At 40.0% G+C, this 144,179-nt stretch overlaps 6 protein-coding genes across 7 annotated transcripts; 3 read left to right on the forward strand and 3 right to left on the reverse strand.

The window, feature by feature from the left end:
• The first annotated feature begins 53,816 nt into the window (after positions 1-53,816).
• LOC131949660 (D(2) dopamine receptor-like) lies at positions 53,817-63,058 on the forward strand. Its single transcript, XM_059311511.1, has 9 exons — positions 53,817-53,960; positions 56,059-56,246; positions 56,888-57,019; positions 57,653-57,765; positions 59,349-59,496; positions 59,920-60,076; positions 60,445-60,941; positions 61,582-61,698; positions 62,948-63,058. Exons 1-9 carry the CDS (start codon positions 53,945-53,947, stop codon positions 63,056-63,058), a joined length of 1,479 nt encoding a protein of 492 aa, XP_059167494.1. The 5' UTR covers positions 53,817-53,944.
• Positions 63,059-66,547: 3,489 nt separating this feature from the next.
• Positions 66,548-70,502, reverse strand: LOC131949678 (uncharacterized). The gene is made up of 2 exons (XM_059311538.1): positions 69,855-70,502; positions 66,548-67,148 (listed from the first exon to the last, which is right to left on the reverse strand). Exons 1-2 carry the CDS (start codon positions 70,458-70,460, stop codon positions 67,014-67,016), a joined length of 741 nt encoding a protein of 246 aa, XP_059167521.1. The 5' UTR covers positions 70,461-70,502; the 3' UTR covers positions 66,548-67,013.
• Positions 70,503-71,580: 1,078 nt separating this feature from the next.
• On the reverse strand, positions 71,581-80,777 carry LOC131949680 (5-hydroxytryptamine receptor 1E). Its single transcript, XM_059311539.1, has 5 exons — positions 80,583-80,777; positions 76,496-76,615; positions 73,898-73,998; positions 72,744-72,876; positions 71,581-71,754 (listed from the first exon to the last, which is right to left on the reverse strand). The coding sequence occupies exons 1-5, from the start codon at positions 80,775-80,777 to the stop codon at positions 71,581-71,583; spliced, it is 723 nt and encodes a 240-aa protein (XP_059167522.1).
• Positions 80,778-85,848: 5,071 nt separating this feature from the next.
• Positions 85,849-90,128, reverse strand: LOC131949681 (sodium/hydrogen exchanger 9B2-like). Its single transcript, XM_059311540.1, has 8 exons — positions 89,719-90,128; positions 89,342-89,524; positions 89,048-89,223; positions 88,155-88,261; positions 87,608-87,769; positions 87,051-87,159; positions 86,624-86,835; positions 85,849-86,517 (listed from the first exon to the last, which is right to left on the reverse strand). Exons 1-8 carry the CDS (start codon positions 90,126-90,128, stop codon positions 85,849-85,851), a joined length of 2,028 nt encoding a protein of 675 aa, XP_059167523.1.
• A 10,529-nt stretch (positions 90,129-100,657) lies between these two features.
• LOC131949657 (integumentary mucin C.1) lies at positions 100,658-107,955 on the forward strand. 2 transcript variants are annotated; one of them, XM_059311506.1, is made up of 6 exons: positions 100,658-100,743; positions 102,893-103,019; positions 103,297-103,382; positions 104,609-104,753; positions 105,378-105,717; positions 106,501-107,955. In XM_059311506.1, the coding sequence occupies exons 2-5, from the start codon at positions 102,929-102,931 to the stop codon at positions 105,713-105,715; spliced, it is 660 nt and encodes a 219-aa protein (XP_059167489.1). In that variant the 5' UTR covers positions 100,658-100,743; positions 102,893-102,928; the 3' UTR covers positions 105,716-105,717; positions 106,501-107,955. The 2 variants fall into 2 exon arrangements, with proteins under 2 accessions (XP_059167489.1, XP_059167486.1); XM_059311503.1 differs by having other exon boundaries at positions 100,664-100,743; positions 102,888-103,019.
• A 20,646-nt stretch (positions 107,956-128,601) lies between these two features.
• On the forward strand, positions 128,602-131,567 carry LOC131949682 (integumentary mucin C.1-like). Its single transcript, XM_059311541.1, has 6 exons — positions 128,602-128,608; positions 128,849-128,971; positions 129,077-129,367; positions 130,563-130,602; positions 131,042-131,084; positions 131,472-131,567. The coding sequence occupies exons 1-6, from the start codon at positions 128,602-128,604 to the stop codon at positions 131,565-131,567; spliced, it is 600 nt and encodes a 199-aa protein (XP_059167524.1).
• Positions 131,568-144,179: the final 12,612 nt, after the last annotated feature.

Here is a 144,179-nt window from a genome sequence, read left to right on the forward strand (position 1 = left end):
AAATACACACACATACACACGTACACGTTCAACAAACACATAAACACAAACACACACTAAGACAAACAGACACATAGAATTCCATCCGCACAGACAAGCCGAAGTCAAGTCTCCACAGAACACACGCCTAATTCTACCCCCCCCCCCCCTAGCCGTCCATCAATGGCTTACTGTCCATCAATGACCTGTGTTTTAGACGTTGATGCCAATGACGTCATCCCTATCTTTATCCACATCAATCACCCATCATATGTTAATCCATCCATTTATCCACTTATTGCTTTATCTGCCTGTTAATCCATCCATCCATACATTTATCCAACCATTCCTTGACCAACGACCTAATCACCGTAGAATTCCGAATATTCTAGACGCATGTAGTTTGAAATCTTGTTTTACATGCCCCGTAACGATGAATTGATTAGTTTTGAATTATGAATGGAAGAAATTTTTACCCTAATCATCCCAGGGCTATTGTGTCACGATATTAAAAATCGTTACGCTTAATGATGTAGTTCCTATAAATAATTCAAAGTATCCCAAAGTAAACGGCGTTTAACTGCTTGTTAGAGACATACAAAAATATCGCGTCACTACACAAATTGTCACAATACAAGTTGTCATAATACAAATTGTCACAATACAAATTGTCACAATACAAGTTGTCACAACACAATTTCGTCACGATATAAGTTGTTATAATACAAATTGTCACAATACTAGTTGTCCCAATACAAGTTGTCACAATACAAATGGTCACAATAAAAGTTGTCACAATACAAGTTGTCACGGTGCAAGTTCGCCCTCTCCCCGAGGGTAACGAATGGAGCATTGATTTGTTTACTCTCTGACCTGAAGCAGACGTCAAGCAGATCTGACCAACGAAGTTGCCGCCACACACAAAATTGTTTGCTCCTGCATCGATTTTCTGGAGAATTCTGGCACAGCCCGTCAGTGGGCGTCATTCAATTATATGGGCTCTGTACAGTGTACAACATAGGGCTCCGTACGGGCTCCGTACAGTGGTACAACCTAGGGCGCTGTACAGTGGTATAGCCTAGGGCTCCGTACGGGCTCCGTACAGTGGTATAACTAATTGCTCCGTACAGGGTTTTAACCGTAGGTGGACGGAACAATTTTGAGGTGTCCCACTCCAAACTAGGCCCAAACAACTTGGTTATGTTTTGGGCCCAAACAACTTGGTTATGTTTTGGGCCCAAACAACTTGGTTATGTTTTGGGCCAAAACAACTTGGTTATGTTTTGGGCCAAAACAACTTGGTTATGTTTTGGGCCAAAACAACTTGGTTATGTTTTGGGCCAAAACAACTTGGTTATGTTTTGGGCCCAAACAACTTGGTTATGTTTTGGGCCAAAACAACTTGGTTATGTTTTGGGCCAAAACAACTTGGTTATGTTTTGGGCCAAAACAACTTGGTTATGCTTTGGGCCAAAACAACTTGGTTATGTTTTGGGCCAAAACAACTTGGTTATGGTTTGGGCCCAAACAACTTGGTTATGTTTTGGGCCAAACAACTTGGTTATGTTTTGGGCCAAACAACTTGGGTATGTTTTGGGCCAAACAACTTGGTTATGTTTTGAACATTTGAAATGTCATACTGACCCAACCTACGAGTACACTACCAAAATTAGAGATGATCAATTAATTAATTAATCACAAATTAATCACCAATCATCAACAACCACTTTGAAAGTGCCTATCGCCAGTTACAACCTGTGCACTATTGTGGGGTGCGGGAAAAATTTGTTTTGATTTCTCAGGTACAGGGGAGTTCAAAGGTAGAACAACAAATACCTGCGGCTAATGTAAACAACACATAGTTATATTTGGGGTTCGTGGAGTGCAAGCAGTGATGGTGGTGGTTGTGGTGGTGGTGGTGGTTGTGGTGGTGGTGGTGGTTGTGGTTGTGGTGATGGTGGTGTTGATGGTGTTGATGGTGTTGATGGTGTTGGTGTTGGTGGTGTTGGTGTTGGTGGTGGTGGTGTTGGTGGTTGTGGTTGTGGTGGTGGTGATGGTGATGGTGGTGATGGTGATGGTGATGGTGGTGGTGGTGATGGTGATGGTGATGGTGGTGGTGGTGATTCACTTGACATTTTGTGAGGGATTGAAGAATGTGACACAATAATGTGATATAATGATGTGATATAATGATGTAACATACTGTGATATAATGATGTAATATAATAATGTGACAGAATAATGTGATATAATGATGTAATATACTACTATGACAGAATAATGTGATATAATGATACGATATAGTCATTAAATTAAAGGGAGCACATGCAATATTTCTTTATACACATTTCATTAACATTTCATCAAGCATTCATCAACATTTCGTTAAGCATTCATTAACATTTCGTCAGTCCATATATCCGACCATAAAATTAATTCGTCATTAAACTCGAGGAAAAACAACTTTAATATCCTAATGTAAAGTCTGTTCCCCCCCCCCCCCCCCCACGTAATGTCCCAATGTAAAGTCTGTTGACGCTCATCACCCCACCCCTTATTCCGCTCACCGATTTTCTAAAACAAAAATAAACTGCATTCCTTGCGGCTAAAAATAAACGGCAACTTGTTTTTGTGAATTGTCTACCCTGGGCTGGGTTTGTGTTTGGTGGTAGAACCACGGCACACACAACTGAAGTACCACTAGCATCAGCTACAGCAGCATTTACATCCCAATCAACAACATCATTTAACTTATCACCACCACTCCAACCAACAACACAATCAACAATAACAACAACAACACAGCACCACTGTAACTTCACCAACAATACCATCACCAACATTAGCAGCTAAATAAGCAGAACCATCAGGGCTATTATTGCCACATTTCTTAACACCACAATTACCATCAAAAATACAGCACCATAAGAACACCACAACCACCATCAACAACATAGCACCACAGAACACCACAACCACTATCAACAACATACCACCAACAGAACACCACAACTATCATCAACAATACAGCACCAACAGAACACCACAACCACTATCAACAACATACCACCAACAGAACACCACAACTATCATCAACAATACAGCACCAACAGAACACCACAACCACTATCAACAACATACCACCAACAGAACACCACAACCACTATCAACAATACAGCACCAACAGAACACCACAACCACTATCAACAATACAGCACCAACAGAACACCACAACCACTATCAACAACATAGCACCAACAGAACACCACAACCACTATCAACAACATAGCACCATAAGAACACCACAACCCCTATCAACAACATAGCACCATAAGAACACCACAACCACTATCAACAATACAGCACCATAAGAACACCACAACCACTATCAACAACATAGCACCAACAGAACAGCACAACCACTATCAACAACATAGCACCATAAGAACACCACAACCATTATCATAATGAGCTTCTCTACTGCAGTTCTTGTTCAGCCCCCCCCCCCCGTATTCCCTTATCACCTGTGCAGATCAGCAGCAGACACAGACCAGGTAAAGCCAGGTGTCTGCTGCTGTGGGATTCCATCTTGATTGCCCCCCCCCCCCCCCAGGCATGCAAACAGTTCGCCAAATCGAATGATAAAAAAAACGACACTTAGCGACTCAGTAAAAAAACACACGTACATTTGTAGGTTATTTCCTCAAGGTTATATCAAACATATACAGTTCAAAACATTTTTTTTCCTGGCATGGTTTCAGTATACAATCTGCCCCCCCCCTCCCCAAAAAAATGAATTACCCCTTTAGGCCGATAACTTAACAAAGCTAGATAGCAATTTCTTCTTCCTGTTGCATTGAATAACAGGGTCGCCCGCCGTCTAATGACGTCAGTTGTAAACACAGACGGCTCCATCAACTTGGTAGCTTTCATCTTTGTGGAGTTTTTTACTTGAACCCTAACCCTAATCTCTAGAGCTACTTTTTTAACTTGAACCCTAACCCTAATCTCTAGATTTACTTGAGCACTTTTGGTCTACATTGAAGTAAAAACACCGCTCGACTTGAAACGTAAACACTGCACCATCAGGACTACGATGTCAACAAAACACCATAGTTGACTTGTTATCAAATAATTATTTGGAAACACCACTAGTAACACAACACCAGTGATCACTCACCTTATGTGTAGAACACACCAACACACGTCTGATTGAACACACATCAACACACACCAGGTTTTGACCAAGTCAGAAATCCTTCAAGAAATGTCGCGTTAATTTTGTCCTTAGTCGTCTCGACGTTTCAACTATCTCCCGTGAGTACCCGTGCACAGCTGTCTAGGGAGTCCGCGTTAAGCCACGATCACATGAGTTCACAAATCACACAACACAGTTATGTGTAGTGGAGCATGCTACACCATCAGTGGCACCAGCAAAAAATGTGATTTCAGTGGTACCAGATTTTTTAAAATAGGTGATACGCGTCACCAGGTCCTAAAGGTGACACAGTCTCTAGGACATAAAGGTGATACCCAACACGTGACTAGGTCCTAGAGGTGAGATCAAAGACACCAGGTGATACACAGGATGGAGCATGAATGCAGTTATCCGTCAGAACATAGCCACCAGCACCAACTTGCCGTCCGCCCACGACTCTACTACTGTAGGATGCGTTGGCGGGCTTGTTGTGGTGGGGTATTTATAGGCCCCGGGAGGGGAGGGCGGTGATGCTCCGCGAGGGGAGGGGCGGTGTTAACGATCTTTCTTGGAACCTCGCCTGGCACCGGGGGAGTACATTCACGTATCGATACCGTAGTATTGCTGGCACCGTGGGAGACACTTCGGTATCGATACCGTAGTATTGGTAAAATAAAGACAAGAGTACATCTATATTTAGATTTTATTTACAAATGTTTTAAGCTCTGCTTTAATAATTGATTTTCGTTTGTTTGTTAATTAAAGGCATTATTTTAGAGAAGAAATCAATGTGTTCGGAAATAGAACTCGATTATTTTATTTAGTTAAACATCGCCATTTTTTTCAGCATAGGCTGTTATTAAGTCAGCACCATTTTAAACTCCAGAACATTCGATCGGTTATAAAATTATTAGTAGCCCATGTCATAACCTAGTTATGTGAGACTGGAACTTGGTACTGTGGTTTTAATAATTGGTGGTTGTGGTTTTGTTAGTTGGTGGTTGTGGTTTTGATAGTTGTTTTAATAGTTGGCGGTTGTGATTTTGACAATTAGTGGTTGTGGTTTTAATAATTGGTGGTTGTGATTTTGGTTGTTGTTGTAATTAGTTTTGATAGTTGTTGTAGTTGGTTTTGATTGTTGGTGATTGTGGCGTTGACACCAACCCAAACCTTACGTATGGTTTGGGAAGCTGTTTATTTGTTGTGTTGCTTTAGGAAAGTTAAGTTGCTATGTAGGACAGCAGGACAGTTTAGGTGCTGTGTAGGACAGCAGGACAGCTTTGGTTGTCATTCGAAGTACCCAAGCATTAGCTGTCTGTCTGTCTGTCAATTAAACGCGTTTTTCGCATTAGATGATATTTAAAAACTGCAACTCACCCATCCACCCCCTGCACCCCCCGATAATCCGTGCCTCTAATTTCTGGCCAGCTTAATGAATAGTTAATTTAAACATGACAGCCCGGCTGATGATGGCCGTGTGGTGGGAGCGGCAGTGGGGATGGTAGGCGCCCCAGGGTGGGCTTCAGTTTTCTTTTACATCGTGTCTTGTTCGTCTCTGCTTGCACGGCGACATCTGCGACACCCCCGTCGACTTGCGCCCTGACACCATTTGTTAGTTGCACTGCGCCCTGTGTGCCCCCCCGTCGACATGCGCCCTGACACCATTTGTTAGTTGCACTGCGCCCTGTGTGCCCCCCCCCCCCCGTCGACATGCGCCCTGACACCATTTGTTAGTTGCACTGCGCCCTGTGTGCCCCCCCCCCGTCGACATGCGCCCTGACACCATTTGTTAGTTGCACTGCGCCCTGTGTGCCCCCCCCCGTCGACATGCGCCCTGACACCATTTGTTAGTTGCACTGCGCCCTGTGTGCCCCCCCCCCCCGTCGACATGCGCCCTGACACCATTTGTTAGTTGCACTGCGCCCTGTGTGCCCCCCCCCGTCGACATGCGCCCTGACACCATTTGTTAGTTGCACTGCGCCCTGTGTGCCCCCCCCCCCGTCGACATGCGCCCTGACACCATTTGTTAGTTGCACTGCGCCCTGTGTGCCCCCCCCCCGTCGACCTGCCACCCTATCACCCCTTACTAACATCACTTGCTGCCTTGGGTCACATTTACATAACGTTTGTAGCTGTGGTCTGATGTGTGTTTGAACTACTGCAACAAATCAAGTTTGTTCTTGATACAAAATGTAAAGATGTACGCAGAGAAAAAAGTGAAGTTTGTTGTTGATACCAAAAAATTTACGTGATGGAACAAAGACGTACAGGCTTTTTCTTGTGTGAGTTCGTTTTTAGTTACATTTTGCTACTAGCAGTAGAAAAAACGAATACACGTCGACAACACAAGAATAACCCTTTTAAAACAATCTAATTACAGAATAAATTGTCATAAAATGCTGTTTTAAAAGTGACTGTAAGTGTATACAATAATTAAAGGGAGATAACAAAATTAATGAGTAGCGAGTTTTGATGAGTTGAGTGAGATGTATTCACGCTAGTTTTCTTACCTGATCGTCTAACCTTGACCGTAAACTTAAAAGGGCAGATAATTGCCGTCTAGTTTAATTAATTAATCATGATTTACAGCCAGTACTTTTAGTCGTGTTGTGTATCGCCTTATTTGAGAAAGAATCGAAGGAATAGTTATTGTACTAATTGTTTTAAAACCTTAAATATAGATTTTCTCTAAGTAGGCCTACCAAAAAGTAAAACAAAAATGTAAAATATAATTATTTTTACAAGAAATTTAACAATCTTTATAAAAAAGGTATTAAGAACCTCTATAATAACAAGCGGTTATCAAGATTGTTTTTTATAAAAGTTTCATATGTTATTTATGATTTTATGCTAGTTACAATGTTTTAATTTAAGTAAAATTAAAATTCTTTATTTTAAGGAATTAAAAAAATATATATCTATAACAGAAGTACTCAAGATTCCACTCCCCCAGAACGAAATGTACCTATAATTTTTTTTACCTGTTTGTCACTGGTTGCTTCCCCCTGACGGAGTTATGTGCCCTTGTTCTAGGGGCCATAACCGGCACTTGATAATGCACGACAGTCGCTAGCGAACGCAGAGTTATCTGACACTGGCGCAGAGGCGGGGTGTGTGGGGGAGAGGGGTTATAACCTGGAGGTCACGTGTGGGAGTGTGGAGCGTGCGTGTTTTGTCAGTTTATGGGGTGTTTGGGGGGGGGGGGGGATATGTGCGTGTGTGTGGGTGTGTGTGGAGGGGGGGGGGGGTCAGATTTAAATGTGAGTACATTTGTTATGATCTAATAGAAATATTATCTTGAATTCACGCCAATATTTAAATTTGTCTAAATCAATTTTTCTTAAATATGAATACAATTTAAAAGTGTAATTGAATAAATACGACGAAGCCAGACATAAAAAGAAAGAGCGTGTAATTAGCGCGAGTCGAGGTTATGCTAACATTAAACTAAAAGCTTACATAAAAAGAGAAAATGACATTTAATTAAATCCAATAAATAATTTTAAAGTTCAGACCTCATATACTGAGATACAATTTCCATTTAAAGTCTGGAATTTAAGATATTTGATACATAAATATTATCGAAAATAAAATTAGTATTTAAAGTAAAAACGCCATCATTTTATGGTAGTAGAACAGAGATAGGAAGTTTCGAGGCGCTAGGCATGCTGGGCAAATTGCTGGGAATTATGGGACGACGCATGCGCACTCAGCGTGGGTTAGAAAAGTTGGTTGAGGTCGTCTGGGGCAAAACGTGGGGTTATCATGTGACGTAGTCAGACAGTCTGTGAGCAACTCCTCAGCCGATTTAAGTACCCAGCATGCTGTTATTTAAAGACACATAGGTAATAGACTGGACATTCGGAACCAAATATTTAAAAACAGATTTTGTGTCTAAGTCCCTAATCACGTCCAACAAACATATCCAACAAACATATCCAACAAACATATCTAACAAGTATATCCAACATATCCAACAAACATATCCAACAAACATATCCAACAAACATATCCAACAAACATATCCAACAAACATATCCAACAAACATATCTAACAAGTATATCCAACATATCCAACAAATATGTCCAACAAACATATCCAACAAACATATCCAACAAACATATCCAACAAACATATCCAACAAACATATCCAACAAACATATCTAACAAGTATATCCAACATATCCAACAAATATGTCCAACAAACATGCAACATATCCAACAAACATGTCCAACAAACATGCAACATATCCAACAAACATGTCCAACAAATATGTCCAACAAACATGCAACACATCCAACAAACATATCCAACAAACATGCAACATATCCAACAAACATGTCCAACAAATAGCAACATATCCAACAAACTTGTCCAACAAACATATCCAACAAACTTGTCCAACAAACACATCCAACAAACATATCCAACAAACATATCTAACAAGTATATCCAACATATCCAACAAATATGTCCAACAAACATGCAACACATCCAACAAACATATCCAACAAACATGCAACATATCCAACAAACATGTCCAAGAAATAGCAACATATACAACAAACTTGTCCAACAAACACATCCAACAAACATATCCAACAAACATATCCAATGGCCAGGAGAGATAGATCCCTGCAGACAGAAAACCTTACAACGCCACCAAAGGTCCCCCATGTAAAAACCAGAAGAGATCTCACAGTGCGGGTATCCAATGGCCCAGACATTAGGGGCTATCTTTTTAATGGGGGAATACATGACTGCAAAAAATAAGACGAATAGCAAACAGGAAGGGGATTCACGGGCAGTGGGGGAGGGAGGTGGGGGAGATGGGTGGGGGAGAGGGTGGAGAGATGGGTGGGTGGGGGGAGGGGGGAAACAAATGTGCAAGAGGACGAATATATGGGATGTTTTTTTTTTTTTTTGTGGAAGGAAATAATTTCCTCATGTGGAAATGTTGGGGGATAAAAATGAAGAAATAAATGAAAATAAGATAAGGATAAAATGAAGAAATAAATGAAAATAAGATAAGGATAAAATGAAGAAATAAATGAAAATAAGATAAGGATAAAATGAAGAAATAAATGAAAATAAGATAAGGATAAAAATGACGAGGACAGAATGATAAGGGCTTAACGACAAGGGAAAACTGATGTGGGAAACGATGAGGGTAAAACGATGAGGGTAAAACGATGAGGGTAAAACGATGAGGGTAAAACGATGAGGGTAAAACGATGAGGGTAAAACGATGAGGGTAAAACGATGAGGACAAAACGATGAATCTTAAAGACAGATCTAAGTTGTATAGGCGATATGTCAGTGTTTAGAGGTAGCTCAAGTCATGTTTCATACTGTGTCATGTTGTGTCATGCTGTGTCGTGTTGTTAACACATTTTTTAAAACGTTTTTCTTAACTCAGCTTCGCGTTTGTTTGTTTGTTTGGATGTTTGTTGTTAAAATTGACATCGAAAATTAGCCCACTTCTGATTGCTCTAGAGACCTGAAATTTGGCATGCATGCTACTTTCGCCTAACAATTTCAGATGCAATCATAAAAACTAGCAATTAGTGACCGTAATTAGCTTAATTTAATTACGCCCCAAGGACCATAAAATTGAGGACATGATTTCTAAAGATACCGACAAGACTTGAGGCCTATTGACACAGTTACTTCGCCCCAATCGATGTGAGCGCGCTGGCCGTGATCGTATAGTGGTTAGTACTTCGCGTTGTGGCCGCGACAACCCAGGTTCGAATCCTGGTCGCTCAAGATTTTTAGTCCGTGTATTTATAAACACTTTTTTAAAAACCACGTTTTTCATGTGTAGCAACGGACTAAAAAGGAGAACGGACACGGTAACACATTGTTAACGGTGACACGGTTGGTACGCTGGGTATGCTAAAATACACATAAACACGTTTTTCCTTAACTCAGCTTCGCGTTTATTTGTTTGTTTATGGGAGATTTGATCACGTGATTCGTGAGTAGATCTCCACGCCAGCAACGTAAATTACACCCTTTCTCTGTTTAAAGCGTATCGGTCGCTCAAGATTTTTTTAGTCCGTGTATTTAAAAACACTTAGTCAAGTCATACTTAATCAAGTGATTAGATAAAGTAGAAAATAAACTATATAAAAAACTTTTTAAAAACCACGTTTTTCATGTGTAGCAACGGACTAAAAAGGAGAAAATAAAATACTTTAAAAAAAACTTTTTAAAAAAACCACGTTTTTCTTGTGGACTAAAAAGTAGAAAATAACTGTTTACATACATTTGATGACAAAAAACGTGGGTCGGGCAGATGGGTCGGGAAATTTGATGGTGAACGTACCCACGTTTTTTGTCATCAAATGTATGTAAACAGTTATTTTCTACTTTTTAGTCCACAAGAAAAACGTGGTTTTTTTAAAAAGTTTTTTTAAAAGTATTTTTATTCTTAACTCAGCTTCGCGTTTGTGGATTTGTTTGTTTGTTGTTAAAATTGACATCGAAAATTAGCCCACTTCTGATTGCTCTAGAGATCTGAAATTTGGCATACACGCTACTTTCGCCTAACAATTTCAGATGCAATCATAAAAACTAGCAATTAGTGACCGTAATTAGCTTAATTTAATTACGCCCCAAGGACCATAAAATTGAGGACATGATTTCTAAAGATACCGACAAGACTTGAGGCCTATTGACACAGTTACTTCGGCCCCAATCGATGTAAGCGCGCTGGCCGTGATCGTATAGTGGTTAGTACTTCGCGTTGTGGCCGCGACAACCCAGGTTCGAATCCTGGTCGCTCAAGATTTTTAGTCCGTGTATTTATAAACACTTTTTAAAAAACCACGTTTTTTATGTGTAGCAACGGACTAAAAAGGAGAACGGACACGGTAACACATTGTTAACGGTGACACGGTTGGTACGCTGGGCATGCTAAAATACACATAAACACGTTTTTCCTTAACTCAGCTTCGCGTTTATTTGTTTGTTTATGGGAGATTTGATCACGTGATTCGTGAGTAGATCTCCACGCCAGCAACGTAAATTACACCCTTTCTCTGTTTAAAGCGTATCGGTCGCTCAAGATTTTTTTTAGTCCGTGTATTTAAAAACACTTAGTCAAGTCATACTTAATCAAGTGATTAGATAAAGTAGAAAATAAACTATATAAAAAACTTTTTAAAAACCACGTTTTTCATGTGTAGCAACGGACTAAAAAGGAGAAAATAAAATACTTAAAAAAAACTTTTTAAAAAAACCACGTTTTTCTTGTGGACTAAAAAGTAGAAAATAAATTTTCATACATTTGATGACAAAAAACGTGGGTCGGGCAGATGGGTCGGGAAATTTGATGGTGAACGTACCCACGTTTTTTGTCATCAAATGTATGAAAATTTATTTTCTACTTTTTAGTCCACAAGAAAAACGTGGTTTTTTTAAAAAGTTTTTTTTAAAGTATTTTTTAAATGGTTCTTAGCACATGCTACATGGCTAGCGAAAAGAATATACTACATGGCTAGCAGTTAGCATATGATGCATGGCTATCTCCGTGCTGCCCCACTACCTCTACTTCCTCTACTTTCTCTACTTCCTTTAGTTCAAGACGATTTGTTTTGTAGTTCCGATCACATTGGAGAAATAAAAAAACAACTTATGGATAAGTTCACCAAAACATATTATCAAATACTTTACCGTGTTAGCGATCTCATGTTCCCTATCAGGGTATACCGTAAATACCACAGCCAGTGTGTGTGTGTGTGTGTGTGTGTCTGGCAAAGTTAATCAATCAACTAATCATTTGTCGATAAATATTGTTTACACTTTAAAAGTTGGCGACAGACGATATTTTGCACTTAAGTGTTATCATCAAAATTCCTTGAATCCAGAAACTTGCATGAGAATCCAACATGGCTAAGGTGATATTCCCAGCTAACTGGTATGAGAATCCAACATAGCTAAGGCGATATTCCCAGCTAACTGGCATGAGAATCCAACATGGCTAAGGTGATATTCCCAGCTAACTGGTATGAGAATCCTACATAGCTAAGGCGATATTCCCAGCTAACTGGTATGAGAATCCAACATAGCTAAGGTGATATTCCCAGCTAACTGGTATGAGAATCCAACATAGCTAAGGTGATATTCCCAGCTAACTGGTATGAGAATCCAACAAGGCTAAGGCGATATTCCCAGCTAACTGGTATGAGAATCATGGCTAAGGTGATATTCCCAGCTAACTGGTATGAGAATCCAACAAGGCTAAGGTGATATTCCCAGCTAACTGGTATGAGAATCCAACAAGGCTAAGGCGATATTCCCAGCTAACTGGTATGAGAATCCAACAAGGCTAAGGTGATATTCCCAGCTAACTGGTATGAGAATCCAACATAGCTAAGGTGATATTCCCAGCTAACTGGTATGAGAATCCAACAAGGCTAAGGCGATATTCCCAGCTAACTGGTATGAGAATCATGGCTAAGGTGATATTCCCAGCTAACTGGTATGAGAATCCAACAAGGCTAAGGTGATATTCCCAGCTAACTGGTATGAGAATCCTACATAGCTAAGGTGATATTCCCAGCTAACTGGTATGAGAATCCAACATAGCTAAGGTGATATTCCCAGCTAACTGGTATGAGAATCCAACAAGGCTAAGGTGATATTCCCAGCTAACTGGTATGAGAATCCAACAAGGCTAAGGCGATATTCCCAGCTAACTGGTATGAGAATCCTACATAGCTAAGGCGATATTCCCAGCTAACTGGTATGAGAATCCAACATAGCTAAGGTGATATTCCCAGCTAACTGGTATGAGAATCCTACATAGCTAAGGCGATATTCCCAGCTAACTGGTATGAGAATCCAACATAGCTAAGGTGATATTCCCAGCTAACTGGTATGAGAATCCAACATAGCTAAGGTGATATTCCCAGCTAACTGGTATGAGAATCCAACAAGGCTAAGGCGATATTCCCAGCTAACTGGTATGAGAATCATGGCTAAGGTGATATTCCCAGCTAACTGGTATGAGAATCCAACAAGGCTAAGGTGATATTCCCAGCTAACTGGTATGAGAATCCAACAAGGCTAAGGCGATATTCCCAGCTAACTGGTATGAGAATCCAACAAGGCTAAGGTGATATTCCCAGCTAACTGGTATGAGAATCCAACATAGCTAAGGTGATATTCCCAGCTAACTGGTATGAGAATCCAACAAGGCTAAGGCGATATTCCCAGCTAACTGGTATGAGAATCATGGCTAAGGTGATATTCCCAGCTAACTGGTATGAGAATCCAACAAGGCTAAGGTGATATTCCCAGCTAACTGGTATGAGAATCCTACATAGCTAAGGTGATATTCCCAGCTAACTGGTATGAGAATCCAACATAGCTAAGGTGATATTCCCAGCTAACTGGTATGAGAATCCAACAAGGCTAAGGTGATATTCCCAGCTAACTGGTATGAGAATCCAACAAGGCTAAGGCGATATTCCCAGCTAACTGGTATGAGAATCATGGCTAAGGTGATATTCCCAGCTAACTGGTATGAGAATCCAACAAGGCTAAGGTGATATTCCCAGCTAACTGGTTTGAGAATCCAACAAGGCTAAGGCGATATTCCCCACTAACTGGTATGAGAATCCAACAAGGCTAAGGCGATATTCCCAGCTAACTGGTATGAGAATCAATCATGGCTAAGGCGATATTCCCAGCTAACTTTTATGAGAATCCAACAAAGCGATATTCCCAGCTAACTGGTATGAGAATCCAACATGGCTAAGGCGATATTCCCAACTAACTGGTATGAGAATCCAACATAGCTAAGGTGATGTTACGGTGATATATTTCACGTCTCTGATCTATTGCCCAAAACATCTTGTTTCTCGTCTCTGATCTGTTATTAAATGATTTAATCACGTGATTAGACGTCCTGGAGCCGTGAGAAAATTAATGTGTAACCACAACCCGGGAATTTCCGTGTGCGGAATTTATCTTGTGAGCCTACGTTCTACTCTGTTGCCTATTTGTCTGTATTTTCCGATGTGATTTTTTCTGGTTACAAATAATGATATGGTTAATTCGTGCTTATAGACCGGCAAATATGTGACCGGAAGCCGGCTAATGTTGGACCGTGAGCCGGCTAATGTTGGACCGTGAGCCGGCTAATGTTGGACCGTGAGCCGGCTAATGTTGGAACGTGAACCGGCTAATGTCGAACCGTGAACCGGCTAATGTTGGACCGTAAACCGGCTAATGTTGGACCGTGAACCGGCTAATGTTGGACCGTGAACCGGCTAATGTTGGACCGTGAACCGGCTAATGTTGGACCGTGAGCCGGCTAATGTTGGACCGTGAACCGGCTAATGTTGGACCGTGAACCGGCTAATGTTGGACCGTGAACCGGCTAATGTTGGACCGTGAACCGGCTAATGTTGGACCGTGAACCGGCTAATGTTGGACCGTGAACCGGCTAATGTTGGACCGTGAGCCGGCTAATATTGGACCGTGAACCGGCTAATGTTGGACCGTGAACCGGCTAATGTTGGACCGTGAACCGGCTAATGTTGGACCGTGAACCGGCTAATGTTGGACCGTGAACCGGCTAATATTGGACCATGAACCGGCTAATGTTGGAACGTGAACCGGCTAATGTCGAACCGTGAACCGGCTAATGTTGGACCGTGAACCGGCTAATGTTGGACCGTGAACCGGCTAACGTTGGACCGTGAACCGGCTAATGTTGAACCGTGAGCCGGCTAATAATCGACCGTGAACCGGCTAATGTTGGACCGTGAACCGGCTAATGTTGGAAAGTGAGCCGGCTAATGTTGGACCGTGAACCGGCTAATGTTGGACCGTGAACCGGCTAATGTTGGACCGTGAACCGGCTAATGTTGGACCGTGAACCGGCTAATGTTGGACCGGGAACCGGCTAATGTTGGACCGGCTAACGATTGATCACAACTCAGCTCATTTCCTGCAGCCGTCTGCCGTCGGCGCTAACGAACCGTGACGGATGCAATAAATGACGTCATTGTCCAGTTGATCGCACAAGTGGCGCCTGTTGGGTTTCTCTGACTCGCGACGCCTCAAAGACTGACTGTTTTTGTGACTCGTGAGGAGGTGCCAGGCTGATGGGTGTGTGTGTGTGTTGGGGGGGGGGGGGGGTCTGAGCAGATGGGTGTGTGTGTGTGAGGTGCCAGTCTGATGGGTGTGTGTGTGGGGGGTGGGGTGGGGGTGCCAGGCTGATGGGTGTGTGTGGGGGGGGGGGGTCTGAGCAGATGGGCAGTAAAAACACTGTTGAGAGAAAATCAATGAGAGGGGGATAAGCCATCAAGGCCAAGATAAGACTGGTGAGGGAGGGAGGGGGGGGGTCTGGTGGTGGAGCTGGCGTGGGTGGTGACGTGTATGGATGGTGGGTGGGTGGTGGTATGGGTGAGTGGGTGGTGGGTGAGTGGGAGGTGGGTGAGTGGGTGGTGGGTGAGTGGGAGGCATTATGGGGCGTGATGTGTGATTGATGGATGCTAGAATTGATGTCAATGGTAGTTCCTTGATGGCAAGTCTAGCCTCAGTTCGATGTATGTCAATGGTAGTTCCTTGATGGCAGGTCTAGCCTTAGTTCGATGTGTGTCAATGGTAGTTCCTTGATGGCAGGTCTAGCCTTAGTTCGATGTATGGCAATATGTTTTGTTATAAAGAAGTTAGAAACCCATTATATTTAAATTGTTATATGGTAAACATTGTTTACTTGTTCTGTCATAAGATATGTACTTGCAGTGACGGGCTGACACGTTCAAATCTAACGTATAAAACATGGACAGTTAAGTGACCAGTGGACACTACCATCTGGCCAGTACAGCTGTCACAGTAGTGACCAGTGGTCAGTACCATCTGGACAATGCTGGTATAGCTGTCACAGAAGTTGTGAGTTGATGTAGTGGTGACGATGTAGTGGTGACTTGATGTATTGGTGACTTGATGAAGTGGTGACTTGATGAAGTGGTGAGTTGATGAAGTGGTGAGTTGATGTATTGGTGACTTGATGAAGTGGTGACTTGATGAAGTGGTGACTTGATGAAGTGGTGACTTGATGTATTGGTGACTTGATGTATTGGTGACTTGATGAAGTGTCGACTTGATGAAGTGGTGAGTTGATGTAGTGGTGACTTGATGTATTGGTGACTTGATGTATTGGTGACTTGATGAAGTGGTGAGTTGATGTATTGGTGACTTGATGAAGTGGTGACTTGATGTATTGGTGACTTGATGAAGTGGTGAGTTGATGTATTGGTGACTTGATGAATTGGTGACTTGATGAAGTGGTGACTTGATGAAGTGGTGAGTTGATGTATTGGTGACTTGATGTATTGGTGACTTGATGAAGTGGTGAGTTGATGTATTGGTGACTTGATGAAGTGGTGACTTGATGAAGTGGTGAGTTGATGTATTGGTGACTTGATGAAGTGGTGAGTTAATGTATTGGTGACTTGATGAAGTGGTGACTTGATGAAGTGGTGAGTTGATGTATTGGTGACTTGATGAAGTGGTGACTTGATGAAGTGGTGAGTTGATGTATTGGTGACTTGATGAAGTGGTGAGTTGATGTATTGGTGACTTGATGAAGTGGTGACTTGATGAAGTGGTGAGTTGATGTATTGGTGACTTGATGAAGTGGTGACTTGATGAAGTGGTGAGTTGATGTATTGGTGACTTGATGAAGTGGTGAGTTGATGTATTGGTGACTTGATGAAGTGGTGACTTGATGAAGTGGTGAGTTGATGTATTGGTGACTTGATGAAGTTGTGAGTTGATGTATTGGTGACTTGATGAAGTGGTGACTTGATGAAGTGGTGAGTTGATGTATTGGTGACTTGATGAAGTGGTGACTTGATGAAGTGGTGAGTTGATGTATTGGTGACTTGATGAAGTTGTGAGTTGATGTATTGGTGACTTGATGAAGTGGTGACTTGATGAAGTGGTGAGTTGATGTATTGGTGACTTGATGAAGTGGTGACTTGATGAAGTGGTGAGTTGATGTATTGGTGACTTGATGAAGTGGTGACTTGATGAAGTGGTGAGTTGATGTATTGGTGACTTGATGAAGTGGTGACTTGATGAAGTGGTGAGTTGATGTATTGGTGACTTGATGTAGTGGTGAATTGATATAGTGGTGATTTGATGTAGTGGTGATTTCATGGAGTGGTGAGTTGATGTATTGGTGACTTGATGTAGTGGTGAATTGATATAGTGGTGATTTGATGTTGTGGTGATTTCATGGAGTGGTGACTTGATGTAGTGGTGACTTAATGTAGTGGTGACTTGATGTAGTGGTGACTTGATGTAGTGGTGATTTCATGGAGTGGTGACTTGATGTGATGGAGACTTGATGCAGATGAGGTTTGATGTAATATGAGTTGTTGTAATGGTGACTTGATGTAGGGGTGACACAATGTGGGAGTTTCATATGTAAGCGAGATAAAAGCTGAAGAGCCTTACATTATCAAAAACATCTTTCAGTCTTTCAACATCTAACACCCAACACAAATCAAATAGTAACGCCGTAAGTTGGATCTCACAAAGACCGGACTCACTGATTCAACATTCTTAAGCTCGCTGATCAAAAGACGCGATGAAGGGCGGCTATCCAATCAAAACTCATTGGAGTTATTTAAAAAAAAACATAATTGGAACAGAAATTGGCGAACTCATAATTAAAACATCGTTAGCAAAAGTATCGAGCATTCATAAAAACCTCTTCATTAATAAATCATTAGACGTCATTAGAAATCGTGCTAATTTATCAATAGACGAATTAATATAAATAAGTCACTGGGCTAATTTAAAAAGAGACCCATCATTTGAAAAAAGCGACGGGGCTAATTTAAACACGCATAATTAAAAATAACACTGGGCTAAATCATAAACAGACGTGTCATTAGAACAAGCCAATGGGGGAAACATAAACAGATGTTTTACAAGGAGGAAAATGGATGAAATAATTCTCTTGTCAATTTTTTTACAAGCCGTATTCATACCATAAAACACAGTTATAAAAAATAAATAAATAAAAACTGCTCATTTTCCAACCCCCCACCCCCTTATTAATGCCACCTCCCCTTCTTTGAGAGTTTTTATATTTGTATGTCACACATCATTGTCATCTTCTGTGTCACACATTGTCCGTTTTTACGCAAACCAACAAGGAAAAGGCGGACGAAAATCTTGATTTTAATTTCATTCTAGCCAATAGACTTATTTAGGCTGGCCATATATGGCGTCACAATCAATAACTAGTACCACAATCATGGTAGTGTCACAATCATGGTAGTGCCGCAATCAGACTAGTGCCACAATCATGGTAGTGCCACAATCAGTCTAGTGCCACAATCATGTTAGTGCCACAATCAGTCTAGTGCCACAATCATGTTAGTGCCGCAATCATACTAGTGCCACAATCAGACTAGTGCCACAATCACGCTAGTGACACAATCATGGTAGTGTCACAATCAGTCTAGTGCCACAATCATGTTAGTGCCGCAATCAGACTAGTGTCACAATCATGCTAGTGTCACAATAATTCTAGTGCCACAATCAGTCTAGTGCCACAATCATGGTAGTGCCGCAATCATACTAGTGCCACAATCAGACTAGTGACACAATCATGGTAGTGTCACAATCCGACTAGTGCCACAATCATGCTAGTGCCACAATCAGACTAGTGCCACAATTATGCTAGTGCAACAATCAGACTAGTGCCACAATCAGACCAGTGCCACAAATGGCGACACTCGTCTTTAAAAGATTTGTCTTGTAGTGAAACACGAGCAGGCTGGCGAGGGCTATAAATAGATTGCGTGGGTCAGACCGTGTTTTTATGAAATAAGAGAAAGATGGAAGAAGAGGAGATGGGAGAAGGAGAGAGAATTTCCTGAAGATGTGTGGAGGCGGAGAGATGTAGAGGGAGGGGGAGACATGAGTGAGTAAAGGTGAGTGCGACATGGGGAGTAGATGAGGTGGCAGTCATGTCAGCCACATATCAGCCACATGTCAGCCACATGCCAGCCACATGTCAGCCACATGTCAGCCACATGTCAGCCACATGTCAGCCACATGCCAGCCACATGTCAGCCACATGTCAGCCACATGTCGGTCACATGTCAGCCATATGTCAGCCACATGTCAGCCACATGTCAGCCACATGTCAGCCACATGTCAGCCACATGTCAGCCACATGTCAGCCACATGTCAGCCACATGTCAGCCACATGTCAGCCACATGTCAGCCACATGTCAGCCACATGTCAGTCGAATGTCAGCCACATGTCAGCCACTTGTCAGCCACTTGTCAGCCACATGTCAGCCACATGTCAGCCACATGTCAGCCACATGTCAGTCGAATGTCAGCCACATGTCAGCCACATGTCAGCCACATGTCAGCCACATGTCAGTCGAATGTCAGCCACATGTCAGCCACTTGTCAGCCACATGTCAGCCACATGTCAGTCGAATGTCAGCCACATGTCAGCCACATGTCAGCCACATGTCAGCCACATTTCAATCATACGTTGTGAGAGTCAAGTCAGTCGGTGACCAGAAAGATGCGCAAAAAATAAATGCGTAACGGAAAAAGCGCAAATAGAAAAAAGCGCAAACAGAAAAAAGCGCAAACAAAAATTTGCGCACACAGTAAAATGCGCAAAGAGAAAAATGCGAAACCTGAAAAAATCGCACACAGAAAATTACTCAAAGAGAAAATCGCGCACACAGAAAAAAGCACAAACTGAAATTTTAATGTGTGCACAAATTTCTGTTTGCGCCTTTTTCTGTTTGCGCTTTTATCCGTTGCGCATATTTTTTTGCGCTTTTTTCCGTTGCGCATCTTTCGGTGAACCATGTCAGTCATGTTGTGACAGTCATATCAGTCATATGTTGTGGCAGTTATGTCAGTCCCTTGTAACTTGTAAGTAACAGCTGTAGGAGTCAAGTCATGACTTAAACGAACTCCCCACAATCTGCCCTTTGATTTCCTACTGTCTGCCCACTGACACAAAAAAAAAATCAATAACCAATACATAACAAATCAATACATGCTGATTTGTATGCGGCTAAGCTATGTGTGTATGTAAGGGGGGGTGACATCGTGGGGTGTGGTGTGTGTGGGGGGATACGATCGTGGGGTGTGGTGTGTCTGTGTGTAGGAGGGGGGAGGTTTAGATGGTGAGGTGGGCGGGGGGTCCGGAATTCGATGAAAATTAAAAATAAAAACCATCAGGTTCGATAATTAAATGAAATGTTTTTGTGTTCTGTAATTTGGTCATTAGATCTAAACACACGGAACGGAGAATAAAAACCTAAACTTATTTTTTAGGTTAAAATTTTTTATGACATAAAAAAAAAAACAACAAGGAAAAATATTTTCCCAGCTGAACTTATCTACATTTTTGATGAATTCAAAGACAATTAAAAAGTTTCTAGAAGGATTTTGATTTAACAAAGCTGCCCACGCTTTTCTTTACAGTAAAATATCTTGTGTTGAGTTCTATTTAAAGAAAATCACAATTTTTCCTTCTTTTAGTGCATAACAAAAACTTGTGATTATTATCGTCAGAGGCGTCGCGGGGCGGGGCGGGGCGTGGCGGGGTGCGGACCGCACCTGGTGACATTATTTAAGGGTTTTATCTGTTTAATTAATGATTAATTAGAGTTAAGAAAAAGTCTCTTAGGTACAAACTAACGCTCCCGACAATGAGGGTGGGGGGTGGGGTCTACACTATAACTCAAACCTGCTAACTATAAAGAAAACAATGCTACATTTAGCTGTATTAAAAACCGACTGTAGATAAACATCGTTAGTGTTACCTGTGCACACTATAAATCTATCACCCGGCGAGAGGGGGGCGGGGGGGGGGGGGTGACACCAACTGCAAAATTTACAGAGAAAAAAAGGTTTAGTTGAATATTGACAATAACTGTTTAGTCAATCAATGACCGGGGTGAGAGTAACACCATTGGACTCTGAAATGTTGCTTTTTCCACTTGAATCAATAGGTGGATTAAAATATTGTGTGCACAACCTCATGCCATTTGGTGTGACACCAGTATAAGTACATGTAGGAATTATAATATGTATATATATATATATATATATATATATATATATATATATATATATATATATATATATATATATATATATATATCTAATATATAAAGCTCAGTTCTGTATGTAAAGCATATGTTTGTCGTTGGTCTTGGATGGATTTAAGTGTTAGACAATCATCGTGCGCATTTGTCTAAATTTATGAGTTAAAAAATTACTTTTGAAAGTGTTGGGAAATAATTTTCATTTTTCAAATTATAGTAATAATTGTTGGCATGTTCATTAAACACAAGTTTAAAAAAAATATAATCTTTTACAAAAATTTTAATTATGTCTTTATTTAGTCCTATAGCACTTACTTCCCTTTGATAAATTAGGAAAATACAATTACTTCCCTTTATAAAACCATTGCATTTACTTTTTATTACTTTGTTTTTGGTGTTGGGAAAAAAAAATAATTACATAATTAGCGGGGATTGATCAAGTGCAAATGTTGTAGGTATTTTACGGATAAGCTTGGAGTATTAAAATTGTTCATTAAATTGAAACAGGCGCGTTCGTTTAAGTGAGTGCAAAAGACTATGAATAAGTTGGGGTACTATAGTCGTTCATTAAGCTAAAACAGGTGATTCCGCCCCGGGCGTTTATGTTCGCGTTAGTGTTTTCTTTGTGTTTAGGTGGGTTTGCGTTAGTGGTTGCGTTTTCATTTGGTTCGTTTTTGTTCTTTCTTTTTTCGTTTTTGTTTGTGTTTTTTTGTTTGGGTTTGTATTTGTGTTTTTGGTTGGTTTTGCGTTTGGATTTGGTTTGTTTTCGTTTGCTTTTTCGTTGTTTTTTTTTTTTTTGTTGGTATTGGTGTTTGTGGTTGGGTTTGTTGTTAGGTTTTTGTTTTCGTTTGCTTTTTTGTTTGTTTTTTCTTTGTGTTTGTATTGGTGTTTGTGGTTGTGGTTGGGTTTGTTGTTAGGTTTTTGTTTTCTTTTGTATTTGTAATTGTGTTAGCGTTATGTTTGCGTTTTGTTGTTTTGGTTGGTTGTGGTTTGGGTGGGCAATGCCGGGTTTATGATGATTACTAAACACACAGGTAATGGTCTTTAACAGAAAGGTTTTTCACAGAAGCCAGAGCAGGGCCTGGCCGGGACGGCTAGTATATATATATATATATATATACATACATATATAGGGCCCATACTGTTTTCTTTGGGGGGGGGGGGGGGGTTGACACCATGTTTTGTCTTCATCTGACTTGGGTCGATAATATACTACCTTCTGCGTAACACATTTTGTTCAAACTTGATAAGACAAGGTCCGACCATTATGCGATTTGACATGAATTTTGAGATACTTTGATGCTGAATTAATTAAAATATAGCGGGAGTGATTTAGACTTTCTCGAATATTTTTATACAACACTACGGGGAAACCCAACTCGGGGTATAGACATGATTTTTAATCCATTTTTAATTACTAAAACTTTTAAAAATAGAATAGAATGTCATAGAAAAAAATAATTGCGCACCAAGTGAACAGCAAACAATGTGTGTACAATAGTGCGGGATATTTATTAATTAATTATATATTAATATGCGTTTTTTTGAGAAAACAAACAGCGTAAAGTAATACTTGCAGCAAACGGAAATTACTCAAAATTTGAAAGAAGGCAGAGAATTTGATCTTTTACTTAAATGTGAAATTTCGTATGTCTATCTGAAACAGTACTTAAGTTATAGGCTTTTGAAAAACTAAAAGAATATGTTCCACTTTCGGTTACCGGAAACTGCTAAAAAGTTGATACAGAACTAAAAATTTGATATAAAACTTATACATGAAATTTTATCAACCTAGCTGCAACGGTACTCAAGTTATCGTGTTCACAGAAACTCATACACACATACATGCACACGGACATAATAGCAAAGCCCAGATTTTCCGACTCGGTTACGCGTAAAAAGCCGAAATTTTGATAAATCTGCCCGATTAAAATAGTCCACTATACTCCGTATATGATGAAGTATTGAGGTGCAAAACGGCGAAAACTGTCAAAATAACATTTGATTTTTGTGCACGATTACAATACTTCCTCTATACTAGTCTATACACTGTATGCGAGAAAGTAAAAAGGCTTAATTAACGATCGTAAAATAGAAAATATAGTTCATCATCTACTTACATACATATGTACTTAAAAATGAAAGTACATATCAACAGACACATTCATTTAAATATTCACTTTTAGCTCCACTTACCGGAACTTTACATAACCAACCGTATCATCAAGGTTCATCTAGCTGTCAGAAACCGAACAGCCTATTGTTTTGCACTCAATTACCCGAGCAGAGTAATGGAGAAAATTTAGCCCCGAGTTTTAGACGCTCTTCAGAAAATAAGATTAGAAAATGACCCTGGAATTTGTAGGAATTCCAATTTTCATGTCACGATATTTTGTTTTGCTTCCTAAGTTCTTTTTTCTCTCGTCATTGTTTTTTTATTTTAGAATATATATATATATATATATATATATATATATATATATATATATATATATATATATATATATATATATATATATATATATATATATACATATATATATATACATTTAAGACCAGTGACATCAATAAACTCAACAAAAAAGAGCGCTAATTTGGAAAATTTACACCTCATATGTCATATGATGTGCTGATGTGCTGATGTGATGATATGCTAATGTGTTAATGTGCTAATGTGCTAATGTGATGATGTGATGATGTGATGATGTGATGATGTGATGATGTGATGATGTGATGATGTGATGATGTGATGATGTGATGATGTGATGATGTGATGATGTGATGATGTGATGATGTGATGATGTGATGATGTGATGATGTGATGATGTGATGATGTGATGATGTGATGATGTGATGATGTGATGATGTGATGATGTGATAATGTGATAATGTGCTAATGTGATGATGTGATGATGTGATGATGTGATGGTGTGATGATGTGAGGATGTGATGATGTGATGATGTGATGATGTGTCAGGCCCCAGTCACGCCTAAACCACCTGTCTATACGACCCGAGCGCCGCCTGGTGGCTATAAGCTCGCGTGACTCTAACTCTCGCCACGTGCGATAACTCCAGCCTGCTTGTATGTGAAACCGGAAGTGGACTAGTCTGGTAAGTAGTTTTGGACTTAAGCAACGGGGGGAGATGGGTGGAAATGGACCTAGAAATTCTTGTCGAAAACAGCATTAGAATTGAAAGACCACATGTCAGTGTACCAGAGTTGGACCAACTGACATATGACCAAAGCTTGACCACATGTCAGATGACCAAAGCTTGACCACTTGTCAATGTTATATGTCCGACTAAGCACCAGCTACCCATGCTTGTCTAACACACAAATGTACGTAGTGCTAAAGCATCGATACAGCACCTAACACATGGTAAGGTACGGGGTGGTCAAGCACCGATATAGCACCGAGCACATGGTAAGGTACGGGGTGGTCAAGCACCGATACAGCACATAGCACATGAGAATGTCGTCTTTTGATGGACTTGTTCCCCACTTCTGCTACAGCGCCAAGTCACTCAGTCAACTTCAGCATCAGCTGGCTAACTCTGATTTACAAGATTTGTTCTCTTATACAACATTCGGTCTGTCATACATCATTTGGCCTGCCATACAACTTCTATTCAACTACTATGCAATCGCTCCATCATACAACTTTGATTTGTCGTGCAGCAATTGTTCTGTCATAAAACATGTAGTCTATCATCCAACACACCGGACATACAGACCACAAAAAGTCCAAACCTACAGACCATCTGGCCAGACCTGACCAGTATATTTGTTTCATTAAATTAATTTGCCTCGAGCTACCAAATCTCTACACTGACCTAATAACACCCCCCCCCCCCTCTCTCCCTGTCTCCCGCCCTTAGTACCAGTTTAGTTTATTTTGGTGCTCAAAATATAATAATCGGGTTTTTCCTATTATATGAGACGATCTATTTGTAACAGTTATTTTTAGCACTGCCCGAAGAAGTACAGTCAGAGATTTGCATCGGCATTGGAATTAGAAACCTCTAAAATACTCAGAAGAACTAAAGTACATCAAACCAAAAACAAAATGGACAGACAGCGATTGAAGCTGTGGACATACACAACTGTTAGAGTTTGTCACAGGAATCTTCAGGTCGTAGCTTTGTGTGTGATTCGCTTTAGTCACATTTGTTGAACTCATGTGGTCATTGGTCAAGTCTGTCTTCCAATAAGGTTGCGAGATATGGACCATATATGCGGATATCCAGAGACATATAACAAAAATTACAAGACATTTCTTTATAATCAGATCAGCAGATGGGAAGATGACGAGACTGTTAATTCATAACATGGATCAGGGTTTAATTAGGAAAAAATAAAAAATAAAACTCGCGGTACAACTGACCCATCGTCACGACTGATGGTTAAAGTCAAGAATCCTCGCCCCCCTACCAAAACCCGACACTCGTCCTGTATTGATACGTGTCCGGTCGACCACAATCAACCACACAATCAACCACACAATCAAACACAATCAAACACAATCAAACCCAATCAAACACAATCAAACGCGATCAAACACAATCAAACACAATCAAACACAATCAAACACAATCAAACACAATCAAACACAATCAAACACAATCAAACACACAATCAACCACACAATCAAACATAATCAACGACACAATCAACGACACAATCAACGACACAATCAAAGACACAATCAACGACACAATCAAACACACAATTAACCACACAATCAACCACACAATCAAACACAATCAACCACACAATCAACCACACAATCAACCACACAATCAACCACACAATCAACCACACAATCAACCACACAATCAACCACACAATCAACCACACAATCAGCGACACAATCAACCACACAATCAAACACACAATCAACCACACAATCAACCACACAATCAACCACGCAATCAACCACACAATCAACGACACAAACACACAATCAACCACACAATCAACCACACAATCAACCACACAATCAACCACACAATCAACGACACAATCAACGACACAATCAACCACACAATCAAACATACAATCAACCACACAATCAACCACACAATCAACCACACAATCAACCACACAATCAACCACACAATCAACCACACAATGAACCACACAATGAACCACACAATCAACCACACAATCAACCACACAATCAACCACACAATCAACCACACAATCAACCACACAATCAACCACACAATCAACCACACAATCAACCACACAATCAACCACACAATCAACGACACAATCAACGACACAACCAACCACACAATCAACCACACAATCAACCACACAATCAACCACACAACCAACCACACAATCAACCACACAACCAACCACACAATCAACCACACAACTAACCACACAATCAACCACACAAACAACCACACAATCAACCACACATCCGGTTGTTTATCTCGTGTCTGGCAACAGCCGGTCAAGCATTTCAAACAAAAGGTCAAGGACGTTAACATCTTATGTAACCTTTGAATTCAATTTTTTAAATAAGCCGAGGATTAAGGTCAAAGCGTTGAAATAAAAAAATACAGGATTAAGTTTTGGAGTATTGCTAGCCTGCTTGGGTCCATTATGCAGAGAGGATACAATGCTTCATCGATCTGAATCTTGTCTCTGTCTCTCCGTCTCTTGTTATATATATATATATATATATATATATATATATATATATATATATATATCTATATATATATATATATATATATATATATATATATATATATATATATATATATATATATATAGATATATATATAGATATATATATAGATATACATATACATATATACATATACATATACAGATACATATACATATATATTTATATATATATATATATATATATATATATATATATATATATATATATATATATATATATATATATAGTAGACTATACATTTGCAGGTCTGACAATATCTGATGTAATATATATTACTGGTTATATTTTATAGGCTAAGCAAGATCAATAAAAAAACACATTTTAAGTTTAAGGGAGAGCACAAGTTATAATAAACACTGCTTGACTTGAAGCGATGACAGCAGAGTTTGGGCGTTTATGTCCGACTAAGGGACAACCGTATATTCCATGTGGGAAAAAAATCTCATACTTTCATATTTGTAAATTTAGAGGGAAAAAAGCTTATTGTTTAGTGACTAGAACTATTGATTCAAATAAAATCACCCCCCCCCCCCGCCTTAGTGCAGCATTGTGATATTAACATCTGATTGTCTATTGATCCGTTTCTTCGATTTTTATGAAGGAGATTTTTATCGACACCTGTTCGATATATTTTTTAAAAGACGCTTCTCCGTTATTAAAATCAATACGGCGGGTACACGTGTGACACTTGAATGGGCTATTGTATCACACAACAAAAATACGTTTTCTGCGGTTTTTATTAAACCTTGGCGGAAGTCTCTTCGGACATCACACGAGTAATACGGCATTATGGGTAGATTCTCTGCGGACCTCTCACGAGTTATACGGCATTATGGGTAGATTCTATGCGGACATTACACGGGTAATACGGCAATGTTGGCAGATTCTATGCGGACATTACACGGGTAATACGGCAATATGAGCAGATTCTCTGCTTCTGCACACACAGTCACCCACTATACAGTAGACCGCCCCATCGTGTCCCCCTCCCACTACAAATAGATCGTCCCACTACACAATACACACACTATCTAGTGTGTCAAATATATATATATATATATATATATATATATATATATATATATATATATATATATATATATATATATATATATATATATATATATATATATATATATATATATATATATATATATCAGACTAGCGCTTACATCACATAACACTACCAGACCTTACCAACATATGACCTAGAAGATTTTTATTTTTACAGCAGAGAAAGACTATCTCCCCTCCCCCCTCACGCACCGGCCATAAATAGCCGTATGCTAAATTTGTTTCGGTATTAATTTTACACAAGAAACTTGGTCGCATATATTTTTCTGTCTTCTCTGTGATTTAGATGATGCTAGGCCAGGAAAATCGATTGGGGTGTTGACATACGGTGCTTAATTAAATTGATGTTTGTATGTATGTATGTGTGTATGTTTATATATATGCGTATATATATATATATATATATATATATATATATATATATATATATATATATATGTGTGTGTGTGTGTGTGTGTGTGTGTGTGTTTCTATATTTGTGTATGAGTGTGAAGGCATGCTGATACAGAGGTGAGAGACTGATACAAATATACAAATTAAAGTATAAACGTCAAGCAGCTATTACAAGGAAAACAAGTATTTACCTGAATGTAATTTGATGTGATTTACGGCACTGAGACTCTTGATAGTCCTAATATCATGCTTATCATGTAGTTCTGATATCTTTCTCATCCTGCTTATCACGCAGTGCTGGTGTATTGTGTATCCTGTTATCCCTGATATATCCTAATCGTAGTCCTGATATCCTGCTTATCCGGAGTACTGGTATAATTATATCCAGTGTCTTGCTTATCTTTGTATCACGGGTATCCTGCTTATCTTTAACGCAGGGACGGAGTGACTGCCGCTATACAAAACTTGGAAATGCTAACGCAACATAGATACGGCTCCTATCTAGCCTGGCAATGGCTTGCTGTACGTCACAGACTACCTGTCCTCACCTGACCCTACCTGTCTGATGGCTGGACTCACAGATCTAACCTGCAGGTTTCCCAGCCCGCCCTGTGTTGTTGGACCCCCCCCACCCCCACCCCAGGGGGTCACGTGGTCCAGTGTAAAGACGAGGGTCGTCGTCTGTCCCAACACCGAGTGTCTCACCATTCTTGACATGGCCACTGGCTATTTGAGGACATTTGAGGACATTTGGGACATTCCAGGATGTTTGCTCTTCTATTTATAGAAGGTGTTTCACCTGCTCCCCCTGCGCCCTGACCGTCTCACCCACTTAATCCCGCCCCCTCCACGTCTGTGAACAGTTTCACTTAAGCCGCTTTCGCATAAACTAGCGCTCTCACATTAAACTGCCCCTCCCCCTGTAAACCTCCCCCTCCCCGTCGTTACCATCAAATAACATACCCGTCCCTAACCATTACCTAACCATAACCTAAACATGACCTAACCATGACCTAGCCATGACCTAACCATGACCTAACCATGACCTAACCATGACCTAACCCTTACCTAACCATTACCTAACCATGACCTAACCATGACCTAACCATTACCTAACCATGACCTAACCATGACCTAACCATGACCTAACCATGACCTAACCATTTCCTAACCATGACCTAACCATGACCTAACCATGACCTAACCATGACCTAACCATGACCTAACCATTACCTAACCATACCTAACCATTACCTAACCATACCTAACCATTACCTAACCATTACCTAACCATTACCTAACCATTACCTAACCATTACCTAACCATGACCTAACCATGACCTAACCATGACCTAACCATGACCTAACCATGACCTAACCATGACCTAACCATGACCTAACCATTACCTAACCATAATCTAATCATAACCTAACCATAACCTAACCATTACCTAACCATTACCTAACCATGACCTAACCATTACCTAACCATTACCTAACCATTACCTAACCATTACCTAACCATGACCTAACCATGACCTAACCATTACCTAACCATAACCTAACCATTACCTAACCATTACCTAACCATGACCTAACCATTACCTAACCATAACCTAACCATTACCTAACCATGACCTAACCATGACCTAACCATTACCTAACCATAACCTAACCATTACCTAACCATTACCTAACCATGACCTAACCATTACCTAACCATTACCTAACCATTACCTAACCATTACCTAACCATGACCTAACCATGACCTAACCATTACCTAACCATTACCTAACCATTACCTAACCCTAACGCACCAATTGAGTAAGTTAATGAAATCTTTCATCTTTACCCAGGCTATGTCTGAATTCCTTCTAGCTCGATTTCAATAGATCTATGAAGAATGGCTACAAGTCTTCAATCTTTGTGTAAGGCAGTGTGAGGAAGTGTGTGGGATGTGTGGGGATGTGTGGGGGATGTGTGGGGGTTGTGTGGGCACAATTCCCTTTGAAGGTGGCAGATAAAAGCACGAGAAGCAACTTCAAACACAAGGTCCAGTTATCTAATGGCTCGTGAAATCAGCGTTAAAGGATGGTGGGTAAAATAGAACGTCTCTCGGAGAAAATGTCTTTGTCTGTTTAATAGATCACGCGATGTTGTGTGTGTGTGTGTGGGGGGGGGTTGATGATGTGTGTGTGGGGGTGATGTTGTGTGTATGGCGGTGATGTGCTGATGATATGTACATTGGTCTTATGTTCTGTGTATGGGTCTGATGTTATGTATGCGGGGGTGATGTTGTGTGTGTGTGGGGGTGATGTTGTGTGTGTGTGTGGGTCTGATGTTGTGGTGTGTGGGTGATGTTGTGTGTGTGTGTGTGTGTGTGTAGGGGGGTGATGTTGTGTGTGTGTGTGGGTCTGATGTTGTGTGTGTGTGGGGGGGTGATGTGTGTGTGTGTGGTGATGTGCTGATGTTGTGTGTGTGGGTGATGTTGTATGTGTGTGGGGGGGGTCATGTTGTATGTGTGTGGTGATGTGCTGATGTTGTGTGTGTGGGATGATGTGCTGATGTTGTGTGTGTGTGGGTGTGATGTTGTGTGTGTGTGGGTCTGATGTTGTGTGTGTGTGTGGGTGATGTGTGTGTGGGTCTGATGTGTGTGTAGGGGTGATGTTGTGTGTGTGGGGGTGATGATGTGTGTGTGTGTGTGGTGATGTGCTGATGTTGTGTATGTGAGGGTTAAAGTTGTGTATGCGAACATCTTGAACTGGATTGGTTTGTGTCGTTAAAAGTCCTGTTTTAGACACATGGTTAGGGACCGGGTGGGGGGGGGGGGGGATGATGAGGGTCGTCAAAGGTCCACCTGTAAATAGCTGTGGTCATGGACGGGGTGGGGGGGGGATGATGAGGGTCGTCAAAGGTCCACCTGTAAATAGCTATGGTCAGGAGAGAGAACTACAACGCCAAGTTACATTGCGGTTTGAAAAAAATGGTTTGAATTTGAACATTGCCAGTTAAAATGGCAATATGGAATTGGCTTCTGCTATCTTCTAACCAGGTTAGAATCAGGTTTTTTTTGGTGTCAGTAATGTTGGTTGACTGACGTTCAGCTGGTTGACTGACGTTCAGCTGGTTGGCTGACGTCCAGCTGGTTGTCAGCTGGTTGACTGTTAGATGCGAGCATTCATGTTGTCTTTAGTTGGGCATACAGGGCAAGGTTATTGTTGTTGTCTACCACTGATGTCTGTCTGTACGCTGTTGCTGTCCGCTGTTGCTGTCAACTGTTGCTGTCCCCTGTTGCTGTCCCCTGTTGCTGTCAACTGTTGCTGTCCCCTGTTGCTGTCCACTGTTGCTGTCAACTGTTGCTGTCCACTGTTGCTGTCCACTGTTGCTGTCAGCTGTTGCTGTCCCCTGTTGCTGTCCGCTGTTGCTGTCAGCTGTTGCTGTCCACTGTTGCTGTCAGCTGTTGCTGTCCGCCACTATTATTTGAATCCACGCCCTCTGCTGGCTATTGTTAGCCTAGTGACGTCACACCATGCGACTCTCGACTTGACCCCACTGGACTCGAACCCATATCACTCAGAGACCCGACTATCGATTTAGCCACTGCGTTACCGGAATTAATTAGACAGTGTCATTTTTTGCTGTAAAACGTCACAATTAAAATGTGCATTAATTAGAGTCGATATGGCGCCAGTAATGAGCGCGCGCTAAAAATGTCTCGAAGCATCCAAGAGCAGACGACCACAGGGGAAACAAATGTTTACCAGCGCTAGGGCAACACTGTCCGAACAGAAGGTTAAAAATAACCGGACAATTATTTTCCCGCGCGTTTTAATTTAGATCGCGTCCATATGGCACATTCGTGTAACGAGGCAGGAGCAAACAACTCTAGAGACAATTCCGGGCGAAGAAAAAAAGAATTTTTCCACAATTTCCCGGGCCTTTTTAAAATGGTGGTTCTAATTTTTTTGTGTACAAAAATGTCAAAACTCAACCAAATTTATAAAAAGAAACAACGACCGTAGCGTCCATAGAATGCTCTAGAAAATGTATTTCAGTCCTGTCGTGATGTTCTGGCGCTAAAATGCCGTGAATTGATGAAAGAAATAAACTGCTTGATCTCCTCACGACTACATCACTGAATGACAATGAATTAAAAATCAGGTTTTTGATGAAATTACAGTTCGATTATTTGGCAAAAGTTTTTGATGAAATATTTGGCTTAGTGTTTTTTTTTAATCAAATTATAGTTAAAACATTTGGCTACACGTTTTTTGATGGATTTTGGAATATTTGGCAAGCTTTTTTTTAATGACATTACAGTTGAAATATTTGGCAAAAACAGGAAACTAAATTACGTCGGCATAATTAACCTTGATAAACATGCCTGAGTACGAGGCTATCGGAAGGTGTAGCAACCATGAATGTTAAAAGTTTATTTGTGGTGGAGAATTGAAATCTATTTCCAAAATTGAAACAAATTTAGTTAACTGGTTTTATTTACACTAATCCCACAAAGAGTCATTGAACTGGAGTCAGCGATTTATCAGCTGACGCCCAGTGATCGTGTAATGGTACAAAGAGCTGACTCCCCTAGCCTAGTCTAAAAATGTAGGCAATCACATTTTATTAGGAAAGTAAGTCAATTCCTTCCTACGGCGAAACTTAGCTAAATTTAGACCACTGCGCATGCGTAATGTAGGCAGCCAAACATTCTGGGGGTCAGGTACGTCTATGTTTAGGACAATATCAGGCGACACAGCTAGAGGGTATAGTTTCAACCAAATACTTTGATAGCTAGATGGTAGAGCTAAAAATAAATAATTAGAAAGCTAGAGGGTATAGCTAAAGCTAAAAATTAGACGACACAGCTCGAAGGTACATCTAAAACTAAAAAAGGTCGCAACTAAATCAGGCTGTACTAAATCTAAATATGGACTACCTTAAATATTAGACCTTAACACGGGCCATATAATCCTAAATCTGGCAGTTATTAGACCTAAATCGGGGCCATAACTAGACCTTAATACGGACAAAAACAGACCACAGCTAAATATAACCACAAGCTGTGGCGATTAGATCTGGGATGGTGTACGCCGACAACCCCCGCCCCCCCAAGATGTTGTTTTAAAATCACATTACAACGGTCTACTGTTTGTTCTCTTGGGTCATTGACTAAAATAGTTTGCAGGGTAAAGTCCAGAAAATGTAAAAAAGTAGATGTTACATTTATCCTATTTTTAAAGCTTTTTAGAAAACCTCAGCTGTAGATTTTCTAGCAGCTGAAAATAAAAAATCTCATTTGCTTCACTTTTTAATGAACAGGAAACAACACTTTTTGTGTGGATATTTAAAAAAAAATCTCTAACGGAGATTTTGGTAAAACAAAATCTTCGAGATATTCTTCGTGGAGATTCTGAAAAGAAACTGTTCGCAAAAAATGTAAACATTTTCATCGCTAAGAACAAATTAAAACAAAACACTATTTTGGAGGTTCTGAAATAAAAATATTCGCAAACATGTCTAAAAAAAGAATATTGATAGTTTTTCAAAAGCTGACTTCCCACGACTGTCGTCAGGAGATGTGTTGCTAACCAAAGCTAAACCGGAGAACATACTTCCCACGATGTGTTGATAACCAAAGCTAAACCGGAGAACATACTTCCCACGATGTGTTGCTAACCAAAGCTAAACCGGAGAACATACTTCCCACGATGTGTTGCTAACCAAAGCTAAACTGGAGAACATACTTCCCACGATGTGTTGATAACCAAAGCTAAACTGGAGAACATACTTTGGACGAAAGCGGAAATAGAACTGGTGTTAATGTGTAATTAGACGTCGTAACCATGGCGACGGGCAGACACAAAGAAAGACAAAATGGGCCTTTAAAAAACTTGTTAGTTTGGTTTGGTTTAGAGAAAATTCATCTCACAAGTTGGGTATAAGGTTTACCAAATATAGGGGGAGGGAGATAAGGAGGGGAGGGGATGAGAGGAGGGGAATGAGAGGAGGGTGAGATTAGAGGAGGAGGGGTGAGAAGAGGAGATAAAAGGAGTAGATTGGAGAAGGATGCGATATGAGAGAGAGCCGCCATTGAACGCCAGCAAATAACCGACTACCGGTCTAAAAGTTCTCAAACAATGGCGTTAGTTAGAGGGACACATGAAAGACGTTGACACAGAAGAAAACATTGGAATGGTGGATGGTTAGTTAGTTAGTTTTATTTTGTATTCAGGTTTTTTTTTTTAGGATTGGGATTAATTAGAATTATTAGTATGTTTTCAAAGCGTAGGATGGTTGAGGTGGTGTGTGTTCAGCTTGTATAGTTGGGAGGTTATGTGTTCAGTTCGTAGTATGATTGGATGGCATTTGTTCAGGTCGTTGGATGGTTGAAAGCAGTCTAGATCAAGGGTAGGCCTAGCTGATACCTTCATTGTTTCAATGCCATGTGACATGTAACTTTTGTGAAACTTGTGACCAACAAAGGTGCACACTTGTCTTTCATTGTTTTTGTATTCTTTTAACGCCAAATTGTTTTTGTGTCAGCCATTGTTTTTTTTAACCAATGACAAGACAGGCTGGAGCCAATCACACGAGATCGTGAGTAAAGTGAGAATTGGGGGGATACGTGGTGTCTCTGTCTTAGTGGATACGTGGTGTCTCTTAGTGGTGATGTGGTGTCTCTTAGTGGAGGTGTGATGTCTCTATGTTAGTGGAGGTGTGGTATCTCTGTCTTGGTGGAGGTGTGGTCTTTCTATCTTAGTGGATACGTGGTGTCTCTGTCTTAGTGGATACGTGGTGTCTCTGTCTTAGTGGATACGTTGTGTCTCTATCTTAGTGGATACGTGGTGTCTCTGTCTTAGTGGATACGTGGTGTCTCTGTCTTGGTGGAGATGTGGTGTCTCTTAGTGTAGGTGTGGTGTCTCTTAGTGGAGGTGTGGTGTCTCTGTCTTAGTGGAGGTGTGGATGTGCGAGGGGAGACAAGGGGGGGGGGGACTAGTTCTAATGGAGGTGTGGACTGGTGCTAGAGGTGTGGCTAGTATAAAAAATTTGGAAACTGCTGTTAAAAATACACATTAATAAAAAAAGAGCACAAAACGTTGTTATGAAAAATGCACTAATGTTTTGTACACTACCAACATGCAGACAACTTCGTGTACACTACCAACAGCTCTAACGTCTTCACCAACACCAGTGACGTTCCACACCTCCAACCTGTCGCTAATGACGTCACGACATGAGAAAACCCACGGCCACAGAACATTTCCCACCTCCGGCAATTAGTCCCCCCACACAAGGGCGGCCACTCGTAACAGTGTGACAACAACCAAGGGTGCGTAACTCTCTGGCCCGCTGATGTTGACATGACGCGGCGGATCAACAAGAAAAAACAACGCAAGAACGCTATCATCTTGGTCCAAATTTTTCAGGTCCAAATTTTTCAGGTCCAAATATCCAGGTACAAGTTTTCAGGTCCAAATTTTTCAAGTTTAAATTAGTCTGGTTCAAATAATCCCAGATCGGGAGGCTAAGCTGACGCGACCAAACATAAAACAGTGGCGCCGTTTTGTCTGACTAGAGTAACTGTATACCTTAGGTGGACCATCGTCATGTATACCATTGTCACGTGGTCCCGTATATACCACGGTCCCATGTGTCATGTATACCATGATCCCGTGGTCCCATGTATACCATGGCCCCGTGTGTTAAAACAGTATTGCTCTTGCTAAACACCGTAGTTTCAACCCCTGAGTTCAGTAAATAAAAATTTTATTACAGATTTAACCATCTATATTGCCGTATAACAATCAACACCTGAAGATAATTAATGAACTCATTAAAAACTGGAGCATGCTGTTTTGTTTCCACAGTTGGGTGCGTAGTCCGGGGAGGGGCAAACGATCCTCTCCAGAACGTCACTTTTATAAGGCCTATGTATCAGGAGATGCTAGACCCTCCAGAACGTCACTTTTATAAGGCCTATTTATCAGGAGATGCTAGACCCTGCAGAACGTCACTTTTATAAGGCCTATGTATCAGGAGATGCTAGACCCTGCAGAACGTCACTTTTATAAGGCCTATTTATCAGGAGATGCTAGACCCTGCAGAACGTCACTTTTATAAGGCCTATTTATCAGGAGATGCTAGACCCTCCAGAACGTCACTTTTATAAGGCCTATTTATCAGGAGATGCTAGACCCTGCAGAACGTCACTTTTATAAGGCCTATGTATCAGGAGATGCTAGACCCTCCAGAACGTCACTTTTATAAGGCCTATTTATCAGGAGATGCTAGACCCTGCAGAACGTCACTTTTATAAGGCCTATGTATCAGGAGATGCTAGACCCTGCAGAACGTCACTTTTATAAGGCCTATTTATCAGGAGATGCTAGACCCTGCAGAACGTCACTTTTATAAGGCCTATGTATCAGGAGATGCTAGACCCTCCAGAACGTCACTTTTATAAGGCCTATTTATCAGGAGATGCTAGACCCTCCAGAACGTCACTTTTATAAGGCCTATTTATCAGGAGATGCTAGACCCTGCAGAACGTCACTTTTATAAGGCCTATTTATCAGGAGATGCTAGACCCTGCAGAACGTCACTTTTATAAGGCCTATTTATCAGGAGATGCTAGACCCTCCAGAACGTCACTTTTATAAGGCCTATTTATCAGGAGATGCTAGACCCTGCAGAACGTCACTTTTATAAGGCCTATGTATCAGGAGATGCTAGACCCTCCAGAACGTCACTTTTATAAGGCCTATTTATCAGGAGATGCTAGACCCTGCAGAACGTCACTTTTATAAGGCCTATTTATCAGGAGATGCTAGACCCTGCAGAACGTCACTTTTATAAGGCCTATTTATCAGGAGATGCTAGACCCTGCAGAACGTCACTTTTATAAGGCCTATTTATCAGGAGATGCTAGACCCTCCAGAACGTCACTTTTATAAGGCCTATTTATCAGGAGATGCTAGACCCTGCAGAACGTCACTTTTATAAGGCCTATTTATCAGGAGATGCTAGACCCTGCAGAACGTCACTTTTATAAGGCCTATTTATCAGGAGATGCTAGACCCTCCAGAACGTCACTTTTATAAGGCCTATTTTCAGGAGATGCTAGACCCTGCAGAACGTCACTTTTATAAGGCCTATTTATCAGGAGATGCTAGACCCTGCAGAACGTCACTTTTATAAGGCCTATTTATCAGGAGATGCTAGACCCTGCAGAACGTCACTTTTATAAGGCCTATTTATCAGGAGATGCTAGACCCTCCAGAACGTCACTTTTATAAGGCCTATTTATCAGGAGATGCTAGACCCTGCAGAACGTCACTTTTATAAGGCCTATTTATCAGGAGATGCTAGACCCTGCAGAACGTCACTTTTATAAGGCCTATTTATCAGGAGATGCTAGACCCTGCAGAACGTCACTTTTATAAGGCCTATTTATCAGGAGATGCTAGACCCTCCAGAACGTCACTTTTATAAGGCCTATTTATCAGGAGATGCTAGACCCTGCAGAACGTCACTTTTATAAGGCCTATTTATCAGGAGATGCTAGACCCTGCAGAACGTCACTTTTATAAGGCCTATTTATCAGGAGATGCTAGACCCTGCAGAACGTCACTTTTATAAGGCCTATTTATCAGGAGATGCTAGACCCTCCAGAACGTCACTTTTATAAGGCCTATTTATCAGGAGATGCTAGACCCTGCAGAACGTCACTTTTATAAGGCCTATTTATCAGGAGATGCTAGACCCTGCAGAACGTCACTTTTATAAGGCCTATTTATCAGGAGATGCTAGACCCTCCAGAACGTCACTTTTATAAGGCCTATTTATCAGGAGATGCTAGACCCTGCAGAACGTCACTTTTATAAGGCCTATTTATCAGGAGATGCTAGACCCTGCAGAACGTCACTTTTATAAGGCCTTTGTATCAGGAGATGCTAGACCCTCCAGAACGTCACTTTTATAAGGCCTATTTATCAGGAGATGCTAGACCCTGCAGAACGTCACTTTTATAAGGCCTTTGTATCAGGAGATGCTAGACCCTCCAGAACGTCACTTTTATAAGGCCTATTTATCAGGAGATGCTAGACCCTGCAGAACGTCACTTTTATAAGGCCTTTGTATCAGGAGATGCTAGACCCTCCAGAACGTCACTTTTATAAGGCCTATTTATCAGGAGATGCTAGACCCTGCAGAACGTCACTTTTATAAGGCCTATTTATCAGGAGATGCTAGACCCTCCAGAACGTCACTTTTATAAGGCCTATTTATCAGGAGATGCTAGACCCTGCAGAACGTCACTTTTATAAGGCCTATTTATCAGGAGATGCTAAACCCTGCAGAACGTCACTTTTATAAGGCCTATTTATCAGGAGATGCTAGACCCTCCAGAACGTCACTTTTATAAGGCCTATTTATCAGGAGATGCTAGACCCTGCAGAACGTCACTTTTATAAGGCCTATTTGTCAGGAGATGCTAGACCCTGCAGAACGTCACTTTTATAAGGCCTTTGTATCAGGAGATGCTAGACCCTCCAGAACGTCACTTTTATAAGGCCTATTTATCAGGAGATGCTAGACCCTGCAGAACGTCACTTTTATAAGGCCTTTGTATCAGGAGATGCTAGACCCTCCAGAACGTCACTTTTATAAGGCCTATTTATCAGGAGATGCTAGACCCTGCAGAACGTCACTTTTATAAGGCCTATTTATCAGGAGATGCTAGACCCTGCAGAACGTCACTTTTATAAGGCCTTTGTATCAGGAGATGCTAGACCCTCCAGAACGTCACTTTTATAAGGCCTATTTATTAGGAGATGCTAGACCCTGCAGAACGTCACTTTTATAAGGCCTTTGTATCAGGAGATGCTAGACCCTCCAGAACGTCACTTTTATAAGGCCTTTGTATCAGGAGATGCTAGACCCTCCAGAACGTCACTTTTATAAGGCCTATGTATCAGGAGATGCTAGACCCTCCAGAACGTCACTTTTATAAGGCCTATTTATCAGGAGATGCTAGACCCTCCAGAACGTCACTTTTATAAGGCCTATGTATCAGGAGATGCTAGACCCCCCAGAACGTCACTTTTATAAGGCCTATGTATCAGGAGATGCTAGACCCCCCAGAACGTCACTTTTATAAGGCCTATGTATCAGGAGATGCTAGACCCCCCAGAACGTCACTTTTATAAGGCCTATGTATCAGGAGATGCTAGACCCTCCAGAACGTCACTTTTATATGGCCTATGTATTAGGAGATGCTAGACCCTCCAGAACGTCACTTTTATAAGGCCTATGTATCAGGAGATGCTAGACCCCACCAGAACGTCACTTTTATAAGGCCTATGTATCAGGAGATGCTAGACCCTGCAGAACGTCACTTTTATATGGCCTATGTATTAGGAGATGCTAGACCCTCCAGAACGTCACTTTTATAAGGCCTATGTATTTGGAGATGCTAGAGTTGTCCCTGGCTCACGGGCCGCGACTGTGCTGAGGTTCATGGTGTGGATTCTCCTTGTTCATACCCGTCAACACACACACACACAACAGCACAATTATGTCTTTATTTCATACCCGGCGACACACACACACACACACACAACAGCACAATTATGTCTTTATTTCATACACAGCTACACACACACACACAACATAACGATTATGTCTTTATTTCATACCCGGCGACACACACACACACACACACACAACAGCACAATTATGTCTTTATTTCATACACAGCTACACACACACACACACACAACAGCACAATTATGTCTTTATTTCATACCCGGCGACACACACACACACACACACAACAGCACAATTATGTCTTTATTTCATTCCCGGCAATACAAATAACCTCTAGATTAAGCCTTTAATCTGGCATTTTATTCATTATCCTTTGTAAGGCTATTGGTGTCATGGATTTGATGACCTGTAACAGCTCAGCTGAATTCCCCCCCCCCCCCACCACAGAGACGCTGTTGTTTAGCTCATATGTGTAGTGGGAGGGGTGCAGATGGATGTTGTTAGGCTCTGTAAGCTCCATGACATCACCAAGCTCTGGTGGAGGGACAGTTGGTTAGTTGGTTAGTTAATTAGTTGGCTTGTTGATTGTCTTATGCTGGTTGGAAGTAGGTTGATTGGTTGGCTTTAGTGAAAAAGACGAGTTCAAGATGTCGAATGGATGCCAAAGTAGATGGCGTTATATCTATATATCTATCTATATACTACTAAAACTCAAGTTTGTTTACATGTTTGAATATTTATTTTTTGTATGTTTGTCTGATTGACTATTGTAAATGGTTCTACTCTATGTGGAGAGCTGTAAAATAGTATGTAGGTAGAGAACAATTTTTGTTTTCAGACATACTGTTAATCACACATTTATTTAAAGACGTTAATTAATTTATTGATTTATTCATATGTAGATTAACCACATTAATTTTAAAGTTTTAGAACAATGGCTTAACGTTGACTAAATAGTGACGTTTGATAACTCATTTTTTTGTTTTTTGTTTTTCTGATTTGTTATTGGGGAGAATCTGCATTTTGTGTAGAGCTGTAAAATAGGATTTTGGATGGTAAATATTGTTCCTTCTTAAACACACTGTTAATTACAAACAAATTTAAAGCCGTTAATTAATTTATTGATAGATTCATAGGTAGATTAACCACATTAATTATAAAAGTTTAGAACAATAACTTTAGTAATAGTAAAAAGAATGATTTTTTTCTTTACAACAATGTTTTCAATTATTTTTTTCTTAATGCCTACATGTGAATGATAAGGTTGACTATCAGGACCTCGCGGCGCACAGGGCAGGTGAAGTAGAGTTCACCTTTTCTATGTTCTCAGCATATGAAGGGATAGTGTGGTCAGAGCCATGCTCGGCCGGAATCGTTTTTTTTTTAAAAATTCAAACATGACTGAGACTTGGCGGGACACTGGGCAGGTGAAGTAGAGTTTAGTAGAGTTTTTAAAATATAAAAAAACGTCTTTTTAAATGTGGGGTCTGGTTATTTTGCGATGATAAGTGCTGACAGACGTGATGTCATTGAAGGATGACCCCCGAAAGCCACAGTTATCTAACTAGATAACGGGTAGTCTAGTAAGCTTTTATTTAGCAATGTCCGTTTTATTATTTTGTTTAGGGGTTGTAGTGGGTGTTGTTTATGGCGGTATTAGATTAGAGGTTATTTTCGTATTCACTCTTAAAGGTATTTAATAAAAGATTAAGTAGGCGTATTGGACTATTATTGGGGAAGAAAGGTTATTGTAATGTGTTTGTGAATTATAAAACTAGGCTGAAATGTGCTGATGGAGGTTTAGGTGCTGACTACACGTGTATGTGTACACGTGTAGGTTTAAGTGCTGAGTACACGTGTATATGTACACGGATGTACATAGACGAGCTCACACACAAACACGCACACGCAAACATGCACGAACACATACACACATTTACACAAGCACACACATACACAAACTAACAGGCATAGGCCTACTTACACGCACACACATACGCAAAACGCACAAAAAGCAAAGGTATTTCCAATTCCTGAGGGAGTCACGTTTTAAAAACAAGAAATTTGTGCATTTTATTTGCTTCGTTAAACAACGCCAGAAATGAAAACAGAATTAATTTTTTTCCTTTTGAAAAACACTTTAATTAATTATTGAAATTTAATTTTGATCGAACAAAAACCGTCATGAATTAATAACATTTCATTTTGAAATAGCGAGTGAAAAAGTCATTAGCGCCACCACTCATCCCCCGTCCCACCAGGCTGATTTATCCCTCCCCCCCCTGCTCTTTCCTCTTGTTGTAACGAGGCTGTATTTACCTCCCCTCCCTGAATACACCTTCCGGTTCAACAATGGCGTCCAGTTCAAATTATCTTGAAGCTAACGGCTGGGTTTAATCAGTCCGACATTTTTTTTCCTGTAACAGGAAAACAGCGACATTTCTTTTTTCATTCCCGTTGCGAAATGTTCGCCATCTTTTCTGTTCGGTGAAACACTGATATTCCCCAAGTAAAACTGATATTCCCTAGAAAACACTGACATTCCCCAGTAAAGCACTTATATATTCGTATAAACATTACCCTGTAAAATACTGATATTTCCTTACACAGTAACATTACATAATATACTGATAATACTGATATAAAAAATACTGATATTTCCAGGAGTAATACTGATTTTTCCTTACACATTAACATTACATAATATACTTATTTATACGGAGGGATTCATTTGCAAAAAAGAATTTCAAACAGAGGAAGTATTAAACTTTTTTGTAAAATTGAACCCAACACTTTATTTCAATCCTAAATCTAAGTCTCGTACATGAACGAAAATCTGACAGAAATTAACAAATTTGGGAAGTAAAAATAATTTCATTCTTAAAAACAAACATCGACTAAACCATTTACTACGTTTTCTTAATACAAACATACATTAAAAACTTTTCAACTAATATATAAACCTAAACCAATAAACCTAAACCAGAATTTTGTTGTGCCTTCTAGCTAGGGCAGGGAGACCACTCTGAGACCAAATCTCTGGTCGCGGGAGTTATTCCCCCTCAAACAACTAATTTGCACTTTCCTTACGATACGCCGCCATCTTGGCACCAGGGAATAAATCTTGATTGTAGAGTTACCGGACTTGGTCGGAGTGAAAGCGAGGAATCTTTCCAGCGCGGGCTTTTAATTTAATGCCATTAGACGCCATTAATTTCTCATTACTGCACTGTATCACGCGGAAATTCTGTCAGACTATACACGAGACATATTTTTAACAACACAATTCTGTTGATCTATTCATGACACATAATTTAAGAACAAAATTGTTCCAAAATTATTTACAAGATATTATATTTTTACAACAAAATTCTGCCGAAATTCCAAAATATTAGGTACAAGTAAGTTGTGGCGTGTCCTTATTTAACTGTTTCAAGTATTTTAGATTATAAGGTGGAACTAATCAAATGATTGTACGGTGATATGTAGCCAGATAATACAGCGGCTTATAACGTCCACAATCTTAGGGCTTTAACACGGTTTTCGTCTTAAGGTTTCAAAACTGTTTGAATCTTGGGGCTCAAGGCAGCTTGTCTTTTGGTCTACAACAAAAACATACGATAGGCCTAACAACACCTCTCTAGAACTACAAAACACCGCCACAGACCTACAAAAACACCGCCATAAACCTACAACTACACACCCATAGAACCTTCACGAAACATGTCAGATTGCCTTATAAGAGTAATGTAATATAACAAAAAAATTCATAAAAAAGTTTTAATAACACGCTTTTATGTACTAATGAACTAAAAAGTAGAAAATAAATTATACCCTACTATTTAAATTACTATAAAGAAAAGCGTGGGTCACTTTAGTATCTATTGGATGCCTTTACTAATGTTTAGGAAGAGACTCACGCTTTTCTTTATAGTTATTTAAATAGTAGTCTATAATTTATTTTCTACTTTTTCGTGCATAAGTAGCCTACATAAAAGCTTGTTATTAAAACGTTTTTTATGAATTTTTTTAGTACTTTACATGTTTTATTTACAATAGAGTTGCATGACTAAAAACCAATGCGCCTATTGAACGTGATGACGCGCTTTTGCCGTGATGACGCGTGTGGATAAAACTGCCTACTAATTTGGTCAAAAATTTAATTCTTTCATAAAAAAATTAATCAGGCGACCAATTAGGTCAAATTTAATGTCACGATGCATTGTCTTCATGTCTAGACCCACGTACCAATTACGAACCATATCTGTCAGAAGTGCCTGAAATTTCGCTCGGCCGTTCCGATCTAGACAGACTGACGACTGACGAGGAAGTGAGTTAAATAAAAGCTTGTAAAAACGACGCAGCTTTCAGCCGGCTGCCGGCACTTGCACGGCGTGAACCGTGAGTGTTAACTGAGTACATCTGGCACGGGCGCATGTTGACCGCAGGCCGCAGCTGGACATCATCAAAAACATCCCGACTTGTAGGGGATAATCACGTGACATAGACGGCGGTGGTGCTGGGCACCTCAAGAAAAAATAGAATCGGGAATTTCCCAAGTGGCTGTAGACCGGACGTGCGCATCCATCACGTGCAGAATATCCAGCAACGTGGCTGCCACGTGTTCTGGTGGCATGAGGCACACTGTAAGATGGCCAGAGACATCATCTGCTAGGGGAACACTGTCTTCTCTAAAACATCTCTAAAACACTGTCTGTTCTAAAACATCTCTAAAACACTGTCTGCTCTAAAACATCTCTAAAACACTGTCTTCTAAAACATCATCAAACAAGTAAACTATCACAGGGGGGGGGGGGTGTAGGGTAGGGCTGGGGGAAAGGAGGGTGGGGGTAGTATCGTCCTTAACGACCTACTGATAGTGTTTTAAAGCAAATATTTTCAGTGGCAGCATTGGTACTGTCGAATTCACAAATTATGAATTACTGAAAAGTAGAAAATAAAACAACTAAATAGCGGCATATGATATGCCGCGGGTCGGCTCGTAAAGAAATAATTTTACACCCAGCTCTATCGTTACAAGCTTTTTCTTGGTTCACAAAGTCTATTTCTTTTTTTTTTTTTGTGGGCTTCTTGCAAGTCTGGTAACTCATTTTTGACCCTCTTCTAATGCCGCGATTTCGTTCAAACTTTATTGATACATTTGTCTTTGATGACAATGCAAGATTATCCAATTTTAAATTAAATTAAATGTTTAATTATACAATACAAATTGATGTAAAGATTTTCATATTGAATTAGTAAAGTGGAGCTAACAAGATAAAATACTAGTGATCGCTTGGTCAGATGGTCTTTTTTTTCTTATTTTCAGTGATTTGAACACTTATTTTAATTTTTTAAATATTTGTTTAATTTTGAGAACAAAACTGAATATTAATGAAGACATGAATGTTGAGTTAACTGTTAAGCCTGATACACTAAGCGTGTAATGACCGGCGTGACCTCAGCCCAACTAAACACGTAGAGATACTACAAGCCTTTTATAATTCTGTGCTCAACAAGATTTTTGGTTTTCAAGATTCAATTCTTGTTTAACATTGTAAAAATTGTATAATCGTTACATTATTTCCCGGTCCGACCTATCCAAATACGTTTCTATTATAGAGGGTAGCCTACGTTGTGTGTCACTTGCTAGCGCGCCCTCTAGCCTAGAGTAGCGACGCCTGTTTAGTGCACCATCCCTGTCACGACCCCCAACCCCTGACCCCCGGGGCGATCCCCCGGTGACCTGGCAGCTCGACATGACACCGCACCTGAAAGATCGTGTCATTTTTGTCACCTTTAAGAGGCAGTGGGCTATTTATAGAACCCTCTGCACTAGGTCAGTAGATCACTGGGGTGATGAACATTTAACTTAATTTATGCTAACCATAATCATCAGCCGGGGGGGGGGGGGGGGGGTGGGGGCGATATTGTGCGGAAGGGGTGAGGCTTGGAAGGGTTTGGGTGCGAAAACTGGCGACTTCTCGAACATTACTCAGCCGTACAGGGATTTAATCAAGTGTTTCACGCTCCAGATGGTGACCCCTTTACAAGTGGTGGTTCCCCACCCCTCTACACATTTTTCGTGGTGGCAACCCACCCCTCTAAAGATGGATTGTAGCACCCACCCCCTCTAAAGATGGTTTGTAGCACCCACCCCCCTCTAAAGATGGATTGTAGCACCCCCCCCTCTAAAGATGGATTGTAGCACCCACCCCCTCTAAAGATGGTTTGTAGCACCCATCCCCTCTAAAGATGGTTTGTAGCACCCACCCCCTCTAAAGATGGTTTGTAGCGCCCACGCCCACACTTTACACCCTGTGTGATGTGGTGGTACATGACACCCCCCCCCCCCCCGTGTATAGGGGTTGCGTCCCTTACCCCCCGAGACATGTACCCACCCCTGTACCCCCCACCTTAGGGGTGTGTTATGATCTGAACCCCACCCCCTAGGGGTGTGTTGTGGTCTGTACCCCACACCCCCACCCCGAGACGTTGCAGCTGATGTCATGTTGTGAGAAGAACGTGCAAAATGTGGCAAGTTAAAGCAACATTGTGTGCTATTTTATTCAACAGTTATAAACAACACAAAGCCTAACACATCTACTCAACAACCCTCAACAAATCGAAAGTTTTTTAAATTGTATTCACACTGGGACTCCTTTTTACAGTAACCTTTTAGCTGGGACTTTATTGTGAGATTTTCCTGTGAGTTTTGTCCATTATTATTGTCTGTGTGATCCCCCCCCCCCCCTAACCCTACCCCCCCCCCCCTTGGTCTGTTTCTGCTATCACAAAACGCATCCTTGACAGAGGCGTAGCGACCCCTCCCGGCGCCCGGGGCGATCTTTCATTTTGGCGCCCCCCCCTATATATATATATATATATATATATATATATATATATATATATATATATATATATATATATATATATATATATATATATATATATATATATATATGCGTGTGTGTGTGTGTTTGTGTGTGCGACAGTCTGGAAAAAAAATTAACAACTACGCTGCTTGACGTTCCATAAAACTTCACTGGACACCAATTAAATTCCCCTTAAGATGCCGAAACGAATAAAAAGTAGAAAATCAAAAGAGCTTAGAACAGTGGGCTCCATCGAACTCGAGAGGTTCGGTAATTCAGTCTTAGGGCTTCCGCGGAGGTCAAGACACACACCCGGAGGGTTCGGTGATTGCGCATATGAAACTGGTGGGGTTCGGTACTCCAAAAAATTAAGAACCACTGCTTTAGAGTGTATTTTGTAGAAGGTGCAAGCCTTATTTGGTCTACTTTTGGTCGTGTCTTTAGAACAATTTCGATAATAGTAGGCCAATATTGCAATTTTGAATTATCAGTTAGGTTGAACAAAGTAATAATCAGTACAATATACTTATCTTCTTCTCTCTTAAAATTTTGGCAAAGAGTGTGCTTTCCCACCCACTCGCTCCGACAGTCTGCTATTTTACTGATCGGATAGCGATACAAGAATCCGTTATATTTATTTCTCTTTAATGCAGTGATTCAGGCAAGATGAAATGCAATCAAGTAAAGTATCTGATCTATCACGATCAAGTTGAGAGAATCGTAAGAATCGTACAAAGAACTAGTCGCGTTATTACTTAGCAAAACTGGGTAGTGAAATCGTACATTAAGTGTTAGTACAATTGATTTCTTTTCTAAGTGTTAAAAGAGTTATCTAGCAACCGATCCAGTACAAATCCTGCGATCTTGGACAAAAATGGTAGAGCGGATTTTAAACGCCACTAACTCTTTTTATGTTACACAATCATAAAATACGCTTTAGTTCAATGGGTTTCTTTTCTGAGTGATATCGGTTATTTATTCCTTAATCTGGTGTGAATTTCTTCGATTTTAGTCTTCGAAAAAGCCCCCCCCCCCCCCTCCTCATCTAGTAAAGCTGGAAAGCGGTTTTTCCAGTCACTGTTTCTTAAAGATATACGTTTTACAGTTACGCAATCAAGGTAGAAAACAGTTAAATCAGTATGCAAAGGCTCTCAGCCGTTAAATTTCTTTACTTTGACTGTTTATAATTCAAAACTGCAGCTTAAAACGAGCTTTTAATTTTTTTCTACCCCTTTTGGCGCCCCCTTAGGGTCGGCGCCCGGGGCGGCCGCCCTCCCCGCCCTCCCCTAGCTACGCCTCTGATCCTTGATCAGTTAGATCAGACTTAATCTCTGCCCTCTACCTGTCAGGGCTAATCTACTTGAGGTGACACACTGGCCTTTCAAAATGAGGATATAAAAAATGTTTTTTGGTGCATATTTTAGTTGTGTTAGGTGATTGGCTGGTTGAACTGTTATCTGCCCATCAGTTTATCTGCTCCACCAGTTTATCTGCCCTAATCTGCCCAGGTCTTTATTAATTTGCCTTTCTAATGTGTCATACAACTATTTCTCTATTTAGTTATACAACTTTCTAATGTGTCGTACAACTTTCTAATGTGTCGTACAACTTTCTAATATGCTATACAACTTTCTAATGTGCCATACGACTTTCTAATATGCTATACAACTTTCTAATGTGTCACAAGCTAATGTGTTGACGAGACGGTTCTGTGTCGAAGGACATGTAAAATTTCTGTACTGGTCGCAGATTTGTATTCCCTGTTCTCTAGGCTGGCTGTCTTGTCTGTCAGTCTGTCTTCTCTGTCTGTCTACTTGTCTATCAGTCTACTTGTCTGTCTGTCTACTTGTCTGTCTGTCTACGTGTCTGTCTGTCTACTTGTCTGTCTGTCTACTTGTCTGTCTGTAGTCTTTGTCTTCTCTCCATATATCTATCTCCCTGTCTATTGTGTACCAGCAGTTGGGAAACTTAACAATAATTTCTTTCAATATTATTTTTATACACTAATCCAATCTCTAATGATTGTCAGCTAATCTCAAATTAGTTTTAAAAATGCAGTAAACAATGGGTGGGTGGGTGGAGCTAACGGGTAGTGGAAGTATACTAGTGGGTGGAGCTAATGGGTGGTGGTAGTATACTAGAGGGTGGGTGGGTGGGTGGAGCTAATGGGTGGTGGTAGTATACTAGTGGGTGGAGCTAATGGGTGGTGGTAGTATACTAGAGGGTGGGTGGGTGGGTGGAGCTAATGGGTGGTGGTAGTATACTAGTGTGTGGGTGTCGCCTCCATGATGACGTGTGGTGCCACAGGGTGGGGCTAGATTGTCACTAAATTGTGGTCCGCCATGAACCTCCATTATCCCCACCCCTCCCGAACCAAATTGGTGCAGGTACCTATCACTCGAGCACGACGATTGGTCTAATTCCCAAAAGATGAGTCAATTCCACATCATCACGTGACCGTAGCACCCGTTTTAATCATGTTGCAGTAGAGTTGTCTTGTATCTGTTACACAATTCTGATCTGGATTAAAACATGTTGCAGTAGAGTTGTCCTGTATCTGTAACGCAAGTCTGATCTGGATTATCCCGTGTCAGGTAGGAGCTATTTTTACAACGTACTTCAGTGCAGGCGACGTTTTTTATGGGTTTCTTGTCGTGGTAACACAGTGTGTCACCACCACAGTGTGTCACCACCACAGTGTCTCACCACCACAGTGTGTCAACGCCACAGTGCGTCACCACCACAGTGTTTCACCACCACAGTGTCTCACCACCACAGTGTGTCACCACCACAGTGTGTCACCACCACAGTGTCTCACCACCACAGTGTCTCACCACCACAGTGTGTCAACACCACAGTGTCTCACCACCACAGTGTTTCACCACCACAGTGTCTCACCACCACAGTCTCTCACCACCACAGTGTCTTACCACCACATAGTTACTTATGACTACAGTATGTCACCACCACAGTGTCTCACCACCACAGTGTCTCACCACCACAGTGTCTCACCACCACAATGTCTCACCACCACAGTGTCTCACCACCACAGTGTCTCACCACCACAGTGTATCACCACCACAGTGTCTCACCACCACAGTGTCTCACCACCACAGTGTGTCACCACCACAGTGTCTCACCACCACAGTGTGTCACCATCACATAGTGTCTTATGAACACCGAGTTTTAACAAATAGCTGGAGACATCAACGACTCTTAGGAGAAAAAACTCCAACATCAAACAACTGCTGCCTCGGAGTTGGTTCATGTGCGGACCAATTCTATGGTGGCAAAAACAAAAAGAAAAGTCGGAATCAGCTTGTAAATTGGCGCATAACATAACATGTTGACACGTAACACTCTACTGTGTTGGAGGAAATCCCCTGCAGTATTACAATTAATAACGGAGGAGAATGAAAGTATTTTCTTTGCGTCAATTACTTGACTTCAGTCAAGTAACAGAAATACACACAGTCAATCACCTTTAAAAAATTGATTTAGACAATGTTTTGGTACACTATCCTTGTGTAATATTTAAATAAGCTACTTCTCTATTATACTTTCCTAAGAAATAAATAAAGAATTAATGGCAGCTCTTTTGTTAGGTTTAAGATTAGGGTTAGGGTTATATCTCTATTAATTAGCTACGCGGATTAATTTATATTGTGTCTCCATGAAGTATTACAGTCAGTGAATTTAATACCAAGCTTTCAACAGGTGTTTTAGAAGTACTCAATTTCAGAATAATGTATCTAAAAATATCTTATTTGGCTTGTATTTAGAAAGGACTATGTTAGCTTTAGACACCTACTGATATTTTTACCCTTCTAAGCACTTTGTTGTCACATAGCAACATAATTACTTGTACAAGCTATTCATTTCGAAGTGTGCTGTGATCTTCAGGACAGAATAGAAATATTTGATCTTGTTCACAAGAAACATAGGGTGGAGTTTTATTTTACCAGACAAGAAGCAGTTTTTTCTAGACACGATAGTCTGACTTGTGACAGCTTTTCCAGACACCAGCGTTAGTTTAAAACAAAGTTATCTGAGTGAGAATTATAAAAATGGAAACTTCTGAGGACTCTGCTTCCGGTTAAGTGCATTGTGTCTGGATGTCTAGCCGCTTCCTGTTGGTGCCAACGTCATGGAGGAGGTTGAGTGGGGTTGTGTGGGGTCGTGTGGGGTTGTGTGGGGTCATGTGGGGTTGTGTGGGGTCATGTGGGTCATGTGGGGTTGTGTGGGGTTGTGTGGGGTCATGTGGGGTCGTGTTGGGTCATGTGGGGTTGTGTGGGGTCATGTGGGGTTGTGTGGGGTTGTGTGGGGTCGTGTGGGGTCGTGTGGGGTAATGTGGGTAATGTGGGGTCATGTCGGGTCGTGTGGGGTTGTGTGGGGTCATGTGGGGTTGTGTGGGGTCATGTGGGGTCGTGTGGGGTCATGTGCGGTCGTGTGGGGTTGTGTGGGGTCGTGTGGGGTTGTGTGGGGTTGTGTGGGGTCGTGTGGGGTCATGTGCGGTTGTGTGGGGTCATGTGGGGTTGTGTGGGGTCATGTGGGGTCGTGTGGGGTCATGTGGGGTTGTGTGGGGTCATGTGGGGTCGTGTGGGGTCATGTGCGGTCGTGTGGGGTTGTGTGGGGTCGTGTGGGGTTGTGTGGGGTTGTGTGGGGTCGTGTGGGGTTGTGTGGGGTTGTGTGGGGTTGTGTGGGGTCATGTGCGGTCGTGTGGGGTTGTGTGGGGTCGTGTGGGGTTGTGTGGGGTCGTATGGGGTTGTGTGGGGTCGTGTGGGGTAATGTGGGGTTGTGTGGGGTCATGTGCGGTCGTGTGGGGTTGTGTGGGGGTTGTGTGGGGTCATGTGTTAAAGTTGACCATCCCTCACAACCCACACACAGCCTAAACACAACCCACCCCTCACACCCCTCACACCCCACACACAGCCTAAGCTCAACCCACCCTCACATCCCATAAACACAATAACATAGCCCCTAAACCACTCCCCAGGAACATAAACCACACCCCTCAACACAACCCAACCCTCACAACCACCATTCATACACCACAAACACAACCCATACCTCACAACCCAAAAACGTGACCCCATATACCAGAAACCACCCTTCTTAACTCCCCCTCCCCCGTAATAACTGTCATAATATACCGTGATCTCACAAAAACTCTACTTCACCTGGCCTCCAACAGTTCAGGCACTGTAACCAATAAATTAGTCTGTCATTTTCTCCATACAAAATACAGAGTTTGAAGTAAACTGAAATCATCATTGTTGTAAGTAGTAGGGGAAGTAACCAAAACATTTTTAACAAAACATCAGAAAAACACGGTGACCTCCCCCTAAAGCTCGGCGTTAATATTGTGAATTTTTTTTAGAGATGGTGAATTTATTTCTGTATGCCGCACACCCTCTGGGTGAAGTTAACACTGTTAGTCTATTGCTATGATTAGAGTTAGTATAATATAATCTGTAACACGAAAAATAAAGAGTGATTTCCCCTAAACTTTCTCGAATATTCTTATATAACACTACGGGGGATGGCAACTCGGGATATAGACAATATTTTTAATCCATTTTTAATTACTTAAACTATAGAATCTCGTAGAAAAAAGAACTGCGCACCAATTGAACGCCAAACAATCTGTGTATAATAGTTGGGAATATTATTACTTTATAAATTCAAATGCATTTTTTTGAGAAATCGGAAATAGCGATTTCCGATAACCGAAAGTAGAGCTTTTTCTACTTTCAATTTTTCAAAAGCCTATAACTTGAGTACTATTTCAGATAGATAAATGAAATTTCACATGTAAGTAAAAGATCTAATTCTTTGCCTTCTTTAAAATTTTGAGTAATTTCCGTTGACCAGAAGTAGTAATTTTCGCTATTTCCGATTTCTCAAAAAACCGCATGTGAATTTTCTCTATTCGAGAAAGTTTAGGTGAGATCACTCCCGGTTTATTTTATTTTGCACGTTTACAAAACTTTCTCTATACTTCGTATACGAGAAAGTAATAAACCGGGAGTGATCTCCCCTAAACTTTCTCGAATATTTTTATATAAAATAACAGGGGATGGGAACTCGGGCTATAGACATGATTTTTAATCCATTTTAAATACTTAAAGTTTTAAAAATAGAATAAAATCTCGTAGACAAATTAATTGCACACCAAGTGAACGCGAAATAAAAAAGCGCATAATAGTGCGCAATATTATTAGTACTTTTAAAATTTACATTAGTTTTTTGAGAAATCGGAAGTGGCGTAAATTACTACTTCCAGTCAACGGAAATTACTCAAAATTTAACAGAAGGTAGAGAATTAGATCTTTTACTTACATGTGAAATTTCATTTATCTATCTGAAATAGTACTCAAGTTATAGGCTTTTAAAAAATTCAAAGTAGGAAAAGTACCACTTCCGGTTATCGGAAATCGCTCAAAAGTTGATACGGATCTACGATTTTGATGAAATACTTATATATGAAATTTCATCAACCTAGCTGTAACGGTACTCAAGTTATCGTGTTTACACACGGACAGACAGACAGACACACACACACACAGACATACGGACAGAATTGCAACGCCCAGTTTTTCAAACTGGATTACGCATAAAACCTCTTAATTTTGATAAATCTGGATTGATAATTTTTGCCCGATTAAAATAAGTCCTCTATACTTCGGATGTGATGAAGGACTGAGGTGTAATACGGTAAAAATTGTTAAAATTTCAATTGATTTTTGTGCACGATTACAATACTTTCTCTATACTTCGTATATACGAGAAAGTAAAAAGGCAGAACAGCCCCAACACTTGAATCTTTTACCCAACAGCGTACGTTTGTTATTTGCGCGCCAAAACGTTCTTGTTTTGGTTACAGTGCGCATCAAGTCGCACAATGGCGGGTTGTGAGAGCAAAACTAAAAATGTAAACAAAAAATCAAAGAATAGATTCTAGTGATGGGTATCCTGATCTAAACTTCAAATCATGATTTGAACCAAGTGCAAATAATTCATATTTCAGATGAAGCGATCCACAGGTATTTTGTAGCCTTAGTATGAAAGTTTACCGATAACGTAGATCTAGATCAAGCTGTGTAGCTAATGTTGACATCAGAAATAGATCTCAATCATCAGTATGATGTAGATCTAGATCTAGATCTAGTTATAAGTGCAGTTCATGCTCACTAAACATGTAATTCTGGTTAAAAGCAAAAATGAACTCGAAATGTTAACTGTAAAGCTAGCCAAGATGGCTGACATGGACAATGCTTAGTTTGACCAGATGATCATTACTGTGTTGACAATGTTAACAAAATTTGTTTAAAATGTTTTTATAGCAAACTTTTATACACATTTTTTTACTTCAATCTGGTAAAGAAATCTAATTTTAATATTTTGAGAAACAAATAATATGGAAGATTCTAGACACAATGTTCCCGTCCGTCACAATATTCCCGTCTGTCACAAACACAATGTTCCCGTCTGTCACAATGTTCCCGTCTGTCACAGACACAATGTTCCCGTCTGTCACAGACACAATGTTCCCGTCCGTCACAATGTTCCCGTCTGTCACAATGTTCCCGCCTGTCACAGACACGATGTTCCCGTCTGTCACAATGTTCCCGTCTGTCACAGACACAATGTTCCCGTCCGTCACAATGTTCCCGTCTGTCACAGACACAATGTTCCCGTCTGTCACAGACACAATGTTCCCGTCTGTCACAATGTTCCCGTCTGTCACAGACACAATGTTCCCGTCCGTCACAATGTTCCCGTCTGTCACAGACATAATGTTCCCGTCTGTCACAATGTTCCCGTCTGTCACAGACATAATGTTCCCGTCTGTCACAATGTTCCCGCCTGTCACAGACACGATGTTCCCGTCTGTCACAATGTTCCCGTCTGTCACAGACACAATGTTCCCGTCCGTCACAATGTTCCCGTCTGTCACAGACATAATGTTCCCGTCTGTCACAATGTTCCCGTCTGTCACAATATTCCCGTCTGTCACAATGTTCCCGTCCGTCACAATGTTCCCGACTGTCACAATGTTCCCGTCTGTCACAATGTTCCCGTCTGTCACAATGTTACTGTCTGTCACAATGTTCCCGTCTGTCACAATGTTCCCGTCTGTCACAAACACAATGTTCCCGTTTGTCACAAACACAATGTTCCCGTCTGTCACAGACACAATGTTCCCGTCTGTCACAGACACAATGTTCCCGTCTGTCACAGACACAATGTTCCCGTCTGTCACAGACACAATGTTACCGTCTGTCACAAACACAATGTTCCCGTCTGTCACAGACACAATGTTCCCGTCTGTCACAGACACAATGTTCCCGTCTGTCACAATGTTCCCGCCTGTCACAGACACGATGTTCCCGTCTGTCATAATGTTCCCGTCTGTCACAATGTTCCCGTCTGTCACAATGTTCCCGTCTGTCACAATGTTCCCGTCTGTCACAAACACAATGTTCCCGTCGGTCACAGACACAATGTTCCCGTCTGTCACAATGTTCCCGTCTGTCACAATGTTCCCGACTGTCACAATGTTCCCGTCTGTCACAATGTTCCCGCCTGTCACAATGTTCCCGTCTGTCACAATGTTCCCGTCTGTCACAATGTTCCCGTCTGTCACAATGTTCCCGTCTGTCACAGACACAATGTTCCCGTCTGTCACAGACACAATGTTCCCGTCTGTCACAGACACAATGTTCCCGTCTGTCACAGACACAATGTTCCCGTCTGTCACAATGTTCCCGTCTGTCACAGACACAATGTTCCCGTCTGTCACAATGTTCCCGTCTGTCACAATGTTCCCGTCTGTCACAAACACAATGTTCCCGTCTGTCACAATGTTCCCGCCTGTCACAGACACGATGTTCCCGTCTGTCACAATGTTCCCGTCTGTCACAATGTTCCCGTCTGTCACAATGTTCCCGTCTGTCACAATGTTCCCGTCTGTCACAATGTTCCCGTCTGTCACAATGTTCCCGTCTGTCACAATGTTCCCGTCTGTCACAATGTTCCCGTCTGTCACAATGTTCCCGTCTGTCACAATGTTCCCGTCTGTCACAATGTTCCCGTCTGTCACAATGTTCCCGCCTGTCACACTCCCCACCAACTCGACAGGTGCAATGAACGGCTCCAGCATCCAGACCACCACCCAGATGAGCCAGTCAACCGTGACCGATTCGGTCTGGAATCTGTCCGCCATCTTCTGGAGCATGGCGGATGCGGAGAATCCTGAGTCCGGCGTCGTGCGATATGTCTTGATCGTCCTCTCGGTCCTCGGCCTGCTGCTCAACTCTGTCGTCATTGTAAGTAGGGGGCCATCTGGTGTAGGGGGCCATCTGGTGTAGGGGGCCATCTGGTGTAGTGGGCCATCTGGTGTAGTGGGCCATCTGGGCCATCTGGTGTAGCGGGCCACCTGGTGTAGTGGGCCATCTGGGCCATCTAGTGTAGCGGGCCATCTGGTGTAGGGGGCCATCTGGTGTAGGGGGCCATCTGGTGTAGTGGGCCATCTGGTGTAGTGGGCCATCTGGGCCATCTGGTGTAGCGGGCCATCTGGTGTAGGGGGCCATCTGGTGTAGGGGGCCATCTGGTGTAGCGGGCCATCTGGTGTAGCGGGCCATCTGGGTCATCTGGTGTAGTGGGCCATCTGGTGTAGGGGGCCATCTGGTGTAGAGGGCCATCTGGTGTAGTGGGCCATCTGGGCCATCTGGTGTAGCGGGCCACCTGGTGTAGTGGGCCATCTGGGCCATCTAGTGTAGCGGGCCATCTGGTGTAGTGGGCCATCTGGTGTAGTGGGCCATGTGGTGTAGTGGGCCATCTGGTGTAGCGGGCCATCTGGTGTAGCGGGCCATTGATTCTATAAAGCCCTTTTTTGTTGTAGGTTTGATTCTGTATAACGCCCTTTATGTTGTAGTTTGGGTTCTGCATGAAGCCCTTTATGTTATAGTTTGGGTTGTGCATGAAGCCCCTCCTACGCACACATCGGTCCAGCTTGTTCATCCTCTCTCTGGCCGTGGCTGACCTGTTGGTCAGTGGCAGCACTCTGGCACTCAACGTCATCGTCAAGCTAGATGTGGTGGTAAGTGGCTTTTGTCTGGTGGTAAGTGGCTTTTGTCTGGTGGTAAGTGGCTTTTGTGTGGTGGTGTGGGTTTTGTGTGGTGGTAAGTGGCTTTTGTCTGGTGGTAAGTGGCTTTTGTCTGGTGGTAAGTGGCTTTTGTGTGGTGGTGTGGGTTTTGTGTGGTGGTAAGTGGCTTTTGTCTGGTGGTAAGTGGCTTTTGTGTGGTGGTGTGGGTTTTGTGTGGTGGTAAGTGGCTTTTGTCTGGTGGTAAGTGGCTTTTGTCTGGTGGTAAGTGGCTTTTGTCTGGTGGTGGGTTTTGTGTTGTGGTAAATGGCTTTTGTCTGGTGGTAAGTGGTTTTTGTGTGGTGGTAAGTGGCTTTTATGTGGTGGTAAGTGGCTTTTGTGTGGTGGTGTGGGTTTTGTGTGTTGGTAAGTGGGTTTTGTGTGGTGGTTAGTGGCTTTTGTTTGGTGGTGGGTTTTGTGTGGTGGTAAGTGGCTTTTGTGTCACAATTTCTGGCCTGGGGTTGGTTAAATGTTGGCTATGTACTTCGTGGGGTTGGTTAAATGTTGGTCTTGTACTTCGTGTCTAAGACACCTGTCTCAATCACGTGATTGAGTCACGTGTCCGAGTCACGTGTCATGTTTGACCTCTAGTCTATGGACATCCGGGTACCGTCCAACAGACTGGCGTGCTACATCTGGTCCTTCATCGTCGTCCTCGTCTGCTCCTCCTCCAGCTTTAACATCTGCATCATCGCCATCGACAGGTGAGAAAGGTCACAGTCTGGGTCACTTTTTTATCACGTGATCGTGCTCGAACTTACCATTCCTTAACAGCACACATCGACTTTTGCCATGTTACGTTAGATAAAAACTTCGTATATCACAATTGCTGTTATAAAACTTCGTATATCACCATCGCTGCTCTAACGTATGATTGAAAGCTCTGTTCACCCGCAACACGTACTGTCAAACATGTGATTTCAATCAGAGTGATTAAAATATGTGGTTTTTACCTTCACTACCGTAAGCTGTATGTGACGTTGGTGAGTCCAGTTATGTATCCAAATGTCACCCTTTCCTCAGTTAAACCTTGTTGTGTCACCATTCTCTCACCAGAAACGCGTGTCACTTTGTTCTCACCAAAAATTTGTGTCACCATTCTCTCACCAGAAATTTGTGTCAATATTTTCTCAGTTAAAATGTGTGTCACCTGTCTCTGACCTGTCTCACCTGTCTCTGATCTGTGTCACCTGTCTCTGACCTGTCTCACCTGTCTCTGACCTGTGTCACCTGTCTCTGACCTGTGTCACCTGTCTCTGACCTGTGTCACCTGTCTCTGACCTGTGTCACCTGTCTCTGACCTGTGTCACCTGTCTCACCTGTCTCTGACCTGTGTCACCTGTCTCACCTGTCTCTGACCTGTGTCACCTGTCTCTGACCTGTGTCACCTGTCTCTGACCTGTGTCACCTGTCTCTGACCTGTGTCACCTGTCTCACCTGTCTCTGACCTGTGTCACCTGTCTCTGATCTGTGTCACCTGTCTCACCTGTCTCTGACCTGTGTCACCTGTCTCTGATCTGTGTCACCTGTCTCACCTGTCTCTGACCTGTGTCACCTGTCTCTGATCTGTGTCACCTGTGTCACCTGTCTCTGATCTGTGTCACCTGTGTCACCTGTCTCTGACCTGTGTCACCTGTCTCACCTGTCTCTGACCTGTGTCACCTGTCTCTGACCTGTCTCACCTGTCTCACCTGTCTCTGATCTGTGTCACCTGTCTCACCTGTCTCTGACCTGTCTCACCTGTCTCTGACCTGTGTCACCTGTCTCTGATCTGTGTCACCTGTCTCACCTGTCTCTGACCTGTGTCACCTGTCTCTGATCTGTGTCACCTGTGTCACCTGTCTCTGATCTGTGTCACCTGTGTCACCTGTCTCTGACCTGTGTCACCTGTCTCACCTGTCTCTGACCTGTGTCACCTGTCTCTGACCTGTCTCACCTGTCTCACCTGTCTCTGACCTGTGTCACCTGTCTCTGACCTGTCTCTGACCTGTGTCACCTGTCTCACCTGTCTCTGACCTGTGTCACCTGTCTCTGACCTGTCTCTGACCTGTGTCACCTGTCTCACCTGTCTCTGATCTGTGTCACCTGTCTCACCTGTCTCTGACCTGTGTCACCTGTCTCACCTGTCTCTGACCTGTGTCACCTGTCTCTGATCTGTGTCACCAGTCTCACCTGTCTCTGACCTGTGTCACCTTTCTCTGACCTGTCTCACCTGTCTCTGACCTGTCTCACCTGTCTCTGACCTATGTCACCTGTCTCTGACCTGAAACCTGTCTTGTACTTGCAGGTACGTGACGTTATTCGTCCAGCTCAACCACCGTGACTGTTTCACCAAGTCCAGGATCACACTGGCACTCTGCGCCATCTGGATCTTTAGTTTGTGTCTGGCACTGCCCATTTTTCTCACCAATCTCAAGAACTTCCCCAAAGTCGTGGTCCGTACACATGTTCTTTATTATGTTTTTTTTAACTACGTTCTTTAAAAACTTTTTCCTTTCTAAGCGATCTTTTCATACAGTTCTTTTTGAGTAGATCACGTTGTCCAAGTTATGGCTGTTTTTTGGGGAAATCTTTTTTGGAACATTAAAAAAATATAATTTGCAAAAAATATATAATAGTTCTAAAAGATTGATGTCATAGATATTAAGATGTATACTAGACCACCTGTTATCCTTTGGATAACTATCGGTTTAGGAGGAGTCATTAATTACTATATATATATATATATATATATATATATATATATATATATATATATATATATATATATATATATATATATATATATATATATAAATATATATATATATATATATATATATATATATATATATATCGTTCCTTTGCTCATTGTTCAGGCTGAGAGCGTCACAGACGACAGTACACGAAAATTGTGTGTGCTATATCCGAAACCCGTGTACACAGTGTCCATCGTTGTCGTGGTCATCTTCATCCCATGTCTCTTTGTCTTCGTCATCTACATGCTCGTCTTCATTAGAGTTTACAGAAGTATAGGTACCACATCGCTACACACTGACCTACATAACGCCATTTCTTAAATACTGACCTACATTAGACAATTGTTACTCATTGACCTAAAAGCCATTGTTACACTTTGGGCTATTTTGCTTTTCTTGTTTACAATTTATGGTAAAGATTGCTTCAAAGTAAAAATAAAGTATTTCTTACTTGAACTTGCTTTTTAAATTATTCCCCCAGGGGTGCGAATTACCAGCTCCCTCATGTATATATATATATATATATATATATATATATATATATATATATATATATATATATATATATATATATATATATATATATATATATATATAATGTAAACGTAGGCAGTTTTACTTAAATGTGTTTATGTGTTTTTGTAGGTAGCCGCTTGTTAATCTATGTACCTCCTAAACACCGTTATGTGGAGATAAACAGAAGAGATTATGAAGAGAAGATAGCATTCCAACCGCAAGAGATTAACTATGAAATCAACATTCTCCCGCCCTTCCACACTCTCCAAGACACGGAGCCAGACCCTGACCCTCCAGTGCATGGGGTCACATCTGAGAATGTTCCAGAAAAAATATGGCCAGTTGAGCATCGCATACTGATGGTGCCTACAGACAGCTTCCAACACGACATCTCAGTCAACAACAACATCAGCACCGACATCGACAACGGCTACATGGAGAGTCTCAGCGTGAAGGAAGCTCCAGAAAAATCCTTCTCCTCCAAGCTGTTGTCTTCACGCAACGATTCCTTCCACCACATATACACGGACAGGCTGATGATCAAAACCACCGCCCCCAAGTGGTCTATGAGGGAGAGTGTCAATCAAGTTCTGCGCATTCATTCTTTTAACAACAACGAGAAGAAGGTCAGATTTGATATGTCTTGGCCTTGAAACTGTCTTGATATGTGGTTTAGTACTCAGTAGCTTTTTTGTGAAACTGTCATAACTGTAAAAACAAATGCTAGAGTGAGCTCCTCTAAACTTTTTATTCGCATATATCAGGGTGTATGTCATTTGTTGGCCTCTATCAACGAGATGGTGTTAGTCATTTTTGGTATCTATTATCGAGTAGTTGTATGTCATTTGTTGGCCTCTATCATCGTGATGGTGTATGTCATATGTTGGTCTTGTATCCTAGGATGCTTACATTCTATCTATCATTGTGATGGTGTATGTCATATGTTGGTCTTGTATCCTAGGCTGCTTACATCCTATCTATCATCGTGATAGTGTATGTCATATGTTGCTCTTGTATCCTAGGCTGCTTACATCCTATCATTCATCGTGATGGTGTATGTCATATGTTGGTCTTGTATCCTAGGCTGCTTACATCCTATCTATCATCGTGATGGTGTATGTCATATGTTGCTCTTGTATCCTAGGCTGCTTACATCCTATCTATCATCGTGATGGTGTATGTCATATGTTGCTCTTGTATCCTAGGCTGCTTACATCCTATCTATCATTGTGATGGTGTATGTCATATGTTGGTCTTGTATCCTAGGCTGCTTACATCCTATCTATCATCGTGATGGTGTATGTCATATGTTGGCTACCGTTTGGAATCATCAGTGTCATAGAAGCGTTGGGTAGCTTGCACTACGCCAACCAAATAAAAGAGGTAGGTGCAGTAGATTTAACCCGAAGTTTGTGGCACGCCATTTGAAGTGCACTAAAGATTTTTTTAAGACGTATGGTTCATTTTTATTTTATAATGTACTCCTAATATTAAATAGATTCCTCCATTAAGTTTTTTAAAAAAATATTCTTTTTTCCCAACAATAACATAAGTCGCTGTTTTATTTCTTGCCTTAATGCAACTAATGACTTATACAAGAAGATAATTTGAGATATTACAAGCTGCTGATCGGGTTGCAGATGGTGTAGACTTTATTAGAAACGTTATACAATTAAACTAATATAAATAAACCTTTAGATAAAAGTTTCTTAATACAATTGTTTTAAATGCACTGAAAAAATAAAAAAAATAAACTTAGTTTCTTAAATAAAAGCTATTAAGATTTCATGCATATTTTAGCAAGGGCGGATTAAGCTTAAGTGAGGGCCCCGGTTGAAATTGTTTGGGGGTCCTGTTGCAGACCGGACTACGTTGTTGCCGTCCGGCTGCTTAGTCGCCGGCCGAATACGTTGCTGACACTGGCTCGGGCGCTAGCCAATAAGGCCGTCGTTGTCTAGGGGTATTTAATTATTCTACCCGAGTCAGCTACAGTAAAATAATCAACGGGACAGGAGACCTTCTTAGTTTGTGCTGTTTATTAATTCGCTGAATCCTTGTTCTGCTGAGCGCGGCTTCCCCTAACCGCTAACGTCGGGAGCGCTGGTGCGAGAGATAGCGAGAGAGCGAGAGCAATTAGCACATTTGATGAATTTTTTTTAAATATATATATATATATATATATATATATATATATATATATATATATATATATATATATATATATATATATATATATTGCGACCAACGTTCAATAGCTCACGCACTCATTCATTCACGCAAAATTAAACTTCCTTGGAGCCAATTAGAACAATTATAAAATTTCAAGTGTACTTGCATACTTTTTGTTTCTATTGCTATTAGTGACAATACATAGCGAGTCTAGCACTCACGCTTTCAAAATCCACCCTCTAGTACTCATTCTCTCAATTCCCTTGATAGCATGTCAGCTACTATATTCTCTTTTCCTGGTATATGCTCTATAGTAAACTTAAATTCTTGTAACAATAGAGACCATCGAGTTAATCTAGAGTCGCTGTAACTACAGTTATTTAAATACTTCAAAGCTCGTTGGTCCGTTTGGAGTGTAAAGTGTACGTTGTTTAAGTACAGTGCTAACTTCCCCACTGCCCAGATAATGGCCAAACATTCCCTCTCAATTGTTGAGTACCTCGTCTCACGCGGTAGCAACTTCCTGCTGACATATGTGACGGGCCGCAGCACCCCCCTCTTTAGCCTGCAGTAGCACTGCGCCTATGCCGCGTGCTGAGGCGTCCGTCCTGAGTATGAACGGTTGGTTAATATCGGGCAGGACAAGGACAGGCTCTGAGTTTAAGTGCTCCTGTATCAGCCCAAGAGCCCTGTTGTACTCCTCTGTCCAAGCAACTCTCTCTGGTTTATCCCCCGCCAAAAGGTCAATCAACATGTGTGTGTGTGTGTGTGTGTATATGCTTTCCATTGAAACATTCAAACGGTCACTTAATTTACATAAAACAAAAGTCTGTCCGAAAATTAAATTAACTATGTAAGAGCAAATTTGAAGACCTCTAAAAATCAGGGGCCCTCTCCGCCACCGCCCCTTTATCCGACACCATCTGCGCTACGATCGCCAGACTTGAAGTGGCAACTAAGAAAGACCATATCTCAAATAATGCATAGGAAGGTTTTAATCCAAACAACTAGATCTAGATACTCTATGCCTAAAAAGTAAAGCTATCCGAAACCTGACTTATAATAACAGATATGTCAAGCATATTTCCGTACCTTTCTTAGTTGGTGAGCAGAGACGGTCAGGCCTTTTCTTTAATTCACTGCTAGTGTTAGTCTATATTGCTGCTAGTCTAAAAGCGTATGAATGAGAGCAAATTCAGAATGTAGACCCTATGTCTAACTTTTGCATTATTTAAAAAAAATGTTTTGGTTACCTCCGCGCTACGTGTTCAGATGAAATATTTTTTTCTTTTTTAAAGGCTTGGGGGTGGGGAAAGGGATTTGAAGAGGAGGTGGTGTCAATAGTATGTATAAACTCATTTGTCAGAATTTGGTTGCTGTTTGTAAATTTTTGGACTCTAAAATCACTAATTTGATTGTCATAAGTGCACACCGGCAGAGGCGTAGTGATGGGGGGGGGGGGGGGCAGGAGGGTACATATATCCCCGGGCGCCGACCTTAGGGGGCGCCAAAATGGGTTGTAAAAACAAATTAAAAGTCATTTTAGCTGCATTTTGCCGGTTAAGGTTAGGGTTAGGGGGGGAGGGGTGTAAATTGAAAGTTTGAGGGGGGGGGTGCAAATCAAAAGTTTGAGGGGGGGGGGGGCGCCAAATTGAAAGTTTGTCCCCGGGCGCCGGGAAGGGTCGCTACGCCTCTGCACACCGGTCCGGTCTATGTTATTTTAGGGAATGTCGGCTTTATTGACACAACGTCTGGGTAGGAGATGATGACAGCTGGTAATTTCAGTGTTTGATATTTTGAAGAGAAAAAGGTTATTAGATTGTGACTCAGACATTAAAGCGTTAGTTTTTATAATGAAGGGAAACAAACAATTACGTTATAAAGTAAAATTCACTATGATTTGTAAGAGGGAAATTTGGGGTCCCTAATAACCGGGAGCCCCCGGCTGCAGCCCTCTCAGCCTCTCCCTTAATCCGCCCCTGTGTTTCACCAAACACTGCCATTGTTACAGAAAGCAAGTTTGTGTAATTCTTTTTATTTCCCAGTTCACTCTACAGCTTTAAGTATAAAAATGTTTTTTATTTGTTTGATGACAGATATTTTTGTTGCTGGCATACAGCAATTCTTGCTGGAACCCGATCATATACGCTGCCATGAACAGACAATACAGGTGGGTTGGTCGTCACGTGATTGTGTTGACAGGTAGCCACGTGATTGTGTTGAGAGGTAGTCACGTGACTGTGGTGACAGATAGTCACGTGATTGTGTTGACAGTCACGTGATTGTGTTGACAGGTAGTCACGTGATTGTGTTGAGAGGTAGTCACGTGATTGTGTTGACAGTCACGTGATTGTGTTGACAGATAGTCACGTGATTGTGTTGAGAGGTAGTCACGTGATTGTGTTGACAGTCACGTGATTGTGTTGACAGATAGTCACGTGACTGTGTTGAGAGGTAGTCACGTGATTGTGTTGACAGTCACGTGATTGTGTTGACAGATAGTCACGTGATTGTCTTGGCAGGTAGCCACGTGATTGTGTAGGCAGGTAGTCACGTGATTGTTTTATATTTAGGTTTTAAGTTAATGACGTGATAGCAGAACAAACCTTGTTCTGGCGAAGCTAAAATTTTCCCTATAGAATGACCTATTGACCAAATAAATTATCTTCCCCAGAATGACCTTTGTCGAAACGACCTTTTCCTCCCCAGAAAATCCTTCACCCAATGCTGCTCTAAGAACTGCCGGGAGACGGAACCTACCACCGCCACCAAGCCAAGCATACCCTCCTTCTCCACCCACAGCACCCCCAGCTCCTTCATGTCCCCCGTCAAGAGGGCCAACTGCACCGAGACCTGTATTTAAGCTGACCGTCAGCTGACCAGTCGGCTTGACCTCACCTGACCTCTGAACTTCCTGCATTTGGACCCGTAGTAGATTAACTCCACTGGACGACTGGTGGTGGCTGACCAGTGGAGACAGTGGGTGACCCGTCGGTTTGATGACCTACACAGTGACCTCATTGGTGACTGGCCACTTGATTAAAGATCATGTGACTAATCTTCAGGGTGAACCGGATGGTGACTGGTGTATGTATTGGCTAGAAAAGGTGACCAGTATATAGGGTGATTAAGTGATGGTGTAAGAAAAGGTGACCAGTATATAGGGTGATTAAGTGATGATGTAAGAAAAGGTGACCAGTATATAGGGGGATTAAGTGATGATGTAAGAAAAGGTGACCAGTATATAGGGTGATTAAGTGATGATGTAAGAAAAGGTGACCAGTATATAGGGTGATTAAGTGATGATGTAAGAAAAGGTGACCAGTATATAGGGTGATTAAGTGATGATGTAAGAAAAGGTGACCAGTATATAGGGTGATTAAGTGATGATGTAAGGGTGACCAGTATATAGGGTGATTAAGTGATGATGTAAGAAAAGGTGACCAGTATATAGGGGGATTAAGTTATGATGTAACTATTAAATGACTAGCTGGATGACATGAGTAATAACGACCAACTTAGTCACCACCCGCTGGTCGAGGGTGACTAATTTAGTCACCAAACAGACAGGACTGACGATATTGATCTGTGGTGACACTGCTGATGACATTTTGAGCGGAATCAAATAAACTGAGTTGTCTGTATCTGATTCGTTTGTGTGTGTGTGTATGTGAATGTATCAGATTGTGTGTGTGAGTATATCAGATGTTTTGTGTGTGTGTGTGTGTGTGTGTAAACACGTGATGGGGCGGGAAAGCTAATAATGGCTAACTCAAAAAGTGCCGAGCCCGGGCCACAAGCAGATGAGGCTCGTTAGCTGGGGCAACAACCTATCTAGGAGAGACAACTCCAAAATAAAAATAAAACAACAACTGCTGCCTTGTAGTTTGTTCTTAGGTGGTCAAAGGTTATGGAAGCAAATCCAGAAAGAAAAGCAGGCTGAAATCGGAGCCATCATTCACATAATAAACGTAATATTTTTAATAGTTATTGCGAAAAACCTCGACAATACTGCAATTAAGAACGAAGTAGTAAAAGAAGTTGTGTGTGTGTGTGTATGTGAGTGGTCTGAGTGAGAGTGTGTTGTGTGTGTATGTAAGCATATTCAAGGATCGGTTGTAGCACATTAAAACACTTCCTGATTTTATATCACAAGCAATGAAGTAGTAGTTTAAATTTAATGTAGCCATACACCAGCAAACTATGACATTAGAACACCATGAAACTAAATAAAACACCACTACAAAGGTCACAATCACATGAATCTAGAAAACACCACAACAATATTTAAAGATCTGCCTGGCTTTCACAAAGAGGCTACATAAGTTATGTGCGGAGGCTGGATCAGAAAGTGTCTGGTTCAACGATGGCCAGATACGGTCAACTTCTTGTTGGCCAAATAAAATGTATGTCTAGTTTGCCAGATAAGATTTAGTTCTTGTTCGCCTGATGTACTCAAGCTCAAAAATTCATTAGGCAAAAGTCTGTCGGTGGAGTGTGTGTCAAGTCTGGTAGTCGGCATTTATGTGCTACATGTCCATGGCGATAATGTTAAAGAAACGACGAAGAATTCTCCGTTTGGCGGCGCTTCGGAATGGTTGATTGATAAGGCCGTAGATGAAGGGGTCTGTTATTGATGAGAGGGAGCCGATGAGTAAGGCTATCTGGGGAGTAGATAAAATAGGGATATCTGGGGAGTAGATAAAATAGGGATATCTGGGGAGTAGATAAAAACAGGGATATCTGGGGAGTAGATAAAAACAGGGATATCTGGGGAGTAGATAAAAACAGGGATATCTGGGGAGTAGATAAAACAGGGATATCTGGGGAGTAGATAAAAACAGGGATATCTGGGGAGTAGATAAAAACAGGGATATCTGGGGAGTAGATAAAAACAGGGATATCTGGGGAGTAGATAAAACAGGGATATCTGGGGAGTGAAAAGAAAGCCAACTATGAAAAAAAATCAAATTATTTTTATTTTCTCATTTTCGTTGCATTTAAAAGCTTGCTGCTATAAATGTTTTTACAAGCTTTTATTTAACTCACTGTCTCTGTCCTCCATCTAGATCGAAACGCCCGAGCAAAAATTTTGGCACTTCTGACAGATACGGTTTAAAGTTGGCGCGTGGGTCAAGACATGAAGACAATGCAACATGACTTTAAATATGACTTAAATGGTTGCCTAATTAATTTTTTATGAATTGATTAAAATTGTGGCCAAATTAGTAAGCTGTATCATCCAACTATTCCGCACTATTAAACAAGCATCATCACGTTGATTAGGTACGCAATGGTTTTTAGCCATGCAACTCTATTGTAAATTTAAAAAAAAAGTTAAGTATTTTTTAATAATGAATAAAAAACTTTTTAATAGCAAGCTTTTTATGTAATCATGCACTAAAAAGGGGAAAATAAATTATACACTACTATTTAAATAAATATAAAGAAAAGCGTGGGTCTCTTCTCAAATATTAGTAAACGTATCCAATAGATACTAAAGTGACCCACGCTTTTCTTTATAGTTATTTAAATAGTAGTGTATAATTTATTTTCTACTTTTTAAATGCATTACTACATAAAAGCTTGAGTCTGTGTGGAGTGATGGGTTCGGATCCCATCTGGTGAAAACTTTTCTGTCTATTCAGCAATATCCCTGTCTACTGTCTATTCTAGGACTAGACTAAATGTGAGGAGCCTAATTGTGACTAGACTAAATGTGACTAGACTAAATGTGACTAGACTAATGTGACTAGACTAAATGTGAAGAGCCTAAATGTGACTAGACTAAATGTGAGGAGCATAAATGTGGCTAGACTAAATGTGACTAGACTAAACGTGAGGAGCCTAAATGTGACTAGACTAAATGTGAGGAGCCTAAATGTGACGAGCCTAAATGTGACTAGACTAAACGTGAGGAGCCTAAATATGACTAGACTAAATGTGACTAGACTAAAAGTGAGGAGCCTAAATGTGACTAGACTAAATGTGACTAGACTAAATGTGAGGAGCCTAAATGTAACTAGACTAAATGTGACTAGACTAAATGTGACTAGACTAAAAGTGAGGAGCCTAAATGTGACTAGACTAAATGTGACTAGACTAAATGTGAGGAGCCTAAATGTAACTAGACTAAATGTGACTAGACTAAATGTGACTAGACTAAATGTGACTAGACTAAATGTGACTAGACTAAATGTGACTAGACTAAATGTGAGGAGCCTAAATGTGACTAGACTAAATGTGACTAGACTAAATGTGAGGAGCCTAAATGTAACTAGACTAAATGTGACTAGACTAAATGTGACTAGACTAAATGTGACTAGACTAAATGTGACTAGACTAAATGTGACTGAATGTGACTAGACTAAATTTGACTAAATGTGACTAGACTAAATGTGACTAAATGTGACTAGACTAAATGTGACTAGACTAAATGTGACTAGACTAAATGTGACTAGACTAAATGTGACTAAACTAAATGTCCCCTAATGTGACTAGACTAAATGTGACTAGGTTAAATGTGACTAAATATGACTAGACTAAATGTGACTAGACTAAATGTGACTAGACTAAATGTGACTAGACTAAATGTGACTAGACTAAATGTGACAATGTGACTAGACTAAATGTGACTAAATGTGACTAGACTAAATGTGACTAAATGTGACTAGACTAAATGTGACTAGACTAAATGTGACTAGACTAAATGTGACTAGACTAAATGTGTCTAGACTGAATGTGACTAGACTAAATGTGACTAGACTAAATGTGACTAAATGTGACTAGACTAAATGTGACTAAATGTGACTAGACTAAATGTGACTAGACTAAATGTGACTAGACTAAATGTGACTAGACTAAATGTGTCTAGACTGAATGTGACTAGACTAAATGTGACTAGACTAAATGTGAGGTGACTAAATGTGACTAGACTAAATGTGACTAAATGTGACTAGACTAAATGTGACTAGACTAAATGTGACTAGACTAAATGTGACTAGACTAAATGTGACTAGACTAAATGTGACTAGACTAAATGTGACTAGACTAAATGTGACTGAATGTGACTAGACTAAATGTGACTAAATGTGACTAGACTAAATGTGACTAAATGTGACTAGACTAAATGTGACTAGACTAAATGTGACTAGACTAAATGTGACTAGACTAAATGTGACTAAACTAAATGTCCCCTAATGTGACTAGACTAAATGTGACTAGACTTAATGTGTCTAGACTGAATGTGACTAGACTAAATGTGACTAGACTAAATGTGACTAGACTAAATGTGACTAGACTAAATGTGACTAGACTAAATGTGACTAAATGTGACTAGACTAAATGTGACTAGACTGAATGGGACCTACCGACCCCTCCGTGTCTGAGACCTTGTCAGGCTGCCCAATGGAGCGTACAGCCAGCACTAAGAAAGGGGTCCACGCGATGATGAAGGCCCCGAAGGTGAGGAAGACGACAATGAAAGCTTTGAGGGTAGAGTTCCTCAGCGCACTCTCCTGCACCACTGAGGCTTGACGCGAGAACTTCCGCAGCTGTCTCCTCTCAACAAGCGAGTTGGACCGTAGACTTCTCCGCTTTTGATACGATTCGCGCTCTACCGTTGGAGTGGTGCCACCCACGGAGGCCGGGGTGGGGCTGGAGATCGTGGATGTCGTGGCCGAGTACTGGATGAGGTCCACTGACGTGCCTTTACGATTGGACGGGCCGGGGTTGCTGAAGTCCATCTCACTGTTCTGATTTTTCGAGGCAAATTTCACAACGCACTGATTCGAGGATACGTTGATTGCAAGTCGTTGGAGTGATTGCGTGGAGGGGTGTTGCGGTGGGGAACCTTTAGGGTCGTCCATCGCGAAAGAGGAGTCTACCACAGTAGAGTTTCGCAATTTCGTTTGCTCTTGCACGATACACTCGATGTTCAAGTTTGCGTTTTTAGGCAGCATCAGCGACGCTGCCATTGAGTAGCGGCGTAAATTTGCAAATGGGACGTCAACGTTAGCATGTGGATAGCATATTTGCTGTAAACATTCAAATAGTAGCTTTAGTTAAACATGTTTTTGCTTGTTTGGGGTGGAGGGGGGGGGAGGCATATTACCAGCAAACATCGAGACAATTATTTTAAATTTTGTGTAACATTCATAAACATAAAATAATTAATATCGGACCAAAGAGCGCTCTGCCCACACTTTGTCCTTATATTCCCAGGTCATTGAACCCAATCTGCCCTTATATGTCAAGGTAAATTAAGTTAATCAGCTCTACTCCCTTACCCTTATAGGCGCAAATTAAAGAGAAAATTTTAAATTTATACTAGACTAGATATGTATAACATGTAACAAACAATCGAGGGGGTAGTGAAATTATTGTGAAGCTACATTTTTATATTTTTGTTGTTTCTAGCTTACATTTTTTCCTACCATTTTAATAATCCTTATCTGCATTACACGCGTTTTCCTACCATTTTAATAATCCCAATCTGCATTACACGTGTTTTCCTGCCATTTTAATAATCCTAATCTGCATTACACGTGTTTTCCTACCATTTTAATAATCCTAATCTGCATTACACGTGTTTTCCTACCATTTTAATAATCCTAATCTGCATTACACGTGTTTTCCTACCATTTTAATAATCCTAATCTGCATTACACGTGTTTTCTACCATTTTAATAACCCTAATCTGCATTACACGTTATTTCCTACGATTTTAATAATCCTTATCTTCATTACACGCGTTTTCCTACCATTTTAATAATCCTAATCTGCATTACACGTGTTTTCCTACTATTTTAATAGTCATAATCTGCATTGCACGTGTTTTCCTACCATTTTAATAATTCTAATCTGCATTACACGTGTTTTCCTACCATTTTAATAATCCTAATCTGAATTACACGTGTTTTCCTACCATTTTAATAATCCTAATCTGCATTACACGTGTTTTCCTACCATTTTTATATTCCTAATCTGCATTACACGTGTTTTCCTACCATTTTAATAATCCTAATCTGCATGTTTTCCTACCATTTTAATAATCCTAATCTGCATTACACGGGGTTACCTACTATTTTAATAATCCTAACCTGCATGTTTTCCTACCATTTTAATAATCCTTATCTGCATGTAGGCCCAGTAGAAGATGCTGGAATAGACGAAGAGCATGATGACAGCCGGCACCATGATGACAACCACCAACATCACCACTACTGGCACCGATTCAGCATGGTTGATACACTGGTCACTGCTGGGAACCTGGGGCAACAAATAGGCTTTAGCCCTTCACATTTTTATAGTTCCAGCAAATAGGCTTTAGCCCTTCACATTTTTATAGTTCCATCAAATAGGCTTTAGCCCTTCACATTTTTATAGTTCCAGCAAATAGGCTTTAGCCCTTCACATTTTTATAGTTCCAGCAAATAGGCTTTAGCCCTTCACATTTTTATAGTTCCATCAAATAGGCTTTAGCCCTTCACATTTTTATAGTTCCATCAAATAGGCTTTAGCCCTTCACATTTTTATAGTTCCAGCAAATAGGCTTTAGCCCTTCACATTTGTATAGTTCCAGCAAATAGGCTTTAGCCCTTTACATTTTTATAGTTCCAGCAAATAGGCTTTAGCCCTTCACATTTTTATAGTTCCAGCAAACAGGCTTTAGCCTTTCACATTTTTATAGTTCCATCAAATAGGCTTTAGCCTTTCACATTTTTATAGTTCCAGCAAATAGGCTTTAGCCCTTCACATTTTTATAGTTCCAGCAAATAGGCTTTAGCCCTTCACATTTTTATAGTTCCAGTAAATAGGTTTTAGCCCTTCACATTTTTTTAGTTCCAGTAAATAGGTTTTAGCCCTTCACATTTTTATAATTCCAGCAATATAGGCTTTAGCCCTTCATATTTTATATATATATATTTTTTTTCATTTGAATTTAAGAAGCTACTTTTATATGCTAAAACTCCATTCTAGATCAACCGCTTAAAAAACAATTTTAGATCCACTGATAAAAATCCCACTCTGAATCCACTGATAAAAGAACCCATTCTAACCCACCACTACCCCCCTCACCCCCCCCCTTCCCACATATACACACATTCTAGATCCAACGATACAAATCCCACTCTAAACCCACTGATTTAAAAAATCCATTCTAGACCCACCGATACCCCCCACTCTAAACCCACTGATTTAAAAAATCCATTCTAGACCCACCGATACCCCCCCCCCCCCCCCCACTCTCGACCCACCAATTTCTTCCAGTGCAGTAGCGGCAGACAGGCCAGTCCGAGAGAACATGTCCAGACGAGAGCTATCAGGGACACGGCGTAGAAGTCGGACACATAGAACAGGTACTTGAACGGCACGGAGATGGCGTAGTACCTGAGGGAAGGTCTACAGCTGCACATAAAACTGTTAGGTGTCATGTATAGGTGTCATATATAGGTGTCATGTATAGGTGTCATGTATAGAGGACTGGCACATAAAACTGTTAGGTGTCATGTATATGTGTCATGTATAGGTGTCATGTATAGGTGTCATGTATAGGTGTCATGTATAGGTGTCATGTATAGGTGTCATGTATAGGTGTCATGTATAGGTGTCATGTATAGAGGACTGATGGTCACTGACGTAGCGACTCATCTTAGTACCCCATCCTGGACAGTTTCGAAAAAACTTGGTGTTTTTTAAAAAGTAATGATTTTAATTAAGTTAGAAAACATTGGCAGTCTAAACAGTGGCGTCGCTAGGTTGGGTGTCTCCAATGGATCAGCTAATGGTGGATACATGTGGACACCTGACTACAGGTGATGTGAAGATGTTAGCCTACCTGTGGACATCTGACTACCTGTGGACACTTGACTACCTGTAGACACTTGACTACCTGTGGACACTTGACTACCTGTGGACACTTGACTACCTGTGGACACTTGACTACCTGTGGACACTTGACTACCTGTGGACACTTGACTACCTGTGGACACTTGACTACCTGTGGACACTTGACTACCTGTGGACACCTGACTACCTGTGGACACTTGACTACCTGTGGACACTTGACTACCTGTGGACACCTGACTACCTGTGGACACCTGACTACCTGTGGACACCTGACTACCTGTGGACACCTGACTACCTGTGGACACCTGACTATAGGTGACGTGAAGATGTTAGCCTACGTGTGGACATCAGACTACCTGTGGACACCTGACTACAGGTGATGTGAAGATGTTAGCCTACCTGTGGACACCTGACTACAGGTGATGTGAAGATGTTAGCCTACCTGTGGACACCTGACTACCTGTGGACACCTGACTACCTGTGGACACCTGACTACAGGTGATGTAAAGAATCAGCTTACCTGTGGACACATGACTACAGGTTATGGTAAGAATCGGCCTACCTGTCTATTGCAATGATACAGCGACTGAAACAGGAGAGGCAAATGGTAAAAACAGCCAGGACTAGTAGGGTTTTACAAAGGTTCTCCCCGTGCGAATGTGTCTGGTGAGAAAACAAAAAAAAATTATTTGACCTTGGTCGACTCTCACGCAAGACAACAATCAGATGCTTATAACATGGAGGGGGGGGGGCGGTGGAGGGGATGGGGGGGGGGGGCGGAAAAAAAATCAAACAACTATTGTGGACCCATGTGGACGAGGGAGAGCGGGGTGGGGGATGTGTCAATGTGGACGTCCACATGTTGAATTTCACATCAAAATATCTAAAATTAAAATAAAAATTGATTGAAAATACTGCTTACAAAATGTGTGAATGAAATCGGCAGTTCTCGTGTTAAAAACACACCAGCTCAAAAAGTGAATAAATGTATCAGAGATGTTACTGTATACAGCCCGACTAAAACAAAAAGTGAATAAATGTATCAGAGATGTTACTGTATACAGCCCGACTAAAACAAAAAGTGAATAAATGTATCAGAGATGTTACTGTATACAGCCCGACTAAAAAAATAAACCGGGAGTGATCTCCCCTAAACTTTTTCGAATATTCTTACATAAAACAACAGGGGATGGGAGCTCGGGATATAGTTATGATTTTTAATCCATTTTAAATACTTAAACTTTTTAAAATAGAATAGTCTCTTAGAAAAAAGAATTGCACACCAAGCGAACGCCAAATAAAGATGTTCATAATATTGCGCAATATGATTAGTACTTTATAAATTTACATGCGTTTTTTTGAGAAATCGGAAATAGCGTAATTTAGTACTTCCGGTCAACGGAAATTACTCAAAATTTGACAGAACATAGAGAATTAGATCTTTTACTTACATGTGAAATTTTGTTTATCTATCTAAAATAGTACTCAAGTTATATGCTTTTGAAAAATTCAAAGTAGAAATAGTACCACTTCCGGTTATCGGAAATCGCTAAAAAGTTGATACGGATCTACGATTTTGAAAAAAAACTTATATATGAAATTTCATCAACCTACTTGTAACAGTACCCAAGTTATCGTGTTTACACACACAGACACACACACAGACACACACACACACACAGACACACAGACATACGGACAAGATTGCAAAATTATTTTTTTCAGTATCAGTGAGGTGTAAAACGTGGAAACTTGCAACAATCTAAATTTTTTTTGCACGATTACAAGACTTTCTCCATACTTCGTATATATAAGAAAGTAAAAAAGGCAAATTTATTTTTTTATTGTTTTGATTTGGACGTGGGGGGGGGGGGGGGAGAGGGGGCATTGCCGAATTTTACCCTAACCCATACAGTGACGTAGCAACGTAGCAATGGTAGAGTGTGTGGGGCGGCTGTCCCGGGCGCCGACCTTAAGGGGGCGCTAAAAGGTGTAGAAAGAAATATTATAAAGCTTATTTAGAACTGGGATAGTGAATTACACAGTCAAATTTAAGGAAATAAACGGCTACGTAGCTTGACACAATGGTTTAACTGACTTCTAAGATTATTCTGTTTTACTAAAATAAACATCTATACGGGATGATGACTTGTAAAAAGCGACACCAATTTAGCAAACTTGGGAGGTGGGTGCTTTTTTATCAGCTTGAAAAACTACATACATAAATGGGCGGGAGGGGAGCGCAAAATTTGGGAGCCGGACGTTATTCCAAAAGACACTTGCTCGAATGCGACAAATGTCCGAATGGACACTTGCCCGAATGCGACAAATGCCCGAATGGATACTTGCCCGAATGCGACAAATGTCCGAATGGATACTTGCCCGAATGCGACAAATGTCCGAATGGACACTTGCCCGAATGCGACAAATGCCCGAATGGATACTTGCCCGAATGCGACAAATGCCCGAATGGATACTTGCCCGAATGCGACAAATGTCCGAATGGATACTTGCCCGAATGCGACAAATGCCCGGGAATTTGTCGTAGACCCAAAAATTTAAAGTTCGCCCCGGGCGACAGAATGGGTAGCTACGCCTCTGAACCCACATAGTCATTAATAGCTAGACTGCCACAAATGGCATCAGATAGTTTGGTCTATAGCTCCACTAACCCAGCCTCTTTAATCAAAATTTTTTATGACTGCCTCCAACATCTGACAACCTGTATGAAACAGCGTGCAAAATCAAGAGGTACAGAGCGTCTATGTGCGATCAATTAAATTCCTATAAATTCCTAGCCTTTTCCAGATTGTACAGATACAAATTAATGGTATTGAATTAGTAATTTGGTAGGATGGTTTGAGAGAATTTTACTAAATTTTTGTGGACGTCCACATAGAAAGGGGGGGGGGGGGGTAAGGGTGAAAGTGGACGCCATAAATGGATGACCCCTAATCGTGGTTGGCAGATGATCGGGCGATTGCTAGTATTTGCAATATCTCATCTTATATATATATATATATATATATATATATATATATATATATATATATATATGTATATATATATATATATATATATATATATATATATATATATATATATATATATATATATATATAATATTGAGTGTCTCAATATAAAAAAGCTGAACGCTCACTTGTACAGCTAGCTGAAGTAGTCCAACATTTGAGCAGAAGAGTAGATTGGCCACTGCTAACGACGCTAGGAGCAAGTTTGAAGGCATCGTCCTAATCTCTGGCACAATAAAAATTATGACCTGAAACAACAGACAGTGGCTGTGTTATGAGACTTATGAAAATCTGATGGACAACGCCGTTTGTAATGAGATGCCTACAATATCTACAGTCAACAATGTCAATTTGGTGGATCTAACGGCCGCAAAATAAAATAAAAATTGAGCCTGGATGTTGTAAATACAGATAATTTGAAAAATATGTTTGCGTTTGAACTACATTTTGTTTTATTCACCAGAAAGATGAAAGTGACACCATTATCAACTCACCAGAAAGACAAAAGTGACACCATTATCAACTCACCAGAAAGATGAAAGTGACACCATTATCAACTCACCAGAAAGATGAAAGTGACACCATTATTATTATCAACTCACCAGAAAGATGAAAGTGACACCATTATCAACTCACCAGAAAGATGAAAGTGACACCATTATTATTATCAACTCACCAGAAAGATGAAAGTGACACCATTATTATTATCAACTCACCAGAAAGATGAAAGTGACACCATTATCAACTCACCAGAAAGATGAAAGTGACACCATTATTATTATCAACTCACCAGAAAGATGAAAGTGACACCATTATCAACTCACCAGAAAGATGAAAGTGACACCATTATCAACTCACCAGAAAGATGAAAGTGACACCATTATCAACTCACCAGAAAGATGAAAGTGACACCATTATTATTATCAACTCACCAGAAAGATGAAAGTGACACCATTATCAACTCACCAGAAAGATGAAAGTGACACCATTATTATTATCAACTCACCAGAAAGATGAAAGTGACACCATTATCAACTCACCAGAAAGATGAAAGTGACACCATTATCAACTCACCAGAAAGATGAAAGTGACACCATTATCAACTCACCAGAAAGATGAAAGTGACACCATTATCAACTCACCAGAAAGATGAAAGTGACACCATTATCAACTCACCAGAAAGATGAAAGTGACACCATTATTATTATCAACTCACCAGAAAGATGAAAGTGACACCATTATCAACTCACCAGAAAGATGAAAGTGACACCATTATTATTATCAACTCACCAGAAAGATGAAAGTGACACCATTATCAACTCACCAGAAAGATGAAAGTGACACCATTATCAACTCACCAGAAAGATGAAAGTGACACCATTATCAACTCACCAGAAAGATGAAAGTGACACCATTATTATTATCAACTCACCAGAAAGATGAAAGTGACACCATTATCAACTCACCAGAAAGATGAAAGTGACACCATTATTATTATCAACTCACCAGAAAGATGAAAGTGACACCATTATCAACTCACCAGAAAGATGAAAGTGACACCATTATTATTATCAACTCACCAGAAAGATGAAAGTGACACCATTATCAACTCACCAGAAAGATGAAAGTGACACCATTATCAACTCACCAGAAAGATGAAAGTGACACCATTATCAACTCACCAGAAAGATGAAAGTGACACCATTATCAACTCACCAGAAAGATGAAAGTGACACCATTATTATTATCAACTCACCAGAAAGATGAAAGTGACACCATTATCAACTCACCAGAAAGATGAAAGTGACACCATTATCAACTCACCAGAAAGATGAAAGTGACACCATTATCAACTCACCAGAAAGATGAAAGTGACACCATTATTATTATCAACTCACCAGAAAGATGAAAGTGACACCATTATCAACTCACCAGAAAGATGAAAGTGACACCATTATCAACTCACCAGAAAGATGAAAGTGACACCATTATCAACTCACCAGAAAGATGAAAGTGACACCATTATTATTATCAACTCACCAGAAAGATGAAAGTGACACCATTATCAACTCACCAGAAAGATGAAAGTGACACCATTATTATTATCAACTCACCAGAAAGATGAAAGTGACACCATTATCAACTCACCAGAAAGATGAAAGTGACACCATTATTATTATCAACTCACCAGAAAGATGAAAGTGACACCATTATCAACTCACCAGAAAGATGAAAGTGACACCATTATTATTATCAACTCACCAGAAAGATGAAAGTGACACCATTATCAACTCACCAGAAAGATGAAAGTGACACCATTATCAACTCACCAGAAAGATGAAAGTGACACCATTATCAACTCACCAGAAAGATGAAAGTGACACCATTATTATTATCAACTCACCAGAAAGATGAAAGTGACACCATTATCAACTCACCAGAAAGATGAAAGTGACACCATTATTATTATCAACTCACCAGAAAGATGAAAGTGACACCATTATCAACTCACCAGAAAGATGAAAGTGACACCATTATCAACTCACCAGAAAGATGAAAGTGACACCATTATCAACTCACCAGAAAGATGAAAGTGACACCATTATTATTATCAACTCACCAGAAAGATGAAAGTGACACCATTATCAACTCACCAGAAAGATGAAAGTGACACCATTATCAACTCACCAGAAAGATGAAAGTGACACCATTATTATTATCAACTCACCAGAAAGATGAAAGTGACACCATTATCAACTCACCAGAAAGATGAAAGTGACACCATTATTATTATCAACTCACCAGAAAGATGAAAGTGACACCATTATCAACTCACCAGAAAGATGAAAGTGACACCATTATTATTATCAACTCACCAGAAAGATGAAAGTGACACCATTATCAACTCACCAGAAAGATGAAAGTGACACCATTATCAACTCACCAGAAAGATGAAAGTGACACCATTATCAACTCACCAGAAAGATGAAAGTGACACCATTATTATTATCAACTCACCAGAAAGATGAAAGTGACACCATTATCAACTCACCAGAAAGATGAAAGTGACACCATTATTATTATCAACTCACCAGAAAGATGAAAGTGACACCATTATCAACTCACCAGAAAGATGAAAGTGACACCATTATCAACTCACCAGAAAGATGAAAGTGACACCATTATCAACTCACCAGAAAGATGAAAGTGACACCATTATCAACTCACCAGAAAGATAAAAGTGACACCATTATCAACTCACCAGAAAGATGAAAGTGACACCATTATCAACTCACCAGAAAGATGAAAGTGACACCATTATTATTATCAACTCACCAGAAAGATGAAAGTGACACCATTATCAACTCACCAGAAAGATGAAAGTGACACCATTATTATTATCAACTCACCAGAAAGATGAAAGTGACACCATTATCAACTCACCAGAAAGATGAAAGTGACACCATTATTATTATCAACTCACCAGAAAGATGAAAGTGACACCATTATCAACTCACCAGAAAGATGAAAGTGACACCATTATCAACTCACCAGAAAGATGAAAGTGACACCATTATCAACTCACCAGAAAGATGAAAGTGACACCATTATTATTATCAACTCACCAGAAAGATGAAAGTGACACCATTATCAACTCACCAGAAAGATGAAAGTGACACCATTATTATTATCAACTCACCAGAAAGATGAAAGTGACACCATTATCAACTCACCAGAAAGATGAAAGTGACACCATTATCAACTCACCAGAAAGATGAAAGTGACACCATTATCAACTCACCAGAAAGATGAAAGAGACACCATTATTATTATCAACTCACCAGAAAGATGAAAGTGACACCATTATCAACTCACCAGAAAGATGAAAGTGACACCATTATCAACTCACCAGAAAGATGAAAGTGACACCATTATTATTATCAACTCACCAGAAAGATGAAAGTGACACCATTATCAACTCACCAGAAAGATGAAAGTGACACCATTATCAACTCACCAGAAAGATGAAAGTGACACCATTATCAACTCACCAGAAAGATGAAAGTGACACCATTATCAACTCACCAGAAATATGAAAGTGACACCATTATCAACTCACCAGAAAGTGACACCATTATCAATTCACCAGAAAGACGAAAGTGACACCATTATCAACTCACCAGAAAGATGAAAGTGACACCATTATCGACTCACCAGAAAGATAAAGTTGACGAGACTCGAGCTGACAGCGATCACCGTTTGAGCGACGATAACGTACCGTGGCAGCTCATTGCTGTCTATCTGGGAGGCAAGCATGGAGGCCTCGGCCGTGTAGTTTCTCCAGGGTCCCCAGGGGGGCATGTTGGAGGTCTCAGCCGTGTAGTTTTTCCAGGGTCCCCAGGGGGGCATCGTGATTCTCTGCGCCTCTGGTGTTCCAACCTAAGAAATCATTTGGGGAAAGCTGAAGCAGGAATCTTTCTAGCCGAGGTAAAGTTTTCTGGGGCTCGCCACAGTCGTAACAAAATCATTTGGGGAAAACTGAACAGAACTAGTTCTAGTCGAGTTAAAGTTTTCTGGAGCTCGCTTCACTCGTAACAAAATCATTTGGGGAAAACTGAACAGAACTAGTTCTAGTCGAGGTAATTTTTTCTGGAGCTCGCTTCACTCGTAACAAAATCATTTGGGGAAAACTGAACAGAACTAGTTCTAGTCGAGGTAATTTTTTCTGGAGCTCGCTTCACTCGTAACAAAATCATTTGGGGAAAACTGAACAGAACTAGTTCTAGTCGAGATAAAGTTTTCTGGAGCTCGCTACAATCGGAGGATGTGCTTATACCATCACCGAGCGACGAAATAAACAACGTGCGTATTTTTGGTCAAAGGTGATTTATATTTAGATTCTATTTTTTGTTTTGAGTTAATATAGTGATTAGGATTGTGTAACTATTTACTAGACGGCTAGTGAGCATAAAGTGCACCTATTTTCTATTGAAACAGCTGAACTCTAATTCATCTTGCCCATGATGTCATGATGGTGCTATTGGGCATTAACTATTCCTTAGACGGCCAGTAGTTCACTAGACGGCCCGTGGTTCCCTAGATGGCCAGTATTTCACAAGATGGCCAGTAGTTCACTAATGGCCAGTAGTTCACTAGATGGCTAGTAGTTCACTAATGGCCAGTAGTTCACAAGATGGCTAGTAGTTCACTAATGGCTAGTAGTTCACTAGATGGCTAGTAGTTCACAAGACGGCAAGAGAATCACGTATATTTCACAGACCACAGGACTCACATGCACTTGTCGCTTCACATCAGTGGTGTTACATGTATTCTCAGCACACTGTTCCTCTCAGCATTACCACCGTCAGTATTTAGGCTTGAGCTTATGGCTAGAATAGTGAAAGAGCAAGATAGGTCTAAGCTATCTTTGAGCATTACTAGCAACAAAACCTAAGAAAGCTACCCATTCATTTTTCTACTTACAGATCTAGCCTTTAATCATTTAATCCACTATTCTATGACTGTATACGAGTCGCTAATTTATGTTAATTAATATGTTAATTAATGATTTAAGTTAATTTACTACTCAGCCACGCCCTGATAATTACTAAAACAGTTTTACAGTCTTACACAGAATAATTTTTCATTTGTTGATGTTTTTAATCACACACGGAAGAAGCCGCATTAAGGAAAACTTTTTTTGGTGCAAAGCTACACTTATCGGAAATTCCCTGTCGTAGATGATTGATTCTTGAAATGTTTGGACAGTTCTTAAAAGCACAAAAGTGGGGACTACGGAAATCGAATAATCAATACGTCACAGTCATTCAAAGCTTGTCTTATAGACGAAATTCAGATTAAAATGTTGGGATGATATTTGTAAATCAAAATGTTGCTTTAAAGTCGGGTTCTATATATATTTATACACATATGTTCATTATTTTATTTTACTTTCTCGTGTACGGATTATAAAGGATGATTTTCAAATCGTGTAAAATAGCGAAATCCGTTTTTAGTCAAATCTTGACCTTCTACCCATCCATGTGTCGGAAAAATCTAGTTTTTCATCTCTCTCTCTCTTTCTCTCTCTCTCTCTCTCCCTCCCCCGTCTCTCTCTTTCGATGTGTGTGTGGGAGTATGTGTGTGTACTGTTTCAGTTAAATGAAAACATTTTTATATGTGAGTATAAAATCTTGAACTCAGGTTTTTAACATTTTAGTCCGATTTCTGATATCCGGAAATGGGATTTTGTTCAATTTCCGGTTTCTAAAATACCGATATTGTGAATACCGTTTCAGTTAGATGGATTAAATTTTTCACAAGTATGTATTAGATTGTATATGCAATTTTCGAACAATTTCTGGTAGATTGGCGATAACCAGAAGTGGTACTATATTTCCAATTATTCGCAAATCTCAGGAATTTGATAATTTTTATCTAATATATAAAGCTCAAACGGTTTCTGTGGCTCTGTATGTATGTGACAGCAGACAGAGGACTCACGCTTGGCAGAAGTGTAGTAAAAAACTGGTCTTGATCGTCATAGTGTAATATTGATAAAGCGTTTATTATCTAAATGAATGATAAAAATATAATGTGAATGGTTTTGTAAAACACGTTTCATTGTTTATTTGGCGCACTAGGCTACCCTGTGAACGCTATTGTGCATAATTTCGTTTTAAACAGTGCGATAGACTCTGGATAAGAAAGGTTACTATAGTCATTAACTAAATCAAACCCCGGCGTCCTCCGTCGTCCCGACATGATGCTATTTGGCGCCCCGGACCTTACCATGAGCGCTATGGCGTCTACGTTCGCGATAGACTATTAATAAGATTGGGTATTATAGTGTATTATCATTTATTACGTTGAATCAGGTGGTTCCGCCGGCGCCCCAGCAGGGTGTGATTTGGCGCCCCGGGCTATACTGTATGCACTATGCTTTTATGTTAGCATTTAAGTTTGTTTTTATGTTCTGCGTTATTGTTTGCGTTTAAGTTTGCATTTGTGTTTGCGTTTGTGTTTGTGTTTCTGTTTGCGTTAGTGTTTGCGTTTGTGCTTTGGTTTTTACGTTTGTGTTTGCGATTAAGTTTGCGTTTATATTTGTGTTTGCGATTTTTTTTGCGTCCGTTTATGTGTTTGTGTTTACGTTTGTGTTTGTGTTTATTTTTGTGTTTGTGTTTTTGTTTGCGTTTGTGTTTACGTTTGTGTTTGTTTTTGTGTTAGCGTTTATGTTTATGTTTGTGTTTGGTTTTGTGCTTTGGTTTTGGTTTGTTGTGGTTAGGGTTGATTCGAAAAGTAATATATATCCTAAACCCGGGCAATGCTGGGTATATGCTTATTAATAAACACACAAGTTTTGGTCCTTTACAGGATAGGTTTTTTTCATAGTGGCCAATGCAGGTCCTGGCCGGGACGGCTAGTTTTTTCATAAAGTAGCAAAATTTATTACATTTTTTCGACTTTTATCACGAACTTCCCCTACGGTTTCTTTAACTCGATTACACTGGAAGTGCCATCCCAACCACTAGTTCATCGGAGTAAGTTATGGGAGATCACTCCCGCTTTATTTAAACATATTGTTGTTACATCCCAGTTATTTACAAAACAATAGTTGTGAATTAAAAGTTGCAGCTTTCTTTCATGATTTGTTCAGCGAAAGATGAAAAAAACTATAATGATGTGTTACTTTCATAATGTTGTTTTGCTAACATAATGATATTGTTTATTTTACATAATGATTTGTTCATGATGTTGTTTATTTTACATAATGATGTGTTCTGTTCATAATATTGTTTATTTAACATAATGATGTTTTTGTTCATGATGTTATTTAGTTAACATATTGATGTATTTCGTTTTCATGATGTAGTTTAGCTGTATCAGGTCGTGTATCGCTTGTCTGAGCCATCACGTCATTTGACTTTGACTTATTTGTTGTCGTCACATGCTGTTGTTTGGAGATGTCTAAACTCGCCATATTGATGTCTTGACACTAAAGTCGCCATATTGATGTCTAGACACTAAATTCGCCATATGGATGTCTAGGCAATAAAGTCGTGATGTCTAGACACTAAAGTCGCCATATTGATGTCTAGACACTAAAGTCGCCATATTGATGTCTAGACACTAAAGTCGCCATATTGATGTCTTGACACTAAAGTCGCCATATTGATGTCTAGACACTAAACTCGCCATATTGATGTCTAGACACTAAATTCGCCATATGGATGTCTAGGCAATAAAGTCGTGATGTCTAGACACTAAAGTCGCCATATTGATGTCTTGACACTAAAGTCGCCATATTGATGTCTAGACACTAAATTCGCCATATGGATGTCTAGGCAATAAAGTCGTGATGTCTAGACACTAAAGTCGCCATATTGATGTCTTGACACTAAAGTCGCCATATTGATGTCTAGACACTAAATTCGCCATATGGATGTCTAGGCAATAAAGTCGTGATGTCTAGACACTAAAGTCGCCATATTGATGTCTAGACACTAAATTCGCCATATGGATGTCTAGACACTAAATTCGCCATATTGATGTCTAGACACTAAATTCGCCATATGGATGTCTAGGCAATAAAGTCGTGATGTCTAGACACTAAAGTCGCCATATTGATGTCTAGACACTAAAGTCGCCATATTGATGTCTTGACACTAAAGTCGCCATATTGATGTCTAGACACTAAAGTCGCCATATTGATGTCTTGACACTAAACTCGCCATATTGATGTCTAGACACTAAAGACGCCATATTGATGTCTAGACACTAAAGTCGCCATATTGATGTCTAGACACTAAAGTCGCCATATTGATGTCTAGACACTAAAGTCGCCATATTGATGTCTAGACACTAAACTCGCCATATTGATGTCTAGACACTAAACTCGCCATATTGATGTCTAGACACTAAATTCGCCATATGGATGTCTAGGCAATAAAGTCGTGATGTCTAGACACTAAAGTCGCCATATTGATGTCTTGACACTAAAGTCGCCATATTGATGTCTAGACACTAAAGTCGCCATATTGATGTCTAGACACTAAACTCGCCATATTGATGTCTAGACACTAAATTCGCCATATGGATGTCTAGGCAATAAAGTCGTGATGTCTAGACACTAAAGTCGCCATATTGATGTCTTGACACTAAAGTCGCCATATTGATGTCTAGACACTAAATTCGCCATATGGATGTCTAGGCACTAAATTCGCCATATGGATGTCTAGGCAATAAAGTCGTGATGTCTAGACACTAAATTCGCCATATGGATGTCTAGACACTAAATTCGCCATATTGATGTCTAGACACTAAATTCGCCATATGGATGTCTAGGCAATAAAGTCGTGATGTCTAGACACTAAAGTCGCCATATTGATGTCTTGACACTAAACTCGCCATATTGATGTCTAGACACTAAATCGCCATATTGATGTCTAGACACTGAAGTCGCCATATTGATGTCTAGACACTAAAGTCGCCATAGAAGCGTCTCCCCTGGCGTTGCAGACGATCCTGGTTTACGTTCGGTCAGGTCAAGATGACCTGTGGTCCCGCCCACAAGTTGCAGCTGTGGCGATTCGTGCAGAAGTTCCAGCTCCCACGGTACGTCAACAATTTCCGGAGCCGATGGTACGGCAACAATATCCGGAGCCGATGGTACGGCAACAATTTCCGGAGCCGATGGTACGGCAACAATTTCCGGAGCCGATGGTACGGCAACAATGTCCGGAGCCGATGATACGGCAACAATTTCCGGAGCCGATGGTACGGAAACAATGTCCGGAGCCGATGGTAAAGCAGCTCGCTCTGATGATACTTTCACAAACTCCGATGGTACTTTCACAAATTCCGATGGTACGGCAAGCTCCGATGGTACTTTCACAAACTCCGATGGTACGACAAGCTCCGATGGTTCGTGTTTATCATCCATTGCTGCCAAATTGTCCATGCTTAAAGTAACATCAAGGCTCACTTGGTCCACTTGTACTTTGGATGTATCACTTCCGCCCGAGGTAGTCTGGTCATCGCTCTGGTCAAGCATTTCTTTCTTGCGCAGAAGACGCGGCCCCATTAAAGCGATTAGCAGAGAGCCAATGGGGGCAGCGATGAGGATAGCTAGCACAGCAATGGTCAGCACCTGTTAGGGGAAATATGTCTTTACCTGTTAATCTGATAATCCTATATCTCTCTCTAATCAGGAGATTAAGTCTATGCAAGTATGATCTACCGTAAAGCTCACACACCTGCTTGCCGAGGATTACCAGGTCTGGCTTCCCTTGCTCCACGGCTGTGTCGTAGGCCACGCCCCCAATGGCTGCCTGTACAGTGGCCTTGGGGATCCAGGCCAAGGGCACGAAGATCCGCTCCCTCATGTTTAGATCTGTCCTTAGTACGGACAGGCCGGCGACCAGAAGACGAGTGGCCAGTCCAGCAAATAAGATGGCCACCCCGTAGCCTAGGCAAGATTTGGATGGTTAGGGTTCGATTCGTGTCTGGTCAAAGTAGTACAGTGGTTGACTGAAGCGTGACAGATGGATGTAGCACAGTGACAAATGGACGTGTCACATTGACAGATGGATGTAGCACAGTGACAGATGGATTTAGCACAGTGACAGATGGATGTGTCACATTGACAGACTGATGTATGACAGTGACAGACGCAGTACTCACCTACCGTGACAGACTTAAGGTTCTGCACGCTGACAGCAGCGCCGATGAAGCTGAACAACAACGGCATGAAAACCATCCAGAGAGCGGACATGACGTCTTCCACTGGATTCTATCAGAACAGTTTTAAACACATTGAAAGACATAAAAACTAGCACGAACCGATATCACCATCTTTTACCGTTTGGTGCCCTTGGCACACGGGTCAGAGTTCATCTGTTCCAACGACCACGCCATACATGACCGTACAGATGGGTAGAGTGGTCAGTGCTATGTCCAACTAACTTAAAACTGGTACCCACTAGAGCTGGGTGGACAAGAGAGTCGAACCCGGATCCAAATTTTATACTTTCTGTTTACCAGTCGTGAGCATTACAATCCGACCACGCCGTTCCAATATAAACAAGTCTTACTCATGTTTTTTTTTTAAAAAATACTATCTTCTGGTTAAAACTTAAAGTTTTCAAGTGTAGGGTTAATGCCCTCAAGTTACCTTTAACCCCTAGCATCTAGTTGAAATTAAAAAAATGTCAAGTGTAGGGTTAATGCCCTCAAGTTACCTTTAACCCCTGGTACTCCTGCCGCCATCTATATCCCGCCACAAAGGCCACAGCGAGACATCCGATTGGTCCACTTCCCGACCAATCAATTGCTTTGCTTCCAAAGATGGCCACCAGTCCAGCACTCACTAGCATGGCAGACCGGAAGAAGACACGACTTTGCTGTGGGGTTTAATTATGCTTTAATTAGCGTGTAATTAATCAACAGTTGCAAAGATTATTGAGTCTATCATCCTTTACAGCAGCACAAAAACTGTTGTTTAGAAATGTCTAAATGTCACATAAAAACCGATGGTTTAACGTCAATGAGCTCAGGGCTATATACAACCTGGGCCCAAAGTTTCGGTTCTATACCATTTGAATGGTCAGTGATAGTTTTAAACTTAACACACATCTCTGTGATATGTACCAAAACACAACATCGACCATGCACCACCAACATCCAGCAACAACACATCATTTACCCACACCACCAACCACACACTACCAACACACACCACCAGCCCACACACCACTAGCCAACACACCACAAACTTATTAAGCTTACACTAGATCTCTGTGGGATGTACCACAGCAAAACACCAACTACACACCCGTAACACACGCCGGCGATCACCTCGACTGGTCCTTTCAATGAGTTCCACACGACATCACCTACAAAACAGAATACACCAAACACTGTCTTGAATAAACTCGTTTTGTAAAGCAACTGTCAGGTCTAAACACGATGTTACAAAAATCATGTGACAGGTCTAAAAATGGTATTATAAACAAACGTCTTTATCTACCGAAATTGTACGGTGAAGCAAGCAGAATCATACACATGGGCTATTTTTGTGAAGAGATAGACCTAGATACGTAGTCTAGATGGTATACTTATGGTGTCAAGACGTTAGACTACTGTGAATGGTGATACATAAATGTAAGCATCTGGTGTTACTTTGTAAGAAAGTAGAAGAGTTACCTTTTGAGAAATTAACATCCAGTAGATAAGTTACCTTTTAAGAAAGCAACACCCAGTAGAAATGTTACCTTTTGAGAAAGCAACACGCAGTAGAGGAGCTACCTTTTAAGAAAGCAAGAAGTAGTAGACGAGTTACCTTTTGAGAAATTAACACCCAGTAGATAAGTTAACTTTTGAGAAAGCAACACGCAGTAGAGGAGCTACCTTTTAAGAAAGCAAGAAGTAGTAGACGAGTTACCTTTTGAGAAATTAACACCCAGTAGAAGAGTTACCTTTTGAGAAAGCAACACGCAGTAGAGGAGTTACCTTTTGAAAAATTAACACCCAGTAGATGAGTTACCTTATGAGAAATTAACACCCAGCAGATAAGTTACCTTTTGAGAAAGCAACACGCAGTAGAGGAGCTACCTTTTGAGAAAGCAAGAAGTAGTAGATGAGTTACCTTTTGAGAAATTAACACCCAGTAGAAGAGTTACCTTTTGAGAAGTTAACACCCAGCAGGACACCGAATCCTGTGATAGCCAGCACTGAGTCCAGCGAACAGGCTGCCAAGATCAAGGTCGGGATCCCCTTATCAAGGCCGTAGCCTCGTTGTGAGAGTGACAACATGGACGGCACGACCACGGCAGGGGACACCACTGACATCACAAACCTGGGTTAAAAAAGAATGATAGATTAAACACTGAACTGGACATGATGTGTTTACAAATACAAATCTAGCTCTGATATCAACACGTTCAGACGGGAGGTGAGGGCAATGTCCTGTTTACCCCAGCATGAAGGCCCATGTCCACGGTAAACCCAGCAGCACCCTGGCCATCACGCTGTCCACAACCAGCTCACACACGCTGGGCAGAAAGGCCAGCCTCAGTACCACGAAGGACAGTCGTCTGAGAGCCCCTGGGTCAAGGCTGAGTCCCGCCCTGGTCAGTATGACGGTCAAGGCCATTGACCTAAAAGGATATTTTAAATGTCACTTTATGATACAGAGTATATAATTAGGTAGTGCAAACGTCACATGTTATGATTTAGAAGATACGAAATGATATTGTAAATGTCACATGTTATGATTTAGAGTATATAATTAGGAAGTGCAAACGTCACATGTAATGATATAGATGATACAACAACTTTAAACTTGACTTACCTGGCATTTGATGACCACTGTGGGTTGATCTTCTCTGCTATGTCTATGTAGGTCACGTTCTTAAGAACAAACCCCACGATCAGCATCCCAATGAGGGGCGGGAACGGAGTCTGCTTGACCAGGTACCCTCCACACCAGGAGCAGACGAACAGGATAAACACGGGATAGAGGCTGCCGTTGGGGAGGACTTCCTTCTTCGTCACGGACCAGAGGGCCGCCCACCCCAGGGAGAACATGAGGACCACCATCAGGACCGCGCCCACTTTCCCTGAGGGCGGGCACAGACAGCCGTGGAGCAACTTCCGCAGACAGGAGGCGTCCCGGGGTAGGGGGTGGGCGGCGGCAGATACACGGGTGTGGCATGCGTGTATACATGTTGGTACCAGACACCCTGTTTTGTGAGGGCCCATGGCTGTGGAGATTCAAACAGTGAGCAGATACTGCATTCAATGATTGGTAAAGTTTGGCATTAAAACACACCAAAGTTTGATACAAGCAGACACAATCTTTGTGTCAGTTGTGAAATGATTTGTGTCTTCTGATTGGGACTAATGGCATGTGATTTGCGTCGCGTTGGTCTTTGTATATTTACATAGTCACCGCAATTCTAAAAGAAAACAATTAATGGATTTTTAAAATTATTTTCATACTATTCAATGTCAAGTGTTATTTTTAATTGCATCATTAGAGAAAAAAAAAAGTAAAAATACTGGATTCATAAATAATAATGTAAAATATAATTCAACTTAAAATATCTTTCTCAAAAACACGCCCCAGACCCTAATAACTAAAAAAAACATAAATCCACATAATTTCGATTCAAATAATAATCTGACAATCTATGATAAAGGACTATATTGTTTCAAAACAAATCTTCCGAGACTTGTTTTATTACAAGCTTTTATTTAACTTGTTCACTCTGTCTGTCTGTCTGTCTGTCGTCTGTCTTAATCCTAGATCAAAACGGGCTTTTCTAACCGATCAATTTCTCTGAAATTCGGCACTTGGGCGAAGACCCACTGACAATGCAATATGACATTAAATATTTGACTAAATTGAATGACTAATCAATTTTTTATGAATTCATTAAAATTTTCTGAAATTAGTAGGTAGTCTTATTCTACTATTCAGCACTATTAAACGCATGTTCATTTGGTGCGCAATAGTTTCTATTTATGCAACTCTATTGTATTAAAAATTTTAGGTATTGATATTTTTTTTCCACAGAAGACGTTTTAATAACAAACTTTTAATGTAATAATACACTAAAAGGAGAAATAAATGACATTTTTAAATATATCATAATATTCTACTAATTCAAATATCTTTAAAGAAAAGTGCATTTCTCAGGCTGATGATATTATGAATTTTCGAAAACACTAAATTTAATGCCCTGAAATTTCCCAAAAATGAATGTTTTGACCCGACCCACTATTTGAAAATTCTTATTAGATTTGTTTGTAGATCTGAAAATCGTTTAGCCGAGTACCCCAAAATATGGTATAAGGTTATGAATGTATTATTTATTGAGCTTAAAATACAATACTTTATGAATGTTGGAAATCCTACGATGAGGTTATTTTTTTCAAAATGGCCCCCGTTGTCAAAATTACCAAGATTTTCCAACCAAATTTTTAAAATGGAAACACATATGCGGATGTACTTTTAAAAAGCTGTAGAGAAAAAATGTTTTCTAACGAGTATAAAAAAAATATATTTTTTACCTGAGCCTACCCCCTTAAAGAAAATCATTTATTTTCTCCTTTTAGTGCATTATTACATAAAATCTTTTTATTAAATCGTTTTTACATATTTATTCAGTACTTTATAACTATCCAAAAACAACACTTGAGAATATAATTGATTACATTTTCAACTAAAATTGCGATTGACAAAATGTAAGCTCTACATTACTTATCGCAATGCTGTTTGTTATTTTTTTTTTTATATTACAGAAAATTTTTCTCTATAATGTAATAACTTGATGATTGTACTGGCTTAATGTAAACACAGTATTAAATTGAAATCCATTACTATTTTATCTGAAATTTTCTTTTACTTACCTGCATAAAAACTCGGTGGGTGCAAATACCAGTTATAAAGTGAGAAATGGTGAGGTTACCTACCCCTGTGTGCTAAAATAACCAAACAAAACGGACCAATCAGACAAGTGTATAAAAACTTTAGCCTTGAAGAAGTGAAGGTCAAGGTCAGGTTTTTGTATAGTATCCCATGTCAGATGAAAGGGAGGCCGTGATAAAGGGGGGGGGTGTCAGGTGGTTAACCAAGATCATTCTGTTTGCTTACAGTACACGTGTACCTAGTCACGTGATGGCAATATTAATTAGAGAGGCGGCTTTCATTAGACACACAAATCACTCACACAACTCACACACACACAACACACACAACTCACACACACAACTCACGGAGTGTAAATGAACTTTCAGTGAGGAATTTAATGGCAATGTTTATGTACGAACGAAAACTTGGTCCTAACTATTCTACAACTTTAGAAAGTCCTTTGCGACGTTACATCGTTAGGTAACAATTTAACACTGACATTTCTTCAGAAAATAAATAAACGACGGTACTACCTTAAATAATTAGTTACCAACGCTTCTAGAACATTCTGTGACCAGGCCAACTACTGGCGGAGTGGTATAACCAACTACTGACCAACTTCTGACCAACTACTGGCCAACTACTGGCCAACTACTAACCAACTTTTGGCCAACTACTGGCCAACTACTGGCGGAGTGGTATGACCAACTACTGACCAACTACTGACCAACTACTGGCCAACTACTGACCAACTACTGGCCAACTACTAGCCAACTACTTACCAACTACTGGCCAACTACTTGCCAATTACTGGCCAACTACCGACCAACTACTGACCAACTACTGACCAACTACTTACCAACTACTGGCCAACTACTTACCAACTACTAGCCAACTACTGGCCAACCACTGACCAACCACTGACCAACTACTGACCAACTACTGACCAACTACTGACCAACTACTAGCCAACTACTGACCAACTACTGACCAACTACTGACCAACTACTTACCAACTACTAGCCAACTACTGGCCAACTACTGACCAACTACTGACCAACTACTGACCAACTACTGACCAACTACTAGCCAACTACTGACCAACTACTGACCAACTACTGACCAACTACTAGCCAACTACTGACCAACTACTGACCAACTACTGACCAACTACTTACCAACTACTAGCCAACTACTGGCCAACTACTGACCAACTACTGACCTACTACTGACCAACTACTGACCAACTACTAGCCAACTACTGACCAACTACTGACCAACTACTGACCAACTACTAGCCAACTACTGGCCAATTACTGACCAACTACTAGCCAACTACTTACCAACTACTGACCAACTACTGACCAACTACTGACCAACTACTGGCCAACTACTGACCAACTACTGACCAACTACTGGCCAACTACTAACCAACTTTTGGCCAACTACTGGCCAATTACTGGCCGAGTGGTATTACCAATTACTCTGTATCAGCCAAACAGATTAATCTTAAATGAGGTAGATCAGAAAACTCGACTTTTAACTAAACTAAACTGTCGAACGATACCTCCTCAACTCCTCGTAACTGGTTAATTTCAAGACCAATGTTTAGCCTAAAAGATGTCGTGTTGTGCTATCTAGTTGTGTGAGATCTGGCCTCAAATATCGTGATTCAAGTCCGACTATCTTAAGGTGCCAATGTCCTGAATGTCGGGAGACACGTGATCACCAGGTAAACACGTCGGTGCCGGTATGTGCACGGGGTGCAGGTAGTGACAGAAACTTTGATTGGCATCAACTGTCACGAAGTTCTCCACGCATGAGTGGGTAAGTCCCAGCATTTGGATGGTATCCACAGCCTGAAGTGTGGATAGTGTGGATACATATTGCAATCATGCGTGACGACTGGGCGCGTGAATCGTGTTTTAGATAGCTGCAGAAGTTTTGTTCAGCTCAAGATTAGGTTGGTGCTGATACAGTGCCAGGTGTCAGGGGTCATTGACCCACCCAGGCCTGATACTGGACCCAGGTATGAGGTCAGTGACCTACACGGGTCTGATACTTGACCCAGGTCAACAGCCGCTGGGTTCGATACTGAACGTGAAACTGAACACACTGCTATTGACACAGCGTGTACGCGACATCACACAGGTCACGTTATAGGCTAACTACAGCTCTCGGTTTTACAGGCATATACGTAACTGTCCAGGCTCTACAATCATGGCTAAATATATTTTACAACTCTTTCTCGGGAGGCATTGAAAGTCTTGTTATAGTTACACACACACGCACAAGTGCACACACACAAAAAATATATTACTAAACTCTAACGTAGCACTAACTTCAGTCTAAATTTATCTTGTAGTTGACGGCATATTGCGACCTGGGAAAGCTGTTAACTTTTCGAATATCTCTGCCAAATGCCGATTGGCGATGTATGGAGCTAATGAATCATTAAACGCAAACGTATAAGAGTAAACATATAAGAGTAAACGTATACGAGTAAACGTACAAGAGTAAACGTATAACAGTAAACGTATAAGAGCAAACGTACAAGGGTAAACGTACAAGGGTAAACGTATAATTATTGCTTATAAATATATATATATATATATATATATATATATATATATATATATATATATATATATATATATATATATATATATATATATATATATATATATATGGTGGTGCTGCTGCCTATGTCTCCCCATAAACGTTCGGTAGAGGGAGGGGGGTCGTGCACATATTTGAGGGCATGGGGCGGATGAGGAGTAGAAAAAATGCTCACTTCCAAACCTATCGCAAACAATATTCAGCATATTGTTCTAACTCAATGTCGTAAGCTAAAAGTGATTTTAAAAATTTCCCTGTTGCCATGGTGATGGCGGCCATCTTTATTTTAATTAACTTACAGTGAAATAACTAGTAGATGGCTTATACGAATTGCAAACACACAAAAAACAAACAATTTACTTAGTTGTAGAGACACATTAAGTTCTTAATACTTCTCATAGAGTATTGTTGCAAATTATAAGTTAGTTTTTACAAATTTTTTTCCGTTACCACTAAACAAAACATCAATTTTTGTGCAAAGTGATAAATCAGTTCAACGGTAAAATAAATAATTGAAAAGGCCTTAAACCAGTTATATATATTATACAAAACAACTGAAGGACATTGGGTTCAGCTGAAATAATAATGAAGAATGTTTCTTCTAGGTTTATTTTTCAAAATGTTAAACAGAGAAAAAAATACAAACACGGACAAAAAGTTGCATTAAACTTGAAATTACAGGCTAGCAAAGCTAACACCAACGAGATTCAGAGCATGATATGGCATGCTGCTATACATACACTTGGTCGACAGATATTTGTTTTTTTTTTCTCTCTCTATGCACTTACTAAATGACGTTATTAGGCCGCTATCAAGGCATTTTCTAACTACATCAAAAAGTCTTAAACTTTATTTTTGTAAATAAATATCTCATGGTGAGTGTTTGCCCAACTAGAGCTCTGGCAAAAACAGATTTATATTATACTTGCTGTGGTGAATAGAAAAACAGCTTTATATTATACTTGCTGTGGTGAATAGAAAAACAGGTTTATATTACAGTTACTGTGGTGAATAGAAAAACAGCTTTATATCATACTTACTGTGTTGAATAGAAATAATTTTATGATGTAGTGTGCAGTAATAGTATAGTAAAAATTATTTATTTTTCATTTAGTGTAACCTTTTGTTAACACTGTATTATAACTGCAACATCATAAAGCTAGTATGCATAGACCACATATATTTGTAAAGTTTGTTATAACTGCAACACTGTAAAGCTAGCATGCATAGACCAATTATATTTGTAAAGTTTGTTCAAATCCAGGAAACTCTGAATCCAGTTGGGTACTTGTGCTGAATCCAGTTGGGTACTTGTGCTGAATCCAGTTGGGTACTTGTGCTGAATCCAGTTGGGTACTTGTGCTGAATCCAGTTGGGTACTTGTGCTGAATCCAGTTGGGTACTTGTGCTGAATCCAGTTGGGTACTTGTGCTGAATCCAGTTGGGTACTTGTGCTGAATCCAGTTGGGTACTTGTGCTGAATCCAGTTGGGTACTTGTGCTGAATCCAGTTGGGTACTTGTGCTGAATCCAGTTGGGTACTTGTGCTACATCTGTCGGATAAAAGTTCCAAAGTTACCAATCTGTACTACACTCGGCACATGTGCTGGGCAATGTACGAACTACTTTAGGAAGTTCTGGATCTAAGCTGGTTGCAGAACATCACGTGAGACATTGTCACCAACATGACAGTGTCACCAACGTGACAGTGTCACGCGGCATCACAAGCTCGGGTGATACCAGCTGCAGTAAGTCAGAATGCCACACCCACACACCCACACCCACACAACAACACGTGATCGTGAGAACCGATGACGTCAGCGTGACGTACACATGGTTAACTGCAGGGTCACCTGTACTCTATATTTGTATTGACAGGTGTCACCAGCTGCAGGGTGTTGCAGGTAGTGACTGAAAGGGTGGTCTGGTCTGATACATCACACATCAGTGTTATGGTTGTACCTTTATGGTTTTATGGTTAGGGTTATGGTAGGGTTATGGTTTTATGGTTAGGGTTATAGTAGGGTTATGGTTTTATGGTTAGGGTTATGGTAGAGTTATGGTTTTATGGTTAGAATTATGGTAAGGTTATGGTTTTATGGTTAGGGTTTTATGGTTAGGGTTGTGTTATGGATTGGTTTTATGGTTAGGTTATGGTTTTATAATTATGGTTTCATGGTTAGGGTTATGGTTAGGGTTATGGTTATGGTTAGGGTTATGGCTAGGGTTATGGTAGGGTTATGGTGTTATGGTTAGGATTATGGCTGGGGTTGTGGTTATGGTTTTACGGTTAATGTTACTGTTAGTGCAGTATTTGGCTGGAAGAAACCGGAAGTCATGGCTACAATTCCTTGGACTGAATGGTGGACAATAGAAAGTGTATGTGACGTCATGCATCATGATCAGTGTCCTAAAACGTGTTGACACATAAGACGTCACCAACATATGACATATTGGACATGTCACAAAGTCTGTTAATGAACTATTAACAGCTCATTAGTGTGTAATTCTTGACCTCGAAAAAAGACGACACTATCTTGCTGCTCAAGATGCTGTCGTTTCGTGAATGGAATTGTTGACATTACGTCTGTCCTTTTTACCTGTGCGCCATATTGTACTTTTAGATAAAGTCTCTGTTTGTCACCCAGTTATTTGTGACAACCACGGGTTGCCAGTGTGGCAACATCAGCTCTGCAGGACATCTACACATTGCAACCAACTTGAGCTGTTTGAAGTCCTTAAGCCTTTTGTTTTGTTTATGTTAACAGATTCAATTAACTGGCTCGTCCCGTTTTTATATCGACATAAATATTTCAAGGTTTGACAGAATCATAAAAACATGCTAAAACTGGCTTAAACATAAACATTTCAAGGTTTGATTTAGAAGGATAAAAACATGTAAAAACTTGCTTTCAATTGCTAGTTCTACAACGGAAGGTTTTACAGCTGATGATGAGATGCTATAACATGTTGTCAACATTTTGCTTCATTTCCCGTCTAGTCCCCCCCCCCCCCACCCCACCACACACACATACACCGCACACATTCTCCCCCACAATCTCACTAATAATCAACATTTTTAGCGACAGACTAAACCCCCCAGGTAATATCTCCACCATTGTCTACATAATGGTGACTATTAGTAAATAACTTAGCTTTCAAATTTGAATCTCCAAAATGAATACATTTATTGTGGATTTAGAGTAAGCTCCACCTAATGGGAGATAATATGTATCATGAAAGAGTTTATTTTAATGTTTAATGTAGTTTTAAAAGCGTGAGTTGGTAAAAGAGAAATCATGGAGTTGAATGTAGGCCTGACTTCAATTAGGCCTGTCTGACTGATCTGACGTCACAACCTAGGTCTGAGTGTTACAAATACCTTCGGCCGAACTTTCTGGCCAGATTTAGCAGCTGGCTGAGTAAGGTCAAAATAATTTGTTGGAATTTTATATATTTTAAATCGTTAAGTGTTCATTTAATTATTTAATTAAATAGGTAAGTGTTCATTTAGTAATTGAATTAAATCGGTAAGTGTTCATTTAATTTTTAATTAAATCCTTAAGTGTTCATTTAGTAATTTAATTAAATCAGTAAGTGTTCATTTAATTATTTAATTAAATCGGTAAGTGTTCATTTAATTATTATAATTAAATCGGTAAGTGTTCATTTAATTTTTAATTAAATCCTTAAGTGTTTATTTAGTAATTTAATTAAATCGGTAAGTATTCATTTAATTATTTAATTAAATCGGTAAGTGTTCATTTAATTATTTAATTAAATCGGTAAGTGTTCATTTAATTATTTGATTAAATCGTTAAGTGTTCATTTAATTATTTAATTAAATCGGTAAGTGTTCATTTAATTTTTTAATTAAATCGTTAAGTGTTCATTTAATCATTTAATTAAATCAGTAAGTGTTCATTTAATTATTTAATTAAATCGTTAAGTGTTCATTTAATTATTTAATTAAATCGGTAAGTATTCATTTAATTATTTAATTAAATCGGTAAGTGATCATTTAATTATTCAATTAAATAAAAACAAGCATGATAGTAGTTTATGCAAACATATATAAATCTATATCTACTATACGGTTGGTTGGTAGAGCGCTAAACTGCAAGTTAAAGGTCTCTAATCCGAGATTCGAACTTAAGTCGCCATTCAACCATTCAAATAAGGGGGAAAACTGCAGTTCTAAATTTATTTTAAGAAAATGGAATTGTCTCCTCTATCAGCCAGAAATGCAGGTTTATTGAGACTAAAATAAAAAGCTTTAGTCACTTGAAGTCGGTGTTTCCTTTAGACTTTATTTTCTCCTGGTATCTGGCATTTGAAACTTTTTTGGGAGGGGAGCTGACTAAAGTTTCCAGCGGGGGGGGGGGGGGGGGGGGAAGGGGACGAACGGGACACTGTAATATATATATATATATATATATATATATATATATATATATATATATATATATATATATATATATATATATATATATATATGTGTGTGTGTGTGTGTGTGTGTGTGTGTGTGACGTGTATTTTGTGTGATGTATATTTTGTGTGTTGTGTATTTTGTCTATTGTATATTTTGTGTGTTGTTATTTTGTGTTAAGTGTATTTTGTGTGATTATTATTTTGAAAAAAAATTGTAACTTTTAGCAGCCACAGGGTTTTGTACATATCTTTTATTATAGGCGGTTTAATTTTCACACCTATTTGACATTGTGTAGAATAAATTTTAAAATATTTTTTTCTGTTATCTACACGATTATCGTCTATTTTTACTTTCTCGTATATACGAAGTATAGAGAAAGTATTGTAATCGTGCAAAAAAAAAAAAAAAATCGAGATTTTTACAAATCTCGACGTTTTACATCTCACTGATACGGAAAAACATAATTTTGCAATCTTGTCCGTATGTCTGTGTGTCTGTCTGTGTGTCTGTCTGTCTGTCCGTGTGTAAACACGATAACTTGAGTACCGTTACAGCTAGGTTGATGAAATTTCATATATAAGTATTTTATCAAAATCGTAGATCCGTATCAACTTCTGATAACCGGAAGTGGTACTTTTCCTACTTTGTAATTTTCAAAAGCCTATAACTTGAGTACTATTTCAGATAGATAAACAAAATTTCACATGTAAGTAAAAGATCTAATTCTCTACCTTCTGTTAAATTTTGAGTCATTTCCGTTGAACGGAAGTAGTAATTTACGCTACTTCCGATTTCTCAAAAAACTAATGTAAATTTTTAAAGTACTAATAATATTTCGCACTATTATGCGCTTTTTTATTTAGCGTTCACTTGGAGTGCAATTCTTTTGTCTACGAGATTTTATTCTATTTTTAAAACTTTAAGTATTTAAAATGGATTAAAAATCATGTCTATAGCCCGAGTTCCCATCCCCTGTTATTTTAAATAAAAATATTCGAGAAAGTTTAGGGGAGATCACTCCCGGTTTATTTTATGTAATATAAGAACTGGGGAAATTGAAAGTTGAAATTCCTGACGCAGTTATATCCCATTGTGTAGGTATAATTAATAAGTGGTTAGACGTGTTAATTTTTATTAATGTTCACATTATTTGAAAACCGTTTAGTATAAATTTTAAAGGAATTTTTATTTTTTATATTATCCATATATTTTCTTTGTTTAGTATTTTGTGTAGTCAAAGAACTAGTGTTTCTTCCATACTAATTTTTCCGGGGGGGGGGGGGGGGGGTCGACATCATTCGGGGGGGGGGGGGGGGGGGGGCGGACACTAGTAAAGGTGTATGTTTACTATATGATTCCATCTCGTTCGGGGGGGGGGGGCGGTAGACATTCTTCAGGGGCGGGGGGGGGGGGCGAAGAGATGCCTGGAAGAAACGCAAAGAACGGAGGAAATTAAAAGTTGAAGTTCCTGAGAATCAGGTATTTTTCTAGGTGCCTACGACACCTGAGCTAATATCAACTTTTGTCGCATCTGCAAGTGGTCGATCTAATTCAAGCATTTTAAAAAATGTACAGTTTATATAAGGCCGCGGTTAGTCTAAGTCAGTTTTCGGTCACTGTGAACTCCATTATTGAGATGACTCAAATTTTCCCGATAAAAACAGAGTAAACAGGACACTTGTGAGTAACAAACGAACCAAACATCGCCCACTTTGTTTTTATAGATATAGATTTACTTTACGTATGTTTGTAGAGGATTTACTGTAAAGATCATAAACGATCGGGAGAATTATTTTGAAATGTTTTATTATTTTTTTATGTGTAGCGTTTGTTGCAATTTGAGATACCACCCACATGAGACCGTAGTCAGTGTGCGGGCTGGTTTCAAAGTTGGCAGTTGAGGTTGACGTGGTAAGTATTGTTAGTATTGTTCTTACTATTTGTTATCGCGATAATTAAAATAAATGATAGGCTAAGCATTGCTTCAAAATAATAAGCGTTGAATACAATAGTGGGGTGGGAAAGTGGAGGAAGGCAAGTTTGCTCACAGATCGCACCTCTGTGCTAATGATGATTGTTAGCAAACTTCTTGAAGTGTTAATTTAAGATTGTAGCTGGTCTCAGTGGCGTAGCGAGGTCGGGTGTTACCCGGTGCGGCACTTAATGGTGTCACCCCCAGAGGACAAACTTTCAATTTTCGATTTGCACCCCCCCCCCCCCATCAAACTCTCGATTTGCACCCCCCCCCCTCTTAATCTTTCGATTTGCACACCCCTCAAACTTTCGATTTGCACCCCCCTCCCGTTCCACCCTTGTCGGGCTTTGTCAAATTTGCTCTTAAAAGACCTTTTAACACTCGAATTAATCACTTAATTAAGTGGAATTATCATTTTCTCTACATATTTTGCTATTTTTTGCCTTGGTGTCATCCCCCCCCCCCCCCCAAATGGTGTAACCCGGTGCGTTCCGCCCCCCCCCCCCTCGCTACGCCACTGGCTGGTCTATATTCAATATTTACTCAATCTTTTACCAACAAATGCAAGTGTCAATCGCAGTCAATTTCAGCCCTCGTAGGGAACATGGAGGCCGACAAATATTTGACCCAAATGGCCGAGTGAAATGTAGAATCTAAGCGAAATATAAGTATCCTGTATAGCGTAGATTTACCCTAAAACATGCAACCATTTTCCGCGGCAATCAGTTGTTATATAAGGGGCTAGGGCCTTGGGTTAGTCTTAACCACCTTTCGAGAATTTCCAGATTGTGTCTCTCACCCCCCATCCCACCACCGCCCCCACTCATCCCACACACAATGTCCGGGTAGGTGATGCAGTCTGCAGTTCCATAAAGTTAAATTGGATGTTGAATAACTTTAAATTTTGTAATTTTTGTAATTTGTTATTATTTTATTTATTTATTTATTTTTGTAATTCTACCGTCAAGGTCTCAAAGGACTTTTTCTGATTTTGAGTTTTTTAAAAAGTTAAATATTATACAAATATTATATATACGAGAAAAATGGCCCGTTGAGGAAGGGTACAACGGGCGCTAGGCTGATAGTGCTGTCTCTTTTCTCTAAACTAAAACCAACCCACCCCCCACCCCCCACCCCCACCACCCCCACCACCCCACCCCCCCCCCCCCCACCGCCCCCCCTGGGGTGCTGTTTGCCTGGTTTGATTAGATCACTGTTTAAAACGAACGTATGCACCATAGCGCTCACAATATAGTCGAGGCGCTAAAAAGCACAATGTCGGAGCACTGGCAGACGAAGCTGAAAGTGAACGACTATAAAAACCCTATCTTATCCATAGTCTATCGAACTGTTTAACATGAACAAAGGCGCCATATCAATCATGAGACAGCTTGGGGCGTCAAAACGGAAACTGCCAGGGCGTTGGATGACGCGCCTGATTCAATTTAGTGAAATACTTTAAAACCCCTTCTTGTCTATAGTCTATCGCATTGTTTAAAACGAACGTAGGTGCCATAGCGCTCAACGGAAAGCCCAGGCGCCAAATTATACCCTGCCGGGGCGCGGCCCTTCGGAATTGAATCCTCCCCAGTAGTATTCTCAAAAACAAAGTATCAAGGCGATCGAATGAAAGATGTAGAAATGCATAAAAGTCAAGCAAACCCACAAACACACACACATAATTGTATGTATATGTATATATATATATATATATATATATATATATATATATATATATATATATATATATATATAATTTTTTTACGGAGGGGGGGGTGACACCATTAAGTGCCTCACCGGGTGACACCCGACCTCGCTACGCCACTGATACCAGATACGTATATGATGTTTTTATGCTAGCGAAGAATTTATTGATTAAAAGCCATTGTTTGAATAGTTTGCTTGATACAAGAGAATTGATGTTTTTATGCTAGGGGTTGTGTTTCTAGTTTTATTCTACGGGTTGAATTGATTGATTAAGCTAAGGTTGAATAGATATTGTTCTTTCGCTAAATAAAAACATTTGGAACTTTATTTTCTGTGTGAGGAAATAATCATTTGACCTTGATGTATATTTTAGCATAGATCGCACATCTAATATCAAAGAAAAGGTCGGGTTTGATGCAATCTAAAATGTCCTACAACGGTTTGAGATTCCCTGTCGCTTCTATTGTTACCTTCTTGTTGGCTTTAAGACTGAGCGACGTACATGGTAAGTGTTAGCTGGTTGAGTGGACTTGACATCTATATGTATATATATATATATATATATATATATATATATATATATATATATATATATATATATATATATATATATTATACACATTCATGAAGAGATAAGTAATTAAAAAAGAGAGAGAACATGAGTGACTGAGATAAGAACGAGAGAGAGAGAGAGAAAGAGATAGAGAGAGACAGAGAGAGACAGAGAGAGAGAGAAAAGGAAGATGAATCAAGAAACAATATTCATCCATTCACCATTCCAGCTCAGTGTACAATGGTGCAGTACGACGGCCAAGGAGTAGAATCTACCGAATACCCTGAGACAATTTCGGACATAGAATATGATAAGGTTTGTGTTTGTGTTTGTGTTTGTTGTGTTTTCTTTTGTCGACCTTGATCCCCCCCCCCAAACACACACACAAGCACACCACCATCACCACCTACACTGTCACCAAAATATTCAGACCACTACTTTAAACAAAATTAGGGTTTAGTTTCTGACGTCACACTTTCTTGACCCACATTCCCCCGTGAAGTCTGCAATGTACGGTTTCCAAAAACCCCTTGTGTAACTTCAAATGGCGGATCCAGAATTGTGACGTCATTTCTGATCAATCTCTTGGGGTGGGTGGGAGATTGAATTTTCAACTTATTGAATATTATTTGGTGGGACCAATTCTTTATTATCTTCTGCTAGGGTTAGTAGGTTTGGCCGGTGTGGGTGTGGGTGTGGGTATGGTGTGGGTGTGGGTGTGGTGTGGGTGTGGGTGTGGGGCAAGTTTGACGTAAAATGACACTAAACAAAAGAAGTGGCGTAGCGAGGTCGGGTGTCAACTGGTGCGGCACTAAATGGTGTCATCCCCCAGAGGCGTAGCGACCCTTCCCGGGGACAAACTTTTAATTTTCGATTTGCACCCCCCCCCCTTTCACACTTTCGATTTGCATCCCCTCCCTCAAACTTTCGATTTGCAACCCCCCTCAAACTTTCGATATGCCCCCCCCTTTTCCCACCCCCCCCCCCTCAAACTTTCGATTTGCACCTCTTAAAAGACTATTTGACACTCGAATTAATCACTTAATTAAGTGGAATTATAATTTTTCTCTATATATTTTGCTATTTTTTGCGTTGGTGTCACCCGGAGCGGTTCGCACCCCCAGCTCCCCCCATCCCTCGCTACGCCTCTGAACTAAAGTATTCCGTTTAACGTTTTAGTGAAAAAAGTACGCTTGCATAAAACTAAAGAAGCATACACATACACATTCTACTTCTGTACCTCACAAATCTCATTACACCTTTTATTTCCTGCTGTAAGTAGCAAATCTCATTACACCTTTTATTTCCTGCTGTAAGTAGCAAATCTCAAGAATTTATATGGACAGTTTAGAAAGAGATGATTATAAAAGTAACAGGACGGTGAAAGTGTTTTAACTCTCACAGGATAAGTGCTTTAACTCTCACAGGATAAGTGTTTTAACTCTCACAGGATAAGTGTTTTAACTCTCACAGGATAAGTGTTTTAACTCTCACAGGATAAGTTCTTTAACTCTCACAGGATAAGTGTTTTAACTCTTCAGGATAAGTGCTTTAACTTCTGCTTGATGACCAGTGACTGTGTGATGGCCGGTTTCTATGACGACGGCATTTGTTACTACAGCTCTACTGCAATAGCAATGTACAGTGATCCGAGCTTCTTAACGGCCATCAAAGTGTGTCAAACTAGTGAGTGCATGTCTGTTTTTACGCTGGGTAGGGTGGTACTCCCCACCCCCCACTCCTTACTTAATTGTAATGTCTTAATGCCACAGCTAATTTCTTTACGTCATTTTCGAATATATATATATATATATATATATATATATATATATATATATATATATATATATATATATATATATATATATATATATATATATATATATGTGTGTGTGTGTGTGTGTGTGTGTGTGTACCGTCATGTTTACGCCACTGACATGGTTCCAAGGAGTAGGCACCCCTCGTCCTAGGCACGTCCACCGGAACCACCACACCCCCCCCCCACACACACACGCACTCACTTATACACACAATTTTGGAGTAAATTGAAAAGTAAAATGTCAAGTAACTATAAAATTAAACCAAATACCCCCCATCCCACCAAAAACACACAGCAATCAATGCTTATCTTTTATTTTAAACTCATTGCTCGGATGATAATTTACTGCAGGCCAAGCGTAAAGCGTAGCAGAATCTGAATATTGTATTTCCAGCAACCTATTCATCTCTAATGTTGAATTCTACCAAATCAGATTATAGTTGATGTTAAGCTACAAACGTATATAATTATTTTTAAAATTTTGTTTTCAGCTACTTCGACAACTACAACAACCACAACAACCACCCCAACTACAACAACCACAACAACCACCCCAACTACAACAACCACCCCAACTACAACAACCACCCCAACTACAACAACCACAACAACCACCCCAACTACAACAACCACAACAACCACCCCAACTACAACAACCACAACAACCACCCCAACTACAACCAACCCAACTACAACAACCGACCCAACTACAACAACCAACCCAACTACAACAACCAACCCAACTACAACAACCACAACAACCAACCCAACTACAACAACCACTAAAGCAGCAACTATAGGAGCTGTACGGAAATGTCGTAAACACTAATGGTAAATTTTTTACAAGCTTTTATTGAACTACTCTGTCTAGTGTACTTGTCTCCCCGTGTGAGAAACATTAGCAGTTATTTTAGAACAGTGAGAAACATCAGCAGTTATTTTAGAGCAGTGAGAAACATCAGCAGTTATTTTAGAACAGTGAGAAACATCAGCAGTTAGTTTAGAACAGTGGTTCTTAACCTTTTGAAGTTACTGAACCTACCCGTTTCGTTTGCGGTTAACTAAACCCTTCTCCAAAACGTCCACCACCCGCACTGACAAAATCCGATCCTGAATCATAAAAGTCGGGTTTGTGTCTTGACCTCCTTAGAACCCCTGAGACTGACTCAACGAACCCTCAAGGTTCAATCGAACCCCGGTTAAGAGCCACTGGTTTAGACCTTAGCCTTTTTGGTGCTAGAGATTCAGGGCGAAAAACGTCCCTTTTCTGATGGGATGTTATACAATAAGATTTTTTTTTAATAATTAAACGTTACAGTAAAAGAAAAGGTAGGAGAGTTGGAGGTGGGGGAAAGGTGTTTTGTTGTGATGATGTCTTTATGAGACAGTGAGGCAGACAGTTTGTACACAAGGCAAACTTTGTACCAAAGTTAAGGAAATAATGTCTGTGTACACATATATGTGTATATGTAGGCGTACATATATGTACATATGAACACAACTATATATATATATATATATATATATATATATATATATATATATATATATATATATATATATATATATATATATATATATATATATAACATGAAACATTTCTATTTGTTCCAGTAAAAAGTATACGTGTGCTATCAATTGGATGCCTTTAGGATCGGTTTACAGCGGTAAAATGTGTTCACCAATAATCCATCAAAACAAACGGATTAAGCCTTCTGCTTTTGTGGAATACTGGGGATGAGAAATAATTTTTAAGTTATTTTAGTCTTTTAAAAAAAAAGTTTTATTTAGCATACAGAGTTTGTATGACGTCAAAAGTGCTTTCACGGTCTGTTTTGGTCTATTGAAAGGAATGATCTGTTGCTACTGTTATTTGCATAGAGATTGATGCTTTTTACTACACGCTATTATTTAACTTGCTTCGTCGTCTGTCTGTCGTGCTTTGGTCTGTCGTCCGTCATGGTTCAAAACTGATGAGCGAAACTTTGACAACTCCCACGTGTTAAATTCTTCATAACTTGGCACTTGAGTCTTGATCCAATGACAATGTGAAATCAATTTGACTTACTTCAATGCTTAATTAATGTTTAAATAATTATTCAAAATCTTCTATGTACAGTACTATTTTCCGAGCTAATACACGCACACTGTGGTTATTTGATGTGCAATTTTTTCTAGTAGTGAAAATCTACTGTTTAATTTTTTTTTAAGTATTGAAAAATATTAAATAAAACAAGTGTATAAATAACATGTTTTTTAAAAAAAAAATAATAATCCACTAAAAAAGCATAATAAACGATTTAATAACAATCTGTTATGTAATAATTCACTAAAAGGAGAAAATAAACTACTGTTTAAATTACTAAAAAGAAAAGCGCTTTTATTTTTATTTATTTAAGTAGTAGTTAATTATTATATTTAAAGGAAAGAATTTATTTTCTCCTTTTTAGTGGATTATTACATAAAAACTTGTTAATAAAACGTTTTTTATGCATTTATTGTTCAGTAATTTAAAAAAATTGTATACGATGAAGTTGAAGGATTAAAAACTATTTCTCACCAAATGAACATTAGAAATGCGCTACAACAGTACGATAAATAGTACTTTATATGAGAAATTTTAAATAAGCCATAAAATATAATAAGCCAAGCAATTAAGTCAAATTTGATGTTAAATTGCATTGTCATTGGGTCTTGGCCTAAGTTTGAAACGAATCGGTATGTTAAAAGTGATCGAAATTCGCTCGGCAGTTTCGATCTATGACTACATAACGACAGAAGTTAAATAAAAGCTTATATAAGGTAGAAAATAAATGATTTATAATAATACACATCGATTTAAATTGCAAATAAAGAAAAGCGTCGATCACTGAAGCTATATTATCAATTAAATACCTGAAATAAAATTTCAAAAGTGAACTACTACTACGCTTTTCTTTTTAGTTCGTTAAATAGTGTTGCATTATTAGATATTTAAAGAAAATCATTAAGTGCATTTTTATATAAAATCTTGTTATTAAAACATTTTTTATTGATTTTTTAAACTTTCAAATTCAGTTGCATTGTTTTCTTGGGTTGGATTTTTTAATCAATAAAATTAAAAAAAAAACCGAAATCCCAATTCTTTTGTTTTTTTATGTTCAAGCACTTGAGTGTGTCTGTAAGCAAGGAAGTAAAACATTGAGTGGATTTTATTTTTGCTTCTCTTGTGTTTATAAGAGAGAGATGGTATGCGCATACTTCTCACATGGCACTACATCAACAGCAAACCACAACAAAATCACAATACAAATCTAAAAAATATACCATACCAAACCACAACAAAATCACAATACAAATCTAAAAAATATACCATACCAAACCACAACAAAATCACAATACAAATCTAAAAAATATACCATACCAAACCACAACAAAATCACAATACAAATCTAAACAACCACAGCAAAACACAACAAAATCACAATACAAATCTAAACGAAATGATGTCACATACACAATGCCTGACATATAAACACTACACTATTAAGGTCATTAAGTTAAACACAACCATGTTTTTGTTTTCTTTTTCTACAAAACTCTACCAAGAAAAGAGGCAATCTATTAAAGATTTACAACGAACGATGTACTCCCACACTTAAAAGGGCAATAAGAAGATGGTAGAAGACGCGTTACATTTAACATTCAGAGGAAACTTCATTCACACCACCTAGTAATACATCAAATACAAAACTGTTGAATTTTTAAATTTATTTTTTGTTTTAATTGCCTCAGACGTTACATTTACATCATCAGATTGCCTTGCCATGTTCGATTTAGTATTACAGTTTGCGCAATCGGCTTGTGAGGATTGATTTACAATTACCGTAGGCCTGATACTTGCATGTTATCAATACACATTCTACCTTCCCTCAACATCCTACCTCCCCTTAACATCCTACCTCCCATTAACATCCTACCTCCCCTCAACATCCTACCTCCAATTAACATCCTACCTCCACTTAATATCCTACCTCCCCTTAACATCCTACCTCCCCTTAAAATCCTACCTCCCCTCAACATCCTACCTCCAATTAACATCCTACCTCCACTTAATATCCTACCTCCCCTTAACATCCTACCTCCCCTTAAAATCCTACCTCCCCTCAACATCCTACCTCCCCTTAACATCCTACCTCCCCTTAACATCCTACCTCCCCTCAACATCCTACCTCCCCTTAACATCCTATCTCCCCTTGAAATCCTACCCCCGCCTTAACATCCTACCCCCCTTAACATCCTACCTCCCCTCAACATCCTACCTCCCCTTAAAATCCTACCTCCCCTTAAAATTCTACCCCCTTCTCAACATCCTACTTCCCCTTAACATTCTACCTCCCCTTAACATCCTACCTCCCATTAACATCCTACCTCCCCTCAACATCCTACCTCCCCTTAACATCCTACCTCCCCTTAACATCCTACCTCCCCTTAACATCCACACCTCCCCTTAACATCCACATCTCCCCTTAAAATCCTACCCCCCTTAACATCCGACCTCCCATCAACATCCTACCTCCCGTTAACGTCCTACCGCCCCTTGACATCCACACATCCCCTTAACATCCTACCTCCCCTTAACATCCTACCTCCCCTTAACATCCACACCTCTCCTTAACATCCACACCTCCCCTTAACATCCACACCTCCCCTCAACATCCTACCTCCCCTTAACGTCCTACCGCCCCTTAAAATCCTACCTCCCCTCAACATCCTACCTCCCCTTAACATCCTACCTCCCCTTAATATCCTACCTCCCCTTAACATCCTATCTCCCCTTGAAATCCTACCCCCCCCCCCTTAACATCCTACCCCCCTTAACATCCTACCTCCCCTCAACATCCTACCTCCCCTTAAAATCCTACCTCCCCTCAACATCCTACTTCCCCTTAACATCCTACCTCCCCTTAACATCCTACCTCCCATTAACATCCTACCTCCCCTCAACATCCTACCTCCCCTTAACATCCTACCTCCCCTTAACATCCTACCTCCCCTTAACATCCACACCTCCCCTTAACATCCACACCTCCCCTTAACATCCACATCTCCCCTTAAAATCCTACCCCCCTTAACATCCTACCTCCCCTCAACATCCTACCTCCCCTTAACGTCCTACCGCCCCTTAACATCCACACCTCCCCTTAACATCCTACCTCCCCTTAACATCCACACCTCTCCTTAACATCCACACCTCCCCTTAACATCCACACCTCCCCTTAACATCCTACCTCCGCTTAACATCCTACCTCCCCTTAACATCCTACCTCCCCTCAACATCCTACCTCCGCTTAACATCCTACCTCCCCTTAACATCCTACCTCCCCTTAACATCCTACCTCCCCACAACATCCTACCTCCCCTCAACATCCTACCTCCACTTAACATCCTACCTCTCCTTAACATCCACACCTTACCTTAACATCCTACCTCCCCTTAACAAACCTGTGAGCCAGTATTACCTCCTGCACTAGCGACAGCTTGTATCATTTCTCGCTATACTGGACATGCTTGACTCTACTTGACTGGTCGAAGTTTCATCTCGCTCGCCCCCCCCCCCCCCCCACTGCCGTAGTCCCCTCTACTGGACATGCTTGACTCTTCTTGATTGGTCGAAGTTTCATCTCGCTCGCCCCACACACACACACTGCCGTAGTCCCCTCTACTGGACATGCTTGACCTTACTTGACTGGCCAAAGTTTCATATCGCCCCTCCCCCCCCCCACTGCCGTAGTCCCCTCTACTGGACATGCTTGACTCTACTTGACTGGTCAAAGTTTCATCTCGCTCGCCCCCCCCCCCCCCCCACTGCCGTAGTCCCCTCTACTGGACATGCTTGACCCTACTTGACTGGCCAAAGTTTCATCTCGCCCCTCCCCCCCCCCACACTGCCGTAGTCCCCTCTACTGGACATGCTTGACCCTTGACTGGTCGAAGTTTCATCTCGCTCGCCCCCCCCCCCACTGCCGTAGTCCCCTCTACTGGACATGCTTGACCCTTGACTGGCCAAAGTTTCATCTCGCCCCTCCCCCCCCCCCCCCCACACTGCCGTAGTCCCCTCTACTGGACATGCTTGACCCTTGACTGGTCGAAGTTTCATCTCGCTCGCCCCCCCCCCCCCCCCACTGCCGTAGTCCCCTCTACTGGACATGCTTGACCCTTGACTGGTCGAAGTTTCATCTCGCTCGCCCCCCCCCACTGCCGTAGTCCCCTCTACTGGACATGCTTGACCCTACTTGACTGGCCAAAGTTTCATCTCGCCCCTCCCCCCCCCCACACTGCCGTAGTCCCCTCTACTGGACATGCTTGACCCTACTTGACTGGTCTAAGCTTCATCTCACACGCCTCCACACTGCCGTAGTCCCCCGTGACGTCGAACCAGTTGAGTCCCATGCCGTACCTCTGGTCCCCCCACAGACCGTTCAGGTTGGTGTAGTGACAGGCGGCATACCACCACGCGGCGTGGTACGACAGTTTGTTGTTGTTAGTCTTTTTTTTGTTTTTTTTTTTTTTTGGTTGTGTTTGATTGTTTTTTTTATTTCTGATTTTTTTTTTGTTTTGATTTGAGAGTTATTGTTGTTGTTTTTGTGTGTTTCTTTTTTTGTTTGTTGTCTTTTTTTTTTTTTTTTTTGTTTTTTTTGTTTTTTGTTTGTTGTTTTTGTTGTTTGATTTTTTGTTTTTTTTGTGAGAGAGATAGTTAAGGCAGTAAATGTTTTCGTTGCCCAGATAGAAATCGCCAATGACGTAATCTCCAAAGCCGTTCTTGTACTCCGTCCAGTTCCTGTAGAAGTCAACTGACCCATTGACACGACGTTGAAAAATTGTCCAGCCCCCTCCGTCTGTCACTGTGTCACACATGACGACAAGACCAGACGACAGTTGAACCAGCTGTCTCGGGTTGGTGGAGTTCTTCACATCCAGGCACGTTCTGTAAACGTCTGGAACTTTGGCCACCAGAATCTCTTCGTCCCCCACGTTTATAAATCCTGGTGACAATTTTTGCTCTAATTTAAAGAGTTATTAAAAATGGACGAACATAGACAAGCACTGGTGCTACACGAACCTAGACAAGCACTGGTGCTACACGAACAAGTACTGGTGCCACACGAACCTTGACAAGCACTTGTGCTACACGAACCTTGACAAGCACTTGTGCTACACGAACCTTGACAAGCATTGGTGCTACACGAATCCATCCTCCCATCTCCCACAGGCTTCACCAACTCGTGTACATTACAGTACATTCCCTTGGTGTACAGGCGGGTGGTGCTGGAGGGCTGGGTCGTGTTGAGGGCGGCGGCTGGGAGAAGCCAGTAGCCTGAAGATGAGAGAGGATGGTAGAGAGGATGTTGGAGAGAGGATGGTAGAGAGAGGATGGTAGAGAGAGGATGGTAGAGAGGATGGTAGAGAGGATGGTAGAGAGAGGATGGTAGAGAGAGGATGATAGAGAGGATGGTAGAGAGGATGGTAGAGAGAGGATGATAGAGAGGATGGTAGAGAGGATGTTGGAGAGAGGATGGTAGAGAGGATGGTAGAGAGGATGGTAGAGAGGCGGGTAGAGAGGATGGTAGAGAGGATGGTAGAGAGGATGTTGGAGAGAGGATGGTAGAGAGAGGATGGTAGAGAGAGGATGGTAGAGAGGATGGTAGAGAGGATGGTAGAGAGAGGATGATAGAGAGGATGGTAGAGAGGATGTTGGAGAGAGGATGGTAGAGAGGATGGTAGAGAGGATGGTAGAGAGGCGGGTAGAGAGAATGGTAGAGAGGATGGTAGAGAGGATGTTGGAGAGAGGATGGTAGAGAGGATGGTAGAGAGGATGGTAGAGAGGATGGTAGAGAGAGGATGGTAGAGAGAGGATGGTAGAGAGAGGATGGTAGAGAGAGGATGGTAGAGAGGATTTTAGAGAGGATGGTAGAGAAGATGGTAGAGAGTGGATGGTAGAGAGGATGTTGGAGATAGGATGGTAGAGAGAGGATGGTAGAGAGAGGATGGTAGAGAGAATGGGAGAGAAGATGGTAGAGAGGTGATGGTAGAGAGCGGATGGTAGAGAGGATGTTGGAGAGAGGATGGTAGAGAGAGGATGGTAGAGAGGATGGTAGAGAGGATGTTGGAGAGAGGATGGTAGAGAGGATGGTAGAGAGGATGGTAGAGAGAGGATGGTAGAGAGAGGATGGTAGAGAGAGGATGGTAGAGAGGATTTTAGAGAGGATGGTAGAGAAGATGGTAGAGAGAGGATGGTAGAGAGGATGTTGGAGAGAGGATGGTAGAGAGAGGATGGTAGAGAGAGGATGGTAGAGAGAATGGGAGAGAAGATGGTAGAGAGGTGATGGTAGAGAGCGGATGGTAGAGAGGATGTTGGAGAGAGGATGGTAGAGAGAGGATGGTAGAGAGGATGGTAGAGAGGATGGTAGAGAGAGGATGGTAGAGAGGATGTTGGAGAGAGGATGGTAGAGAGAGGATGGTAGAGAGAGACTGGTAGAGAGAGGATGGTAGAGAGAGGATGGTAGAGAGGATGGTGTAGAGGATGGTAGAGAGGATGGTAGAGAGAGGATGGTAGAGAGGATGTTGGAGAGAGGATGTTGGAGAGAGGATGGTAGAGAGAGGATGGTAAAGAGGATGGTAAAGAGAGGTTGGTAGAGACGATGGTAGAGAGAGGATGGTAGGGAAGATGGTAGAGAGGATGGTAGAGAGGATGGTAGAGAGGATGGTAGAGAGAGGATGGTAGAGAGGCTGATAATGTTATCCATATAATTATACATCAGGCAGTCACTCAAGTGAAACCAACAAACACGGCCAAGAAACACCTGGCGCCACGACCTTGAGATTGACACATAAGGTCAAGATGAGCGCAGGATCTTTGGTTGACGACGCCTACCCCAGCTGGTGTGGCGGGCAGTGATGATGCGGTTATATGATTGTGTGTGTTGTAAGGTTTGGTTGAGAGTTAGAAATATTTTGCCAAAGCAGAAAACAAAATTGCTAAAAAAAAAATATTAAATTTTTACATTTTTTTTCTCTCTCTTCTTTTTTGTGTATGTGTATATTTTTGTTTTCTATTATTGTTGATTTTTTGTTTGCAGTATGAAAACCTTGAACCTATTTTACTATGGTTGACTATTTCTTTCCTTGAAACGTTTCAAAGTTTTGTTAAAAAAAATGAATTTCTCACCCAATGTACATGTTTTGCGGCTTTGATCAAAGATAAAATTGAAACAGTCAGTTTTATTCTGTGTACACCGTGCAGAGCAGGAGAGTAGACTGGCTTCTGTGTAGGTTTTGTCTAGGGGAAGTAGAGTCATTTCACTGGCGTTTCTCGAAGTGTAACCATCGCTGGTTATTGCACTGACGTCATCACAACTTACTGTAAACATGAAATAGTCAGCACTCATGTATGTGTACATGTACAGTGTAAACCTATATATATATATATATATATATATATATATATATATATATATATATATATATATATATATATATATATATATAATTACGTAAGCTGCTTTGAAAAATGAAATAATGATTAAATAATAAAAACTATACACGCTTCAAATACGCCGTCTAGTGAGATAAAAACGTCAAAAAAGTCATAAACAAACTGATTAATATCAAAACAGTAAATAGAAATGCGTTTTGGTCTAAGGCGTTTTTTTGTAGAAAATAAATCAAACCTTTTTTTTTAATTGTGAAAAAAATGCGCATATTTAGGAGCATTTTTTTAGAGGTACTGGGTGAGCATGGGGCATATGTCAGAACTATTTTTACATTTTACGTTATTTACAATTTTAGTAGGGCCATAAAATTGTCGGCCCCAAGCTCAGCTGGTAGGGCAATTATTGTATTACTAGGCATGCTGCCTAACTTCGCTAAGGTTTTCAAAAACATGGAGAATTTGAATGCTTAATTAATTAGTGATTGGCTGTTATGTGTAGTGCTTACGATTAAACAGTAACGCTAATTTTAGAGAAATTGTTGGTGTTGTTGTTGTTTGTTGTTTATAGCCCGTTTTTAGTGAGATTGATGTGATGTTCGCAATATATCACTTAAAAGGTAATAAGAACTACAGAGGTTCACTGAACAGTATAACTCATAATTGATATCGCATTGAAATTTAAAAGTAATTTCTAGAATAAATTAGAATACAATTCTTAATTTACATTTTTATTTTTTTTACCGAAATGAATGCTATACTTCGTAGTTTTCTGTTTATGTTTAAAATAGTATAAAATTTTTTGAAAAATAATTATTTTAAAACGTTATCTCCCTTGTAAATTGAACGAATGACGTAGTATTTGTTTACTTCATTTTCACAGATAGTTGCTATGCTTATATAAGAAAATACGGTATCTGGACAATTTTAACGACCGTAATGGTTTTTTCCGACGGGAAAAAAAGTTTTTTCGTTACCCTCCAGGGTCGGTCTAAGACCTCACAAAATATCAAGTTGTTTTTTTTTATTTATAGCTTACGTAAGAAGAATTTCACTCGTGGTCACTTTTTAGCCCTCGCTGTGCGAGCAGAGGTTGATCGATAGTTTATCTATGAGGCCGATTCATTTACTCTGCTCTACGTAAAAAAATCAGCCAGATGTACATAGCCAAAGTTCCAAAACATTGTTTTGAAAAGAGTCATCGTTTTTTTTTTCAGAAAATTAACAATGTTTATATAGGGAAAATTTGGATCTGTCAGTTCTAAAGGTCTTCCGGAGTTTTCCGAACCATATCATAGTTTTTTTTTACCACCCCCGAGGGTCGGTCTACGACCTCAAAAGTTATGAAAAGGTTCCTACGTGGGAATTTTTTTTTCGATATATAGCTCATTTAAGGCGCCGGTCAGTCGAGGTCAGTTTTGACCCCCTCATCGTGGACTTTTCGGCCAACCGGCACAGGCCCCCGTCAGTGTTTCTTCCAGAGTTTTTTCTCCGGGGGTACACTTGAAATTTTCGGAGGGGGTGGGTGGACAACAATTTCCGGGGGGGGGGGGGCGGACACAGTCAAAAGTATATACTTTCTATAAAAAATTCCATTTCGTTCGGGGGGGGGGGGCGGTAGACTTTCTTCGAAGAGATGCCTGGAAGAAACTCTGACCCCCGTGTTCTATCGCCCCAAGACAGGATCCTGTCAAATTTGAAGCGCCTGCGGCGCCGGGAAGTGCCCTATCGGGCACCCGACAACTTTGCTTTATATATATAGACGAGCCATCGCTACCCGTTTCACGTGAATTATAGGCCTATATATTTTAAAATGTTGTACTTGTTTGAGCAAAATAATTTATGAAATAGTTATTGGCCAAAACGAAATGTGCTTTACTACACACTGAACGATATTAGTGACAAAGCAAAGAAATAACTAATTAGCTAAAAATCCGACACATTTAACATAACACAGGCACACACTGATTAAGTGACTTAAATGATTCTGTTAAAAATCTGGCTATTCAATTAGCTTTACCGATAAAATTGTATTTATTTCATAGCGTACGTCTTGATGAGTAGATCTATAGATCTAGATCTAAATCAAATTTGAATGAAGTAGTTCCTCTCTTTATAGTCTAAAATCGGAAGATTCACATATAAAAAAACAACTAAGTTTGACTTGGTGTGTCTCGATCCCGCACCACAACACTATCATCTCACGGAGTATGAAAGACGTATTTAAAAAAAAAACTTAACTTACGCAAATATGCCTATTCTTTCTAAATATTTTTTTCCCAAATTAGCCAGTTCCATAGCTAAACAAATAAAATTTTTGTATAAAATAATTAAGGCCTGAAATAGTTTGGGCCTAATATAGAAATTTATTTTTGGAATAGATTCTAGAGTAGATAGAGTCGAAATCTAGATCTTAGCGACTTAGCGTCTACGTCTAGTTTTTGCGTAGATTTAGATCTAGTCTAGATCTAGAATTTCTAGATCTAGAATCCAAATAGATAAAATAAATTTTATAAGTTTAGGCCGGAAAAATTGTATTGTATACATTTCATAGCGTACGTAGATCTAAATCAAATTTGAATGAAATAGTTCATTTCTTTTTATTCTACACACGGTAGATGACGTCATTAGTTAATGTATAAACATTAGTGACGTCACAGTTTTATGCGTTCTTTTTCAAACTATAAACGCTTTTCGTGTTGCATAATTATAACCGTTTTTCTACATTCGAATACGCCTTTATTTTTTTATTTTTCTTCTTTAAATAAAATGTTGGTTATACATTTAAAACATCTACCATATTATTTTCAACAAAAGTCCGTATCAAGTTCTTAATATATCGCTGCAGATTCTGACGTGATATCCGACGAAATATTTTGCGGACAGAGAGAGAGAGAGAGAGAGAGAGAGAGAGAGAGAGAGAGAGAGAGAGAGAGAGAGAGAGAAGTGCGCACATGGGCTTTTTTATATTAGGATTAGCCGATTGCATAGCTAAACAAACAAAGATTTCAATAAAGTAATTAAGGCCTGAAATTGTTTAGCATAGAATTTTATTATTGGAATAGATTCTAGATCTAGGGAGGGTCTAGACCTGTCTAAGTCTAGTTTTTCCGTAGATCTAGATATAGAATCTCTAGATCTAGAATATCTAGATCTAGAATATCTAGATCTAGAATATTAAGATCTAGATCTAGAATCCTAACAGATACATTTTTTAAAGTTTAGGCCTAGAAAATTGTATTGTATAAATTTTACAGCGTACGTAGATCTCAATCATATTTGAATGAAATAGTTCATTTCTTTATATTCTAAACTCGCAAGATGACGTCATTGATTCTGTGCTCTTTCCTTAGTGTAAACATTTAGTGACGCCATTGTTTAATGCGTTCTTTAATATAGCTATAAATATAACTATAAAACTATAAACACTTTTCCGGTTGCATAATTAAAACTGTTTTTGTACATTCGAATATGCCTTTATTTTTTATTTTCTTCTTTAATTATATAAAATGTTGTTTATACATTAAAAAAATCTACCATATTATTTTCAACAAAAGTCCGTATCAATTCTCCATTTATCGCTAAAGATTCTGATGTGATATCCTGCGAAAATATTTTGCGGACAGAGAAAGAGAGATAGAAGTGCGCACATGGGCTTTTATATATTGGGATAATAACAACAATAGTATAGAATAACAACACTTTTTAAAATGACTTAAGATGTTCTGTCGATCACAACCAATATATCCCTGGTGTCCGAATGAGCAATGTCAAATTAAAAAGTTATTCGATAGAAAACACCAAATTAATGCAATGGACTTAAACTGATATTTTAAAAACAAATTACCGCAGTAAAGTAAAATTAATGTTATTAATACTTCCATGGGACGTTTTGAAGTCGAGGCTATGAAGAGTGCTTGGTCTACCGCTATTCCGTGTCGGCTGTGCTTTTCTTTTTATTCATCTGTGAGCGAACCTCCAGGGACTGATTATTTGTACAACTTTTCATCAATTAAATGGACTGTTTGTATTTGTACAAACCCACCCTATTGTCTCATTACGGATGTACAAACGTCCCGGTTTGATTCAGCCTTAGAGTAACACAAAGCTTTACTCTCATGAATCATGTACAACAAATATGGACATTTTGTTTACTTTGAAATCGAAAGTAAAAGTACACCTTACATACGCCGTAAAGACGTCGAAGAAGGAAGAAAAGCGGTGTTCTCCCCTTCCCCGTATTGCGGTTGAAGTGCTAGCGACACAACAATTGATCTAGATTAAAGCTGTTTTCTTATCCCGACTGAACTTTTTTTTTTAATCAAAACATTCTTACAATTTTGTGAATCAAAATGTGAAGTGTCGAACCACATCAAACAAAACCAAAGCTCGTCGCGTTTATTATTAAGTCGATCTCGTTTAGTGTATTGTAACGTGCATTACAATTAATACAAAGAAACCGTTTAGAAATTTAAAAAAATATTTTGTTTTTAAATCCTAATTACATGCCCTTTATTTTCATAAATTCAGTTTTACCAGACGTACTTAGTCTGACCCAATTAGACGTCAAATTTTTAGAAAGATATTTTTTTGTTTCTCTTTAGGAAAGTGGGGGGGGGGGGGGGGGGGGTGGAAATTGGGAATCAGTGATGTTACCCAGTGCGGCATTTTTTCGTGTCTACCCCTCCCCCCTTTCCACCAAAGAAATAAGTATATATATATATATATATATATATATATATATATATATATATATATATATATATATATATATATATATATATATATAAGTATATATATATATATATATATATATATATATATATATATATATATATATATATATATATATGTGTGTGTGTGTGTGTGTGTGTTTGTGTGTGTGTGTGTATGTGTATGTGTCTGCCTACATAGGCCTATAATTTAAATATATGCCACATACGCGCACATGTATGTTTATAAGCTTTAATCACTGCAGACTTAATAGTAACGATGTTTATCTCTAGTCTGCTAATAATATAGTTGGATGTAGCATTGTTTTCTCTATAGTTAGCACGTTTACGTCATAGTGTCACCCCCACCCTCATATAATAATTGTTAATTTGTACTTAAAAGACTTTAATTTTAATTAATTATTAATGGAACTGGAAAAAGACATTTTCTTCTGTATATTTTGCAATTATTTTGCCTTGGTGTCACCCCCCCCCCCCTAATTGGTGTCACCCGGTGCGGTCCGAACCCCGCCCCGCCCTCGCTACGACTCTGGAGGGGGATGTAATACCATTTTAAGCTTGACAAAAACCGATTTGTTGCCTAGTTTAAGGAGTGAAACTTGTATATTTTGTAAGCGGATCCACACAGCTGACGATGTTAATGGTTGAAATTGTTTTCATTGTCATTTCCTTATAAATATCGATGGGCTATACATAGATACTAGGGTCTGATGGGGTTAACATGCCTCTAGATACCAATGGGTCTGATGGTGCTCCAGATACACTTTTTCAGATACCAATAGATAGTGCTCGAGATACTAGCTGTCAGATACCAATAGATAGTGCTGCTGATACAGGCTGTCAGATACCAATAGATAGTGCTGCTGATACAGGCTGTCAGATACCAATAGATAGTGCTCCAGATACTAGCTGTCAGATACAAATAGATAGTGCTCCAGCTAAGGCTGTCAGATACAAATGAATTGTTGGATACAACGGGATACTATCCCTCAAAATATACCATCTCTCAAAGGATACCATCCCTCACAGGATACCATCCCTCATAGTATACCATCCCTCACAGGATACCATCATTTACAAGATACCATCTCTCACAAGATACCATCCCTCACAAGATACCATCCCTCACAGGATACCATCCCTCACAAGATACCATCCCTCATAGTATACCATCCCTCAAAGGATACCATCTCTCACAGGATACCATTCCTCACAGGATACTATCCCTCACAAGATACAATCCCTCAAAGGATACCATCTCTCACAAGATACCATCTCTCACAAGATACCATCCCTCACAAGATACCATCCCTCACAGGATACCATCCCTCACAAGATACCATCCCTCACAGGATACCATCCCTCACAAGATACCATTCCATACAAGATACCATCTCTCACATGATGCCATACCATCCCACACAGGATACTATCCCTAAGTCATAACGTGAATTTACCACAATTAAGATCTTATTTACCTAAATATCAATCAAAGTCAACTTTGATATCTAAAAAATGGGTTTATCATTTGTCAATTAAGATCTTATTTACCTAAATATGAATTAAAATCAACTCTGATATCTAAAAAATTGGTTTATCATTTTTCTATGGCTTATACTTTTAAAGTACATGGAAAATATTTTTCTAAAACAAAACCTTAATCCCTTGTAGTTTGATGCGCAGTTTTCTTTTTTTTTTTTAAATCTACGCGTTTGTTTTTGTAACAAGAAATATGTCACCTAAAACCAACCATCCGCATCGAGGATGTAGTGACGTCAAGAACACACCTTTATTCGTCTGATCAATTATCTCTACATTTGTTTTAGCAATAGCTAGGCTGGTCTTTACATTTGTTTTAGCAATAGCTATGCTGTCATTACATTTCTTTTAGCAATAGCTAGGCCTGTCTTCACATTTGTTTTAGCAATAGCTAGGCTGTCATTACATTTCTTTTAGCAATAGCTAGGCCTGTCTTCACATTTGTTTTAGCAATAGCTAGGCCGTCTTTAGATTTGTTTTAGCAATAGCTAGGCCGGTTTAAGATGTTGACACAATTCTAAATGCATCATAAATCATTTAGAAACTGTAGTCCGGATTTTAGGTAGTCCGATTGTTCGTATTCAGGTTTTTCGTAATCATGTTGTTTGTAGACGGTTGTCCGATTGTTCGTATAAAGGTTGTTCAATGTTGGGTTGTTCGTGGTGCTAGCTTGAACAATTTAAAAAATCTAATCCAAATTAAATGAAAACAATCTCTGTGTGCAAACCACACCTCTATTCGACAAGCACATCTTTTTTATAAAAAGAAAAACGACAACCACATCTTTTTATAAAAGAGACAACCACTTGATTGTTCGACAATGACAACCACATCTTATTATGGAAGAGACAACCACTTGATTGTTCGACAATGACAACCACATCTTATTATGGAAGATACAACCACTTGATTGTTCGACAATGACAACCACATCACTGTTTGAGAACCACCAAAACGAGAAGACATGCCACATATAATGACCTTGGATAGTTCACGTTGTAAATTACCATAAACGGATCCACGATTTTTGAGGTGCATCGACATCAGCAGACTGGTGGCAAATTTAAAAGCCGTGTTGCCACCCCATAACTGGCTAGGATCCAGGTCATGTCACATGACGTCATACGGAGCGAGGTCACCTAGTTTGATCCTCCCATAGATAGGACGCTGTATCCTGGAGATTTGAACTATACTGAGAGACGATCTATCCCCCCTCCCACATCTACCTGTGGTACATTCAGCCGGTACCCCCTCCCCCCCTCCCCTCCCCAACATTTCCCCTGTTGATACTATGTGCTCCCCAGTCAGTCTACCCCACCCCCCAAGTATTATCCAGCCAGTCTCCCCACCCCCAAGTAATATCCAGCCAGTACCCCTCTCCCAAATAGTATGTTGTGATACATCCTGTCGTTACCACATCATCAATGGCACCCCCACCCCCAGCGACTACCCCAGCCCCCTCCCCCTCAATATCACGTGACAAACACCTACTTGCGTGTGTAACGAAATCAACTCACTTCTACCTTCAACCATCCAGAACCACGCAGATGTTTTGCTCGGATTTCATCATTTGATTGATTTGAAATAAAACGCAAACTTTAACAAGTAAACAAGGGAAGCGACTTCCCTCTAAACATGTTTTTTCTTGTCCTATATTTAGACTTTACGATTACAGTTTTATAGGTTACTAAGGAGACTTTTTTTTCTTTAGTACTATATATATAGACTCGTGAGTGGACTGCTAACATCATTGAGTGAGTGACCAGCCCCTTGACCAGACTACATCATAGAGTGACCAGCCTCTTGACCAGACTACTTCATAGAGTGACCAGCCTCTTGACCAGACTACATCATAGAGTGACCAGCCTCTTGACCAGACTACATCATAGAGTGACCAGCCTCTTGACCAGACTACATCATAGAGTGACCAGCCTCTTGACCAGACTACATCATAGAGTGACCAGCCTCTTGACCAGACTACATCATAGAGTGACCAGCCTCTTGACCAGACTACATCATAGAGTGACCAGCCTCTTGACCAGACTACATCATAGAGTGACCAGCCCCTTGACCAGACTACATCATAGAGTGACCAGCCTCTTGACCAGACTACATCATAGAGTGACCAGCCTCTTGACCAGACTACATCATAGAGTGACCAGCCTCTTGACCAGACTACATCATAGAGTGACCAGCCTTTTGTCCAGACTACATCATAGAGTGAGTGACCAGCCTCTTGACCAGACTACATCATAGAGTGACCAGCCTCTTGACCAGACTACATCATAGAGTGACCAGCCTCTTGACCAGACTACATCATAGAGTGACCAGCCTTTTGTCCAGACTACATCATAGAGTGACCAGCCTCTTGACCAGACTACATCATTGAGTGACTGACCAGCCCCTTCACCAGACTACATCAGTGATTGACCAACTAAATCAAGCTTCGTGCCTGAGTATCGCGCTATTTAGGTGAGACTAAAATATTTTGATTACATTGTTTCACGCTCAGACCCAATCAACAGTGTAGGTTGTAACGTTGTTAGAATTTATCTGACAAGTCACGGGCGTTTTACCGAAAGACAATTGCAGAAATGGGACAAACGACCGATTGACACTTGGCCGTATGGGACAAACGACCGAATTGACACACTGGCCGTATGGAACAAACGACCGAATTGACACACTGGCCGTATGGGGCAAACTACCAAATGGACACTAGCCCGAATGCAACAAACGACCAAATGGACACTTGCCCGAATAGGACAAACGACCGATTGACACTTGGCCGTATGGGACAAACGACCGAATTGATACTTGGCCGAATATGACAAACGACCGAATGGACACTTGTCCGAATAGGACAAACGACCGAATGTACACTAGCCCGAATGGACAATTGCCGGAATGGACACTTTCCCGAATTTGGAACAATGCCCGAAAGCATTTGCCCGAAATAATTAATAAATAGATTATCTCGTAGACATTCTAAATAAATTTGATTTAACATTTTGATAATTTATTAGACTATCTCGTAGACATTCTAAATAAATTTTGATTTAACATTTTGATCATTGTAAGCATAATGAAGTTTGTTTATACATTTTAAGAAAAATGCAATTTTTAGTTTTGAAAATGGAGTATTTTTGTAAATATGTTGCTTATGTTGCCAACAGAGTCTTTACATTCCTTTGATTATTGTTTGAGCGCTTTGTTTAGCGGTTGTTGTTTGTGGTGGTTGTACCACATTTATGACGCGGTGTATGCGGCACCATTGAATGAAGGCGTGTGCGACTGATTTAGCTTGTTAATATTGTGTAGAGTGGTGATCAGTTGACATATGACTGAGACAGTCTTGACGGAGAATTCAAATCACTAGATGTAGTCGCCAATGTTTAATTTCCATTCAACATACCTTATTTATGCAATGTGATAAAGCGATTATAGAACAAAAGAAAATGTAAATTATCTTATGAAAATCTGAGATAATTTTTTTTCATAGAAAGAAAAATGCTTTTGCATTTGTTATAATGCAAACACAAATTTTATTAAGTATGTTTATTTTATTATATAAAAAAAATTAAAATACGTTTTTTATGCTTAGAATTGTGATGATTATCATAATGCCAAATTTAGATTTATTAACATCATCTCTATTTAATATGTAGTATTTTTTGGGGCACACGACATTCGGGCAAGTGTCCTTTCAGGCATCTGTCGCATCAGTGTTTCTTCCAGACTTTTTTCTCCGGGGGGGGGGGCACTTGAAATTTTCGGAGTGGCGGTAGACTTTCTTCGGGGGGCGGACACTGTTAAAAGTATATATTTTCTATATAAATTATATAAATTTCATCTCGTTCGGGGGGGGGGGGGGGCGGTAAAAATTTTTCGGGGGGACGAAGCCCCCCGAAGAGATGCCTGGAAGAAACTCTGTGTCGCATTCGGTCGTTTGTCGCATTCGGGCAAACGACCTTTGGGCAAACGACATTCGGGAATTTCTCGAAGACCCCCACAATACCACTCAGGCCAACTTGTATAGCCTGATCAACATTGTAAGTTTCAAAGTTCTTATATTTTAACCGTCAAGTTACCCGTCACACCACCCAATCACAAGCATTGAGTGATTGGTCCAGCCACCATTTACAATCATTTGTTAACATCACAAGTGACATCATATGGTGTACGAGTTGTAAAAACTAAGTTTGAGTAATTTTGTCCAAGCCGAATGTAACTAATGTTGATTGTAATTTTTGCAATGCTGTGGTCGAGTGTTAGATCATTTGATGGTCAAATAATTGCTAGAGATCGATTAGAGTAGAGTAGGATGGTGTGGGACTTAAAATCTCATGGCTTTTTGGTTAAGTTTTTTGTGTGGTCAAAATGTTAGTTCCCGAGTTTGATTTTCCAGAAAATCTTTACAAACGAGGGTCTATAGAATACCTGCCATTTACACTCTCCATTTAACCCCCCCCCCCCACCCCAAGTCAGAGTTAAAACTCCCCACCGCAAGAGAGAGTGTTATTTCTCCCCACACAAAAGTTGGTTAGTATAAATTGCTTTTATATTTGTTTTATTTTCTAATATTTAACATATTATATATATATATATATATATATATATATATATATATATATATATATATATATATATATATATATATACAGGCATTTTACAGGCATTCATTAACCCACTTCAGATAACACAAACAATTTATTGTGCAAGAATCAACTTGAGGTATCACAAACTATCCAGCCAGACTCACCACAAAATGTCTTGCAGCAGTTTGAGATTTCCTGACGCTTTCATCGTTGTCTTGGTGATAGTTGTAGGCCTGGGAGATGTGCACGGTCAGTGTTTGCTGTTTATCTGTGTGTACGTGTGTACGTGTGTGCGTGTAGTCCTTGTATATTATGCTACGGCTGTTTTCATAATAAAATGTAACAGGCTATTTCAATAAACAGTTAAATACATAAATAAAATAAATAAACAGTATATATATATATATATATATATATATATATATATATATATATATATGTATGTATGTATGTATATATGTAATAGTGTATAAATACTTCCATTGCCTTCAGCTGAGTGCACCCTGGTGATCTACGATGGAAAAGGTGTCGAGTCCACTGACTACCCAATTGACGCTGGGCCCTTCAATAGTGCGGTGTGTGTTTCTTGCAAGACATCATTGACAACATTACTTCGACACTTTGTTTCATTTTGTGACACTTGCAAACATGTCAGGCACTGTACATTATGACCGCTCATAACAGGGGGCTTTTCTTCAGGAGCTGGCTACAAGCTCTAGTTAGAGCTCACGTTTTTCTTCAGGAGCTGGCTACAAGCTCTAGTTAGAGCTCACGTTTTTCTTCAGGAGCTGGCTACAAGCTCTAGCTAGAGCTCACGTTTAATACTACTCAAGGGGAGGGGCTACGACGATTATTCAAAGGGAGGGGGTGCGTGGAATCCGGTGCCTGAAAGATGCACTTAAAGAAAAAAAGGTGTGGTAAAGTGCTGGGGTCAGTTGGATTTGGAATAAACACTTGAGGGAGGGGGGAGTGGGTTGTAAGTAGTTCAACGTTTATGGACATGGGGTACTTTAAAGATGGGGTGGGGGTAGGGACTCATAAAATATATCAGTGGTGTATGAAATTTATACATGAACGACAATTTTAAGTGTTTCAAAAGTTAAATGTTATAAATTTTATAGTGTTATAAACTTAAAAAGCGTTTCGAAATTGTTACAAATTTTAAAATGTTACAAATTTTAAAATGTTACAAATTTTAAAATGTTACAAATCTTTAAAATGTTACAAATTTTAAAATGTTACAAATTTTAAAATGTTACAACTAATGACCAACACAGTAGCATTGAAGTTCTTGCAAATGTCGACAGGAAGAATGTTACAACTTCTGCCTGACCAACAGTGGCTGTGTGACGTCAGCGTTCTATGATGGCGTGTGCTACTACAGCCCTGATACCCTGGTTTTGATTGACGATCCAACATTTAACGCAGCCGTTAAAGTCTGCACTACAAGTGAGTGGGTCGGTGTTCTAGCCGTGGGGGGTAGGAACCAGTGAGGGATTGGGGGATTGGGGGACTGGGGGATTGGGAGTTGAGGGATTTAGGGGATTGGGGGACTGGGGGATTGGGGATTGATGGATTGGGAATTGAGGGATTTGGGGGATTGAAGTACTGAGGATTGAAGAATTTGGGGAATTGAAGGGTTGGGGATTAGGGGATGGATTGATTGGAGGATTGAAAGATTGGGGATTGAAGGATTGAAGGTTGGGGGATGGAATGATTGAGGGATTGACAGATTGACCGATTAATCGACCAAACGATTGAAGGACGGAAAATATTGATCGGGGATCGACCGATTGACTGATTGACCGATTGACGAGTTGAAAGATTGTGCCGGCCCACATTGGGGGGGGGGGGGGGCGTCCCATGATTTAACTGTTTCTACCTTGTTTGTTTAAAGGTAAAATAAACAGGCGTAAGAGTTAGGGACAGGTAAAAAAAACGCTCGACATCTTTTTCCGAAAAGGGAGGGGGGGGGCTTTTCACCGATGTTAATGATAATGGTATTACGACTGGAGGAGACCGCTTGTTCGATTTAAGCGTGACCCTAGTGTATGGCGCTATTTAAAATGAATGTAGACGCCATAGCGCTCAAGGGGTAGGTCGGGGCGCATGGATTTGCCTGGTGTAGTTTGATCGTTTAATCAAGTAGCACCCATCAACAGATCTCAGGGGCTCAAATGGTCGCTGAGAAAATAGGGGCGCGAGTTCCAATCCTACAACTGGGGCGCCGCCCCTACAACATTGAACGGTTTTGTATCGCAGCAACCCTTTACATGAGTTGCTCAACAACTTCTCCAGGTTTCAAGGCGATCGCATGAATGACGTAGTAAAGTGTACCCGTCTCACGCATTGCTGCGGGCTAAGGCGATGTTTTAAAAGGCGGTGAACATGTAAAAACAGCGAAAGCGTGACGTCGCCGCATCAGTGAATTCCCCTCAGTTTTAATTTTAAAGTCAAATTTCACTTTGTACATTTAATCTCTTTCTACCCACACCCAAGTTAAATAGCCAGTGGCAATATTCAGTCGGAGGTAGAGGTTAAGCCGGGGGGGGGGTCAAGAGCATAGGGATGGGGGAGTGGTTACATCATTGAGTGGTGTGGAGTGGGATGGGGGAGTGGTTACATCATTGAGTGGTGTGGAGTGGGATGGGGGAGTGGTTACATCATTGAGTGGTGTGGGATGTGGGAGTGGTTACATCATTGAGTGGTGGGGTGTGGGATGGGATGGGGGAGTGGTTACATCATTGAGTGGTGGGGTGTGGGATGGGATGGGGGAGTGGTTACATCATTGAGTGGTGGGGTGTGGGATGGGGGAGTGGTTACATCATTGAGTGGTGTGGGATGGGATGGGGGAGTGGTTACATCATTGAGTGGTGTGGGATGGGATGGGGGAGTGGTTACATCATTGAGTGGTGTGGTGGGGTTACATCATTGAGTGGAGTGGTGGGGTTACATCATTGAGTGGTGTGGAGTGGGACAGTTAGGGCTGTACACATACCAGTTGGATGCTGTACTACCACATCAGAGAACATTTGAAAACACACTGTGATAATACGAATGTTGACCACTGTGGTGGGGTTTCTTTCAAGCATCTATCCAGGGGGGGGGCGTTACTGTTCCTCTCCACCCACCCAGCCCCCCCCCCCCCCATTCCCCCGTCATTTCCGGAGAAAAATGTTTGAATGAAACCCTAGACTTGTCCTTTCCATGACATACTTAGCTTACATCTTTGTACTTCGGTTTAACATAAACAACATAATCACTTTATGATGGTTTCCATGACAACTAGCCCGGGATGTTTCTCTAGTTAAACCATACATTGTAATCCTTCCGTGTAAAAATATGCAATCTTATCATGTAGTTAGTGCATGTAAGCATGTCATGTAAGCATCGAATGTAAGAATATCAGGTAGAATAATATGTAAGCATTGCAAGTAAGCATTATATGTAAGCAGAGTATATACGCAGAGTATATTAGCATTGCATGTAAGCTTAACACATTGCATGTAAGCATATCGTGTAATAATACGGAATGCATATTTTGACTGTGATTACTAGACTAAAATCTTCAACATTTCAAATTTAGCTTTTTATTTCAGCTACCACTACACCAATGACAACTACCACAACTACCACAACTACCACAACAACACATACAACATCCACACCAACAACTACTACAACAACAGAAACACAAGCGCCTACCACCACTACACCTATACCCACTGCTACAACCACAGAAATACCTTGTACCACCACAGAAATACCTTGTACCACCACAGAAATACCTTGTACCACCACAGAAATACCTTGTACCACCACAGAAATACCTTGTACCACCACAGAAATACCGTGTACCGACACAGACACCCAACCGCCTACAACCACAGAAATACCTTGTACCACCACAGACACGCAACGGCCTACAACCACCACCTTCGGACCCACCACCACAACCACTCCAGCAACTACCCCAACAACCACTCCAACAACTACCCCAACAACCACTCAAACAACTACCCCAACAACCACTCCAGCAACTACCCCAACAACCACTCAAACAACTACCCCAACAACCACTCCAACAACTACCCCAACAACCAGTCGAAGAACTACGTCTACGACAGAAAGGAGTCGCCATGGTATGTTCAAAATATATTAGCTAAACTCACTTTTTTCAAATTCAATTTTAAAACTTCAAAAATGTACACACATGTGCTCTATCATTCAACTAAAAGCTTTAATAAAAGACTATCAAGGGAACTAACCGCATAAAACATTTGAGTGCATGGGCACTGAGGATTGTTGGTCGGTCAATAGCTAGGCTATAGATTTGTTTGGTTAATTTCTTATTTGTCTATAGCTAGGCTATAGGTTTGTTTAGTTAATTTATTATTGGTCTATAGCTAGGCTATAGATTTATGGACGGTTTGTTTAATTTGTTTATTGTTGGTCTATAGCTAAGCTATAGATTTATGGACGGATTGTTTAATTTGTTTATAGTTGGTCTATAGCTAGGCTATAGATTTGTTTAGTTAATTTATTATTGGTCTATAGCTAGGCTATATATTTAAGGACGGTGTATTTGATTTGTTTATTGTTGGTCTATAGCTAGGCTATAGATTTAAGGACGGTGTGTTTAATTTGTTTATTGTTGGTCTATAGCTAAGCTATAGATTTATGGACGGATTGTTTAATTTGTTTATCGTTGGTCTTTAGCTAGGCTATAGATTTAAGGACGATTTGATTTGTTTATTGTTGGTCTATAGCTAGGCTAGAGATTTAAGGACGGTGTGTTTAATTTGTTTATTGTTGGTCTATAGCTAAGCTATAGATTTATGGACGGATTGTTTAATTTGTTTATCGTTGGTCTTTAGCTAGGCTATAGATTTAAGGACGATTTGATTTGTTTATTGTTGGTCTATAGCTAGGCTAGAGATTTAAGGACGGTGTGTTAAATTTGTTTATTGTTGGTCTATAGCTAGGCTATAGATTTCTTGACGGTTTTGATTTGTTTATTGTTGGTCTATAGCTAGGCTATAGATTTAAGGACGGTTTGTTTGATTTGTTTATTATTGGTCTATAGCTAGGCTATAGATTTAAGGACGGTGTGTTTAATTTGTTTATTGTTGGTCTATAGCTAAGCTATAGATTTATGGACGGATTGTTTAATTTGTTTATCGTTGGTCTTTAGCTAGGCTATAGATTTAAGGACGATTTGATTTGTTTATTGTTGGTCTATAGCTAGGCTATAGATTTAAGGACGGTGTGTTTGATTTGTTTATTGTTGGTCTATAGCTAGGCTATAGATTTCTTGACGGTTTTGATTTGTTTCAGATACGGACAGTGGGGAAGACGCGAGTAGACCGTCTCACAGGTACGTCAAGTCAGTCGTGGGAGGGTGGGACGGTGGGTGGGGACTACACCTAGTGACACGAGTGGGTAGGGGGGGGGGGAACTAAACCAAGTGACACAAGTGGGCAGGGGGGAGGGGGTATACTTCTCCAGCCTATTGAAACTTATCAACTCATTTTCACGTAGACAAAATCAGGGCGCCTTAACTAGAGTAAAAGATAAACCAACATTCGAGAGAATGGGTTTCGGTAGCGGGGTATATGGGGCAAAGGGTGACACCTTCAATCATAGTTTTATATATATATATATATATATATATATATATATATATATATATATATATATATATATATATATATATATATATATATATATATATATATATCTTCATCTGTTACTTTATTGTCACTATTGATTGAATGATTTGTTAACTTACCTGGATTATTAAAAAATTGTTTCAGACATTCCCAAAAAGCATCCAAGCCTTCTCTCCCCAAACCTAAGGTAAAAAAAATTGTAATTTGAAATTTGTCTCTAGCCTCCACTGTGTTGAAAATATCAACATGTGTTGTTGTTTTTTCTGTCTAGTCTCCACTGTGTTGAAAATATAAATAAACATGTCTTGTTTTTGTTCTGTTTAGTCTGCACTGTGTTGAAAATATAAATAAACATGTCTTGTTTTTGTTCTGTTTAGTCTGCAATGTGTTGAAAATATAAATAAACATGTCTTGTTTTTGTTCTGTCTAGCCTCCACTGTGTTGAAAATATCAACATGTGTTGTTTTTCTTCTGTCTAGACTCCACTGAGTTGAAAATATCAACATGTCTTGTTTTTGTTATGTCTAGCCTCCACTGTGTTGAAAATATTTATTTTTGTTCCATTTCCTCTCAGGAACGTTTTTTCCAAGTGAAACAGATCAATTCACATTCGATTTCCCAGGCCTTTCAACAAGTCTTCAAACCTAAGCCAAACTCCAGACACGGGTAGGGTGAACTATTGCCTCAATCCTTCAAACCTAAGCCAAACTCCAGACACGGGTAGGGTGAACTATTGCCTCAATCCTTCAAACCTAAGCCAAACTCTAGACACGGGTAGGGTGAACTATTGCCTCAATCCTTCAAACCTAAACCAAACTCCAGACACGGGTAGGGTGAACTATTGCCTCAATCCTTCAAACCTAAGCCAAACCCCAGACACGGGTAGGGTGAACTATTGCCTCAATCCTTCAAACCTAAACCAAACTCCAGACACGGGTAGGGTGAACTATTGCCTCAATCCTTCAAACCTAAGCCAAACCCCAGACACGGGTAGGGTGAACTATTGCCTCAATCCTTCAAACCTAAACCAAACTCCAGACACGGGTAGGGTGAACTATTGCCTCAATCCTTCAAACCTAAGCCAAACCCCAGACACGGGTAGGGTGAACTATTGCCTCAATCCTTCAAACCTAAACCAAACTCCAGACACGGGTAGGGTGAACTATTGCCTCAATCCTTCAAACCTAAACCAAACTCCAGACACGGGTAGGGTGAACTATTGCCTCAATCCTTCAAACCTAAACCAAACTCCAGACACGGGTAGGGTGAACTATTGCCTCAATCCTTCAAACCTAAGCCAAACTTCAGACACGGGTAGGGTGAACTATTGCCTCAATCCTTCAAACCTAAGCCAAACTTCAGACACGGGTAGGGTGAACTATTGCCTCAATCCTTCAAACCTAAGCCAAACTCCAGACACGGGTAGGGTGAACTATTGCCTCAATCCTTCAAACCTAAGCCAAACTTCAGACACGGGTAGGGTGAACTATTGCCTCAATCCTTCAAACCTAAGCCAAACTCCAGACACGGGTAGGGTGAACTATTGCCTCAATCCTTCAAACCTAAGCCAAACTCCAGACACGGGTAGGGTGAACTATTGCCTCAATCCTTCAAACCTAAGCCAAACCCCAGACACGGGTAGGGTGAACTATTGCCTCAATCCTTCAAACCTAAGCCAAACTCCAGACACGGGTAGGGTGAACTATTGCCTCAATCCTTCAAACCTAAGCCAAACTCCAGACACGGGTAGGGTGAACTATTGCCTCAATCCTTCAAACCTAAGCCAAACTCTAGACACGGGTAGGATGAACTATTGCCTCAATCCTTCAAACCTAAGCCAAACTCTAGACACGGGTAGGGTGAACTATTGCCTCAATCCTTCAAACCTAAGCCAAACTCTAGACACGGGTAGGGTGAACTATTGCCTCAATCCTTAAAACCTAAGCCAAACTCTAGACACGGGTAGGGTGAACTATTGCCTCAATCCTTCAAACCTAAGCCAAACTCTAGACACGGGTAGGGTGAACTATTGCCTCAATCCTTCAAACCTAAGCCAAACTCTAGACACGGGTAGGGTGAACTATTGCCTCAATCCTTCTACCAAAAGCTGTATCAACTTTAGATAACTTATCCTTTAAATGCCGACTTGAATTATCTTGCAGGCGTAGCAATCTATATCCTTTAAATAGATTTATGCCGCCTCGAATTATCTTGCGGGCGTAGCAATTTATTCCGGCGCTCGGGGCGAACTATTAATTTTGCGCCCCCACCCCTTTTATATAAAGATATATAAGGTGGTAAAAAAAGGCCCCTCCCCAATATTTCGAAGGTTCGCTATTTACCTGTTACTTCCCCTCTATATTATTGTCTCACAATGTCGAAAGTATATTTAAAAGTCCATAAAGCCAAGTAACATTCTTTTCGTTTTAAACTTCGATTGCGGATAATTCAGAATTGAGCTCAAAATGAGATATTTATTAAAAAAATGTCTATCCCATTTCGCCCCTAGAGCGGCATCCGGGGCTACCGCCCCACCAAACCTCCCATCGCTACGCCTCCCCTGGCTAGGCCTCTGGTTTCTTTTGTTCAGTTCATGGGATAATGAACGAGCTCTAAAAAACTAAATATTTAATCTAGTATCTATTCTTTTCCTGCTTTTAAAAAAATCTTTTTCTGATTTTTGTGTTTTAAATCTTTTCTGGTTTTTGTTTAATCTTTTTTCCGGTTGTCATTTACAATTTCAGCAAAAGACGGTGAGCCTTCATCGATGTATTGTCGTCATCCTCGCTTCATTAATAAACAACAATATGCTTGAATGAACAAAAACAAAAACATCAAATCACGTGACGTTTTTTAAAATGATTTCATCAATAATCAATTGTAGCAAACGTTCGGCGTATAAACAAAAGATCTATTCTTAACGATGTTTTTTTGTGTGTGTTTTTTCATACTGTAAACATACTTTGATTTTTTTTTGTTTCGTTTCAACATTGTCTGCGTTTTCTAATGGGGTTTTCTGGATTAAAAGTGGTTCTAGAAATACAATCTTAGCTTCATTGTTTTACATGCTGTCTTAGATTCATTGTTTTACATGCTGTCTTAGCTTCATTGTTTTACATGCTGTCTTAGCTTCATTGTTTTACATGGGATTTTAGATTCATTATTATAAATATAATCTTTAATTCAGCCGCTAAAATCAATAAACATAATGTTATTTGTGGTCTCTGACAAATTAGGGTACACTGATTTAAATGTGGGTGATCATTAACACATTTGGGTACACTGATGCAAATGTGGGTGATCATTAACACATTTGGGTACACTGATGCAAATGTTGGTGATCTTTAGCACATTTGGGTACACTGATGCAAATGTTGGTGATCTTTAGCACATTTGGGTACACTGATGCAAATGTTGGTGATCTTTAACACATTTGGGTACACTGATGCAAATGTTGGTGATCTTTAGCACATTTGGGTACACTGATGCAAATGTTGCAACTACCCAGCCAACGGAACGTGCTTTATAAGCTTATTCCAGACGACCTTCTTAGTGGGCCTCTCGGGCCTGGCGGTCCATAGGGTAGGTGAAGTAGAGTTCATCTAGATAAGCGTTGAGTTGGTTACAGTGTATGCGTTGACTGTGTTTGATATTATAATGGAAACAGGTAGGTGAAGTACCCAGACAATTTAGTTAGGTTGTTTATATCAGTTATAACATAGAGGACAGCATACAGCTAGGTTGTTTATATCAGGTATAACATAGAGGACAGTATACAGCTAAATTGGTTATGTGAGGTATAACATAGAGGACAGCATACATCTAGGCTGTTTATATGAGGTATAACATAGAGGACAGCATACAGCTAGGCTGTTTATATGAGGTATAACATAGAGGACAGCATACATCTAGGCTGTTTATATGAGGTATAACATAGAGGACAACATACAGCTAGGCTGTTTATATGAGGTATAACATAGAGGACAACCTACAGCTAAATTGGTTATGTGAGGTATAACATAGAGGACAGCATACAGCTAGGCTGTTTTAGGTGGTATAACATAAAGCATAACAGTTTCAATCTAGGTGTATTTAAATTACTAGATTGTAACGGGGTCGGCGTGGTCGAGTCGGTAAAGCTCATGGTTGCTAAACCGAAAAGTCTCGAGCTCGAACCCTCGGGCAGCTGAGGCACGGTAGCTGGGGACAGCCACTCTTCCAAAATCTGCTTCCTTGTAGTTTGTTCTTGGTTGGACAAAGGCTATGGAAGCAAATCCAAAAAGAAAAGCAGGCTAAAACCAGTTGACACGTATCCTTAATTGTGTTGGAGGCGTGGTCGAGTCGGCAAAAGCTCATGGTTGATAAATTCGAAAAATCTCGAGTTCAAACCCATCTGGCAGATAAGGCTCGATCTCTTCCAACACAGGTTCTCACATTACACATTGACCAGATTTAAACAGGTTCTCACATGTATTACACATGTCTCAGGTTTTTTATTTTGTTGTCTTAATATGCTCTACCTTTTCCAATAATCAAAACAAAAACGTTTTTGATCTAATCTGCTTGGAGTTTAATCTTTTTTTTTCCTTTTGTAATAGAAAAAGTTTATTGATGTTTTTACATGTCTGATTGATTCACCTGCACTGTAAACTTTTAAGATAGAACCGTTGTTTTTCTGTTGTTATTTTTAACATATCGTGGATGGCTATATTAGTCATTATTAGCATGCGATCTCACTGTGTCTGCTACCATCTGGTCTGTCTATCCCTATCTGTATCCCTAAATCAGTCATATCCTAATCCCTAATCCTAACCCTATACCTAACACTAATTATCTCTAAAACTGACCTATCCCCTACGTATCATTAACCCATTCTTATTCCGTATCCTATCTCTAACCATATCCAAATTCTCTATCCGAAACCTATCCTAAAGCTAACGTTAATCTTACCTCTAACCCTTTCGCTAACTTTTTTTTGTATCCTGTCCATAACGTTTCACTTTCCTATCCTTATCCTATCCCTAAAAATATCTCTATCGCTATCCGTAAACTATCCTTGCACTATCCTGAAAACCAAGGGGGGTAATTGACAGAGGGTAAATGATTGGGGTGGTGTAAACAACGGGGGAGGGGGTGATAGGGCCGGGGGTAGGGCCCTGCTCCCCTAATGGTTCTCCCCCCCCCCTCCCCACCCACCAACGTTTATTTATCCGCCACGTGAAAGCATAAACCAGCTTATGTCACGTGATAAAACATTGCGTAACCAAAAACTGCTGACGTATGTTTTGTCTAGCTTAACAACGGTTGTTATTTCAAGCTGACGACGAATCAATAACAGACGGTCGTATACAGCATGTTTTGCTGGGCAGCTGGCCATCAAACAATAATTTCCGGCATTATGTTTTGCTGGGCAGCTGCCCATCAAACAACAATGTCCGGCATGTTTTGCCGGGCAGCTGGCCATCAAACAATAATTTCCGGCATGTTTTGCTGGGCAGCTGGCCATCAAACAACAATGTCCGGCATGTTTTGCCGGGCAGCTGGCCATCAAACAACAAACAACCTGTAAGATCAGACCAAAGCGTCAGATCTTTCCATTACAAAATATCTAGTCCCTTTCATTACAAAGGATTTGTGTGCATGTTTAATTGTAACTTGATAGCTGTATAAACAATGAATTTTTAGTGTTTTTGGCACAGCGATACAAGAATATTCGAGGAGTTTGTATCGACAGTATCGATACTTGAGCACATACAATACAAATTTGACAATGTGACATCGATGATTATAATTTTTTAAACCGACATTCAAGCCTTACCATAATCGTAACCGTTGTCTTAAATCTAAACCTACGATTGGCACATATAGTAGTGGAAACGATTACTTCATCTTTTATAAGTATGTTCGATACTGACTAGACGAATACGCATCTATTGCTAATCGACGATAAAATATTTTGTTTTTCGGTTGGTGTATTAGGAAAACTTATAAAATTTTGTTTTCTTGAACTGCGGTTTTTTTTTGTCTAATAATATCATGTGGTCTGTGGTAATTATATTTTAGACCTTATGTTTGGTTACATAAAACCTACAATTGGGCCCTATCTTTGTCCATGTGCTAAATGCTAATTCATCCTTAATTTTAATAGACGCTTACCGCTAATTGAACCTAAAGTTCATTAAGTTTTTGTTTCAAGGTGCGGTTGGACAGTTATAAAATGTTGCTTGTTTTGTTTTGACGCAAATTTTTCCTTAAATTCTGTGATAGTTAGACAATATCATTAGCTTTGCTGGAAAATTCGCTTATTTTCCACTACCCGCATATCTGTTTTCCGATACCCGCCAGTATGTTTTCCGATACCCGCCCGTATGTTTTCCGATACCCGCCAGTATGTTTTCCGATACCCGCCCGTATGTTTTCCGATACCCGCCCGTATGTTTTCCGATACCCGCCAGTATGTTTTCCGATACCCGCCAGTATGTTTTCCGATACCCGCCAGTATGTTTTCCGATACCCGCCCGTATGTTTTCCGATACCCGCCCGTATGTTTTCCGATACCCGCCAGTATGTTTTCCGATACCCGCCAGTATGTTTTCCGATACCCGCCCGTATGTTTTCCGATACCCGCCCGTATGTTTTCCGTTACCCTTCAGTCCGTCACTAGAAAGCTGTATCATTATATTTCTTTTAAATTTAAATCTGTTTGTCAAACTATCTTTAAACCCAACGGCCTACATGCTCAATGTAGATAACTGCAATAATCTACTAGAGTTTGATATATATGAGTGCTTTCCCTTGTGTTGGTCAGGCCGTCAAGAATGACAACAGTAGCTTCCCCTTCATGTAATTAAGTTTTAGATACCAGCAAGGGGTCGTCCATGAATGACGTCACACTCGTATGGAGGGGAGGGGGGGTCCGTAATTTTGTGACATTCTGTGACACATCCCACCCCTACTGAACCAGTGCTACACGTTACAAACTACATCGTTGTATTCACATTCACAAGTACTAGATGGTTTCTTTACTACTACTTTCATCTGTCTTATATTCCAGTAGGCCTAATCTTTGTAAAGCAAACGGCCAAGCTTATAAATTCGCTTGATTTATTACTCTATAGTAAATAAGAGTAAAATAATGTTTCATATGTAAACATTTCATTTTTATTTTATATTTTTATTTTTATTGATATTTTTATAAAGTTTTAACATTAACATATACCTAAACATTTGAATATCTAACAAAACTATTTTTGTTGTTGCCTGTCTCTCGGCGCTTTGCAGCTAGTTTTAAATACCTGTAAATACCTGTTTGTTTGGGGGGGGGGTCATTTAAAATTACGTCACGCTTTTTAGGGGGTATCCCCCCCCCTTCCCCTCCCCACCGTCAGACATCGTCAAAAAGAGCCAGACCACCTCCCTCAAAATTGCTATTGAATTTTTCTTAAAACGTTGATATTTTTTTTTCCAAAATCTAGTCTGAACCCTGCTAACCTAGAGTATTTTGATCAATTCTTATTACAGTTTATTAAAACCGTTTTCTAAATCGCGAAAAAATAACGGCTAAAATTCGTTTTCTGACATTGCTTTTTTATAACCCCCCCCCCCCCCCCCCCCACCCCTCATCGGATGGTCACCCACTTATCTATGGATATAAACATATATATATATATATATATATATATATATATATATATATATATATATATATATATATATGTGTGTGTGTGTGTGTGTGTATGTATGTATATAATAATGTTTGTATATTTATATACCTATATATAGATATTTTCGGGAGGGGGGGAGTGACACTATTAAGTGCCGCACCGGGTGACACCCGACCTAACGACTCCACTGCCCAACGTACCTCAATATCATTGTCCTTAATTCAATTTTCATGCAGTCTCTTTTATACCACGATACATAACTGAAAACTTTTTACACAAACCACTGTACAAAAAGTTATTTCCCTTAAATAAAACGACGGTTCCTTTAGATAATATAGCACTGTGTTGTTTAGTTTTAGAGCCTTATACCTCTAGTAGTCTAGTAGGCTCTCTTCCTCTTCCCCCCCCCCCCCTCCCACCCCCTCTCTCTCTCTGTCACGAATTGTTTAGCTAGTGAAGATTATACTTCAACACATTTTAAAAGTATGAAATGTAAAATGCTAAAAGATTTTCATACATTATTTATTCAATATAAAAATATACTCATGCAAGGAAAAGCATTTGAAAGTGGATGAAAAGTTGAACGTATTTTATGGGGGAAAAAAAACTATTCAAGAAAAAAAAATATTAAAAATATTTTTGTTACAAGTAAATATTTAATTTTTAAAATTAAATTTCTGTGAGATTAATCTTGTTCTAAAGCATTTTTAGACAAATACATGTTTATATATAATTCAAAACAATCTAGTTGTAAAAAGCCAATAGTAAAAATAAAATATCACAGCCAAAAAATAAAGCACATTTTAAATGTTTGGACCAGAACAAAGAAAATTGTAAACAAATTATTTTTTTAAAAATGCTTGTGTTAACAGTTGCAGACATAAAAATAGCTTTTTGTGGAGTTGAGATAGTTTCAAATTGTTAACTTCAGTTAAAAATTGTTAACTGCAGTTAAATGTTGTGTGGAAGTTGTATGACTTTGTAGTATCGTATGGAGCTTCACCTGTGGAACTTGTAGGAAGTGCAACTATCTTTAAATTCTGTTGCTTTATTTAAATCCTAAAATTTAACACAATTTTAGCACAATATGTCATTATTGGATATGCCATTGCCACAAAATTTAATTGATATATATATATTCAGTATATATTTAGCAGCAGTTTGATTAAAATGATGTTCATAAAATGAGAAAAGTTCTGTAAAAACTGTTCACAACTATTTCAGCAGTATCATAATTTTGTAAAATACATGTTAGTTAAAATATTTGTATCATACTTCGAACATTCGAGGTACAATCTTTAATACTTATACTGAGTTAGGAGCAGATTAAACCCTTAAACTGAAAACAGTGAGTTACAACTTCCTTATTTTTTTTAATGAAGAAAAACTACAAAATTCTGTAAAAATTCATCTTAATATTATACATCTTAATTTTAATATAAAGTTGAATTTTTAGGTTAAAAAAAGCCCAAAATCATTATTCAGTAAGGAACCCAAAAAAAAACTTGTATTAGTCAGAATGGCATAGAATTACATTTCAGATTACCAAAATTTAAAAAATTATAAAAATGAAATGTTCGTCTAATTTTGTAATCGTGAGACTTAAAATCTGCCTTACTTAGATATAGCCATTTACTTTCTAAAATAAAAAGTTTTAATAATACAGAACTGAATGTATATGTTTATAAGTAAAGTTTAATGAACGGGTGCACAATTTTAATGAATCTCCAGTAGTTTTTGAGATAAATGTTCCTAAACAGTAACATTTTGCTAATAAGTGACACTTTGAGAAAAACGAGTTATGGTATATATAGTTGTATTAAGTACTTAGTCTAATTAATTAAAAAAATATTTAAAATACTACCATTATTTAATCAACCGAAATTGTTAAACAAAACTGCTAAGAATTGAATGAAGTTTTAAAAACAATAAATGTTGAAAAAAAGTTAATTTCTGATTTAAATGCGTATGTTGGGGGCTCAACCAGTGTGCATGATAAATACTTCACTAAGAAACAATAAGAAAAGATGACTGAAATATTAGAACTTTGGACTCAACTTTGGAAATAGATGACTGAAATATTAGAACTTTGGAGTAAACTTTGGAAAAAAGATTACTGAAATATAAGAAATTTTGAATCAACCTTGGAAATAGATGACTGAAATATAACAACTTTGGAGTAAACTTTGGAAACAGATGACTGAAATATAAGAACTTTGGAGTAAACTTTGGAAAAAGATGACTGAAATATAAGAACTTTGGAGTAAACTTTGGAACAAGATGACTGAAATATAAGAACTTTTGACTAAACTTTGGAAATTGACTGAAATATTAGAACTTTGGACTCAACTTTGGAAAAAGATGACTGAAAATATAAAAACGTTTGACTTAGAACTCAAGGAATGTTAACTTAACACAAAGCTTCGCCAGCTGGGTTGTTGTTGTCTAGAGGGGTGACTGGTGTCTAGAGGGGTGACTGGTGTCTAGAGGGGTGACTGGTGTCTAGAGGGGTGACTGGTGTCTAGAGGGGTGGCTGGTGTCTAGAGGGGTGACTGGTGTCTAGAGGGGTGACTGGTGTCTAGAGGGGTGACTGGTGTCTAGAGGGGTGACTGGTGTCTAGAGGGGTGACTGGTGTCTAGAGGGGTGACTGGTGTCTAGAGGGGTGTCTAGAGGGGTGACTGGTGTATAGAGGGTCGACTGGTGTCTAGAGGGGTGACTGGTGTCTAGAGGGGTGACTGGTGTCTAGAGGGGTGTCTAGAGGGGTGACTGGTGTATAGAGGGTCGACTGGTGTCTAGAGGGGTGACTGGTGTCTAGAGGGGTGTCTAGAGGGGTGACTGGTGTATAGAGGGTCGACTGGTGTCTAGAGGGGTGACTGGTGTCTAGAGGGGTGGCTGGTGTCTAGAGGGGTGGCTGGTGTCTAGAGGGGTGACGTGTGTTTAGAGGGGTGACTGGTGTCTAGAGGGTTGACTGGTGTCTAGAGGGGTGACTGGTGTCTAGAGGGGTGACTGGTGTCTAGAGGGGTGACTGGTGTCTAGAGGGGTGACTGGTGTCTAGAGGGGTGACTGGTGTCTAGAGGGGTGACTGGTGTCTAGAGGGGTGACTGGTGTCTAGAGGGTTGACTGGTGTCTAGAGGGGTGTCTAGAGGGGTGACTGGTGTCTAGAGGGGTGACTGGTGTCTAGAGGGGTGACTGGTGTCTAGAGGGGTGACTGGTGTCTAGAGGGGTGACTGGTGTCTAGAGGTGTGACTGGTGTCTATAGAATGACTGGTGTCTAGAGGGGTGACTGGTGTCTAGAGGGGTGACTGGTGTCTAGAGGGGTGACTGGTGTCTAGAGGGGTGACTGGTGTCTAGAGGTGTGACTGGTGTCTATAGAATGACTGGTGTCTAGAGGGGTGACTGGTGTCTAGAGGGGTGACTGGTGTCTAGAGGGGTGACTGGTGTCTAGAGGGGTGGCTGGTGTCTAGAGGGGTGGCTGGTGTCTAGAGGGGTGACTGGTGTCTAGAGGGGTGACTGGTGTCTAGAGGGGTGACTGGTGTCTAGATAGAGGGGTGACTGGTGTCTAGAAGGGTGACTGGTGTCTAGAGGGGTGACTGGTGTCTAGAGGGGTGACTGGTGTCTAGAGGGGTGACTGGTGTCTAGAGGGGTGACTGGTGTCTAGAGGGGTGGCTGGTGTCTAGAGGGGTGACTGGTGTCTAGAGGGGTGACTGGTGTCTAGAGGGGTGACTGGTGTCTAGAGGGGTAAGTGGTGTCTAGAGGGGTGGCTGGTGTTTAGGTAGAGAAAGGACGGTTTCTATATATATTTTTAAAAAAGGTTCCGTAACTCATTTTGTAAGCTTACTTACTAGTTTAAAAAAAATTAATTTTCATTTGAAAATATCAATGTTAAGTCAAAATATAAAATTGGTAAAGATTGAAAGCATGATATGTTACACAGCTACAGAATATTTCAGTGATACAAACTTTTAAAAAGCTTGTAACAACATGATATATTACATGATACGTCAGTGTTACAAAGTTAAATAAAACTTGTAACAACATATCTTACAGGATACATCAGTGTTACAAAGTTAAAGTAAATAAAACTTGTAACAACATGCTATGTTACATGATATGTCAGTGTTACAAAGTTAAAGCGTGTGTCTGTGGTATGAGACCACCTGTCGTTCCAATCCAAAAATAATTCAAAAACTTGAAGCCAAGTTACAAATAAATAACACGGTGATGTGGCACATAGTGGCGTTAGGGCAGGCGTGACACTGGTCAGTGGCATTGTCTTGTGGTCAGTGGCATTGTTTTATGGCCAGTGGCATTGTCTTGTGGTCAGTGGCATTGTTTTATGGCCAGTGGCATTGTTTGATGGCCAGGGCCATTATCTTATGGCCAGTGGCATTAACTGGCCATGATCCTCAAAGACTCACACTGTCAGGTTATTTATAAAACCATTAAAATAACAACAACTTAATTAAGATAATTAAAATATTAATAAAGCATAGCTTGTCGGATTTAAATATCAATAACATATAATCAAATCAAATACTTTAAAATGAATAACAACAACACACACATCATTTAAATATTAATTGCTTCAAATTCAAATAAAGGATCAAATTTAAAGGCGGCGTAGCAAAACATTTAAAAGTATAACAGATAAATTAGACTAGAACCAAAGTTTTTGAAATGTTTTTAAAATTATTTAAATGTAGATTTACAACCACAACAGATCACTGTTATAGAAAGAATAGTTCAAAAGTCATTCGGGTGAACTAGTATTTCAAAAAGTCATTCGGGTAAACTGGTAGTTCAGAAGTCATTCGGGTAAACTATTAGTTCAAAAAGTCATTCGGGTAAACTAGTAGTTATTTGGGTATAGATCTAGCAGTACTGTATCTCGACCCAACATTTGATCTAATAAAAACAAGCAGCAAAAGGCTCCACCTTGTCGTCTGCTGCTGTAGTCAGCAATAGGCTTGAAAAGTCTGTGTAATCAAACTATTTTTTTAATCTTTAAAAAAAATATGGCTAGCTATAAAATTTATAGTTACATTTTAAAAACATAAAGCTGTTTGAGAACCATTTTCATATTTTTGTATTGAATATAAGCCGTTGAAAAGCCGTTTAGAATTTTATCAATTCAAATATTAAAAAAAAAAAAAAAAAACCCGCCCCAACCTCTCCTTGAAGTCAACCGGAATGGCCAGAGAGAGTAAAACATTGCAAGGCAAAACAAATGTTTTCCATGATAGTGGTCTACGGTGTATAGCCTAGTATTGTATTCATATAAAATAATATAAATTTCATATAAAATAATATAAATTCCCTATCACCACAACACCCTGACTCTACTAATCCAAATTAAGAATAAAAGTATTTGTTAAATTACTATTATATTACTATTATATTGCTAGCAATTATTTCTTTGACTATTTCTAGCCTTAATGAAACCGGAAGTCATTTTGTACTTATTACACAAATGTCATAAAATATTCAATTTTGGTTGAAAAATATGCTTTCTGGCAACAACCATTTTTTGGAGCCAGCTTTTCAAGCCCATTGTAAGAATTCTGGTTACAGCTTTTAGAACTTAATCTCTCCGTTATTATTTAAAGTGAATGTTACAT

Source organism: Physella acuta, unplaced genomic scaffold (assembly GCF_028476545.2).
Source record: "Physella acuta isolate Inbredline_101_S28 unplaced genomic scaffold, ASM2847654v3 ptg000709l, whole genome shotgun sequence".
Taxonomy (NCBI): domain Eukaryota; kingdom Metazoa; phylum Mollusca; class Gastropoda; family Physidae; genus Physella; species Physella acuta.

Excerpts from the sequence above, each read along its gene's own strand:
- LOC131949678 (XM_059311538.1), bottom strand. The coding sequence starts at position 70,460 with ATGGCAGCGTCGCTGATGCTGCCTAAAAACGCAAACTTGAACATCGAG. Across the intron at positions 67,149-69,854 it reads TCTCAGACACGGAGGGGTCG|ATAGCCTTACTCATCGGCTC; the intron begins GTAGGTCCCATT and ends TCTACTCCCCAG.
- LOC131949660 (XM_059311511.1), top strand. Across the intron at positions 57,020-57,652 it reads TCGTCAAGCTAGATGTGGTG|TCTATGGACATCCGGGTACC; the intron begins GTAAGTGGCTTT and ends TTTGACCTCTAG. Across the intron at positions 61,699-62,947 it reads ACGCCAACCAAATAAAAGAG|ATAATGGCCAAACATTCCCT; the intron begins GTAGGTGCAGTA and ends CCCACTGCCCAG.
- LOC131949681 (XM_059311540.1), bottom strand. The coding sequence starts at position 90,128 with ATGGGCCCTCACAAAACAGGGTGTCTGGTACCAACATGTATACACGCA. Across the intron at positions 88,262-89,047 it reads GGGTGTTAACTTCTCAAAAG|GTGATGTCGTGTGGAACTCA; the intron begins GTAACTCTTCTA and ends TCTGTTTTGTAG. Across the intron at positions 86,518-86,623 it reads TGGTAATCCTCGGCAAGCAG|GTGCTGACCATTGCTGTGCT; the intron begins GTGTGTGAGCTT and ends TTCCCCTAACAG.
- LOC131949657 (XM_059311506.1), top strand. The coding sequence starts at position 102,929 with ATGCAATCTAAAATGTCCTACAACGGTTTGAGATTCCCTGTCGCTTCT. Across the intron at positions 103,383-104,608 it reads CGGACATAGAATATGATAAG|GATAAGTGCTTTAACTTCTG; the intron begins GTTTGTGTTTGT and ends TTAACTCTTCAG. Across the intron at positions 104,754-105,377 it reads CATCAAAGTGTGTCAAACTA|CTACTTCGACAACTACAACA; the intron begins GTGAGTGCATGT and ends TTTTGTTTTCAG.
- LOC131949682 (XM_059311541.1), top strand. Across the intron at positions 128,972-129,076 it reads TGCTACAACCACAGAAATAC|CGTGTACCGACACAGACACC; the intron begins CTTGTACCACCA and ends CCACAGAAATAC. Across the intron at positions 129,368-130,562 it reads GACAGAAAGGAGTCGCCATG|ATACGGACAGTGGGGAAGAC; the intron begins GTATGTTCAAAA and ends GATTTGTTTCAG.
- LOC131949680 (XM_059311539.1), bottom strand. The coding sequence starts at position 80,777 with ATGCCCCCCTGGGGACCCTGGAAAAACTACACGGCTGAGACCTCCAAC. Across the intron at positions 76,616-80,582 it reads TCGTCAACTTTATCTTTCTG|GTCATAATTTTTATTGTGCC; the intron begins GTGAGTCGATAA and ends CTGTTGTTTCAG. Across the intron at positions 71,755-72,743 it reads TACTGCACTGGAAGAAATTG|GTTCCCAGCAGTGACCAGTG; the intron begins GTGGGTCGAGAG and ends TTGTTGCCCCAG.